Source organism: Callithrix jacchus, chromosome 6 (assembly GCF_049354715.1).
Source record: "Callithrix jacchus isolate 240 chromosome 6, calJac240_pri, whole genome shotgun sequence".
Taxonomy (NCBI): domain Eukaryota; kingdom Metazoa; phylum Chordata; class Mammalia; order Primates; family Cebidae; genus Callithrix; species Callithrix jacchus.
In genome coordinates, this window is record NC_133507.1 from 104,003,004 (window position 1) to 104,133,318 (window position 130,315).

A 130,315-nucleotide genomic window follows, 5' to 3' on the forward strand; every position below is an offset into this window, starting at 1 on the left:
ATTCTCCTGCTTCAGCTTCCCAAGTAGCTGGAATTACAGGAGCCCACCACCACACCCAGCTAATTTTTGTAGTTTTAGGAGAGACAAGGTTTTACTATGTTGGCCAGGGCGGTCTCGAACCCCTGACCTCAAGTGATCAGCCCACCTCAGCCTCCCAAAGTCCTGGGATTACAGGCATGAGCCACTGTGCCCAGCCCAAATGAGTTCTTTTAATTTGAATGTCTTTTTCTGATACACACGCCCCATCCCAAACTGAAGATTTTCATCTCTTTCTCTTTACACACACACATACACACACATACACACACACACACACACACACTCCCTTTAAGAACGGCCCTGGAAGGCCTGTCCTCCATGGTCATTATCAGGAACATCCTGGGACAGTCCCATTTATTTCAGGAGCTACACCTCAGAGCTTCTCACCTGTGAGCTGTTCCCCAAGGATGGAGCAGAACTGCCCTTCACAGACACCCGCTTCCAATTCTCCATTTCCAACACTGTTTCCTTCCTTTCAGTCCCACCCCAGGAATGCTTCGGATTTAATGCTGTCTGGGAATACTTGCTTTCCAAAAGGAGAAATGCAAAACAACACAATGCTCAATGCTCGTACCTGAGAGATGACTCATCTGCGGTGCATACTCAGGCATCAGAGAGCAAGGGAAGTTGGACTCCGGGGAGGCTGCCTTCCCCAGGGCTTCTCCTGCCTCCCCCAGGGGCCACTCCCTTCACCACCTGCATCACCTGTGAGGCCCCAGTGTGCTCCCCTGGATGTCCAGGCAGGTTAAATAGCCAATCATGAAAAGAATAACCAGCAGCAGCATGTTGGAGCTGTGCACCAGAAAGTCTGTGTATTCTAAGCTAACACATGGACTAGCCACTAACTTATTCTTCCTTCATAGAGTAAGAAGCTGAGACACAGAGAGGTTAAGTAAGTTGTGCAAGATGCATAGTCGGTAAGGGACAGGGCAGAGTTTCGAATGCCGGCATCTGGCCCCAGCGCCCACACCCTAACACTCCACGTGGCCTCCTCTTCAGCTTTTTATAGAGAGAAGGAAATGACGACTCTCCACTTCCTCCTGCTCCTGTCTCTGTCCATCCTGGGGACAGGAAGAGCCTGGGAAAGAATGGCCCTGGAGTTGGCTCAACCAGCATGCCCAGGTCTGGGGTGGATCCAGGGTAAGGAAGAGATCCTGGACAGAGAGAGAGCATCACATTGACCAGGAGAAGGGATTCAAGTCACCCACACCCAGTGCTGGGTCCAGGGGCCTAAAGCAAATGGAGTCCAGGTTCTCACCTTTGCAGAGGTCACTGCTGAGATTCCTGGTCTTTGGGCTCACAGGTTTATAGACTCTGCCACACTGCAGGCCTGCGTTAGGCCCCAGGGACACACAAATAAGTAAGATGGTTCCAGTCATCCGGGAACCATGTGATGGTACCACTGCACCAATTCTGGGTCTTCTTGCCAAATAATCTAACCCCAATCTGATCAAAACCCCAGATTTAACTATCAGCTTTCAGGAAATGCAGGGGGCAGGTGAAGAACAGGTTAAACTACTCCGTGGGGATGCAATCAGCAAAATCTGCATGGCACAGCAAACAATCCAGGTTTGTCCAAATAAAATACACACTACAAATAAAATACATGCTCCAAACAAAATACATGCTACAGGGAAGTAAAGAGAGACGGAGAGCGTCTGAGAGACAAATCCACAGCAGTGCATGGAACCTCATTGGATCCAGACTAAAACAAACTAACTTTTTTTTTCTTTTGAGACAGAGTCTCATTCTGTCACCCAGGCTGGAGTACAATGATGCAATCTCGGCTCACTGCAGCCTCCACCTCCCGGGTTCAGGTGCTTCTCTTGCCTCAGACTCTGGAGTAGCTGGGACTACAGATGCGCACCACCATCCCTGGGTACTTTTTGTATTTTTAGTAGAGATGTGTCTCAAACTCCTGACCTCAAATGATCCGCCCAAAGTGTTGGGATTACAGACGTGAGACGTGAGCCCGCCAAAGTAACTCTAAAAAAGTGATGAGACAATTAGAAAGTTTGAATACTGATGAGACATTTGATGATATTAAGGAATTACTATTTACTGGGAGATAGGATAATTTTATTTGTTTACATTTTAAAGTAAGTCTTATATCTTAGCGGTACATACTAAAGTATTTACGGATGCAAATGATGTATTTGCTTAGAAACATTGAGTGAGGAGTCAGGGCATGGGTGGTGGCAAATACCTAAAGCATGGTCGGCCATGAGTTCATCATGGAGGTGGGCGGTGGTCACATGGGAGTTTATCTTTGCTTTTGAACAGAAATGTTAATAATTAACCTGTGAAACAGAATTCAGGCAAATAAGGACATAGGCCTAGAAATAACCAATGGCCCTATCTGCAGCCAGGTCCTCAGGCCAGAATCTCCATATCTGGATCCAGCCTCTCTCCTGCCATCAGCAGCTGAGCCTTCCCTAAATTCCTGTTGAGTTTTCTGATGCCCTGGGCTGGCTCCCTAACTCCCTGAGGACCCAGAATTCCCCAAGTAAACCATCTCTCCTTAGCTACAGAGAGCACTGATGCTCCCATCGCTTCACGGAGGCCAGACTCTGGGATCATCGTCCCAATTACTAACTCCCTTCGTAAGAGTCCACTATCTACCCAGCTCTGTGCTCTTTTAGTGTGTCAGCAGATGGGCACATCAAGCACACTGAGAGGATATAAGTTGCCTCCATAGGGTGATCCACTTATCTGGTTTACTCAGGACTGACTTGGTGTTAGCACTGAAGATCCCTTGTCTGGGAAACCCCTTCATCCTGGGCAAACCTGGACAATCGGTCACCCTGAGCCCAACAGTCCATGTTCCTTCCACCATGAAACATGGCTTTTCCAAGTTAATGTGTAGAATGGTCTCAATTTCAAGTGGTTTTGCCATCAATTTTCCATAATAGCAACAGATTTATTTATTTATTTGTTTGTTTGTTTGTTTGTTTATTTATTTATTGAGATGGAGTTTTGCTCTTGTTACCCAGGCTGGAGTGCAATGGCGTGATCTTGGCTCACTGCAACCTCCGCCTCCTGGGTTCAGGCAATTCTCCTGCCTCAGCCTCCCAAGTAGCTGGTATTACAGGCACGCACCACCATGCCCAGCTAATTTTTTGTATTTTTAGTAGAGACGGGGTTTCACCATGTTGACCAGGATGGTCTCGATCTCTTGACCTCATGATCCACCCGCCTCGGCCTCCCAAAGCAGATTTTTTTTTTAAATAACGAGAAAATGAATATTGATGAAAACTGAGAAAATGTTGATTGTTAGTTTCATAGCCTATTTTTCTATTTGGGGCTCATTCATATACTTGTTTCAGAAAACTAGATTTTCTACTATTCTTCCTTTCTGTTTCACGTAAGGGAATTAATGTATTGTCATTTCATGGTGCTTGGAAATAGCATTGTGGTTCTCAGGGGATTCCTACCTGGGCAGTCTCGTGATCCCTGGGGCTGACCAGACACTCCTTCCTTCCTTCCGTGCACTGTCTGCCCACCAGCTAACCCCCGCCCCAGGTTAACTGGTGTCTGCTCAGATGGGGAAGAGACCGTGTGGCTCAGCTTACATCTGATCACTAGCACCAGAAGGGAGGGCAAACAGGCTTCAACTTGAATGTCGAGTCCAGTTGATGGACTGGTAGTGGCTGCCTAGAGTACCACGTTGAGAAGGATTCTGAAGCCACATCAAGAACTTGTCAAGGAAGCTCTGATTAATTAGTAACCTCTGCCTGGGACAGTTGATGAAGGTTTGCACATGTGCCATATACTTACTCTTATAAGGCTTAGAAAATGCTCATTTTCTAGATAATAATTGCTAATATTTATTGAGCAGACACAGAAAACAAAACAACAACAAAATCAAAAGCGCTTTTCCTAGTCCCTTACTCAGTGGTCCACACGGAACACTTCTGTGACCTCTAGTCACCAAAATGTGTGGGGATTTTTTTTCCCGCCAACCAACCTGTTCTGCAGCAGACACCACCTGTGTGTCCTATAATTTAACTCAGTTCTGGTACTGTCTACCTGGAGGCCGCATGAGGTGACAACTCAGTCCCACAAGACTGTCCCGCTTCAGATGCCAACAGCAAGCACAGGGGAGGTCTTGTGTTTCTAACCAACTGGCTGCTCTCAGGGTTCCCACGACCTCCTCCCTGGAGTCAATTACTTTGCTGGAGCAGCTCACAGAACTCACAGAAACACACATTTACCAGTTTGTTATAAAGGATATTACAGTGAGGAAAGAAAACAACTTTTTTTTTTTTGAGATGAAGTTTTGCTCTTGTTGCCAAGGTCAGAGTGCAGTGGTACCATCTCGGCTCACTGCAATCTCCGCCTCCCAGGTTCAAGTGATTCTCCTGCTTAAGCTTCCCAAGTAGCTGGGATTATAGGCACCTGCCACCATGCCTGGATAATTTCTTGTATTTTTAGTAGAGATGGGGTTTCGCCATGTTGGCCAGGCTAGTCTCGAACTTATGACCTCAAGTGATCCACTTGCCTCCACCCCCCAAAGTGCTAGGATTACAAGCATGATCCACCATGCCCAGTGCAGAAAATAACTCTTATCTGAGGAATGGGAGCCCTTTCAAATTATTAGGCCTAGAGAGGAGGCATTGAAATGAGACTGCGATCACATCCTCTTCCCCACTTTGAGCTTTGTTGCATCTCTTGAAACTGCTTGCCATTGTCACAAGTAGCTATGGATTAATTTACTAATGCCTCACCCAGCATATAACCACACCCTATAGTGTAACAGTGCATAGCCAATCATTAATCAATGTCATTTCTGCAAACCAGAGAGAATTCCTGACAGAACTTTGTATCAGCCACTCCCCGTTTCACTTTTGTTTCCTTTAAAAACCTGCCTGCAACAAAGGCCACGTGAAGCTCATATCCAGGATTACCTGGGTCTGAGTTTTGTGGACAGCTGTCCTTATTTTCATTCATGTAAACTATGTTCTTATTTTTTTTAATTTTTGAGACAGGATTTCACTCTGTCACCCAGGCCGGAGTGCAGTGGTGCAATCACAGCTCACTGCAGCCTCAACCTCCTAGGCTCCAGTGAACTTCCCATGTCAGCTTCCAAAGCAGCTGGGGCTACAGGTGTGTACCACCAAGACTGGCTAATTTTTGTATTTTTTGTTGAGAGAGGATCTCTATGTTGCCCAGGCTGATCTCGAACTCCTAGGCTCAAGTGATCCTCCAGCCTTGGCCTCCCAAAGTGCTGGGATTACAGGCATAAACCACCACACCCAACTCAAGTAAATTCTTTAAATCATGTTTCATAGGTTGACACAGAGGATGAAGATGAGCATCCTATGGAAGAGGTGTGCGGGGCGAGGCACAGGAGAAGAGTCGTGGAGCTTCCCTGCTGTCTCTGGACACGCCACCCTCTAGGAACCTCCATGTATTCTGCTGTCCAGAAACAATCAAACCAAGTCCTTTTGGGTTTTTATGGAGGATTCATTTCATAGGCATAATTGATGCAATCATTGGCCATTGGTGACCAACTCAACCTTTAACCCCTCTGCCCTCTCTGAAAGCTAGGAGTGGGAGTGAAAGTCCCAATCCTCTTGGCCAGACAATAGTTAATTCATCAGCACGCAACATGACACGTCGCTTTAGAGACTCCAAGGGTTTTAGTAGTTGTATACCAGGAAATAGGAATGAAGGCCAAACATATATCTTGGCCAAGCATGTGGCTCACACCTCACTTTGGGAGGCCAAGGTGGAAAAATCATTTGAGTTCAGGAGTTTGAGACCAGCCTGGGCAACATATCCAGACCTCAGTGCTACTAAAAATAAATTTTTTTAAAAAAAATAGCTGGCTCATGCCTGTAGTCCCAGCTATTCAGGAGGCTGAGGTGGGAGGATCGGTTCAGCCCAAAAGATAGAGGCTGCAGGGAACCACCATCATATCACTTGCACTCAGCCTAGGTAACTGAAGAAGACCCTGTCTCAAAACAAAACAAAAACATAGCCGGGCACGGTGGCTCATGCCTGTAATCCCAGCACTTTGGGAGGCTGCAGTGGGCATATTATCTGAGGTCGGGAGTTCAAGACCAGCCTGACCAACATGGAGAAACCCCATCTCTAAAAAATTAAAAATTAAAAATTAAAAAAAAACAAAAACATTATTATATCTTATTAAGAATCACATTACTGTATCAGAAGCACTTATTATATGCCAGTGACTTTGGCACATGCTTAACACATATTATCACATCTAATTTTCACAATAACTCTTGAGTTAGGGAGGGACTCTACAGCACAGCACCAGTCTCCAGTAGCCTCAGCATCATGTGGGAACTTAATAGAAGAAAATTCTTGGGCCTCACCCTAACCCACAGCATCAGAGACTCTGGGGATGGGCCCCAGCCATCTGGGTTTCAGCAGCCCTCCTGGTAATTGGCTCACACTGAAGTTTGAGAACCACTGTTCTCTACTGCCTGCTTTTGGCCCCATCCTGCAGCAACCACCCAGTGGAAAGAAATCATGTGAGCTTGGAGCTGAAACACCCCAGCTGCAAGGGCAAACAGGGCAGAAGTGATAAGGTGGTACTTTCCTAAGCACCAAAGGCTGTCTCAATGTCCCTAAAGTTCAGAAAGCATCCACGGTGCAGGGCCAAAGGTTTCTGGTTTATGATCCTTCAGCTACACTGCCCTCTCTACACAGGTCTCAAGGAAATTTCTGCTCAGCATTTCAAAAACAGACCCTAACAGAAACAGAGCCTGAAGGTGTTACCCACAAACACAGGGGTTTATTTGCCTGGCAAGTAACAAATGACTCCCCACAAGAACACAGGTTTTGATAAATAGGAGTTTTATTTCTTGGCACAAGTAAGGAGCACACTGGGTGTATTCTCCAAAGCAGTGTCTCCCTGAGAGAAGTGACAGGAGGGTTTTATCGGGTGATGCAGAGAGCAAAGGGTTCCTAGTGGACCAGGCAGAGCATGCTGTCATGCCAGCGCATGGTTTGCATGTTACAGTCATAGAGCTACAGCTCCTCCCAGGGTGAATACTTTAGCATGGTCATCAGGAAAGTTCACTGAGCCTCATCTCTAAGTTGCTGGGGTCTGTCCGGAGCTGGTTCCAGCCAACTAGGTTATCACATTCCACAAAGGGCTTGGGAAAACCAGACTGCAGGGAAGAAGGCTGTAAAAGACTGATTGCTGGAGTGGATGACATTCCTGTAGTCTCTGGAGCCCCTCCCTGTCTGCTGACATTTTTGGTAAGTTCTCCCTCCTTCCAGGCATTGTTCCCATTCCCCTTCCTTTCTTCCTTCCTTCCTTCCTTCCTTCCTTCCTTCCTTCCTTCCTTCCTTCCTTCCTCTTTCCTTCCTTCCCTTCCTCACTTCCTTTCCTTCCTTTTCTTCCTTTCTTCTTCCTTATTTCCTTTCCTTGCTCCCTTCCCTTCCTTCCTTCCTTCATTTCTTTTTCTTTCCTGCCTTCTTTCTTTCTTCTTTTCTTTTTTTTGTTTTTTTTTTTGAGATAGATGAGACAGAATCTCACTCTGTCACCCAGGCTGGAGTGCAGTGGCACAATCTCAGCTCCACCTCCCAGGTTCAAGTGATTCTCCTGCCTCCAGCACCCAAATAGCTGGGATTGCAGGCATGTGCCACTGCACCTGGCTAATTTTTGTATTTTTAGTAAAGATGAGGTTTCACCATGTGGCCAGGCTGGTCTTGAATTCCTGACCTCAGGTAATCCACCAGCCTTGGCCTCCCAAAGTGCTGGGATTACAGACATGAGCCACTGCATCTGGTGTTCTCAATCTCCTTTCATTCATTCATTCATTCATCAAACATTTGTGAGCACTGCTGTGTGCCACCCACTGTATCCAGGGCTGAGAATACAGCTGAGCAATGAAATGGGACTGCTTTTAGTACACCTCAGTAAATGGAAGCTTCCTCCATTCCTCCATGGCATCACTCCTCCAGCCCCGTTCTTGAGGAGTCCCTAACCTCCAGCCATGAAGGGTTAAGGCCACTTCAGGTTAATTGTTGGATGTGAGGTAGGGAGCATGGACAGGCAAGTGGACCTCGCAGCATAGGGATAGGCGAGCCCAGGGAGGGGGCCACCACCCAGACAACCCAAACGTCCCCCTAGTGCTCTGGGTCCAGCAGCCCTAGCTGTGGATGCTGGGGCTCATCCCCAGGGGCAGGGACTGAGCAAGGGGGACTAACACTTACTAAACACTTACTTACAGGACACAGCTGGCTCTTTCTGCTCCAGGAAGTCCTCACAACAGCCCTGGGTGTTATCCCTGGTTTTCCAATGAGAACACAGGAAAGCTGAGAGTCTTGTCCAACATCCCACAGCTGGGAATCAGGTTTTAGACCATTCGATGACAGTCCGGGCTGTCTCCATAGCTCTGTGCTGCCTCTGCAGAGGGTGGCCACTGGACCTTTCCCTCCACCATATTCCCAGGGGCTGCTTTACCTCGAGGAGTTTGGTGTAGAAATGCAGAGCCCTGATCTCACCTCTAACCAGCTGTGTGGACCCCTTAGGTCTCTCCTCCCTGGATACCTTTATTTCCTCACCTGTAGACTAACAGGGTAAGAAAGCCCAGGTCTCTGTCCTCTCCGGCTCCACACACCTGACCTCTGGTCCCATTTGCCCTTGAACCAGTATCTCCTACACTCCCAGGCAGGACCCACAAGGAAAATGCAGGGTCCCTAGCCCTAAAACTATTCAAAATGTCAAAATGGTGACAGCAGAGCTTAAAGCAAGCACCGGTCCTTCTGAAACAGGGATCTGTGCAGGGGTTACACACTCATGAAGCTGGCCCTGGTTCGATAGAATCGGGCAGAATTTGGTGGCCCTAAAGAGGAGCCAGGTGCCATCCATTGTGTGTTCTTAGTGTAGGGGCTCCTGTACCTCACGTCCTAAGGAGTGCCTGGAAGACAGGAAGCTGCCAGCAAGGGCCTGTGGCTGACACAAAGAGCAGCCAAGCCAGGAGCCACTCTTCCCTCCACACCTGCTAGCAGGTGGCCAGGTCCAGAATCACACCTGGTGTTTGTCAATCATGACACTTCCATCCCCACTCTCCTTGAGTGACATGGGCCATGCCTTCTGCTGGGATTTGTGGGATAGATTTCACCTTTTCTGATCCTTATAACCCCTCTTTACACTGATTTGGGTCTCTGTGGTATCTTCTGCTTAGCCCCATGTGTGGGTCTGGGTGGCCTCTCTATTCTCCAAACTGGCACTGGTCTTGAGTGGACAACAAAACAGGATCTGAAGAAAGGTATAATGTAGAAAAGGGCAAGCTTAAAACTGATGTTAGAAAAACTACCATGCATTTCTGCATTGCTCGCTGGAATGCTCACCCTTGACGCCTTCACCTCCCAGGGCTGACTTTCCAGAGGCTGCCATGCTGAGAGGAGGCCCAAGCTCCCCCACATGGATAGATTGCATGGAGAAGCCCTGAGAGAAGCATCAGCTCATGGCTGACCCAGTCACCTGACTGCACCCACATGAGCATCCCCAGCTGGAAACACCACAGAACAAAGCAAGACTGGATATTAGACGCAGTTCCTTAAGTCAGGCTAGGCCCAACCTAGGGCTCCCCCGCTGGCCAGACGGTGCAAATTCTGTGGGCTTATACAATTTGGTGGAGTCTCTGTAAAGCAGAAGATGTAAAATTATTTATCTCATATTAAGTTTGAAAGCTAATATTTATTTAGAAGAGACTCATTCAAGAGTAAGGTCTTGAAGCTTGAGCCATGCACCTCCCCGGCTCCAAGCCAGCTGTTTTTGAACTACAGTCTTCTCTCTTAGCACATTTGTGCTTCTAGAACAAAATGCCTGAGACCAGGTAATTTTTTTTTTTTTTTTTTTTTTTTTTTTTTTTTGAGACAGAGTCTCACTCTGTCTCCAGGCTGGAGTGTAGTGGCGCAATCTTGGCTCACTGCAATTTCCACCTCCTGCGTTCAAGAGATTCTCCTGCCTCAGCCTCCCACGTAGCTGGGACTACAGGTACGCAACCACACCCAGCTAACTTATGTATTTTTTAATAGAGGTGGGGTTTCACCATGTTGGCCAGGATGATCTTGAACTCATGACCTCATGATCCGCCTGCCTCAGCCTCCCAAAGTGCTGGGATTACAGGCATGAGCCACCTCACCCAGCCAATTTATTTTTTTTTTAATTTATTTTTTCACAGTTCTTGAGGCTGGGCAGTCCAAGATCAAGGCACCAGCAGGTTTGGTGTCTAGTGAGGGCCTATTCCTCATAGATGGCATTGTCAGATGTCCTCATGTGGCAGAAGGAACGAGGGGAGCAAAGTCTCTCCCTTCAGCTCTTTTTTAAGGACAATAATCCCACCCATGAGGACAGAGCCCTGGTGGCCAAATCACCAGCAAAGGGTCCCATCTCTTAATATTGTTGCATTGGGGATTAAGGTTCAACATGAATTTTGAGTTGACGTGAACATTCAAACCATAGCCCTTCCAGTCTCTCAAAGGGCTGGAAGTGGGAGAGGTCAAGGAATGACCCTTGACTAAGGAAGTTGGAGCACGACTGCAAAAGCAGCAGCAGGGGTGGAAGGCTGGACCTTGGCCTGGGATGAGGATACAGGAACATGGCAGGTCCTGGATGCTGGACCTCCAGAGCAGAGCACCAGTACCCGTCAGTAAATGGAAGCTTCCTCCTTTCCCCCATGGCACTGCTCCTCCAGCCCCATTCCCAAGAAGTCCCTAACCCCAGCCAGGACCAGAAGCCAGGCTGACTATCATGGAGGGAGGAATTCCTCCTATTCCCTGTATGAGAAATGGGAATTGTACCACCATCCCTAGAATGCAGAAGCTGCTAAGCCATTGCCATTTGTTACTCCACTAAGGGACCTGTGGGACATTTCGCTTCCATAGGTTCCAGTGTCACTGCAGCCAGAGGCTATGTGGGAGATGGGGAGAGACTGGGTGCACTCCTGCCATAGGGCTCCCCCATCACTGGGTAAACTGAGGCTTGGCCTGATGTCTTTCTAAGTTAAAATCACAAGACCAGGACCTGCACCACTGGGTAAAAAGAAAGCATCTGTCCCTGCTCAGGAGGCATTGAGAGACCTTGGCAGTTGTGATGGGGGTCAGGGGGTAGAAATAGACAAAAAGATATACACAAGAAATATTTGAAAAACAAAGAAAATGAATGCTAACGCATACTGTACAAACTGACTGAGCATATTCCCGGGTAGAGTGGCCAGTGTGCACAGCCAAGGTGATGGTGGTCAACTCTCTAGGGAGCCCCTGGCTTCAAAATGTGGGGCTTTTTCCTCCACTTCAGTTTCAAGCCCCACAGCAAACTGGTTGGCCTGCTGGGCCTGGACTTAGGAGCGTAGATCCGGGGTGTGGATCTGAGTGCTCCTCCAGCCTTCCCTCCCTTGGGTGTCTCTGTGCAGTGGCCTTGCTCTGTCCTGCTGGAAACGGGCTTTCTTAGGCAGAGAGGAGAGCAGTGGCCACTGACTGCCCCACCTATGGAGACCCCAGAGGAACAAGGGACTTCCAAGTGTATATATAATGCCCCAGAACTGTCCCATTTGGGTTGGCTAGGCACCCTCTCCCAGATCCATCCATCACTGTCACCACCCCCAGGCCACATGACCCTTGCCACGGCCCGGAATGACAAGATTCTGAGATTGTGGCTCCATTGGGAACGGGTAACATGGGCAAGGGGGAGAGGGCCAATCTCTCCCCGGAGAACAGGGCAGTGCTACCAAAAGGAAGGGGAAAGAGACACAGAGGCACTAAAATCTCTAATGTCTCCAAGTTGTGTATATGTTGGAGGCAGTGGGGTGCCAGGCGTGGATAGGGAAATAGATTCTTTGTCTGTAATGTCAGGCAGAGGCCAGCAGAGGGAGATGTTGGAATGCGTTGGGATTCGTTGGTCCAACACCCACAGACAGGGCTTGGGAAGCCAAGTATCTTCCTGACTGAGACAATTCTATTGGTGACCTGGGTGGTTCAGTGTATCCTAACTTCGTCTTACGTACAAAACTATTTAAAGCACTGTATAAAATTACCGTCAGACTACATGTATAAGATGTATAAGAAAAAAATTAATTTCATGTTTAGACTTGGGTCCCATCTCCAAGAGATCTCATTCCGCATATACAGATATTCCAAAATCTGAAAAAAAAAAATCCAAAATCTGAAACACTTCTGTTCCCAAGCATTTCAGATAAAGGACAGTCAGTCTGTATTGAATTAACAGCACTGCCCAGCCCAGCCTGCCTGTCCAGGGGCATGAGATCCCTGCATCCACAATTGCCCGCTGGCTCCAGATCCCACTTGGACTTTCCCCAGAGGGAGGCATTTCCTGCTCCAGCTTCCAGCTGGGCATTCTGGAAGGTCTCCAGGAAATGTCCTTGGAAGATTGCTGAGACTCTTTAAGCAAACCCAGGCCTTCACGGAGCACCCAGATTGCAAGTGGTGAGTCTAGAGTACAAGTGCCATGCTGAGGGTGCTGATCCTGCAGAAAGGCATGGATTTAAAACCGCAGATGCAAACATACCGGGGTCAGTAGCCTGACTTCCTTGTGCTTCTATTTCCTCTCCCTAAAATGGGGATAAAGAAGTACCTGCCCAAAAAGGGTGATGTGAGGAATAAATGAAACAAACAATACACTCTATCGTGCCTAGCACGGTATCTAGCACATATATCATAATAATGTTATGATCCCTAACACAGACACACATAAATAACCTACTTAACTGGCTGAAAATAAATCTATCCCAGATATTTGCAGCTGACCCCTTCAGGCAGCAACAGCCCATCATAATGGATAGAAAACATGCCTTCTTAAGGACATGTGACCCAACTTTTCCAATTCACTTGAGGTCACAGAACATCAGTCAGTATACTATGCATTTTTGTTTTATTTTAATTTTGTGGGTACATAGTTGTTGTATATATTTATGGGTTACATTGGATGTTTTGATACAGCATGCAATGTGTAATTATCACATCAGTGGATATAGGGTGTCCATCACCTCAAGCATTTATCTTTTTTTATTGCATTTCATGTTTTGGGGTACATGTGAAGAACATGCAAGATAGTTGCATAGGTACACACATGGCAGTGTGATTTGCTGCCTTCCTCCCCTTCACCTGTATCTGGTATTTCTCCCCCTGCTATCTCTCCCCAACTCCCCACCCCCGCTGTCTCTTCCCTATTCCCCCCAACAGACCCCAGTGTGTAGTGCTCCCCTCCCTGTGTCCATGTGTTAAACATTTATCTTTTGTGTTTCAAACAATCCAGTGATATCTTGTACGCCTTTTTAAATGTACAACTAATTTTTTTTACTATTGTCTTCCTGTTGTGCTAGCAAATACTGGGTCTTATTTATTCCTTCTATTTTTCGTACCCCTTAATCATCCCTCATTCACCTCCATCCTCACCCTCCCCAACTACCCTTCTCTGCTTCTGGTAATCACCTTCTACTCTTCAGCTCCACGAATTTGATTGTTTTCATGTTTAGCTCCCACAGATAAGTGAGAACATGTGATGTTTGTCTTTCTGTGCCCGGCTTATTTCACATAACATAATGACCTCGAGTTCAATCCCTGTTGTTGCAAATGATAGGATTTCATTCTTTTTTATGTGTATACATGCCACTTTGTTTTACGGACACTCAGGGTGCTCCCAAATCTTGGCTATTGTGAACACTGCTGCAATAAACATGAGAGTGCAGAAACCTTGTCAATATATGGATTTCCTTTCTTTTGAGTATACACCTAGGAGTGGGATTGCTGGATAATATGAGAGCTCTTTTTAGTTTTTTGAGGAAACTCCAAACTGTTCTCCATAGTGATTGTACTAATTTATACTCCCACCCAACAGTGGATGAGAGTTCCCTTTCCTCCACATTCTCACCAGCATTTATTATTGCCTGTCTTCTGGATAAAAGCCATTTAACTTAGGTGAGATGATATTTCATTGCAGTTTTCATTTCATTTCTCTGATGATCGTTGATGCGAGCACCTTTTCACATACCTGTTTGCCATTTATATGTCTTCTTTTGAGAAATGGCTATTCAGATCTTTTGCCCATTTTAAATCTATTATTAGATTTTGTTTTTCTATATAGTTGTCAGAGCTCTTTCTATGTTCTGGTTACTAACCTCTTGTCAGATAGGTAGTTTTTAAATATTTTCTCCATTCTGTGGGTTGTCTTTTCACTTTTTTGATTACTTCCTTTGCTGTAAAGAAGCTTTTTAACTTGATGTAATCCCACTTGTCCATTTTGGCTTTGGTTGCTGTACCTGAAAGCAAACAGAAGTCTTTTCCCACTCCAACGTCCTGGAGAGTTTTACCAATGTTATTTTTAGTTAGTTTCATAGTTTGGGACCTTAGATTTCAGACTTTAATCCACTTTGATTTGATTTTTTTATATGAAGAGAGATAGGGTTCTAGTTTCATTCTTCTGCATAGGGATATCCAGTTTTTCCCCGGCACCATTTATTGGAGAAACGGTCTTTTCCCCAATGTATGTTCTTGGAAACTTTGTCAAAATGAGTTTACTGCAGATGTATGAATTTATTTTTGTGCTATTTTGTTTCATTAGTCTACGTGTCTGTTTTTATGCCAGTACCAAGCCATTTTGATTACTACAGTTCTGTAGTATAAGTCAGGCAATGTGATTTCCCCCAGTTTTTTGGGTTTTTTTGTTTTTTTTTTTGTTTTTTTTTTTTTTTTGCTTAGTATAGCTTTGGCTATTTGGGTCTTTCGTGGTTCCATATTAATTTTAGATTTTTTTTCTATTTCTGTGAAGAATGTCATTGGTATTTTGATAGGGATTGCATTAAATCTGTAGATTGCTTTGGGTAGTATATTTTAATGATATCAATTCTTCCAATGCATGAACATGGAATATCCATTTTTTTGTGTCCTCTTCAATTTCTTCCATTAATGTTTTGTAATTTTCATTGTAGATATCTTTCACTTCTTGGTTAATTCCTAAGTATTTTATTTTACTTGTAGCTATTATAAATGGGATTACTTTCTTGATTTTTTTTTTTTTTGAGACGGAGTTTCGCTCTTGTTACCCAGGCTGGAGTGCAATGGCGCAATCTCTGCTCACCGCAACCTCCACCCCCTGGGTTCAGGCAATTCTCCTGCCTCAGCCTCCTGAGTAGCTGGGATTACAGGCACGAGCCACCGTGCCCAGCTAATTTTTTGTAATTTTTAGTAGAGACGGGGTTTCACCATGTTGACCAGGATGGTCTCGATCTGTTGACCTCGTGATCCACCCGCCTCGGCCTCCCAAAGTGCTGGGATTACAGGCTTGAGCCACCGCGCCTGGCCACTTTCTTGATTTTTTTTCAGATTGTTCAGTGTTGACATTTACAAATTGTTTTGTATGTTAACTTTGCTGCAACTTTACTGTATTTATCAGTTCTAATAGTCTTTTTTTTGGGGGGCGTTGGTTTGGGGGGGTGGTCTTTAGGTTTTTCCAAATGTAAAATTACATCATCTGCAAACAAGGATAAATTTGACTTCTTCCTTTCCGATTTGGATGCTCTTCATTTCTCTCTCATCCGATTGGTCTAGCCAGAATTTCCAGTACTACCCTGAATAACAGTGGTGACAGTGGGCATCCTTGTTGTGCTCCAGATCTTAGATGAAAGGCTTTCAGTTTTTCCCCATTCAGTATGATACTAACTGTGGGTCTGTCATATATAGCTTTTATTATGTTGAGGCATGCTCCTTCTACACCCAATTTTTTGAGGGTTTTTATCATGAAGTGATATTGAACTTTACCAAACACTTCTTTAGCATTAATTAAAATGATCATATATTTTCTTATCCCTTACTCTGTAAATATGATGTATTGTACTGATTGATTTGCATATGTTGAAACAGCCTTGACTCCCTGGGATAAATCCCATTTGGTCATGATGAATGATTTTTTTAACATATTATTGAATTCAGTTTGAAAGTATTTTGTTGAAGAGTTTTTTGTCAGTATTCATCAGAGATATTGGCCTGTCGTTTTCATTTTATGTTATGTCTTTGTCTGGTTTGGGATCAGGGTAATGCTGGCCTTGTAGAATGAGCCTGGAAGTAGCACCTCCTCTTCTGTTATTCAGAACAGTTTTAGTAGGATTCATAGTAGTGCTTAACTATTTGGTGGAATTCAGAAGTGAAACCAAGTATGCTATGTTAATTCACTATAGGTTGGGTATCATTTATCTAAAATACTTGGGACAAGAAGTGTCTCAGATTTCAGATATTTTAAAAGATTTTGGAATATTTGCTTATACATAATGAGATATCTTGGATATGGGGCTCGAAGCTAAACATTAAACTTTTTTATGTGTCATTTACATCTGTACACATAGTGTAAAGGTAATTTTGTATAATTTTTTTAGTAATGTGCATGGAACAAAGTTTGTGTACAGTGAACTATCAGAAAGCAAAGGTGGCATGATCTCAGCCACGTTTGGGGACGATCTATGGTTGTTTGCTCCTGATTCTGAATTTATATGCTACCAATAGGCAATCATTTTCTTACCATTATTCACGCGTAAGTATTTAAGAGTAAAAAATCTTACATATCGTTAATAGAGTGAAAACATAACAGTAGCATCACCAGAACGCCTGGATCAGCTGGAAAACAGCAGCAACAAGCAACAGGAGCTTTTGTTGTCATTTTTAGTAGGGCTTGTTTTTCAGTTTTTTGTGTTTTGTTTGTTTGTTTCTGAGACAGGGTCTCACTCTGTCCCTCAGGCTGGAATGCAGTGGCATGATCGTGGCTCACTGCAGCCTCAACCTCCCCAGGCTCAGGTGATCCTCCTGCCTCTGCCTCTCATGTAGCTGGGACTACAGGCACATGCCACTATGTCCAGCTACTTTTTTTATTTTTTGTAGAGATGGTTTTGTCTATGTTGCCAAAGCTGGTCTCCAACTCCTGGGCTTGTCATCCTCCCACCTCAATCAACCTCCGAAACTCTGGGATTAAAGGTATGAGTCACCACGGTCCAGCTGATGTTGTATTTTGATTAAAAAGTTACTGTGTGCTGTATTTTACTTTGTAGGCGAGAAGAAACATGAGAAGCAGTTGAGGGCCCAGGAAGTGGGTCTTGTAGAGGTGAGGAGGTGCTGCTGCACAGCTTTTAGAATATTTCCTCCAGAGTCATCTGTCTTATTTCACAGCTGATTTTGTTTTAAAGTCTCTGTTGGATTTTGTAAACTGACATGATTTCTTGCTCTGTTATTCTGCTCTAGCCCTTCAATAAGCCCATCACACATTTTCACCACACGGTCTATAGGCACTTTTTCTGCAGTGTTACATTAACAACAGTCAACTCTATTATGATGACCAACTTGATTCAGAACCAGTTTGGCCTTTTCACCATCATTAAATGAATGAACAACTAGACCCTCCTTACTGATGTTAAAAACATCTTCAATATCCACTTCTCCACTAAGACACAGATTCTGAAGGTTGTTTTTTTTTTTTTTTGTATGGTAAGGAAGTCAGACATTGTTTTCTTCTCACTTGACATGTGGAGTCCCTCAAAATCACCACCTTGTTCATGGTCATCACTGAACGTAGTTGCAGGCCAGAGGTTGTGCCAGGCATGCATAACTGTCTTTAGTCCCTGTGACTGAAGCGTTTGTAACAGCCTGTATGGCATCCTTCTTGCTAAACTTCTTTTGGAAAGCTTCGGCACCCACACTTCTGTTCACTGCTACTAGTGTGCTGTTCAAGAAAGTGTTTTTATATTTACTCTTCATTGACTTAAGGATATTCTGGTCACATGGCTGAATTAATAAAGTCATGTTTGTGGAAAGTAGATGGAATAGACAGCATTTTTTAATGAGAATTTCAGCCAGAGGATGATCAGAACAGTTGTCAAGAAACAACAAAATCTTGGAGTCAACATCCAGTTCAGCTTCCCAGCAGTGAGCATGAGCCACTGGTACAAAATGTTTGTGAAAACAGTCAGAAAAGATGTCCCTAGTGACTCGTTCCTTTCTGTCATCATATAATAAACTAGTAAGAAATAGTTTCCTTGAAAACAGCAAGGATGCAAGCTTTTTCCTATCACAGCAAGTCTACACTTAGCATGCCTGCTGCATCAGCACATCCCAGCACAGCTATTCAGTCTGTGGCATCCTTAATTCCTGCGAGGTCTGTCTCATTCACTGTGGTCAGTGTCTTATTGGGGCAATAATGCTAAAACAGTGATGCTTCATCAGCATTATAGACTTGTTCTGGCATCAGATTTCCATCAGCAATGCCCTTGGCAAACTCATCAATGAATTCCTCCACTGCTTTGTGATCAGCAGATGTTTAATCACCAGAAATCTTTAAAAATGTAATGTTACATCTTTTCTTACATTTCTGCAATCTGTTGAATATTTACAGTTCCCGTCAACTCTGAGTTCATTGTGACAGACCTTTGCTTGTTTCGTGATCAGCATACCATTAAGGGACATGTGTTCGTGGCAATGCTGATACATCCACTCTTTAAGTACACAGTTGGGATCTTCATTTTTAGCTTTAAATCGTGTTTTTCTATGTTTCGTTAACTTCTGTTCTTCACTCTCAGTGTAGAGCATCAACAGTTTATCCCTGTGCTTCTCCAGGTCATATACAGTGGCCATTCGAACACTACACTCTTCTGTAAGATGGTGCACACTTGCACTGCTGTCCAGCTTTTTCAACAGCTTGACTTTCTGTGCTATACATGCAAATGTTTCCTCTTTTTCTTTTGTTCTCACCCATAAAGGTATCTGCAGGTCTTTTTGACATTTTCAAGAACATCTCTACACTACAGAGAAGAGAAGTTTTAAAAAAACAACAAGAAGACAATGAATAATGTACACACTTTGAGGTCTTGGCTCTATATAGTGCAATAGGGGGAACCTGCCATTGGCACATCCAACCTGTACATATGCTACCCTTCATGGATGTGCTTGTATGGGCAGAAAAGATACACTGCAGCTGAAGGGAACTGGGATTGTCTTTTTTCCCTTGGGGACTCCAAATAAACCGTATGTTGTACATCTGCATTTTAACTGTGATCCATCACATGAGGTAAGATTTTCCACTTGTGATATCAAGTCCACACTCAAAAGTTTTGGGTTTTGAGCCAAATGTGGTAATGCATGCCTATAGTCCCAGCTACTCGGGAGGTTGAGGTGGGAGGATATCGGAGCCCAGGAGATCAAGGCTGCAGTGAGCTATAATTGCACCACTGCATTCCAGCCTGGGCAAGAGAGTGAGACCCTGTCTCTAAGAAAATAAAATTGAATAAAATAAAATTTAAAAGTTTTAGGCTTTGGAGCATTTCAGGTTTTGAACTTTCGAATTAGAGGTGCTCAACCTGTAATGATTTCAGGGACCCCATTTGATGGTAGAGGAACTCAGGAGGGCTCTTCCCTTGGTTCTCACTTGTGTTGGACATATGTGAAATTACCAAGTAAGTGGCATGTGGATAGGCAAGAATAGCTTCTCTCTCAAGGTATGTGTGTAGACTGAGGCAGCTACATAGATCTCCAGTGCATGTGTGCACACACACACTCACACACACACACACATGAACAGAGAGAGAGGCAGTCTTTAACTTTCCATATGTACTCACAGGAAGAGCCAGCCCAACCCTCCACTTCTGAGCTCATGTTGCTCTGGGGCAATTGTAAGCAAATAAAACTCCAGGATCAAAACATCTCCTGAGAACCCAGAACAGGTGAAAAGAGTAGAGCAAGAAACAGGAAAGCAGAAAGCCTTGAGGGCAGAGGTTTGCAACCTCAACTGCACATTAAAATCACCAGGGAAGTTAAAAAAAAAAAAGCCCTTGTCCAACCACACCAAAATTCTGGGGTAGGGGTTTGGTGGTGTTTTCTAAAGCTCCCAAGTGGGCCAGGCGTGGTGGATCATGCCTGTAATTTTAGCCCTCTGGGAGGCTTGAGGGGAGAAGAGCATTTGAGGCCAAGAATTCATGACTAGCTTTGGCAATACAGCAAGACCTCCCTCCCCTCTCTACAAAAAAAAAGGCTTTAAAAGTTAGCCAGGTGTGGTGGTGCACACCTGTAATCCCAGCCACGTGGGAGGGTGAGGCGGGAGGATACCTTGAACCCAAAAGTTCAAGGCTACAATGAACATGCCACTGCACCCCAGCCTGGATGACAAAGTGAGACTCTGTCCCCTAAAAACATAAAAATAAAAATTAAAAGGCTCCCAGGTGATTCTAATGTGTAGTTAGAGTTGGCAACCCCAGCTTAGAGTCTGGCCTCAAGAGTTTCACTGCACCCTCAGAGTAAACTCCCTAGAGGTTCACTTTACATTTCTATACTGCCACATACTCTGAGAATTAGAGACCTGTTACTGTTAACCAGTATCTTCACATTCAAAGTACTTTCTTCCACTTCTTGGAGGGAAGTAAATCATCCATTTACAACAAAATGTTAATTAGTTTCTCCCTAACTGAGTTCTAGGTCAATGAAGAAAAGTTGGAAAATGTGGTGAAGAGCACCTGGGTTGATTGTGCCCCAGCCACAACTGAAGAGTCTAGGACCAGTGGTTTTGAACCAGCCAGCCCAAACTATTCAATCTGATCCTCTGCAGCAGGGTCCAAGGGTCCAAGCATCCTACCCCTCCTCCCCTCATTTTTTTTTAAAGAGAGACAGGATTGTGCTCTTTCACCCAGGCTGGAGTGCAATGACATGACCATAGCTCACTGTGACCTTGAATTCCTGAGCTTAAGTGATCCTCCCAACTCAACCTTCCAAGTAACTGGAACTACAGGCATGTGCCACCGTGTCTGAAATACATACATATAGCTTGAGAGAGAGACAGACAGAGAGTCTTGCTACATTGTCAAAGCTAGTCTTGAAGTCCTGTCTTCAAGTTTTCCTCCCATCTCAGCCTCTAAAAGCACTGGGCAGGCATCCATATTTTTAAAAGCTCCCCAGCTCCCCATGGGATTCCACTGAGCAGCCAAAGAGGGGAACCACCAGTCTAGTGGGAGAAAGTATCAGAAAGCAGAACATTAGTACAGGAAAGTAGAAGAAAGATATCTGTTGTCAGTGTTGAGGCTGAGAGCACAGTACTCCCAAAATACAGTGTTTTGACATGCCCAGCACTTTTGAATTAAAGGACATTAGAAAGCCTCAGAAGCTCTCTCAGAACCAAGGATTTTCTCGGCGTTTTTTGTTTTTTTTTTTTTTTTTGCGACGGAGTCTCACACTGTCGCCCAGGCTGTAGTGCAGTGACGCGATCTTGGCTCCCTGCCATCTCTGCCTCCTGGGTTCAAGCAGTTCTCCTGCCTCAGCCTCTCAAGTAGCTGGGACTACAGGCATGCGCCACCACACCCAGCTAATTTTTTTGTATGTTTAGTAGAGACTAGGTCTCACCATGTTGGCCAGGATGGTCTTGATCTCCTGACCTCGTGATCTGCCTGCCTCGGCCTCCCAAAGTGCTGGGATTACAGGCGTGAGCCACCGTGCCCAGCCAAGAACCAAGGATTTGCTAACCTCTTTTTCTCCACTCACCAAACCCCTACTACAAAGCGCAGGGAGGAGCACTCTCTGGAAATTCCCTTATGTGACTAGAAAAACCTTCTTCCAAAAGAAATGCAATTTCTGAAGACCCTCTCCTTAGAACGTCATCAAATACACAGGAAATGCTAATTACCGGAGAAGAGAAAATACTAAAAGTAGTCACCATACCCTGGAAGACATTTTATCTATTTTTCTGAGGGCAGCTCCAAGAGATTACCTGGGATACTTTATCTGCATAATAAGACAACCTCTGTTCAGAGTGAGATTCTTTTGGAAATCTTCAACATCCACCTACTGTTTTTAGGCTGATAAGGGGTTCTGGACAAACAAAAACAAAACCAGGCACGGTGGCTCACGCCTGTAATCCCAGCACTTTGGGAGGCCGAGGCGGGTAGATCACGAGGTCAAGAGATCAAGACCATCCTGGTCAACATGGTGAAAACCCAACTCTACTAAAAATACAAAACTTAGCTGGGCATGGTGGCACAGCCTGTAGTCCCAGCTACTCAGGAGGCTGAGGAGGGAGAATTGCTTGAACCCAGGAGGCGGAGGTTGCGGTGAGCCAAGAGCACACCATTGCACTCCTGCCTAGGTAATAAGAGCGAAACTCCATCTCAAAAAAAAAAAAACCATTCTCACATGCCTTCAATTCAAAATAATGTGTATGTCATAGTGCTGTGTTCTGAGCCCTTCATGATGAAACAGCTGTGACCAGGCCTACTATTCTTTGACTGTCAAATAGAGCAAATGTGTGTATTTGCCCTGAGGCACCCTTGCTCAGACCTCAACTCTAGGCCTACTCATTCACCTTCAGTGGGGAAGGCTGATGCCGGCATTGGGTAGGGGGGCGGGCAGAGAAGACATCTGCGCACTACACACCCGGGACGCAGGTCGTGCACACTTTCCAGCCCACTTGCACCCTATCTCAAGCTTGTTAGCACACTCGTCTCTTCCCCTGCCTTCCTGCTGCATGTTTCCAATTGATCTAACATGCGGTGTGATTCAGGCATCCTAATTTGCCCTATGAGCCTTTCCATTTTGTGATCTCTGTACCAGCCTGTCTGGTGCTGTATTTAGAGGCTTCCATAGCGTAAAGATGATTCTCTACATGACAGAACTTGGACAAAGATATTCATCCGTGTGGCTGGTTGGTGGCGGACTCTGAAGTGACCTAGTTGTTCATCACTGAAATGAACAAATAAAATGCAGCGGATGAATAGCAGGGTAATCACAGCAGTGAGAGGCAATGAACTAGATTGGGAGCTTACAAACTATTTTTATCATGAGCCACAACATAGAAATACTTTTTACATTGTAACATGGGGTCTATCTACCTACCTATCTATCCATCCGTTCATCTTTGAAAAAATTCATAAAAATATATTTAATTATGTCTGAGGCAGAATTTTCTTTTCTTTTCTTTTTGAGATGAAGTCTCACTCTGTGTGCCAGGCTGGAGTGCGGTGGTGTGATCTTGTCTTACTGCAACCTCTGCCTACTGGGTTTAAGCAATTCTCTGCCTCAGCCTCCCAAGTAGTGGGGATTCCAGGCACATGACACCACGCCGGGCTAATTTTTTGTATTTTTAGTAGAGACGAGGTTTCACCATCTTGGCCAAGCTGGTCTTAAACTCCTGACCTTGTGATCCACGCGCCTCAGCCTTTCAAAGTGCTAGGATCACAGGCATGAGCCACTGTGCCCAGTCTTTCTATTCATTTTTAATAAATACCTGTTATGTCCCCACTACATTGGTTTCACTAGCCACTAGTGGGGCCTAACCTCTCATTTGCAAAGCACTGACTTCAATGTACATGTACATCAGCAGGGATGGCCTTCAGTCATACTGTTGGGTAGGAAGAGTAGGAAACAGAACAGGATTTATAGCACAATGCAAGGAAACAAAATCCACACACGCTCACACAAGGATACACATTTGGTTACAGATATATGTCAAACACATTAGAGGGTGTGCCATTGTGGGGAATGAAAATAGAGTTTAAGGAAGAACGTGAAAAACCAACACCAGAAAGACCTTGAATATGAGGATTCTGTCAATATGCCATGATCTGAGAAGAATAGTTAATGGGCTCTGAACCCGGGTCCAGCCAAACAAAAAGATGGAGTGGAGGCGGGTCTCCTGCTGGAAAAGAAGTGGGAATCACATACATATTCCCAAAGTACTCAGGAGCTGGAGAGTGTTGTACTTAGGATTCTTTAAATGTGTCATTAAAATTGGTTCATAAGGATCAGAGATATAATATCTTACAGCGCAAAGATGGAAGAGAGAAGGGTCCCCTCACCATCAGTGTAGGTGAGACCAGCTGAAAGGAAGTGTCGGCTTAGAAGTTTGCAGTCTCAGAGCAAGGCTGGCCTGTGTATCCGCCATATGCTTCAAGGGAGGGGGCCTGGGACCAGAGCCAGCTGCCCCCAAGGAAGGGCTCTCTGTTGGGTGGACAGCCCTGCCTCAGTGCTAGCCCTTTCTTGTCCATGGTCCCTGTGGCCCAGGAGGCCATGCTGGCCACATGACACTGCCCACAGCCCTTGGTCACAGCTTTTGGGGACAGTGTTGGGCCCCTAGCTCTGGAGGAACCAGCCCTCAAACTGCTGGGTTATCATTAAACTGAGCAGCCTGGCTCTAATGGGCTATGGAGATTCTCCCTGAGGAATCTGAGCCCGGAAGTGGAGAGATGATTTGCCACAAGCGGTGAGGGCTGCTGCAGAGCAGCCTCCGCCCAGGAGGTGCAGCGGGTGGCAAGGTGGGGAAGGCAGATGGTAGTGGGATAGTGAGATGCAGATGCTGCAAGCACAGCTGAGTTATCTCACTAGCACAGCAACAGAGCTGGTCTTACAAGCTCAGCTCTTATGAGGGCCGGCAGGTGACATGGAGGATGGACAGAGCCAAGAGTAAGTCTTGTGGGGTCCACAGAGCACAGCCTGTTCATAGGGCCACCCTGCGGAGCTGTGGCCATTATTCCCATGTGGCCAAGTGACCCTCAGGGTTCCAGACTGTCTCATTTTCAAGAGAAGCCAGGGTTGGGACTCAGAAAATGATACTCCAAAATATGGCACTTTGACTTGCTGAACTGGAGAAAAAGCCTCTGAAGGTCTTCCTGATCTTCCCGGCTCCCTCCTCACTCTTCCAAAGAACAGAGTGAAGTCAGTCTCTGAAATTTCCTAATCTGCCTAAAGTATGGACCCACTGAAGAAGAAACAGTGACTCCTGGTCCCTTCCCTGAGCTTTCATTAACTGAACTCGCATGGCAGGAAGACTGAAGTCTGTGCACAGACCTGGGCAGACCTTTGTCACAAACCATTGGCTGCTCTATAGGCTGAACAGAGTGTGTCCCAGGCCATTGCATGTTCTTCTAGATTATTGAATTCCCCTAAAGATCACTTAGTATCTCTCTAAAATCATTCACACTTCTCCATCTCCCTCTCCCCTAGGAAGAAGAGTACAGAACCATCCGTACCCCACCATGTGGTGGGGTGATCACTCTGTGATTCACCCCCTTGCATGCTGATACATTTCTGTGCCACACCTCCTTTTGCAAGTTGGTTTTTCAGTAAACCTTCAGAGGGTAAAAGGAAGTTGGCCTTGACCCCTACACCAGAAATCTAGAATTTAGCATAAAATCCTCAACTTTTTTTTTCTTTTAACTCAAAACACTTAGAGGCCGGATGCGGTGGCTCATGCCTGTAATCCCAACAGGTAGGCTGAGGTGGGAGGATTGCTTGAGCCCAGGGGCTAACAGGGCAAGACTGTGTCTTTTTTTAAAAAAACAAACAAACCACACCCAACACTTTATGGAAAAAACAAAACAGGACCACAGGCTGAGGATGATGGGCAAGTGCTAGCTGGCGGTCCAAAGTCCGTCCCTTACCCTATCCTCCTGGGGAGGCCATCCTGCTCGCAGTGAATTCCCTAGAGATCCCAGTTTTCCTTGTTGCTCCTTCCAGACCCTTTGACCCAGACAGCTTTCCTTGTAAACATCAAATCTAACAACCTAAGTGGTGGGGTGTTTCCGGGTTTCCCCAGAGCTTAGGCAAAGCCCTGTGTAAACCACTGAACTTCCGCAGTCATCCTTCTGTGCTCACCAACCAGCTCCTGGTGCCTACCTGTGCTTCTTGGGCACTATGATCCCAGCAGGGGTTCCGTGATGAGGAAAGAACACACATGCCCTCTGGGAGGAGATGGTCTGGCAGTCTGTGCTGCACAATAGCTCTGGGTGTGTTTGTTTACCATCTCCAAGAAACTGCGTGTCCCAGAGTATGCTGGTAAGTCCAGTATCCAAGTTTGCAAAGAAAAGGTTGATAGAATTCTCTCCCATGGGGGTGCCTGGAAATCTGTGGGGTCCTGATGCCTCCATCCGCCTCAAGGGAGGACTTGACTTTGGAAAGGGAGGCTCTACAGAAAGGCCACCTTCAAAGGTCCCATCTTCATCATTCTTCCTCACTCCACCTCTCTGGTACACCTCTAAATACAGAAGCACCTTCAAAAAACTCACGTAGGGGAAGTTTCCCACAGATAGACATGTTTAGGAGGAAGTTTCCCATATACAGACATGTTTATGAAAGATACTAGTTCCTCCGTATTTCATTCATTGCATCAAGCAGACCCAGCCCACCCCTGCATTGCCCCGTAGATGTTGGGTGTGCCGGATGGGGCTGCTGACTGACAGGCCTTTTCTTCAGTTGGAAGGTGAATATCATACCTGTGACCCTTCCTCACTCAGAGGGAAGGCAAGGAGGAAAGACTCAGGGCAGGGCAGGAAAATTCTTTGGTCCCCAGCCAGCTCGCACTAAAATGCAGCAAACAAGGTCTGTGTTGCAATCAGGCACCTGAGAGGAGGTCAAGGAGGCCAAATGCTGGGCTGGGGCTCTAGGCAGAGGAGGCAAAGGGCACCGGGAGGCCTGGCTGGAGGGAAACGAACCAGCCTGAAAAGGCCCAGAATCCCAGAAACCATGGGGTGGTGGCTGGGAGAGGAGGAAGACTTGGTGGGTAAAGGCGGGCAGCAGGAGGAGAGGAGAGGGAAGAGGCCACAGACAAGGCGAGACCTGGGGAGGTCAGAAGGACGAGGCACGGGCAGCAGGGAGGGTGAGTCATCCTGGCACCACACAGCTTTAAAGCTGCCCAGTGAGCTTCAAGGGGCTGCTCCTTGCCGACTCCCTGCTATTACCTCTGGGTGTTTGGAGTATATCTGCCCTGCCTTGTCCCTCCCACCTTTCAACTTCTCAAAACAGAAACCCTCAGCACTGGGAACTACCCCCGCCCCCAAGACTAAATCTCCGCACAGAGGAGTCGCCTCTCAGACCTAAGTTTCCCTGGGAGAAGGGACCACCCAACTTAGAGCCCCCTGGAAACTGGATGGTCAAGATCATGAGTTATTTAAACTTAGGCATGCCGGCCAGGGCGGTGACCTGACACCTATGTGCATTGCCTCATGGGACCCTCACAACACCAATAGAAGGATGCTTCTCATTTGACAGAAAACTGAGGGGTTTTCTTTTTGGTTTTTTTTTTTGCTCATAATGCATTTGAAGCCTGGTTCCTCTGTAAACAAGCCTTGTTGGCCAACCCCTGTTTAGGGACTGGGCGTGGAGTGGTGAAAGAGGGAAAGAGTCCCAGATCTCATGGAGCCCATGATATTTTAGAGAGGGAAAGATACAATCTAGGAAACAGACAAATAGCCACGTTCAGCTAATGGTCAAGAATTTACAAAGATCAAAGAGTGGCAAGTCAGGGGTGGGATGTTATTCTGGTGGGAAAGTCAAAAGATGCCCCAGAAGAGGCCCTGCAGACACCCAGGGGAAAGTCTTGGTAGGAAAGTGGGGGGTTGGGGAGCCAGGAACCAAAGCTTCATGGGCCCTGGAAAAGAGGGATGAGAAGATGCTTGAAGGACAGAGGAGGTGAGAGTGAAGGCTGTTCCACAGGGATCCAGGCTGCAGAGGAGGGGGCCTGGGGTAAGCTGAAGCAAGGCAAGCACTGGAGGGGCAGAGAGGAGAGGATGGAATACATAGAGGGTGTGAGGGCAAAGAGAGCAAGATATGGAGCCTGAACTAGGGAGGCCAGGGAGAGAGCAGAAATGTAGAGGTAGGTTTTGACTCAAAAACCCAAGCACTTTACCATTGACAGGGACTTTGTCTTTTTTTTTTTTTAGATGGAGTTTTGCTCTTGTTACCCAGGCTGGAGTGCAATGGCACCATCTCTGCTCACCACACCCTCTGCCTCCTGGGTTCAAGCAATTCTCCTGCCTCAGCCTCCCGAGTAGGTGGGACTACAAGTGTGCGCCACCATGCCCAGCTAATTTTTTTTGTATTTTTAGTAGAGACGGGATTTCACCATGTTGACCAGGATGGTCTCGATCTCTTGACCTCATGATCCACCCACCTCGGCCTTCCAAAGTGCTGGGATTACAGGCATGAGCCACCGCGCCCGGCCGACTTTGTCTTTTTCTTCTTTGTCCCTCTTTGATCAGGACAGTGGTGACTACATAGTAGGTGTTCAATCACTTCATTCATTTAGTCAATGAATACTTATTGAGAACCTACTATGTGCCTGGCTCTGTCATAGGCACCGGGGACAATGTCCTTGGCCTCTTGGAGCTTACATTAAAAGCAGAAAGGGGACAAGTAAATATGTGTATGTGATCGGAAGGGAAAAGAGAATGGAGGGACGGTTTTAGATGTGGGGGTGGTTGTAGCCTCTCTGATAAGGTGACAGCTGAGCCCAGATTTCAAAGAAGTGCCTGGTGAGTCTAAAATGGGAGTATCTCAAGGAAGAACATTTCGGGCAGAGGAAGCAGCAAGTACAAAGGCCCCGAGATGAAAGAGTATTTGTTGACTGACCAACAGATCCAGTGCTTGTTGACTAAATGCTCAGGAATTGTGTCCCTACCATTACCCTTGAAACTCTCTGAGGAACATGCCTGGGTCTTCCTCATCAGACAAGAGTGGTCAGAGGGGTGGGAGGAAGCCACTTCCTCCCTTTCTTTACGTCATTCCTCTTTCCCCATCCCTGGCCAGGCCTAGAAGTAGGGGTCAGGGAGGGTCAGGCACTGAGTCTGATACACTCTGGAGAAAAGGCAGAGAAAGTCCAAGAATAGGCAGGCTCTGTGCTGTCCCACAGCCCACCACTCATGCCCATGCTGTTTCTGTTTTTAACACCTGGAGGTCCACCCAGCCAACCAGCCCCTACCTCTGCCCCTGCTGTGACCCCCTCCCAAACACTAAAACTCCCTACTTCTCTGGGCATTCTTCTTCTGGTGCATTATTTGTCTCTGTAGGGTTTAAGGGAGAGCTTCTTCGCCCTCTGAAGTTTCAATGAAAAATAAACTCACAAAAGGCACGTTAAATGGACAAAAGGTATATACATTTATTTAACATGTTATACCCAGGGAGAATCGCAGAGTGATGCCCACCCCTCAGCAGGGCTCAGAAGCTTCTATACTATCCTGGTAGAACAGGTGATGGGAGAGGGGAGAAGAGGAATTCTGTAGAGATGCTGAATGGATCAGGGAACAGAAATTAACTTGCCAGATGTGGTTACATTCTTGGTCCTTCAGGAAGGAGAAGAAAAAAGCGTTGTTCCTTTTGGTGGGTCCTGATGTTAGGCAGATAAATGAACTTCAATCTCATCCTGTTTTGGGAGAGATAGTGAGGGGAGGGGAGGTCAGAGAGACCTTGAGGCTTCTTCAGTTGGGTATGTCAAAGCGCTATGTTTTGGGACTTCTGACCCCAATACCTCTCTGGCTAACTCACCAGGGCTTGGGAGGACACAAAGGGAGGACTGTGGATGCTGCCACTCCCCACACCAACCCAACCCCCTCAGACAGGGAGGTACCTAGGAGACTCTAGGTCTTAGAGTCTCAGCTCAGCTTCCAGCCAGATTCTGGCCATGTCCCCAGTCCTCATGTAAGCATAAGATGATCAGAACTGGAGAGTTACTTCCTCCTTATTATTCAAAGTCATTTCTGCTTCTCCAACTATCTGCTGACAAGACATGTTGCTCTAAATTCCACTGATTCAAGACTTTTCTGTTCTTACTAACAAAGCATAACAGGCTGTGAGAAACATGCCTGACCACACACGAAATTGGAGAAGGCATACAATGGGTACACATGACCCCACCTGACTGTTCCTTCTAACGTTAATTCCAGGCACGTCCCTCTTGGCCAGGTAAGATCTATGACCTAGAAGGTCTCTCCCACAGGGCATTCTTAGGGCTCAGTGAAAGGACCCCCTGCCTCCAACACAGCAGGTCTTCCTTTCCCATGTGGGCCCTTTTTCCAGAACCCGGAGCTGTGGAGGGTCTAGCTTCTGGGACCCTTGACTGGGGAGAAAGCAGGTGGGGGGCATGGAGGGAAGGTCCCAGAGCAGAGGGGCACCAAGCTGGCTGAGCCTGGCCAGCTTCGCTTTGCCTTAGCTCAGTGGTTCTTAAAGCCTGTCCCCCAGGCCAGCAGCACCAACATCACCTAAGGCCTACTCAGCCAGAAACTCTGCAGTGGGGCCCGGCGATCTGTTTTAACAAATCCTCCAGGTGACTCTGGTGCAGAATGGCAGCAAGAACTCAGACCCGAACTAGGCTTGCTGGGTAAGTGGAGACCCGGCTCTCTAGTGGACTCAATGTGGGTGTCCTGGGCCAAGCCCTCCTGTGCCTGGGCCACTTCTGTGTTTGTCAAGCCTCGGGACTCGGGTAAAGGATTTGACAAGGTGTCTTGGGCAGGGATGGAATCAGATGATTAAGCAGAATATATACAGATCATTGTAACTACCCCTCTTTCTCCCTTGGCTCTAAGGGGGAAAAAGATGAGTGCAGTTGCTCTGTCTTTTGGTAAAGTTACCAGGAGCTGCCTATCTGATGGAACCAGACTATTTAATTTATGTCATTTAGTGAGGGGTCTTGCTTTACCACCACATCTGAGCAGGGGCAGCACGGAGGCCTCTCAGTTGGAATTTGTGGCCCTTGGACGCCCTTCCCACCTACACCGTTTCTGGGGGTAAAGGCTTTTAGGTGCTGCCTGTTTAAGAACTCAGATCTGGCAGGGCGCAGTGGTCAGGCCTGTAATCCCAGCACTTTGGGAGGCCGAGGTGGGAGGATCACCTGAGGTCAGGAGATCGAGACAAGCCTGGCCAACGTGGTGAAACCCCGTCTCTACTAAAAACACAAAAATTAGCCGGGCGTCATGGAGCGTGCCTGTAATCCCAGCTACACGGGAGGCCGAGGAAGGAGAATCGCTTGAACGGGTTTGAACCCGGGAGGCGGAGAGTGCAGTGAGCCAAGATCTCATGATTGCACTCTAGCCTGGACAGCAAGCGGGAGAGGGACTCCGTCTCAAAAAAAAAAAAAACTCAGACTCCATCGAAGTGGAGAAAAACTACATTTGTTTGGCAAACTCCCATTTTTTATAGTCCCTGAGGAGTTCAGGAGGAAAGCAGGGTTTTACATCCCCTTTTTAGGGACGCAAGTAGGACTGCCCCAAAAGTTCCACTCTGTTCACACTTAGAGGGGGCCCCACAAGAGCCCCAACTTTCACATATATTTTTTCCCTTAATAACCGAGGCTCCCAGAAGTTAAACAAGCAGCCCAAGGTCACACCGCAGGGTGACGCCAGCAGAGCCCCGGCGCTTGCCTCCTCCCTTCGGACCCTGCCCGCGTCCCCAGAGGCTCGACTCAACCAGCTGGGACAGGAACCGAACCCTCCGGCCCTCTGTCGCCGTCTTGGCCCTCGAGGAATCTGCGCCCAGACGAAGCGGTCCTCCGAGGTTCGGGAGCGCCGGAGTGACTTCCCGATTCTCTCCCCTGGGACCCCGGGGATCCCTCCCCCCAGCTTGCCGGGTCCTCCCCGCGGATCCCCCGGGTCTCCTCCCGGCCGCCCCCGCTGACTCAGCGTAATCCGAGCCGCGGAGGGCGGCGGGGCCGGCTGAGCCCGCGCGGGTTAATTGCCGAGCTTTGAACGCCCCCTCCCGCTCCGCCCTCCTCCAGCCGCGGCCCCGCCCCCGCGGTGAGGTCCGGGGCGGCCGACGGCGGCCACAGCCCAGAAGCTGGAGGGAGCGAGGCTGCAGCGCGGCCGCCGGGAGCAGCATGACTGCCATCCGCGTGCAGGTAGCTGGCGCCCGGCGGGGCACGGACCCGGGGTGCTGCCCTGCCGGGTGGGGTGCGGGGGGTAGGACTGGGACAGGGGCGTACCCACCGCGAACTCCAGCCTCGGGCCGGGAGTGCAAGCGCCCTGCGTGCCCGCCCCAATTGCAAACTTAGGAACTGGGGAGGCTGGGCGGGGAGCAACCTGGGGGCGCCTGCCTGGCATTGCTGCTCCCGCGGCGCGAACTCCGGCTGCCTCTGCTCGCCGCCCTGCCAGCACCCGAGGCTCCTAGACTTCCTTGGGAAAGATTTTTCTGTTTCTCTTTGTGGTCATCAGTGACCTACGGGTCAATTTACCGTAAGGGTCCCCCTTTGTGAGAAACTCGGCGAGTCTAGGGTGGAAGGACAGAATCGACTTGCAAAGTGAGGCTTATGTAACAGAAGATACGCTCTCGGGAAGCTAGACCTTTCTGGGAGTGAGGGTTAGGAAGATCGTCTCCCTCCCCAAAGCTGCGTTTGGGGTGCTGGGCTAGGGGTGGACTCCCTGGGGGCGCGCACACCTCAAGGAAAGAACGGCTCTGGCGAGGGAAGAAGCCCGTGTCTCCGAAGATTTGGCTTCTTAGCGTAGTGCAAGATGTTTATGTTGGCTGAGAACCTACACATTCCTATCCGTTCCCTCGGGCCTGCTGCTCTCCGAGGGGAAGTCCAGTGGGTGGCGGCACCGCTGCCCAGACGGCGAGCTTCCTTTCCGCGCAGGCATTCCCGCAGCTCGTCCGCTGCTAAGTCTATCCGCTGGACTGTCCCCGGGATTAGAGAGGCCCGTTGACTTCGTCTACAAACGCTCAGCCACAACACTGACCTGGTAGATAACTGTTCCACCTATTTTATAGATTGAGGTAACTGAGACTCAGAAGTAACGTGCCCTCAGTGGCCGGACAAGGAGCAGAATCAAGATTCAAACCCAGGGCTTCCTGGCTCCAAATCCTACTGGCCCCTACTGCTTTTACCTAACGAGAGAAACCCACCCACAGGCCACCCCAAAACCTCTTCTATAGCCAGGATCTCCACCCCCAGAAAGAGCTAGCTTCCCAAGAGAGCGCATCCTCTGTTACAGAAGCCTCACTTTGCAAGTCGATTCTGTCCCTCCTATAGTCTAGTTCCTGGCTCTAGAAGAGGTTTGGGGGTGGCCTGTGGGTGGGGTTCCTCCCATTAGGTAAAGGCAGGAGGGGCCAGTGGGAGAAGCAGGGCGTGGGGCACAGGGAATGCCTCCTCTTTGTTCTGGGACGAGTCTGGAATCCCAGCTGGGCAGCCTGCTGGGACAGCTCAGGTGTGGTCCCTCCTCTCTGAGAGCTTACAGCCCAGGTGGAGAGAGAGACTTGAAAACAGGGTGTGGGGGAATGAATGCTAAATTAAGATGTGCAAAAGTTGCCAGCCAGGAAGAGGAGGAAGCCTGGTAGCAAGGTGACAGCTCAGCTGGGGAGGCCACAGGCTCTAGGTGAAGGGGAGTGCTCCAGCTACTTTGGAATGATAACTCTTCATCCCCACAACCATGACTTGCCAGAGGGCAAACACAGGTAGGAAGCAAGTTCTGGGTCAGAGGTGGGGCCAGTGGAGGCTGAGAAGAGCAGAGGCAGGCTGGCTCATCTGGAGGCTATGAATTTCCAGGATGTGATGATGGATGATGGCCTCACTTGAGCTGGGGCAGAGTGGGTGATGAGGGGGAGCAAATATGGAAGACTTGTTGCAGATGTGGGGAATGAGTTGGTAGGAGGCTAGGTTGTCTACTGGGGGGTGCTTTGGTTAAGGGGAACACAGGAGGCCCTGGGTTATAGGAGGAAAACACCATGGCATTGGTCTCAGTAGCCCACTAGTGTGACCTGGTTCTATAGGTCACTAGAAATCATTGAAGGTTACAGATGAAAAAGGAAAACACATTTTTAGGGAAGTTATGACCCAGAGAGATTTAAGTGATTGCTACCCAAAGTACCCTGCAGGGGTACTCTAGGTCAGGGACAGGACTTGACCTCCCCACTCCCCTCTTCTCCACTGCCCTCCAGTGGCCCTCCGGGAGCCATTTCAGGCCCTGCATCACTGAAAGCTGGCAGAGGTGCCAGGTAGTTAGGAATGAAGACTCCAATATGTGTTATGACTCTTACTAATATTATTAATAGCTTCTGTGAATTGGGAGCCACCTGTGTGTCATGTATATATTCATATACATGATCTCATATAATCCTTAGGAGTTTCAGTGGTGGCTGGAGAGTTTAAATGGAGCCCTACTTTGGGGCAGGAGGGGGAAGAAATGAGATGAGGTCAGCTGTCTTCATTTTCTGATCCTGACGTGATGTCTAAGGACCTGGAGATTAAAGTCCAGTCTGCCTAGGACAGGTGGGGCTGAGGAAGGGACAGGATGTGCCTGTTTTCCAGCCAGCATGCTGTCTAGGGTTAAAAGGTTTCTGGGTCCTGTGACTTGTTCTCTGCATGTAGTGCTCCCCCTTTTGGGGACCACTTATTCTCTAGGGACCTTGTAACCTTGCCAGGTGCCTTCATGGCTACGACTTCCTGCAAGTGTCACTAACTTCATTTTCTATATGAGAAAACAAGGGCTCAGGAGGTTAAGAAACTGCCCGAGAACAAACACCTCTAATGGTTTGCAGAGCAGACACAGAGCTTTTCCGTTTCCTTTGGTTTCTTTCTTACCAGTCGATCCTTTTTTTTTTTTTTTTTTTTTGGTAGTAAAAGGCAATATAGACTCCTGGACCCCCAGTGTCCCAAGCAGATGCAGGGCTCAGTTGAAGTTAAAGTGAGGAAGAGGATGCAAAGCCAGCTTGCTCAGCTTCCCCACCCACCTGGCTTTGGCACTGGAAGCCCCGCCAGGAGCGAGGGAACACAGTCTGAGAACCACGGTCCATACTCTTAGCTGCGTGTTTTTGACTGCGCCCAGGCTGCCTTTGTCCCAGCACCTGGTCCTAGCTCTGGCATGGCCCTTAAGGAGTCCCGCTGCACGCTAGTTTTTTTCCTCACCAGCCGTAATGAGCCCCTAGCACAAAGGCCCTATCCTTAGAAGGCCCCAGTCAGTATTTATCCGCTGAATGGATTCCACCTCCTGCATATCATACAGTTGTCTGGGCAGCTGTAATAAGCTTCAGTACGATTTAGGTGAGTGAGCTCCGGCAAGTCATCTGCCCTCTGCAGTTTCCTTGTCTATACACCCACCATGGAGCTTCCTACTCTATCAACCTCATAGGTTTAAGAATTAAATAGGATACTGCTAAAGGCAGAGGTGCTGAAAGCAAACCTCCTCCTTATTCCTGCATCCCTGGAGTTGAAATCAGCATAGTTCCTGTGTCTAGGGGATACTCTTGCTGGGCTCTGACCACAGGAGTCTCCCAGAAACAGGGCTTTGTTTTATGTCTCACAGAGAGAGGTGGCCCAGACCTGCCTCAGGAAGCCTGCATTCGCACATAGCATAGGACGCACCCCACGTTCCTCATGGCTCCATTCTCCTGGGTCCTAGTAGTGACCATGATGCGTGTCTGTTTCATGTACCTCCCAAAACGGGGTGTAACCTGAGCAGCTTCTAGACACTGCAGAGCGGGTCATTTAATGTTGGACTGTGTAGGAGACTTGGTTTAAAGGGAGCTTCAGATGGAAGTGACAGTGGTTGCAAATGACCTTTGACTTACCTCACACCTCTCCCCTGAACACCCACTGGATGCCCAGGTACTGGGGACATAGCAGTGTCCAAACACAGAATGTGGTGTGGGCTGGGGGGCTTCCCTCCCAGACACACAGTGTTGGAATGAGACAGAATTAATATGTAACTACAAACTGTCCTCAGAATGGTGAAGAATTCGAACAGGTGCCTGAGACAGAATACCAAGAGGGCCCTGACTTTGGATTGAGTGGCAGGAAAGTGCTCTTTATGGAAGAGGCTTTAAGCTGAGACATTAAGAATAGAGAAGAGGCATTGTCCTGGAGGGGTGGCAGGAAGCTGCAGAAAAGCCTCTCCAGGCTGAAGGACCTGTCATCTGAGGAAAGAAAGGGCTAGACATGGGGAGAGAGGAGTAAGCTGGGAGCTGAGGTTGGGCGGGGAGGCGGAGTAGATTGTAAGGCTTTTGTGTGCTGTGTAGAGTTCCTGGCTGGGTGTGGTGGCTAATGCCTATAATCTCAGCACTTTGGGAGGGTGAGGTGGGTGAATCATGAGGTCAGGAGTTCGAGGCCAGCCTGACCAACATGGTGAAATCTCATCTCTACTAAAATTAGCCAGATATGGGTGTGGTGGGCACCTGTAAGCCTAGCTACTCAGGAGGCTGAAGCAGGAGAATCGCTTAAACCAGGGAGGCAGAGGTTACAGTGAGCCAAGATCGCACCACTGCACTCCAGCCTGGGTGACAGAGTGAGAGTCTATCCCCGCCAAAAAAAAAATAAGAGTCCCTGAAGTCTTTCTTTTTGCCTTCTGGGTCAGGGCGTGGGTGCAATGCCTGGGTCGTGTCCCTGGACTGTGAGATGAGACACCTTGCCGGACACCTAGCCTGACTTGCCAGGAGACCAGTGTGAGGGCACCTCCTTCCAGGGCTGAACCAGAGGCGAAGGAGAGCTGCAATGGCCTTCCCACACCCAGAAGCTGCAGGAGCAGGCAGTGGGGTTGGCAAGCTCTGAGTGGGGAACGGGCTGCAAACGTCACTTTCAGCACTGAGGAAAACAAGGCAGTAACCTAGAGTCCTGGGCTGAACGTGGACAGCTCAGAATCATCAGGTGGGTGGGGGTTTGGACAAAATCATGTGTATCCTGGGGAGATGGAGGGAAACAGGACCATGTGTTGGTGTGCTAAAGTCCTGGTGCTTGGTACAACCCTCTGCCAGGCCATATTCTTGTTTTGTGTATAAAGAAATCAAGGCAGGCTGCATGCTCAAGGTCACAGGAGGCAGGCACAACAGGTTTTCTGAACTCAGAACTGACTCAGATTTGCAGTCGTTATGGATTTCTTACCCACTCTAAAGATCACGAAAGAAGGAATGCTCAGGGAACTCTCAGTGCCTGGTGAATACTGGATGGTAAATGCTCACAGGTCTAGAAGGGAGGAAGGGTTCCCCAAAGATGATGGGCCTGCTCTGTTCCAGGCTTCACAGGAGAATGGAGCAGAAGATCAGACTGTGGGGAACAGGAAGGTGACTTGGGGGTCTTCCCTGCAGAAGGTGCTGGGGTGTGGCGGGGCTGTGGCTGACAAGGTGCCTCCTATGGTGTTTTCCAGGCCCAGAGGCCGCTAGGCCAAAGGCAGCCCTGCCACTCGTTCTCTGAATCCTTCATCCGGACCCTCATCATCACGTGTGTAGCCCTGGCTGTGGTCCTGTCCTCGGTCTCCATTTGTGACGGGCGCTGGCTCCTGGCAGAGGACCGCCTCTTCGGGCTCTGGCACTTCTGCACCGCCACTAATCAGAGTGCGCCAACCTGCTTCAGAGACCTGGGCCAGGCCCATGTGCCCGGACTGGCTGTGGGCATGGGCCTGGTGCGTAGCATGGGTGCCTTGGCCGTGGTGGCCGCCATATTTGGCCTGGAGCTCCTCATGGTGTCCCAGGTGTGTGAGGACAAACACTCACGGCCCAAGTGGATCATGGGTTCCATCCTCCACCTGGTGTCTTTCGTCCTTTCCTCCGGGGGCCTCCTGGGTTTTGTGATCCTCCTCAGAAACCAAATCACACTCATCGGCTTCACCCTGATGTTCTGGTGTGAATTCTCTGCCTCCTTCCTCTTCTTCCTGAACGCCATCAGTGGCCTTCACATCAACAGCATCACCCATCCCTGGGAACAACCATGGAAATTTTAGGCCTCTTCCAGGGACATCAGGTTCTACAAAAAGTGTGGTCAGAATGGGACTTTTCCAACATGTGGCCTCTGGTAGGGCTGAGGTGGGACAAGGACCTTGAAACAGCCGCCTCTTTGCCAATAACTCGTGGGTGGTCAGCCAGAAATGGCCTGGGGGCCTCTGCAGCTGGTCTGCAGGGCCAGAGGCCAGGAAAGTGCCTCAGTGCCACCAACTGCACAGGCTTAGCCAGATGTTGATTTTAGAAGAAGGAAAAAACATTTTAAAATACCTTTCTTGAATTTTCTTCCCTGGACTGGAATAAAGTTGGAAGCAGCAAGATAACTGGCGCCTGAGCTAGCTGCACAGCCAAGGATAATTCACGCCTGTTCCGTTGACGTGTGCTGGGATGGGGGCTGCAGAATCCCAGGGGCTCCCAGGGTTGTTAAGAATGGTTCTTCCAGCTAAGGGGCAAATCCGTGCCTAGGAGTTTCTTCCACCAGCTCAATGGTCCTTCATGTGTATGTCCCTGGCTTCATCTTTGATTGGTGCCAAAGAAGCAGAGTTCAGGATTCCCTCAGAAGGCCTTGCACACAGTAGGTTTTCAAACCATTTGACTCGGTTTGCCTCCCTGCCCTTAGTGGGAACCTTGAAAACTCTGGATAACCCCAGCTTCTAGCAGCTGGCTGTCCCCTCTGGGAGCTCTGCCTATCAGAACTCTACCTTAAGGTGGCTTTCCTTTCTCTTTCAAGAGGAGTTCTTGAGCAAGACCTTCCTGGAGGGCCCATTTGACTGCTAATACACAGCCCTCCCCAAGGAACGTGTGCACGTCTCTGTCTTCTGTGAGGGTCAGACAGCCTTAGAGCACCATTTTTAATCCCAGAACACATTTCAAAGAGCATGGATCTAGACCTGCTGGACTCTGCAGGGGGTGAGGGGGAACAGCCAGAGGTTGGGTAATGATTAACACCCATCCCGGGGATGCGTGGGGGTGAAAGGGGCCAGGAACCAGTGGAGATTTCCATCCTTGCCAGCACGTCTGTACTTCTGTTCATTAAAGTGCTCCCTTTCTAGTTCTTTTTCTGCCCAGAAGTAGGTGAGGTTATTGCCTGAAGCCCATTTCATTCTACACCCACCCCTTCCCTCTCTCTCACCTAGTGAATTCCGGCTCCCAGCAAATGCATGGGTTTTTGGTCTCTGCCCTGCTCTTGTCACTGCAGGTTCCCTTCTTGGTCTGGGCTGAGCGCCTACATCTACCTCTATTGTGATGTTCTAAAATTCTTATTCCAAGATGCATGGAGTCATGAAGGAGTCTGCTTTGTAGGATGAAAGGCTATGGACTCTAAGGTTGAACTACCAAGATGCTCAGAGTCCATGGAGATCACCCCAGAGAGGTTTCTGTGAATTGCTCAGTTTTATAGAGTACGGAGCTCATCCACCACACAGTTGCATCTTAGCCTGGGAAATGGGAACCTGGAGCATTCTACAAGTTGCAAAGGGGATATGTGACTCCCTTGTCTCTTCATGGGGAGGAGAGAGGTGGAGGTGGAGAGTCAGGGCCCAGAGAGCGATGCACTTGTCCCCAGGGTCACCCAAAGCCAGGAGTAGAGCTGGCCCAGCCACCAGCAAGATGCATTTTTCTTGACACAGAGGGGAGTTTCTCTACGTCTCTCAAGAACGCTACCCACTGAACACGAGTAGGTTTTGTTTTGTAGAAACGTTCAACAATTGAGTCCTCTTTCACCCTCACATGGGGGGAGTGAGGATTCAAAGGAACCGAGAACAAGAGTAGAGTGTGAGACTGAAGTCCTCAGGAGCTTAGTGGGGCAGCAGATGGCTTCCATCCTTCCCTGCCTGGGAGCACAGATACAACCTTGGAGCTTTGGCATTTAAAGCCAAACACCCTGGACTGAACTTCTGCCACCTCTTTGCTTAGTAGCTTGGGCAAGTCACAGGGCTTTGGTGGACCTGTCGTCTATGGAATGGGATCATGCCCCATTTCCTGCTGCGTCCGCCTTAGGCTGAGGACATCTGTGTGAAAAAGCAGGAAAAATAGGGGTGTGCACCTCAGATCCTGGGAGCGATAGTGAAAGGGACTGAGGCCCTGGGGCTTCCCTGGCCTCCATGGTGACTTTATTAGGTTATTTTAGCTATTGTCCGGAAGGTTTGGGTGAGAGCTACTAACCAGGTGAGTTACAGTAGGGGACACACTGGTTGGCTGAGTCTTCTAGTCTTGTCTCTGATTAACTGAGCTGGAGGACCAGAGAGGACCCCCTCCTCCTGCAGGAAGGGATTAGGAGCAGGCCAGGGGATACGCCCTCACCTGCGTCAAGGCAAAAGGATGGACAAATATAGACCAAATCTTGTCCCAGGCACCACTTATTTCCCTGTCCCTTTCTGGGACCCCTGAACTACTCTTCCCATAAGAGCAAACAAACCAAATCTCAGGCCTTATCCTGCCCCACAGTGCCCCACGTCCCTTCTGAGGGGTCCAGGGCCTGAGGAGGGGCATTTTCAGCTGAAGGAGGACATAGGGTGTCTTCTGGGAAAACAGGCTGTCCTGCAGTAGTGTCCAGCCTTCTCAGGACCCATCTTGGTCTCTGTCCATGGGTGGCTCTGCTCCAGCCTCTCAGATCATGCTGGTCCTGCAGGTACCCTGGCTCTGCTCCAAGTGGCTGGCCTTGGTGCTGTTGCTGAAGGAAGAGTTTAGGGCCACGGGATGCATTGTGAACTCACGGAGGTGCCACTGCTGCCATTTCTTCTGAACCTCCAGCTGCACCTGCCCGGGAGACCGGAGACCAGCCATCAGCCCAGGAGGAGAGGACAGTTCTGTGCCTGGAACCCAACTCACTCCCCTGGGGACTCCACACAGGCCCTGCTGCTCCTGCCCAGCTGACCTGTCCCCTAGCCTGCAGGCTACTCAGATTGACCGTTTTCAGCCCCAATGTCCAGTAGTTACTGAGGGTCCCCTCTCTCCTGGGCATATGCACCTGCAATCTCATTACATTATGTCCCAAAGAAAGGACTGTGCACCTGAGACAACTGGATACTTATTCCCATGAAGCCACCCAAGCTCAGAATTCATCTGGGACCCAGGGAGTTGCTCTTTGTAAATTTACTTCACAATTCCCAGCTGGAGCAGCTGAACCTTTGAGGCTAGGCTTGATATTTGATTCTTGGGAAACATCAAAGGTCATTCCCATTCAAGTGCAGCAAACCAGATAGATGGTCGGTAGTCACAGAAAGGCCTAGCTCATGTTGACTACGTAGCTCTGTATGCCCAGAGCCAGGGTCCTGACCCAAATGCTCTATGCGAGGCTTGAGTCCTTAGAGTATGCAGTCTCCCAAGGAGTCCATGCTCATCTGAAGATCCCTAAGGACTGAGCTGCAGACAGTTCCTCTGAGTCACCCACTTTGCACGTGGGAAGACTGAGGCCCAGAGCAGGGCAGTGATGAGATCGCCCATTGAACAAGCAGCAGGGCAGTCAGGAACCTGGGATCTGCCCAACTTTCTTCCTGCATTTTCTGAACAGATAAACACCGGCACCAGGAGTGCTTGTTAAAAAACACTTTCCCAGACCCCACCCCAGACCTACAGAATTTATTTTTGTGGAATGAGAAACCGGGATCAGGGTCCAGCCATGGTTTTAACATCCCTCCAGGTGATTCTGTTCCTCCCATTAAGCAAGCTCAGACTCCTAAAAGAACTGGCCGAGCCCCTCGCCACCAGACCCAGGATTCCCTCCAACCCTTTCCATCCCCCTTCCCACCACCCCTCCAGGTAGCTCCTTCTGACCTGGAACCCAATGGCTAGGAGCTCTCCGGGGTACCTGAGTGACCCAAGACCACTCACCTCCCCGTTGAGGAAGCAGTAGAGGACAGCCACCACCAGTCCCTGCCAGAGGAATAGAGGCAACAGGGTTACTGCAGGTGCTCAGCCCCTACCCACCTGGCCTGAGCCAGCTAGCCAGCTGCGCCCTCCCCAGGTCTCTTTCTCTCTCTCTTTTTTTTTTTTCTTTTTTGAGATGGAGTTTCCCTCTTGTTGCCCCGGCTGGAGCACAATGAGGCAATCTTGGCTCACAGCAAGCTCTGCCTCCGGGGTTCAAGTGATTCTCCTGCCTCAGTCTCCCAAGAGGCTGGGATTACAGGCATGGGCCACCATGTCCAGCTAATTTTGTATTTTTAGTAGAGATGGGGTTTCTCCATGTTGGTCAGGCTGGTCTCGAACTCCCAACCTCAGGTGATACACCCGCCTCAGCCTCCCAAAGTATTGGGATTACAGGTGTGAGTCACCGCGCCTGGCCCCCAGGTCTCTTAATCACCAGCTGCAGGCTCACTTCCCCACCTGTCTTTCATCAGCTCATTGGTGGGCTTAATCTGTACAACTTCTCAGGGATATCGGCATTTTAACAAAAGTTGGTGGCAAAACTGAAGGGGTTTGCTTTAGAATTTCAGGTATCAATGACCGCTGCATAGACTGGGGACTATTTGAGGGGCAAAAACACTCAGGGCATTCGTTTCCAAGTTTTGTCGCACATTTGAATCACCTGAGACCTTTGGTCCAGGTTGCAGTCCCCAGTTCCCAATATCTGGGGGTATCCGCAGCTTTTATAGATCCCCAGATAGTTTCAATAAACGGGCATCATGATCTGGAAACTACTGTCAAAGAGAGTAAAAGGCACTTCAAGACAGGCTTTGAAACAAAACAGACTTGGAGCACAGCTAGGCCTGAGTAATTGTAGGACTCTTGGTCCCAGGGGCTTCATTTAATCCTTGCCAAAGCCTTTCAAGGCAAGTGGGAAGATCTCCACCTTACACGCAGGGAAACTGAGGCACGAAGAGGTTTAGGCACGCCTGGAGCTCTGTGTGCTTGGCCCAGAGCCACGAGCAGGCCGAGGGTGCTGCCCACCACATGGGCTGCAGTTGCCTGGCTTCCCCTGCCTTGGGGTCCAAGGACATTTTTCACTGTTCGGGGAGGGAATTAGCTGTGCTACAGTGTATATAGGGCAGGCCTCACACAAGACAGCAAGTTTACTAATTTCCACAGTGATTCTGCGATCATTAAGAATGAAGACTTTGAAGAATTTTAATGACATAAAGAAATGTTCATGATGGGCATGATAGAGAATTAAACAAAACAAGCAGGTTACAAAACCATACACATCGTGACCCCAGTTATGGGTGTGTGTGTGTGTGTGTATGTGTGTCTTTGTGGACAGAAAAGAGACAGAAGTAAACACCAACAGAGGTTATTTCTGGGTTATGAGATTATAGATTTTTTTCTTCTTGTTTTTCTTTTTTTTTTTTTAACTTTTCCTTATTTCCCAAATTAGTCACAATAAGCAAGCATTATTTATACAATCAGAAAGGCTAAATACATTTTTAAAGAGTATATGAAGGTCAGGCATAGTGGCTCACGCCTATAATCCCAGCACTTTGGGAAGCTGAAGCAGGTAGATCACGAGGTCAATGAGTTCAAGACCAGCCTGACCAATATGGTGAAACCCCCGTCTCTATTAAAAATACAAAAATTAGCTGAGTGTCGTGGCACATGCCTGTAATCCCAGCTACTTAGGTGGCTGAGGCAGGAGAATTGCTTGAACCCGGGATGTGAAGGTTGCCATGAACCGAGATTGCGCCACTGCACTCCAGCCTGGGTTACAGAATGAGACTCTGTCTCAAAAAAAAAGAGTGTACGACAGAGATTGTGTTATTAGTTGTGTGTGTTCTTTAAGCCCCTGCCTTTTAGAAATACATACTAAAGTGTTTGCAGATCAAACAACATGATGTCTTGAATTTACTTAAAAAGATGGGGATAGTACGTAGGGACAGAGATGAAACAAGAGAGGCCATGAGTGGATACTGCTGAAGCTGAGGATGGGTAATGGAGTTCACTGTCCTATTCTCTTCGCTTTAGTATATGAAAGACATTTTCATATATGTATATGAACATATATTTTTTATATGTGTGTGTGTATATATAAGAATATATGCATACGTATATTCGTACACAACTTTTAAAAATCCTTTTTCTTCATGAACATTCCTATGAGAACATTAGGAAAGTGCTTTTGGTTTTCTCTTGACAGGACATTTTCCCAGAGAAGTGGTCCACAGTCCCAACCACTAGCCCCACCTCTGAGGGACAGGAAGTCCCCATCCATGGCCAGGAAGACTCAGCGTGGTACCTTTTCTGAGCCAGGTTAAGTCCTTCCACCCGACTGGTCCTCAAATCCTCTACCTGCTAAATGGGCATCCTGTGCCCAGCCTCCCTGGATGTTACAAGAGCAGTGGTGGGGAGAGCTAGCTCCCTGGCCCCCAGGCCAAAAGGAAAAGAAGCCTGGATTAAGCCAGAGGCTGGGTTCTCTGGAGGTCTGAGGCACTGACAGGGGCCACTGGGCAGAGGGCCAGCTTAAAGGAGGGTGTGGCCTGAAGGTGTGGGTAGGGCAAGGCCTGACTCCACTCAGTAATGCATCCTCCCTAGAACCTGTAAGTAACAGGAAGACCCTACCCTGAGCAGAGCTCTGGGGATGAGGGGAAGGTTTGAGCCCCTGCTCACAGGCAGAGGCCACCCCAGTGAAGGCCCTACTGTGGACTAAGTGCTTTAAAAAAAATAGGAACACTTTTACACTGTTGGTGGGAGTGTAAATTAGCTCAACCATTGTGGAAGACAGTGTGGCCATTCCTCAAGGACCTAGAAATAGAAATTCCATTTTACCCAGCAATCTCATTACTGGGTATATACCCAAAGGATTATAAATCATTCTATTATAAAGACACATGCACACGTATGTTCATTGTGGCACTGTTTACAATAGCAAAGACCTGGAACCAACTCAAATGCCCATCAATGATAGACTGGACAGGGAAAATGTGGCACATATACACTGTGGAATACTATGCAGCCATAAAAAGGATGAGTCCATGTCCTCTGTAGGAACATGGATGAAACTGGAAACCATCATTCTCAGCAAACTGACACAATAACAGAAAATCAAATACTGCATGTTCTCACTCATAGGCAGGTTTTGAACAATGAGAACACATGGGCACAGGGAGGGGAATGTTACACACTGGGATCTGTTGCGGGTGGGGTACTAGGGGAGAGACAGCTGGGGGTGGGGAGGTTGGGGAGGGATAACATTGGGAGAAATGGCTGATGTAGGTGATAGGGGGATGGAGACAGCAAACCACCATGGCACGTGTGTACCTATGCAACAATCCTGCAAGATCTGCACATGTACCCCAGAACTTAAAGTACAATTAAAAAAAAACCCACTGGGAGAATTTTGTCTCAGGCCCTAGAGCCCATAATCACTGGCTTCTCCTGGCCATTCATTTGATTTCATCTTATGGATAAGTGAAACCTTGAGACGTTTGTTTTGTCTTTGCTTTGGCTCCTGGGAAGCTCCCTGCCTACCACACCTATGATCCATCTCTCCCTCCCGTTTAGAACTTTATCATATTTGTTTCTGTGTAGCAACCCAACCAGTTGTATATTCTTTTTTTACTGATCCTTCATCTACTTATTTTTTTGTCCTTTGTATGTTTTTCCCAAAAGCGACATTGCATTATTTTTGCAGGGAAATAGCTGTGAGTAAATAAATGGCATTGTAAAGTTAGGGATTCACGTTCACGCTCCTTCCACCCAAACATGTTTGCTGTTGTTGTTCTGAACTTCACGATATCTTGTTGAATTTGTAGGTAAGTGATTTTCTACCTTACTTTATTTTGTAAAGTCAGTTTTTAGTTTTCATAATTTGCAAATACACATGGTTTCAATGAATCAAACAATTCCTGTTACAGAACCAGCAGCCCCGACACCCCACCCTCACTTCCTGTCCCTCAGCTGCAACTACTCCTTGAAACGCTCTTAACTGCTTCTAAAAAATATGCTGGTGTCGCTAATTGAGGATTTTTCAGTCTAGGGCATTTTCTGTGAACTTCCCAGTATGAAGATGAGGACAGTGGTCTCTTCCAAACACCCGCTCCACCCTCCCACGAGGATCATCTTCCGCCCCAGTGTTTGCTGACTCGGCCATCCGCACTTACGTTATTTTGATTATATGCATGCTATTGAGAGTTATACAATATAGTGTACTGGGATTGCTTTTCCTTTTTATTTTCCCTGAAATCAGTCTCTCTGTCTCTGTTAATTTTTCTCTCCCACCCCCATTTGACTAGTGGGGACCAGGTGTCCCACTCAGGGGCCCGTAGCACTGTCAGGTCCCATCCCAGCTTCCCCTGGGTCTCTGCCAGATAAGGCATTTGACTCGCTGTCTCTACAGCCTCCACTTCTCCCTAAGGACAGAGAGAACTCCTCTTTTCAGCTTGCGGCCCTAGTCCCGAAAGCTTACCTGGAATGAGCCAAGGGCCAATTCAAAAAACAGCTGGATCTCCATGGCGTCCTCCGGGGAGAAGGCGAAGACGATGTAGTGGATGCCAAAGAGGGGGATCAGCAGGAGTGTGGACCTGGCCAGGCGCCTGGGGACACAGAGACGCTGCAGCCGCCACTTTGCCTACCTGCGCCCTTCCTCCTCCCGCCGGCACACAGCTATGCCACTCCCCACCTCAGGACTGACAGCTGAGGCTGGCCAGCAGTGCTCAAACATTTTTGTTGTCATTTTTTATATTGAAAATTTCTAACTCCCACAGGTCAATCACTCAGATACAACTCTTTTTGACTTATGGCGAAGCCCCAAATTTTGTGATCATGCACCTCTATCAGTAAAAAGAAAGAAAATCAGTATCTACACCATTAACTTTACTTATAAATTACACACCTATATCATTGCTACTCTATGTCTAACATCATATAAACAAAGTGGTGTTCTCATTTGCTAGACAACAAATATCTATAAGGATAAATTCTTGTATTTTCTTCCTGGATTAAGGTTGCCAAAGTTAGCAAATAAAAATACAGAATCCCAAGTTAAATTTGAATTTCTATCTTTTGGGGGCATAAATACTGAAAAACGATTTGTTGTTTATCCAAAATTCAAATGTAACTTAACATCCTGTATTTTACCTGGCAGCTTTATCCCAGATCCCCAGGAATCTGACAGCAAGTAATCCAAGCCATTGTCAGAGTCTCAAAACACAAAACAGCATGGAGACAGTCTCTGGGGGGACGCTAATTTGTCTTGTTTTTGTTTTGTTTACTTCTTCTTTTTGAGACAGAGTCTTGCTCTGTCATGCAGGCTGGAGTGCAGTGGCGCGATCTCTACTCACTGCAACCTCCACCTCCCTGGTTCAAGCGATTCTCCTGTCTCAACCTCCTGAGTAGCTGGGATTACAGGCCTGTGCCACCACGCCTGGTTGATTTTTGTATTTTTAGTAGAGATGGGGTTTCACCATGTTGACCAGGCTGGTCTCGAACTCCTGACCTCAAGTGATCCGCCCACCTTGGCCTCCCAAAGTGCTGGGATTATAGGCATGAGCCACTGTGCCTGGCCACTACTTTGTCTGTAATATCAGTTATGGAATGAATCATGTCCACACCCATGTCAAATTTTTACACTGAAGCCCTTGCCCCCAGTATCTCAGAATGTGACTGCATTTGAAGAAAGGTCTTGAAAGAGGATGCTAAGTTAAAGTAGGGTGGAGTGGGGCCTAATCAATCAACTGGTGTCCTTACAAGAAGAGGGAATGTGGACACACAGAGGGACACCCGGGATGCCCACACGCAGAGCAAAGGCCCTGTGAGGACACAGTGAGAAGGGCCAAAGAGAGAGGCTTCAGAGCAAACCAAATCTGTGGACACCTTGATTTTGGACTTTCACCCTCCAGAACTCTGAGAAAATAAATGTCTGCTGTTTAAGCCACCTAGTCTGTGGTATTTTGTTGTGGAAGCCCTAGAAAACGAACGTATTTCTCTTTAACATGTGAAAGGTCTTAAGGATTTTTGGATGACACACCTCCCTAAAAATCTGATGAAAGCTAAGGTCATCCTCCTCGGAAAAATACACATACTGTACCTAAACACATTTGTCTGAATTTGTCTTTGAAGCCCATGCAGAGACTCCCTAGCCTTGCCCCCAGCATAAGATCTCTCTACCTCAGGCTTCCTGCCTGAGATTTCTTAATGTTTCCACCCCCATACAGTGTCTGAGGCTCTAAAATCAGACAATTCCCCCCAACCACCCCCATGTACCTGGTAAACTTCTTAGGACTAGATCTACAACTTTTCCTCCATCTCCAATAGCTAGCACCAGTTGAGTAAACAGTAGGTGCTCAGTAAAAGCTTGCTGACTGACTATGCCTCAGTCTTTGTCCTTTACTTACTTATAATGGCTGACTTCATTTCCTCTTGTTTCTTGGGTTCTAAGTTTTCTCATCAGGATTCTTAGAATGTTTATAAAAAGGATGAAATTAATCTGCAAAATACAAGGCAGAGGTGGGGCTGAAGGTATCTTGCTTTCCTGGCAACCTCTCCTGGCCCTGTCCCCTGGACCTGAGGTCAGAGAAGACATTGCAGACACCACAGGCAGGATGGCTCGCCACTGCTGCCCACCAACTACCCCTCCCCACCCCCAAAACAGACTGTCTAGACAGAGTCCATGGCAGGAGACAGCACTCCCGCCTACCCTGGTACTGCAGGAGCAATAAGGCCTATTCAGTTGCAGGGCAGATCACTCACCCTTGCAGAGCATTGGAAGCCCCTTGGGATATTGTTAAAATGTAGGTCTGGGCCAGGGGTGGCTTACCCCTATAATCCCAGCACTTTGGGAGGTCGAGGCGGGCGGATCACCTGAGGCCTGGAGTTCCAGACCAGCTTGACCAACACAGAGAAACTGTGTATCTACTAAAAATACAAAATTAGCTGGGCATGGTGGCACATCCCAGCTACTCAGGAGGCAGAGGCAGGAGAATCACTTGAACCTGGGAAGCTGAGGTTTCAGTGAGCTGAGATCACGCCATTGCACTCCAGCCTGGGCAACAAGAGCAAAACTCTGTCTCAGGGAAAAAAAAAAAAAAAAAAAAAAAAAAAAAGCAGGTTTGGGGTGGACCTGAGATTCTGCATTTCTAACAAGCTCCCAGGTAATACGATGCCAAAGCTGACTGGCTTTACAGCAGTTGTTCTCAAAGTTTAGGGTATCCATTGATGGGCTCTACCCCACAGGTTATGATTCAGTAAGTCTGGCATGGGGTCCAAGAATTATTATTTTTAACAAGCTCCCAGGTGATGCTGAAGCCACTGGTGTGAGGACCACTTTGCAGCTAAATCGCCAGCTCCAGGAAGCTACCCTTGATTACTTCTTTTTTCTGATTCACTGTATTTTGGGATAATATTACTGTGTAAAAGTACTTAAAATATCTTATTTTTTCTTGCAAACTACTATTGGGAGATAAAATATCTTAGAAGGTCAAATGCATGTGTCCATCAAACATGTGTGTGACTACTTATCTGCCAGTTCAACTGTAACTTTCTGAAGGACAGGAATGCAGTCTTTTTATTCATTTTGGTGTCCCCTCCCCTACCCCGGTGACCAGTGCCAGCAACATTAGGAAACTGCCCACATGATAGCATCTCTCCCTCCCTCACCCACCTGCTCCAGCCATTTTATAGAAGCAGAGATCAGTGGGATCACCCAGACTCGTGCCCACACTATTCACATGAGTAGACTGGGGCCTGAGAACACTTGCCAAAAGACACAGGATTAGTGGCTGCCTAGGACTCCTGGCCCAGCACTGCTTTTTGAAGAACGCTGTTTCTCTGTGACTTGTTTATGCATTTTGTTGTAAGCTGGCTATGCATGCTGTCATTAAGGTTGCTTAGTTTAATTCTGTTTGCCTCTGAGTTGTATTTAACTTAATAGGGAGCACCTGAAGGCAGAAAGAAAGAAAGAGAAAGAGAAATAGAGATAAAGACAGACAGAAAGGTGAAAGAGAGAGAAAGAAATAGAGATAAAGAAAGAAAGACAAAAGAAAGAGAGAGAAATAAAGACAAGAGAAAGAAAGAAAAGAAAAAAGGAAGGAAGGAAAGAGAAAGAAAAAAATCTTTAAGATCCCAAGAATGAGTCTATGTATAAATAGTGTTATTCCAGGCCCTGCGCTAGGTTGGTAAGGAGATGTTTTGCATCAAGAGTGCTCCTCCAACATCATCAATCACTGGGTAGACCACAGTCCTCTGAAACCAGCCCTGGACACTGGAACTGGCCGTCCTTCATCTGGGGTTGTCCTGGGCTGGGCTGGGCTGTCCAAGTCCCAGAATAACAGCAGGGCTGGATTAACTAAATGAGGAAACAGCCTCCGGCATATTATGAAGCCATAGCACATCAGTTTGTCAAGGCATTCTACATGAAACAGCAAAGTTCCCATCTATTGCTAGATGAAAAAAGAAAAACCTAATTAGGATACAAGACTATATTAAGGATTTTGAAAAAGAAAAGTGTGTCTGCTCAAAGAAAAAGACAGGAAGGATAACACATGCTCATAACATATATGTATAGCTGGGAGAATCATGAGTGATTTTATTTTTCCTTTTTAAAAAAGACATTTTGTGCCAGGCATAGTGGTTCATGCCTGTAATCTCAGCACTTTGGGAGGCTGAGATGGGCAGATCACTTGAGTCCAGGAGTTCAAGACCAGCCTGGGCAATACAGTGAAACCTCATCTCTACAAAAAATTAGCTGGGTGTGGTGGCGGGAGCCTGTAGTCCCAGCTACTCGAGAGTTGATGTGGGAGGGTCACCTGAGCCCAAGAGATGGAGGTTGGAGTGAGTCATGATTGCATCACTGCACTCCAGCCTGGGTGACAGAGTGAGACCCTGGCTCAAGAGTAAAACAAAAACAAACATTTTGTATTTTGCATTTTTTGCTCAGATTATATAATTTAAAAAGAATAAAATAAAGTTGTCATGGAATGATCCCCTCCTCTCAACCAGTCCCAAGATGCCACTCAGGCAGCTACTGGAAGAGAAAGGGCCCTGTCCTGTGCCCTCTCCCCCTGCCCCACCTTAGCGAGCCTGTGCAGGGCACTCTCTTTCAACTGGTTCTGCAGCCTTGGGCATTCCTGGGCTGCCTGCGTGGACGTTAGTTTCAGCCATGGAACTGCTTCCATCCATGAAACCATTCCCATGTGTCCCTATATGTCTTCCCTCCTCTGTCCCCCTATTCTGACCCATACCCATGGGCCAGGCTACAGGACTCTACCCTGGCACAGAGCAGAATCGCCTAGGGACCTGTATGCAGGCCTCTTGCCAGAAAAAGGAATGGAATCGCTAGCTATCAGTATTTTTAAAAAGCTCCCAGGTGATTCGAAAGGGCCTCCAGGGTTCACACCCGCAAGCTCCTGTCCAAGATGGTCAGCCAGCATCTCTTCCCTGGGGCCGCCCCTGCAGGCCTGAACCCACTCGCAGCACTGCAAAGTCCCAAGACCACGGCCTCACTGAGCTTACCTGATATGCACTTTCACCCTCTTCAGTGATCTCAGCTTAGGGACTCATCCCAGATTAACAAGCCACTCCCTAGAAAAATGCTCAAGGCCCACGGGTGAAGGTGGAATTGCAGGCCAGTGGGAGCCAGTCAGTAAAAAACAAGGAGCTCTGCTCACCACATTTGAGCTGCTGCTCTTGGGAAAAACAAGGTTCACAGGCTCTTGCCTCCAGCCCACCCCTCACCCCACTCCCACCCATTTTGTAACACCACCGTGATGCTTGCCAGTCTCACAAGCACCATGGCTTATCCCTCCTGGTACCTGCAGGGAGCCCTGTCCCCCACCCCGCCCTCTGTCCCTGTGGGCTGGTCACTGTTTCTGTCTCTCCCACTGACCCCCAGCTCCGGAGAGGAGGGCCACTCACCAGGATGGAGAGGATCACAGGCCCTCGAATGATCCACCAGATGGATGTGTTGGCATTGATGTCCCAGCACCTAAGGGAGGGACAGCTGGGCATTACAAGTGGGAGCTGGGCTGACCAGCAAAGACATGTCCCTGAGGTGGCCCTTGGTGTGAAGGACCCATGATTGTGGCACTGAGCCCCTGGGCTGTGTGCACAGCACCGTTAGAACCCACTCCCTCCTGCCACCCAGGAGTACTGCTGGGGCTGAAGGAGTGGCCACCTGTCTCCCTGCTAGAACCTGAGAGCCGGAAGACTCCCAGATCCAAAAGTGAGCTCACTGTCAGAATTCACTAGTGAGCACCGTGGCAAACTCAGCTACCAACAGAGTAGGAAGATGACAACAGCAAGTGAAGTGGGAGATGGCTGACATGTGACCTAAGGATGCAGGGACATCAGGCCTGGAGGGCACTTGGCAAACTGGGGAGCATGTGCCCTGTCTAAGACAGCCATAGCTCTGCTCCAGCTCATTTTTGCCACAAGGAAAAATGGAACATCTTAAAAGACCTTTCCATTTTTTTTCCAGATGGGCTGAAAATCCAGACTTTTCAAAAAAGTGAATTCACCCAATACAAAAATTATTTTGAAGCAATTATTTGGGGCTGAATTTGGACTATAGACACTTGGACGTCTCATTTGACCTCATCTACTTATTGGCCTGGTTGTGTCATTATGCCGTTGAGAAATCAACTCCCACACTGCCCTGCTGCCTCTCCTCTTCCCAAGTTTCTTTTTCTTTTTCTTTTTTTTTTTTTTTGAGATGGAGTCTTGCTCCATCACCACGCTGGAGTGCAATGGTGCAACCTCAGCCGAGCTTCTTCCAAGCTTGCTTCCCAGGTACCTACTCCCAGGTGAGTCCCCTGGGCTCATCTCTACCCTCAATGCCCGACTTCTTTAGAGCCTGGCTCTGCAGGGCTCCTAAACACCCAGGGGTAGAGAGGCATCCAGGAGGGAGAGCCCAGGAGGAAGGAAAAGCTGGGCTGGTCCTTCTTTGAGTTTCCCCCATGGAGCGACACCTGCCTAGAGTCCCGCAGCTCTTGTCTGGCATCTGACCCACACACAGAGCCAACAGGCAGCAAGAAGCCAGGAAGGCCAGGATGGTGCAGATGTGGCCAAGGCTGCTCAGCCCACCTGGAAACTCACACCTGGGAAGCAGTGAGCATCACTCTAAGGAACTCATCATGGCCTCCACTTTGAGAAAAAGACCTTTCCTAGATAGCTCCTAAGAAGTATCTGTACTGTTTGAAAAGCTAGATGATGTCAGCTACATTCTTGTTATCCTCCTTCCAGTAGCTTACCCAACGTCTTCCAGAAAGTGTCTGGTGATAGCCCACAAAGCAACAAAAATGGCCGGAGAACCTGAGGATTAAAAATAAAGGGAGATGCAGAGGAGACAGGACTCAATTTTCAGTACACATATGGGAACAGGAACAAGCCATTACCCCAGCCCAGCTACTAAGCAGGTGCCAGATTTGGTGTCCACAGAGACCCCTCTGCCATCCTGTGGCGCCATGTGAACATAGTGCCATGTGCCTCAAGGGTGCCAGGCATGGCCTGGGAACTGTGGCAGAATCAGAAGGATCCCAAAGGCCACTTGATGTTAGGGGTCTCCTGGGAACCCAGAAGGGACTCTAGAAGACCACTGAGGAGCACAGAGGGGCCGAGACTCCTGGGCAAGCTCGTGGATCCATGGAGGGGGCTGGTAGAGCCCGCATCTCATACTGTGATCTGCCTGGCCATCTCTCTCCTCTACAGCAGGGAGGAGGAGACGGAGAAGGGGTGGGCACAGGTCATGAAAGAAATATTGGTTTTATTCAAATATTGGCTTGTAAAAAGCTTGGCCATTACAACTAATGGCTAAGGTAAGCCATCACTGTGATGTTTAAACAAAAACATATTTTGGACTAGAGGTGAGATCAGGTCCGCAACATTTTCGAAGAGAAAATACAATATTTCCTGACTTCTAGTTAAACAGGGCAAACTGAACTCATTCATTTATCCCTACTTCCCCTGAAGCCCCTCTAAAATGATAACAAAGAAATAGAAATGGTAAAAGCCCATGAGGACAAAGACTGAGAAGGAAGGGCAGAGTGGAGGAGAGATGGCAACACGCTTAGGAACACAGACGGCTAGCAGAGGCGTGGCAGCTAATGTTCCGGGCAGAGGAAGCTGAAACAGAAGTGCTGTCTGGGCAATGCCACTGGGGAAGAACCCAAGGGCCAGGGCACCCAGTACCCAGGGGGCAGGAGGCAGGGTGGGGCTGGGGCTGTACAATGGTTTGAAGTCTGGATAAGAAACAGATAACCACCCCAGGCGGCCAGCACTACCCTCAGGAGACTGAATAGTTAGCTACAAATCCCCGACAGTGTTTCTTCTCTGGGGAAACTGAGCCAAGGAACACAGGGCTGCAGCCCAGCAGAGGGCCAGAGTGGGTACTCCACTGAGCAGGAATGGAGTGATGGTCTATACCAGCTCTCAAGGTAGCTCTGGAGCACCTGGTATGTGGCTGGTCCCTACTGAGTTGTGCGCTAAGTGCAAGACAGATACTAGATTTTGAAGACTTAGTACAAATGAAAGAATGTAAAATACGGCCGGGCGTGGTGGCTCACGCCTGTAATCCCAGCACTTTGGGAGGCTGAGGCAGGTGGATCACCTGATGTCAGGAGTTCGAGACCAGCCTGGACAACATGGTGAGACCCCATCTCTACTAAAAATACAAAAATCAGTCAGGCATGGTGGCGGGCACCTGTAATCCCAGCTACTTGGGAGGCTAAGGCAGTAGAATCACTTGAACCCAGGAGGCAGAGGTTGCAGTGAGTCAAGATTGTACGACTGCACTCCAGGCTGGATAACAAGAGAGAAAATCTGCCTCAAAAAAAAAAAATGTAAAATTTATCATTACCAATTTTTATATTAATTATACATTGAAATGATACTATTTTGGTTACCTTGGGTTAAACTGAATAGATTATTGAAACAAATATCACCTGTTTCATTTTACTGTGTTGATTGTGGCTACCATAACATTTTAAGCTAGATGTATGGCTCAGATTCTTTTTTGTTTAAGCGTAAATACTTAAATCAGATTCTATTTTTTAACAGACATGCTCATGCTGAATGGCAAAAGCCCCAGTCCCCGGGCCACTTAGTTTTCAGGCCTCTAAGAACAGGTTTCTACCCCTACCCCAGCCCTCTACCCTCTGCCCACCTCCCTGCCACTGCAGGCTAGAGATTAAAGGATTCTGTAGAGGAACTGAAAAGTCCCAGACAAAGGGCCTATAGATAGCCATGGGAGGGGACCCCCGACACTTCCAGCCCAGTGTCCCTAGAGAGACAAACCCCACACCCCCGACAGCTTTTAGCCAGCTCCAAAGTGATTCATTCTTAAATAGGGACAGCCAAGGTCACCAACATCTTATTACATAAAAGACAAAGACCAAAACAATCAAAGAAAAGGAACTCAGAGGAAACAGACCATACAGGAAGCAGAAGGAACTTGAACAAAATAACTCTAAGGAACGCTGCCGGAGAGATAAAAGGTCGCATCTACAAACACAAACAGGATCAGAGAGCAAGAAAGGGGGTTAGGAGCTGCACATATGACAACCAGACTTAATGCAATAGATGGACTGGAAGATCAACACCAGGAATCTCTCAGAAAGAGGAATAAAAAACAGTGGAATGAAAAGTAGGAAAAAGAAATTAGAACATTAGAGGTTATTCCTAGATGTACATCATTAGACTACAGGGAGTTTCAGAAAAGAGAGGATAAAAAAACAGAAGGAAAGAAACAATTAAATAGATAATGAAAGAACATTTTCAAGAAATAAAAGACATGAATTTTCAGATGAAAGGACACCAGGATGCCGGGAAAAAGGATGAAAAAAGACCTGCATCACAGCACATCCCTGTGACATTTCAGAACAGAGAGAGAAGATCCTGCAGCTTGTGCAGAGAGGAGTAAAAAGTTCAGGAAGCAAACTGGCATGGCACTTCCCATAACACTGATGCCAAAACACATGACCCTCAGAATTCTGGGTAAAATAAATTTTCAACTTGTTTGGTTTTGTTTTTTGTTTTTTGGGACAAAGTCTTACTCTGTTGCTCAGGCTGGAGTGCAGTGGTGCCATCTCAGCTCACTGCAACCTCCATCTCCCGGGTTCAAGTGATTCTCCTGCCTCAGCCTCTCCAGTAGCTGGGATTACAGTCACCTGCCACCATGCCCAGCTAATTAGTAGAGACAGGGATTCACCGTGTTTGCCAGGTTGGTCTCGAACTCCTGACCTCAAGTGATCTGCCCTCCTCGGCCTCCCAAGGTGCTAGGATTACAGGTGTGAACCACCGTGCCTGGCCTTCAACATGCTTTATGTCCAGCAAAACAATGAATTAGGTGTGAGGGTTGAGCAAAGATATATTCAGACATGCAATACCAAAAAATGTTCCTTCCAGGTGGTCTTGGTTAGACAGATACTGGAGGATGTGCTCCCACACAACTAGAGGGTGAACCAAAGACAGGGAGATGAGAAAGAAAGGAAACAGGATATGTGGAAGAAGGTGAAAGCTAAGGGAGCTGAGCGAGCTGGAGAACAACCAGCTCAAGTCAAGCAGGAAGGCAGAAAGCTCTAGAAAAAACATTGGCAAGTATATGAGGTTGAATAGCGTCCCCCCAAAATTCATGTCAACCCAGAACCTCAAAATGTAAGCTTACTTGGAAATAGGGTCTTTGCAGATATAATTGGTTAAGATAAAGTCATAATGGAATAGGGTGGGCCCCCTACTCCAATATGACTGGCATCCTTACAAGAAGGCCATGAGAGATACATAGACAGAGAATACACAGAGGAAGAAGTCCACGTAAAGACATACGCAGGAATGGAGCTGATACAACCACAAGCCAAGGAATGCCAAGCATTGCCAGTCTCCACCAGAAGCTAGGGGAAGAGATATGGGATGGATCCTCCGTCAGGGCCTCCAGAAGAAACCAACCTTGCTGACCCTTTGATTTCAGAAACTTCTGTCGTTTTAGGCCACCAAGTTTGTGGCAAATTTGTTAAGGTAGACTTAGGAACTAATATAGCAGAAAACAAACAAATAGGAACTGATAGATTTTATATTGCATTTGATGATTTGGAAAATAAATAGCATAGGAAAGTTTTCCAGAGAATTTGAGAGAATCGATACTAGCAATATATATATATGTATATATACATATTAAAAAAAAGCAAATGAGAAACGATTCCAGGAAAACAAAAAGTTAAATAAGATTGAAAGTAAAACTATTGGCTGGGCACAGTGGCTCACACCTGTAATCCCAGCACTTTGGGAGGCTGGGAGGGTGGATCACGAGGTCAAGAGATCAAGTCCATCCTGGCCAACATGGTGAAACCCCGTCTCTACTAAAAAATACAAAAATTAGCTGGGCATGGTGGTGTGCACCTGTAGTCCCAGCTACTAGGGCGGCTGAGGCAGCAGAATTGCTTGAACCCAGGAGGCAGAGATTGCAGTGAGCTGAGATTGCGCTACTGTACTCTAGCCTGGGCACCTGGCGACAGAGCAAGGCTCTGTCTCAAAAAAAAAAAAAAGAAGAAAGTAAAACTATTGTACGCCACTTGTCTCAGTATAAAACACAATTTTCATAGATATAATAATGTATACACTGAATCTGATTAAACCCAAAATGATGAAAAACTATAATGGAAGAATGGAGGTATAGGATTAAGAATTTTATATTCTTGGTTGGGCGCGATGCCTCATGGCTATAATCCCAGCACTTTGGGAGGCTGATGCAGGAGGATTGCTTGAGCCCAGGAGTTCAAGACTAACCTGGGAGACATGGCAAGACGCTCTCTCTATAATAAATATAAAAAATCGGCCAGATGTGGTGGTGTGCACCTGTAGTCCTAGCTACTTGGGAGGCTGAGGCAGGAGGATTGCTTGAGCCCAGGAGTTCAAGACCAACCTGGGAGACATGGCAAGACCCTCTCTCTACAATAAATATTAAAAATCAGCCCGATATGGTGGTGTGCACCTATAGTCCAAGCTACTTGGGAGGCTGAGGCAGGAGGATCGCTTGAGTCCAGGAGCTAGAGGTTGCAGTGAGCTATGATTGCATCACTGCACTCCAACCTAGGCAAGAGAGTGACATCCTGTCTCAGAAAAGAAAAAAAGAATTTTATATTCTTACCTTCCATCATAAGGAGTTAATAACTAATGCTTCAAACAGACAAATCAGGAAACGGTAGGGTATTGCTTAGAAACACGGGAGTAAATCTCAGGAGGAACAAGTTAAGAGAGTGAAAGGGCGTTAACTCCAGGGCCTGAGTTCAGGAATAAGAAGTGAAGGTGGGAGACAGTTTTGTTTATTATAAACCTTGTGGTCTTTTGTTTAGTTGTTTAAACCAAGTACATGAATGACTTTGATAAAAATAACAACTAAAAAAATACCTTGGGCTGGGTGTGATAGCTCATGCCTATAATCCCAGCACTTTGGGAGGCTGAGGAGGGAGGTTCACTTAAGGCCAGGAGTTCGAGACTAGCCTGGGCAACATAGTGAGACATTGGGCTGGGCGCGGTGGCTCAAGCCTGTAATCCCAGCACTTTGGGAGGCCAAGGCGGGTGGATCACGAGGTCAAGAGGTCAAGACCATCCTGGTCAGCATGGTGAAACCCCGTCTCTACTAAAAATACAAAAAATTAGCTGGGCATGGTGGCACGTGCCTGTAATCTGAGCTACTCAGGAGGCTGAGGCAGGAGAATTGCCTGAACCCAGGAGGCAGAGGTTGCGGTGAGCCGAGATCGCGCCATTGCACTCCAGCCTGGGTAACAAGAGCGAAACTCCATCTCAAAAAAAAAAAAAAAAAAAACAAAACATAGTGAGACATTGTCTCCACAAAAATATAAATAAATAAATAAATAAAAATTAGCTAGATATGGTGGTGCACAGCCGCTCAGGAGGCTGAGGCAGAAGGATCACTTGGGCCCAGGAGGTTGAGACTACAGTAAGCCATGATTGCAGGGCTGCACTCCAGCCTGGGTGACAGAAATGCTGTCTCGGAAAAAAAAAAAAAAAAAAGGCGCCTCAATTCTTGGTGCTTTAGGGAAAGAACATGGGTTTTGAGAGGCACAAAATCATTATCTTCCATCCTTAGTGGCAAGTTGGTGGGAAAGTTTGAAAACATTGTAATGGTTTAAATCGGTAGCTCTGTGTGGTCCCTGGACCCGCAGCATGAGCATCACCTAGGTATGCGACAGAAATGCAGAGTCTCGGGCCCCACCCTAGACCCACTGCCTCGGAGTCTCTGGGAGGGAAGTGCAGCAAGCTGGGTTTGGCAGACCCTCACTGATGCTGCGCAGAACAGCCAGCACCAGCCGCTCACTCTCACTCGCTGAGTGGGAGCCTGGGTCATCTATACGGCCTGTGCTATCACTCTTTTCTGGGCACAGACTCACATCTCAGCTGCTCTGAAAATGTCAAAGCTTTGGGTAAGTGTTAAAAACCTTAACGGTGCTCACTCCTTTTCACTCAGGAATCCATGTTCTGGGATTCTGTATTACATACAGAAAACACTTTGCCGATAAAGGTATTCAACACTGTGCTATTTATAATAGTGAGCCAACCTAAGTCTCCAAATAATAGGTATGTGGTTAAATACGACTATGTTACATCTATCCATCTATATGGCATTTTTAAATATTTATGAAAGATTTGAGGGTCTGGGTGCAGTGGCTCATGCCTGTAATCCCAGCACTTTGGTAGGCTGAGGTGGGCAGATCACCTGAGGTCGGAAGTTCAAGACCAGCCTGACCAACATGGAGAAACCCCATCTCTACTAAAAATACAAAATTAGTCAGGCGTGGTGGCGCATGCCTGTAAACCCAACTACTCAGGAGGCTGAGGCAGGAAAATTGCTTGAACCTGGGAGGCGGAGGTTGTGGTGAGCCAAGATCGCACCATTGCACTCCAGCCTGGGCAAAAACAGCAAAACTCCATCTTGGGGAAAAAAAAAAAAGACTTGAAATAATACAGAAATTTAGAACATGCTTATGTGTTAATGGAAAGAAACAAAATTCAAATTTCTGTGTAGAGGATGACCACAGCTATATGAGGAAAACCTGCAAGTAGAAAAAGAGGCTGGAAGGAAATCCCAGAAAAAGTACAATATATGGGACTAGGGTAATTCTTTTTTCTACTTGAAAAAAACTTTTTCTGCAAGGTTTTACGGTAGGCATGTACCCATTTAAGCAATCTATCTTTGGTGAAACCAGTATAATTTCAAGCAGGGACAATGTACCTTTGCATAAAAAGGGCTTCTCACAGATAGAGGGGCTTCAGGCCTTCCAGGGGCCCTTCAGGGTCTCTTTCCTGTCTGGCAGGAAAACAGGCCAGGAGGAAGAGAATCATTGCTGTTTTACATGCTACTCGATTCTCAGCACCCAGCACAGGGCTGGCATATAGTAGATGCTCCATAAAGATTTGAAGAAGAAAGGAAGGTTCTCATTATTTCATTCAAACATCTTAAAATCCTGTGACAGAGATATTATCACAATGCAACTTTGATATCTCTGAACACAGGAAGTGCTTGAAGAATGACAAATAAATTACGATCCTGATATTATAGGTGGGGAAACTGTTCATGTTCATTCAGCTAAATCTTGGCAGATCTGGGATTTAAAGCCTAGTGAGTTGGGCTCAGCGAGTTGGGTGCTTTTATGGCAGCGTCAGCTGCATGAGGCAAGTCCCTAGTCCCCAGGCGCTCTGAGATTGCTCGCCTCTGGAGACACTGGCATAAACCTACAACCTACCGCTGGCCAATGGTCAGGTGCTAACTGGGCTGCCAAAGTTCGGGAGCAGGAAGGCTCAGCAAGCTCGGCCAGTTTGGGCAGCTTCCCTAATGGGGAGACAGGGTCCTTGCAAATAAGGATTTAGACAAGCAGAAAAGGAAGCAGAGGATGTTCCTGGCAGGGACACCTCTTAAAGGCGCCAGGAAGAAACCAAAAGAAGCTGATGCCTAGTACACATGACTATCTCTGTAAGCCTTTGAGTCACTCTCAGAAACCTGGCTCTGTCTAGAACTCCTCAGGGTAACTTTCATATTTATCAAGTGAACAATGGATGGATGGATGGATGGATGGATGGATGGATGGATGGATGGATGGATGGATAGATGTGTGCATGGGTGGGCAGATGAATGGATGGACCGATGGATGGATGGATGGATGGATGGATGGATGGATGGATGGATGGATGGATGGACTGATGGATAGATGGATGGATGGATGAATGGATGGACTGATGGACGGACGGACGGACGGACGGACGGACGGAAGGATGGATGTTAATGGCAGGGTAAAAGTTAAAGGACTTTGGAAACAGACAGGTCTTGGCTTGACTCCTGAGGTCTGTCCTTGTTTACTGTGTGAGTTGAGTATGTTATGTTTCATCTCTGAGCTGAGGACTCTGAGAGGCCTCTGGAGATTGCTATGATGATTAAATGATACATGTAAAGTGCTGAACTCAATGTCTGGCACATAGCAAGTGCCTAAAAAATGGAAGTCATTCATCGTCTTCGTTGACCAGAAGGGAAAAGAGAGAGAGATGGCATGGGGTCCTGCACTTGGCTGTCTCACTCTCATTCCCCCTCTTTCCTAGACAGTGAATCCTGAATTTCCTTTGAGAAGTCCTGTGGTCTGAGTAGCTTAGGCCAATCAGCATATTTCATTCTCTCAGGCCTCTGTGACTAGTTCAAGGATGTCTATGAGATTTAAGCAGTCCAACCAGAGTGCACCTCAGAATATCTGCTGAGAATGCTGGATGGAGTCCCTTTTTTTCTCTCATTAGAGTTTGGTACAAGGAAGTCTCTAGCCCAGATGTTGGCCATTCCATTGGGAACACTGGCCTAACTATAAAGCTGATGTTACAAAAGGCAAAGTAGAGACAGAAAGAAACAGTGTTAAGCCGCGGGATTCAGCCTCTCCTGAAGTTGGTGATCCCTAGACTTTTCAGTTATATGAGCCAATTAATTTCCTTTATGTTTAAAGCCAGACAGTCAAAAGGCAGCAAAAGCATCCTGATACAGAAAGAAAGCAAGAAAGAGGACATAGGAATGGACCATCTAAAGGCAGATGAGGCAACAAGCATTTGGTAACAACAAACTAAAAAGCTCTGGATGCCAGAAACTGGGGCTAAATTTGAGCTATGATTTCCCACTTGACAGACAAGTAAACTGAGACCAGAGCATTAAACATCAAGGAACTTGTCTAAGATTACACAAGTTAGCTGGATACGGTGGCTCACGCCTGTAATCCCAGCACTTTGGGAGGCCGAGGCGGGCAGATCACCTGAGGTCAGGAGTTCGAGACTGGCCTGACCAACATGGTGAAACCCTGTCTCTACTAAAAATACAAAATTAGCCAGGTATGGTGGCACATGCCTGTAATCCCAGCTACTTGGGAAGCTGAGGTAGGAGAATCACTTGAACCCAAACCGAGATTACATCATTGCACTTCAGCCTGGGCAACAAGAGCAAAACACCACCTCAAAAAAAAATTTACACAAGTTAGTTAAGTATGGAGGTGGAACTAGAAGCCAAACCCTCTGACTCTTGACTCAGTGCCCCTTCCCACATACCACACAGGTACAGACCCCAGGAGAAACATACCCCATCCGAGCGCCACAAATCCCAGGAGGTACTTTCTTTCTGAGAAGAAGGAGATGATGAGGAGTGTGTGAAGGTAGAGGCCTTCCACCAGCAGCCAGGAGTAGTTGGCCATGATGCAGTACTGGAACAACACCATGACCAGCTTGCAGCCCGCCTGGACAGAGAGAGGCAGCTGAGCCCAGGCCTGGGGTCAGTGGGCTTCCCTCTGGTGACAGGTCCCAAAGGGAACAACAGGGTGTTGTGGGGGCAGGAGCCAGGCGACAAGAGCGGGCCTCTGGGGTTCAGGGCCATCTCCCGTGGCCTTCCTCCATCAGGCCTACAGCATTCTCTAGATAGTGGAAGTCCACAGGCCCAGGGGGTTCAATCAAGGTGGCCAATGAGCCAACACAGGAGCAGGAACTAGGTCCAAATGCTAGCATGGGCTGCCAGGCTAGATGAGGAGACAGTCCTTCAATTACAAAACTGTCAGATACTGCTCAATCGCCTCATTTTTTTCAGATGAAGAAACCAAGGCCTAGAAAGGGAAGAGATTTCTGAGCAAAAGGTTAACGGAATCTTTTCTAAGCTCAATTCCCTTAGAAACACATAATGAAGGGATGTGGCAACCATGTTAGGAGGCAAAACTGATTATCAAATGGCCCTGACTGGCACATTGCACTCTTCACGTATCTGATGGGGACTCATAGTGTTGGACTTTCCTGATGCAGTGACTGACTCTTAACAGGCATGTCCCCTGCAGGGATCCCTGGAAGCTATGCCTATAGAATTGTAGGGCACCAGGCTTCTACACCAGCTCACCTCCTGTACCTCTGCCATGGCAGAGCCTTTGTCCTTTTCTTTGCACTGAGCTGTCCCCTGGGGATGGGACAGCTCCTGGGATGGCCCTAGGGCTGCTGCAAAGACAACCCCAAGAAGAAGGAGCACCCCCTGCTGCCTGCAGGACAGTGCTGGTTCCCGCCTTATGACCTTTCCAGAGACTCTGATTCCAGGCAAGGCCCATGGTTGACTTGTGAGTCTAATGTTTCGTAAAACCTGAGGTTTTGCATAAAAGTAGGTTCCCTGCTGGAGCATTGCTGGCCTTGTCCAGTGCTGGTCAGTAATGAGACGTGGTTAAGATTTAAGGCTCCTGACTCCCAGCAGGTACTCTTGTTTCATCCTGGAGACCTCCTTGAAAGACATGGATCCTACCTGAAGAATCTCTCAGTCTGAGTCAGAAAATAAACACACACACATACACACAAACTATGACCAATAAAAACAGGTGAGTGGTAGGAAGAAGTGGCAGGCAGGCTGCTGAACTAATCTCAAATTCCAATTTCCTTCTCCCTTGCTTGCCTCTGCTATGGAGACTGTGATATAAAAAACTCAATCACCCTGTCTCCTTTGCAATTAAGTGTGGTTACATGACTCAGCTCTAGCCAATGAGATGTAGGTAGGAGTTTCTGGGGAGGGTACCCTTTCTTGATAGAAAAGCAAAGCTGCCCATAAGAAAAAAAAAGTTTAACCTTCAACCTTTCTCCTTCTTGGCTGGAACACAGACGGGAGGCCTGGAGTTGCAGTAGCCATATTGTAACCATGTGGTATAAAGCATGACATCAAAGGCCTACTCTAAGGATGGCAGTGCAGAAACAGGGAAAAAGACTGTGTCCCTCATGGTATCGTGCAGCCGCTGCACCACCTCATCTGTGGACTGCTTATGTGGGAAACAGCCCGCATTTGTTTAAGACCCCAATATACAGTTTTCCATTCTTTGCAGCAAAGGAATTCCCAACTGACACACAGGGTGATTGCAATGAATTGAGTCATCTGGACATTTGGAAAGAGAAAGGGGGTTAGATTTAAGAAAACACAACTGTTTTATTGCAAACACGTGTATACAGACATACTGGCCCATGCTCACCCTTTTCTTTTTATGACCCCCACCCTCTTCAGATTGGGTCATCTTTCTTCAGCCAGGAATTGGCAGAAGTAGGGAAAAGGGGAGTCTCCCTATATATCTGATTCCTAGAGTGGCTAGTTCACTCCTGGACTCTGAGAGTTTATGGCAATCCCCACGAGCTTCTCTCCTACAGGACCCGGATTGTGCACATGTTGCTGTGGAATCTCCCTGAACCTCCTGGCTCAGTGTCAGTACTGGCCACTGTATCCTTGGTATTAAGTGCAACTTCAGCAGGAGCTTGGGGGAAGAACAACTAGGCTACTTCCCTCTCCAAGGTTAGATTGGGGAAGGCAGGTGGGCCTGGCAACACCCCGGGGCACCCAGGCCTATTACCCTGTGGGCACTGCAGTAGGTGACATCATCCGAGGAGAAGAGCACGGCATCCTTGATGAAATTAGACAGGGCGCGAAGGATGAAGGACACGAACAGGTGCATGTGGATGTAGTTGCGGGTGCAGTGGAGCCTCCTGGAGGGAGAGAATGTAGGGCCATAAAGGCCAGAGCCTGAGGGGCTGGGACTCACCCAAGTTCACCTGCCCCCAGTACACTGGGGAAACTGAGGCCCTAGACTTCAGCTCTTTCAGCATATCACACTCTGTAAGCATAACCTGAATGAGGACCTGGGTCCCCAGGTGGCCAGTCTACTTTGCTTCATACTGCAGTTAAAAACCAAAAAACAAAAACAAGGGCAAGCCAGTCTGGCTCACACCTGTCATCCCAGCACTTAGGGAGGCCAAGGCAGGAAAATCACTTGAGGCCAGGAGTTCAACATAGTGAGACTTCTATATCTACAAATAATTCTTTTTTTAATTAGCTGGGCTTGGTGGTGCCTGCCTGTATTCCTTGTACAAAAGGCTGAGGTGGGAAGATCGCTTGAACTCAGGTGTTCATGGCCACAGTGAGCTATCATTGCCACTGCACTCCAGTCCCCGCAACTGAGCAAGACCTAATCTCTAAATAAATAAATAAAAAGCCGGGGCTGTAGGGGCAACATTGTATTCTGCCCTGACCTACCACCATCTCCAGCTCCCTGAATTGTTTGGGGGGAGGGGGGAGGACGGCCACCACAATGGGAGAGGGCTGGGGGCACAGAAGAACGCAGGCTGCGGGGAGAAAGCAGACCTCGGCTCTGCCACGTAGCAGCTATATGACCTTTAGCAAGCCTTTTCACTTCCCAGAACCTCGATGCCCTCCACTGCTGCAGGGGACAGAAGTCAGTTACTTGCTCTGCTGCTTCTGGTCCCGGAACAGGCTTTCTTCTGGGAAACCCATTCCAGCTCTGGATTGGGAGGGCTCCACCCTTCTCACCCTTGTTACAGACTCGACCAATCAGAGTGCTCCAACGCTGTCCGTAGTGATTGGCTTGAAGGTGGGCATGTGACCCAAGCTCGGCCTATGAGAACTCTGAGGACTTTTACTAGAGAACCAGTGAGGAAGAGGCTCTTGTTGGCCCTGGTGTTGCTGAGCTAGCATGATGAATGCCAGCCAACTGCTGGTGGTTGTCTCTGCCACCCCAGCATCCCAGAGGATGAGGCCAACACAGAGCAGAGGAATGGAGGGAGACGGACCTAGTGCTCCGAGGCCACGGAACACCTAGATCCAGTCACGCATATAGCAGATGCCCCTGAACTTGCCGGGTCAGGTGGCCTTTTTCTTATGCTGTTTTGAAGTGGATTTCTGTCTCTTGCAACAGAATCTGGCTAGTACTCCTGTAAAATGGGGCTCCTGTTACCTATCTCATAGCATTGTGTGAAAATTAGAATAATACACGTAAAGCAACCAGCCGCAAGTTCTCAGTAATGCTTAGCAAATGTTGAACCAATAAAAGGATAAATGAGGTCACAAGAACCTCGATGTTTTACCACAGGTAAGCTTTAGATCAAGACGTGACAAGGTAGTTCACCCAGACCTTCCTCTTTCTGTCCTGGATGGTTCAGAAGAGGCCCAAAGTCTCTGCCTGGGGAGGGCTGGCAGTGTGTTCTCACCGGAAAGCACAGAGGATGCCAAGGGCGACCAGGAGCATGACCAGGGAGGAGCTGTAGCCCACGGTGTACATGACTTTCAGCTTCAGCAGGTAGGAGTGCTGCAGAGAGAGACACATGTCAGCCCCGTGGCCCTCCTGGCTAGCTCTGTGCTTCTGTGCCTCAGTGCACCCACTTCAGGCAGCTTGAACCCCACCGACGCTGCTATTCTGACCATACTCCAAGGACGCCAGGTCACAGAGGCATAACACCGTAACATCCTAGCATTGGAAAAGCCCTTAGTGGTCATCTGATGCCAATTCAAACTTCCACCTTATGTATGGGGCTCTTTTGCCAACTCTGTGAATTCAAGCCTTTGCTTTAATACCTCTAGAGACAGGGTGCTCACTGCCCTTTGAGAAAGTTAATTGGTGTACAACACCACAAAAGATTAGATTTTGTTTATGTGAAGCTAAAATCAATTACTTGCACCACATATTGGTCCATTTTCTGGAAAAGTTGCAAAGGTCATACAGAGAAGCCTGCCATTTTTTAATAGAGCTATTCTGCCCATCTGTTTCTCATTTATTTTCTCTATATTAAATATTCCCTGTGTCAGGTTGGGTGCAGTGGCTCATGCTTATAATCCCAGAACTTTGGGAGGCTGAGGAGGAAGAAGCACTTTAGCTCAGGAGTTTAGCCTGGGCAACATGGCAAAACACTGTCTCTCCAAAAAAATTTTTTAATTAGCGAGGCATAGTGGTACACAAATGTGTTCACAGCCACTCAGAGGCTGAGGTAGGAGGATCGCTCAAGTGTGGGAAGTTAAGACTGCAGCGAGCCATGATCCAGCCACTGCACTCCAGCCTGGGTGATAGAGTAAGACCCTGTCTCAAATAAATAAATATTCCCTATGTCTTTAACCTCTTTCCACAATCCTTCAACCTTTAGTTAAATTAATATGTGCCAGTTTGTTAATGTTCTTCTTAAATAAGACCCCCAGAACCACATAGCTGAAAAGCTCCAGATGTATTCTCTGACCAGGAAGAGGCAGAATGGGCCCATCACCCCCCATCTCCCCGGTCTATACACAGCACACCTATACAGTCAAGCAGGCATTCACTTATTCAGCAGCCACTTCACATTATTGACTTATCTTTGAGTCAAGAAGACCTAATAGAACTATGAAAATTAAAAGATTTCGCCAGGTGTGGTGGCTCACTCCTGTAATCCTAGAACTTTGGGAGGCCTTGGTGGGTGGATCACTTAAGGTTAGAGTTTGAGACAAGCATGGATGACATGGAGAAACGCTGTCCCTACTGAAGATACAAAAATTAGCTGGGGGTGGTGGTGCATGCCTGTAATCCCAGCTACCTGGGAGGCTGAGGCAGGAGACTCGCTTGAACCTGGGAGAGGGAGGTTGCAGTGAGCTGAGATTGCCCCACTGTACTCCAGCCTGGGCACCAGAGTGAGACTCTGTATCAAAAAAAAAAAAAAAGTTAAAAGATCTGCATTTAGGTTCAAAAAAAATAAAGTGATATTAAAAAGAATCAAGGGAATATAAATTAAAAGAATAATTTTTAACAAAAAAACTAACAAATATTTAAAAGTAATAATTTTCTATACAGGTGAAGGTATAATAGGAGTGAAAACTGGTTCAACCTTTCTGGGAAGTAATAAATATGTATCAAGAACCTTTGAAATATGCATTCCTTTGACTTCCCTCTACCTCCAGGAATTGATTCTAAAAAATAATCAGAAATAAAAAAGCATATTTATAGCTAAAGATGTTTATCATAGATGTATTAGCGAGGAAAAAACCCAAATGTCCAACAACAGAAGAATAGTTAACTCAATTATTTTAAATACAAATGAACTTCATGCTGTACCACTAATAAAAATATGTTGTTTAGGCTGGGCACAGGGGCTCAAGTCTGTAATCCCAGCACTTTCGGAGGCCAAGGTGGGTGGATCATAAGGTCAGGAGTTCGAGACCAGCCTGGCCAACATGTGAAACCCCATCTCTACTAAAAATACAAAAAAACTAGCAGGGCGTATGGGCGTGCACCTGTAATCCCAGCTACGTAGGAAGCCGAGGCAGGAGAATCACTTGAACCCGGGAGGTGGAGGTTGCAATGCACCCGTCACACTGCTGCACTCCAGCTTGGGCAACACAGCGAGACACCATCTCGAAAAAATAGAGAAATGTTGTTTACCAAGAGTTTAAAACAAGTCAGTACATGGTGATATACTGTCACATTAAAAGGCAGAATTCAAATTTGGCGTGTGCAATGTGATTCCATCTATATGTAAAAATGTGTTAGGTGTAATTATATGAAAATGGATTCTGCTGAGAATTTTTTAAAAATTTTAATAAATGAATTTTTAAAAAGAATTATATGAAATTTCCCTTTTTTGTAGATCAAAAATGATTGAATATAAACACAAAAAATAAAGAAAAGTTTTAAAAAGATTGAATTATCAGCCATTCCATGTGGTTCAATCTCATACATACAGAGACACAAGACTGTAAAGAGATACAGTTGAGGTTCACAGTGGTTAACTTTGCATTATAGGTTTGCAAATACAATTGTTATTTTCTTTTGTAATTTTTCTATATTTCTAATTTTTCTACAGTGGATAAGGGCTATTTGTAACCAAAAGAATAGGGTAGTTAATTTTTTAAGAAGGCACAAGAATAAAATAGGGGAAACCTGGCTGATAGCTCTTCATGGGAAGATAACCTTGAGGTTAGAAAGACCAAAGTTCTGCCAGTCGTGGTGACTCACACCTGTAATCCCAGCATTTTGGGAGGCCGAGGTGGGTGGATCACCTGAAATCAGCAGTTCAAGACCAGCCTGGCCAACATAGTGAAACCCCCATCTCCACTAAAAATACAAAAAGTTAGCCGGGCTTGGTGGCAGGCACCTGTAATCCTAGCTATACTGAGAAGGTTGAGGCAGAAGAATCGCTTGAACCTGGGAGGCAGAGGTTGCAGTGAGCTGAGATCTCACCATCGCACTCCAGCCTGGGCAACAAGAATGAAACTCCATCTCAAAAAAACAAAAAAGAAAGAAAGAAAGACCCAAGCTCCACAGTGTCACCCAGTGTGTGACAGAGAAAGAACACAGCCTTCAGAGCCGGGAGACAAGGGTTCCAAACCCAGCCTGGGACTCACCAGCTGTGTGACCTTGAGCAAATTATTTAACTTCTCTGAGCCTCAGATTCCTCATCTGCAAAATGGGGATAATATCTACCTTATGGACTTGTTGAAAGAACAAATATGGTGTCAGATAGAGTACCTAGACGATGCTTTGGCACATAGGAAACACTCAGTGTATGGTAATTTTAATTTCTTCCCACCCCACCATCCTCCTTCAAAATGAGTCAGCGGTTTGAGATGATATGAAGTCCGAGGCACAAAATAGCTCAAAAATTAGCTTCATTCTCAGTTACACTGATGGAGTGCTGTGGGCAGCTGGCCACGTGGGAATGTTTGGAGAGGCTGGGCATGTTCTTTTAAGAGTCACATTAATAAGCTGAAGCATTTCTGAAGGAGGGCAATGGTGTCATCTGAGAAGCGCAAGAAAAAACCAGGTTCATGACACCTAGAGGGGAAAAACACCCACTTAGAGGAGAAAAGTGTTAGACTGAATGAATGTAGAAGGGCCAGACCTCGTGTGTGAGCTCCAGATGGGGGAAGTTTCCAGAAAGGAGGTAGATTTTGACTCGCGGTGACTGAAAATTTTCTGACAGCGGGAGGTGGCCTTCAATGAGAAGGTTGCCATGTGACACTGAGTTCCCACTAATGTTACTGCTCTCCTGGAAGCCAGGAGTCATCTCTCAGGGATGAGAGGAAGAAGACCCTTGAAGGCAGTGGGTTGCCTTGAATTAATGGTTCCTAGGCTTTGGGACGTCAAAGACCTGTGAAATGTCAAATTGAGGACCATTGTGTGAACCACTAATCTTGCCATGTACAGATGAGCCGCATTGCGGAGGGTGGCAGCCTCACTCCTGGGGATGCCTGGGCCAGCCTGTAAGAGCCTGAAGGGGCACATGGTGGCAAGGAGGGGTGGTGATAGGCAGAAGATTCTGCACCGTCCTGCGGCTGTGGCCATTACCCACCAGGTGACCAGCCCGCCTCTCAGGTTCCTGCCTTGTAAGACCTCACCCACCCAGAAAGAACCTTGCTCCCTGGAGGTTTCATGTGACCTTCAGTCCTTAGCTCTTTCTTTTTTTTTTTTTTTTTTTTGAGACAGAGTCTTACTCTGTCACCCAGGCTGGAATACTGTAGTACGATCATGGCTCACTGCATCCTCAACCTCCCAGGCTCAAGCAATCTTCCTGCCTTAGCCTCCCAAGTAGCTAGGACTACAGGCAAGTGCCATCACGCTCAGCTACTTAAAAAAATGTTTTGTGTGTGTAAAGATAGGGTCTCCCTAGGTGACCCAGGGTGGTCTTGAACTCCTGAGCTCAAGTGATTCTCCTAGCCCAGCCTCCCAAAGTGCTGAGATTACAGGCATGAGCCACCACACCCAGCTGGTCCTCAGCTCTTAACATCCATAAGTCTGTACCACTCCCAGAGGACATGGGGCCCAGAAGCCTCACTGCTGTCTTGAATTCAGTTGTCTCTCTCACTGCTGTCTGTCCTGACGTGCCACCTGCTTTTTGTAGCCTCTAGATCAGTTGTCACAAGCATTTTTTGTGAAGGGACAGAGGTACATATTTTAGGCTTTGGGTACCCTGTGGTCTCTGCCCTTGTCATGGAGAAATAGCCTTACTGTAGTAGGAATGGGCTTGGCTGTGTTCCAATAAAGCTTTATTTACAAAAGCAGGCAGTGGGGCTGCATTGGGTTTGCAAGAGCAACAGTGAGTTTGCAAATCTTATTTTATTTACCCACGTGGCATCTATGGGTGCTCTTACTGCAATCTGGGTCCACTACTGGTGTCGGTAATATAGTGCGTCAATAATATACTGGCGTATGCCAAGTAAGGATGTCGCAAAGCAAAGAAGAAAAGAAAACCAACTAACACATACCTTTACCCTCAGTTGACGAAAAGCAAAGGCATTTTAACAATAAGAAATAGGATGATTCAAGTGGACTGGCATTCAGGGACCAGGGAATCATGTGGTCAGGACACCCTTCCAACCTTAGAGTTGTCATTTTGGGTTTTTTTTTAATGGAAGCTGAAGCCAAGCTAGGTCTCCTTTCCACCATTTTTGGACAGTTCATTTTCTGAGTTAAGTCTAGAGCTTTCCATTTTCCTTTATAAAATTTCAGCTCCTTGGTTTGGGATTTTACAGTTTTAATCCTGGCATGAACATTGTGGTTAAGGCCCTGTGCTCCATTTTTCCTGCTGATTTGTGTAAGTCAACAGTTCTCATTGTGTAGATTTTTTTTCTTTTTTCTTTTTTTTTTTTGAGACAGTCTCACTCTGTTGCCCAGGCCGGACTGCAGTGGCAAGATCTCGGCTCACTGCAACCTCCGCTTCCCGAGTTTAAGCAATTCTCCTGCCTCAGCCTTCCACATAGCTGGGATTACAGGCACGCATCACCATGCCTGACTAATTTGTATTTTTAGTAGAGACAGGTTTTTGCTTGTGGGCCAGGCTGGTCTCAAACCCTTGGCCTCCAGTGATCCACCCATCTCAGCCTCCCAAAGTGATAGGATTACAGGCTGAGACACTGTGCCTGGCCTGTGCTGTGATTTCTGATGGCAGTCATCTTACAATGCCAGCCTGAGGACAAAGCCACCAGGAGAGCAGGAAAGAAAGATACAAATGATACGGTCCCTGGTGATTCTGTGGTGCTGCCTCATCAAAGAATCCCAAAGCCCATTCTCTGCATTTCCAGTTATGTGAGCCATATGTGCTTATTAAACTAGTTAGAAATGTGTGTTATTTGCAGCACAAAGCCTTCTTTTGAAACTTCATCCCACCACCCATCATGATATTCCTTTTTAGTTTTATGGATTTTAAGGAGGTTGCAGTCTATGATAGACTGATATGAAGACACGGGGCTTCCTTACATCAAATTTGTAAAATCCATAAAACTAAAAAGGAATATCATGATGGGTGGTGGGAGAGCCACTCACCATCCCTCCAAGACCATGAGTGCCCACTCCTTGTCTAGTTACCTTATTAATCACTCCACTCTGATCAGATCTGAAGATCTCATGTATGTCCCAATGGGATGACACACCCTGAGAAAGAAGGAAATGTGTCCTCCCCTTGTAGCTTGCCCTCCTTCACGTAGAGCAAGGCTGATGCACTATATAGAGAGAGGGGTCTTAGAGAAACACAGAAGAGGGTGTGCTCTGCCACCCAACTCCCTCCCTTCTCCCTGAACTCTGCCACTCTCCACTGGTGCTTTCTCCCATGACCTCACCCTACCCTCCAAAGGTCAAGCAAGCGTATCTGCCCATATTTCCTCTGGGGAGTTTAGCTAATGGGACCTGCTTAAAGTGCACTTCCTGGGGGGGGCCACACACCTTATGGGGAGGCATCAGAAGATAGAGGACGGAGCGCTGATGCTTTTGGAGCTAGACTTGGTTTAAATCTGACCTCCACTGCTTTATAAGCATGTTCCTTAATCCCTGAACCCCAGTTTTCTCTTCTGCACAGTGAGAAAAACAATGAATGTCCAGGGTTATTTTGAGGATTGAATACAATTGTGCATCAAGCAGCTGGCACTCGGTAGACGTTTACGTGCACAACAACTACTTACTGGGCACATCATAGGTGCCAAGCATTGTGAGGGGCACTGGGACCTGGAAATGAACAAGACTGATTTGTCACCACAATTTTGCCCAGACCCAGCCCTGGCCCATAGCGGGTCCTCTGTGAGTGTGGAATGAATGAATGTCTTTGAGGAGCTTGTATTTTAGTGAGAGAGATGGAGGCACATAACATACACTAATCATTTTAATATAACACAGTAGGTAATAGCCAACACCGAGCTCTAAGGGAGCCCTACCTGTGGAGAGAGGAGGAAAGGGCTGGCACTGATGGGCTCCAGTGGAGTCTTGAAGGACGTATAAGAATCAGTCTGCCGGGCACGGTGGCTCACACCTGTAATCCCAGCACTTTGAGAGGCCGAGGCAAGCGGATCACCTGAGGTCAGGAGTTCAAGACCGGCCTAACCAACATGGAGAAACCCTGTCTCTACTAAAAATACAAAAAATTAGCTGAGTGTGGTGGCACGTGCCTGTTAACCCCAGCTACTCAGGAGGCTGAGGCAGGAGAATCACTTGAACCCAAGAGGGAAGCAGAGGTTGCAGTGAGCCAAGATCATACCATTGTACTCCAGCCTGGGCAACAAGAGTGAAATTCTGTCTCAAAAGAAAAAAAAATCAGGAAAGGAGAGGAGGAAAGTGTTCTCCAAGGCAAGGAAGGGGCTCTAACAGGGGCAAAGGCCCAGGTGGGAGGCAGGATGGCAGGGTATGTGTAAGATTTGAGAGACAGGGCCATCCTGGGAAGTAACAAGGAAGCAGAAGGAGCTGAGCCCAAATAGGGCCCTGATGGCCACCCTCAGAGGATGCCTCCGGAAGTCCCCAGAAAAGGTCAGCCGATTACTGAAGGGAGCATCCTCTCAGCTAGGGCTGCTCTGCGGCTGGGCTCCCTCCTTGCTTATGAGAGCCAGGAGACTCCTTCGAATGCTGTAAACATTTTTTTTTAAGAGACAGCATCTCACTCTGTCCTCCATTGATCAGCTTGGAGTACAGCTACACAATCACTGCTCACTGCATCCTCAAACTCTCAAGCTCGGGCAATCCTCCTGCCTCAGCTTCCTGAGTAGCTGGGATCATAGGCACACACCACTGCGCTCAGCTAATTTTTAAACATTATTTGTGGATATGGGGTCTCAGGCAGTTCTCCCACCTCGTCCTCCCAAAGTGCTGGGATTACAGGTGTAAGCCACCACACCTGGCCAAAAGCAAACATCTACTGAGCACTTACTATGAGCAGTCACCCACCTCAGTATGCACATAAATTAACTCATTTAGTTCTCCTGACAAGTCTATGTCAGCACTATTAGCCCCATTTCTCAGATGAAGAAACTGAGGCACATAGTGATTCAGTCTTCCCCAGTCCCACTAAGGTCAAGGTCGGAATTCAGACGCACCAGCCTGGCTCTGAGCATTCAGCCACCACGTTAGCTTCTCTTTCAGTGTGGTGGTACAGGACATTTCCTACCTACCTGGGCCTGGGTCCTCCTGACCATCATCTCCAGGTCAACAGACCAGGGCAGTGAGGCACATCCACTGACACCTGGGTGAGTAGGAGGCAGGGGGACAGGGCAGCACTTACGTCCTGACCACTGTCCCAGGCCTGTGCCACCCTCTCCTCTTCCAAGGCCTCCTCAACCCACAGGTTCCTGTCCCCGGGTCCATCAGGGGCAGTTCAACAGGCTTACCCGCTTCTCATTGGAAGAGTCGCTCACGTTAATGCCACAGGCCAGATCACGCCTGGGGAAGGTTTCTGACCAGCCATCATGTGTGCAGTTTCGGAACAAGGAACCTGTGGGTGCCAAGCATCCTGTAAGTGAGCCATGGGCCAGGCACTGCGATTTTCATAGTCACATCTATTGTAACATGCAGCTTCGACAACCACTGTATAGTGTGGAAACTGAGGCACACAGCAGTTCCAGAACTTGCCCAAGAGTACACCCTAGTGAATAGGGGAAAAGGGATTTGAACCCTGGGGCTCGGGCTCCAGAACCCATGCTCTTAAGCACACACCACGTGCCAGTCCCCTTTCTCACCCCAGCTGGGTGCTGCTCCTGACCCCAGGTCCTGCCACTGTTTAACAGGCAGGTCCCTGGAGAATCTGTGATGCTTGCTCAATACATGGCCACTCCCATCGTGATTTTTTCTCAGGCTCCCATTTTTACTCATTCTGCTCCACAGAAGTTCCGTTTTAAATGGAACTTCACACCCTGCTCATGCAGCCATTTGAAAACCACCAGAGTGCCATTGAGATGAACCCCTCCGGGCAGCACCCCTCATGGAGGGTGGAGTTAGTAGACCTTCAGCCATGACCTCTAGAACACCCCTCTGCATTTCTCTGCATAATAATCGTGAGGCCACCACAGTCCTCCCGCTCAGTTACTCACCACCCCCACCCCTGGCACGAGACTGCATGCTGGGCCCTCTTACCACGTGGGCAGTGGCTTCCCCACCTTCCCAGCGCCTGGCCCAGAGTCTTTGCTTATCAAACACAGGCTGGCTGGCTTGACAGAAAGGCACATTGAATGGGGGTAAAGAGGCTGCTCTGAGCTCTTCTCATAGGGAAGAGGAGAGCGCTTCCCCCCTGGAGCTTTTACAGCAAGAACCCAGCCTGCGGAGGGGAGCCACCAGCCAGGAAAAAAGCCTTGGAAGGCCACGGTGAGGAGCTTCCCTCCTCTGGCTGAATGGCTCCACTGCATTCTGTTCTCTGAGCTGCCAAGGAGGGCTGGGATCTAGCTTCCCAGCTCTGGAGGGTGTAGGTGTTGCAGGATGCAAGTCCAGTGGGTGGGAGCGCTGCCACCCCTTTGTTCTCACTGGAGCCCAGCCCAAGGGGGCCTCAACAGCCCCAGCTGAGCCTGGCATGCTCCTCTACACAGCCCCAGGGGCTGGGCCCCTGGCTCACAGGATTTAGATCTAATCCTCACAGTGCCCCACTGAGGGAGGTGCTGCTGCCCATTTTATAGGCCAGAATATCAAGGCCGAGAGTTGGACTGCGGTGCCCAGCCACAGTGTATGCCATCACTGTTCTGCTCTCCTGCCAGGCCCTCTCCCTGAAGTCTCAGGGGAAGCGTCTAGGACCAGGAGACCGAGTCCTCTGGGCATGCCTGCCCTGTGAAGGCTCAGGAGGCCTGGAGCGCAGGTTTAGAAGCAGCCAGATCTGAGTTTGAAGCCCAGTGCAGCCCCTTGGTCACTGTGTGACCTTCAGTGTATCATTTTTCTGTGCCACAAAATAATCACCCACACTGCAAGAGTGAGCAGGAAACATGAGAGCACATGGAAAATGCCCATGCTGGTGCCAGGCACAGACTGGTCTCGAGGCATCACCCCCCTCTCTTTTTGGCCTTTCTAAAATAGGCAGGAGTGGGTAGGGCTTGGAATCTTGGAATTTAGGGAGGTGTGGGAGGTTTCTGGAATTAAATCAAGGGAGTTAGGTTGTCAAGTGGGAAACAACAGTCGTCAAATTTAGGCTGGGTGTATGGGAAGGCGAGTTAAGGGGGCAGAGACTCCAGAATCGAAGGTTATAAGACAGCGCATGCCTACAGGCTGGGCTCCCTGTGGACCCGGCAGAAGGCAGCAGGCCTGCCTGTTTGGGGCCCTCTCCTCACTGACCCAGCAGGACTCCCAAGACAGATGCTGCATGTGACCCAGGCCAGGTGCCCAGAGCTGGTAACAAGGCGGGGCCTCCTGCCTTCAAACTGCAGAGCTGCAAAGGAGGTGGGCTGGGCTCTCTCTGGAGCCCCTTCAATGCCACCCCCACTTCCCTAGGGCTGAATTCCTAATAGGTAAGGGAAACTTAACCAGGCACACACCAGTGCGCACCTCAGGGGACCCCCAAACAGGTGTGTGTGTGTGTGTGTGTGTGTGTGTGTGTGTGTGTGTGTGTAGTTTGCAGGAAGGCCAGTCCAACGCTTTCATCTGACTTTCAAAAGGCTCCGGGACCCTAATCAGGTAGGAAAGCATGCGGGCTTGAAGGCCAGATCCCCACTAAGCAGGAAGAGAAAGAGAGCCAAGGGGCAGCCGCTGGGGAAATGCGGCTTTTAAAAGGAACTCTGGAAGACCAGCATCCTTTCCAGAATCAAAGGAATGCACCCCACAGGGAGCATTCTAGGCCTGGCATGAACAGAAACATCTGGGGGTAGAACCAGCCTGTGGTCTCTCCAGCCACGTGGACCTCCTCCTTTCAGGACCCGTGTGGTAGGTGCCCTAAAGGAGAATTCATTTATTTCCAGAGCACCTTGTCCTCACTGGGCGCTCCCTCTGGGTTTAGGGATGGGGGTCATCCCTGCCTTCCTTCGGGGAGATGAAGGGGCAGGGGTCTAATCAAGACCCAGAGGCAGATCTATGGGGAGGAAGGTGTGTAGGTGGGAGTTCTGGTGACAAACTGAGGCCAACTGTTGGCCTGTGCTCTGGGGGCAGCCAGTGCCCCGAGGCTGGGTATGAACAGCGTGGCCCCAGCGCCTGGGAGAGAGCCCAGAGCCCAGAAGGCAGGGCTTCGGTGTAGACCTGCAGCCCCACAGCGACACCATGTGGCTACGAGAAGAAACTGCAGCAGAGTCGGCGCAGGACCTCAGCTTCCATCTTCACGTTGTGTGGACGCAGCAGGGACCCCTGAGCTTCCCGCGGCTGGCCATAAGCAATCCAAGGGTGGGTGAGCCTCAAGAGGGAGACACTGAGCCTCCACCTAATGAGACAGGCAGCAGTTCTAGCAAGTAATTGAGAAAGGATGTGACAGGCCTAGCACTTGGTCACTTTGTGGACGGGAGTCAGAAAGCGGAGCCTAGGCGTGAGCTCACGCCTGACCAGCCTGCGGCTCCAGGGCCACCGCATGTGGACTAATCTCCTGTGTCCTGAGCTCCCAGGACCCCAGAGACAGGCATGGAGGGGCCGTGTTGGCAGGTAACATTACCACGCCAGGGAGTGGAGGAGTGGGGTTCAGGCCTGTCTACCTCAACTCCTCCAGTTCCCATAGTGTAGGGTGTCGAGTGAGGCTTCGAGGGAGCAGCAAGTTCCCCAAATATATGGGTGAGTGTGCATGCGTGTGCATGTGGACAGCAGGATTATGGTGAGAAGAATCTGCACTCCCCTCCCACAGTCATCTTGCCTTGCCTGACTTTGGAAGGCTGGTGCGTTTTAGTATTAAATCAGCTGTTCTTTGGTTTGTTCTTGTTCAGGCTTCATCAGGCAGCTTTTCCTGTCCTGCCTGGACCAGGAAAGAGGAACAGCTGCACAGCTTTTCTCAGTCCCTGTGATTATTACTCTTTACGGGGTCAAGAGAAAAGGGCTGCGATCTGTGGTGGGTTTATGGTTTATAAAAATGCCCTCTGCATGGTCGACTTTTCATCAATGTGTGCCAATTAGGAAAATTCTTAAAACTGCAGCTGTCTTCTGATAAGAGAACCTCCCACCCCAGGAGGCTGGGGGCTCCCAGGGAGCCAGTTCATCAGCAGAGCCTGATAGAGGAAGGAAGCATTCTGGAAGGCCAGGCCATTAGGGAGCTGCCAGGAGGGGATCCAGACATGGGACTGGAGCAAGGCCCCTGGTTGCTAAGGGGGCAGAAACACGGAAAGAAGGAAGAAAGCTCCTAACTGAAGGGCATGGGGCATACAAGCAGGCCAGGCTCCCTTACCCACTTCCCCAGTGCACTGCCTCCCGTCCCCTTGCTTGAGACCCTGAGAATTGAGCCCACTCCACATTCCCAAGCAAGGCTTCCGATCCCCTGCAATCATCTGTGTCCTCAGAGAAGGTTCCTTGGCCTCCTGCCTCTAAGCTGAGGCCCCACCCAGAGGGCCCCCCCTCAGACTCTCCGCCAGGCCCCATGGGCTGAGTGGTTACCATTTCTGTTGGTGAGCATCTGGAGGAATCTCGGGCACCCCACCTCCACGGTCCGGCCCAGCACAGAAGAGGGCCAGCAGCTCATGTTGTCCCACATCCCCTCACAACCTGGAGAGAAAAGCAGCATCAGACAGGGATGGGGATGGACTGAGGGCTGCCCGACCACCCTGTCCCCATCACCAACAACCTGGCCTGACTGGAATTCCCACTAGACTACTTCCCAAGTTCCCATTAGGTGCTGACTCCTTGGGATCAGAAACCAATGCCACCTTTTCCTCTTTGGGCCCTCGATCTCTGCCATCACATAGTAGTGCTCAGTGTTGAAGATGGAAGGAAGTAAGAAAGGGAAGGAGGAAGGGAAGAAGGACAGAAGGAAGGCACCCTCTCATATAAGCTTGCAAGAGAAGGTCTGGATTTCTCTGGAGCAGATGGCACATCTGTTGGCCTCAGTTTACATTAAACAACTAAGCAGCGGTGGGCCTCCCTCCTAGCTGCGTGGTACGACTATCTGGGGAGCTTTAAAGATAGACATAACCGGCGTGGCACACAGGGATTCTGCATGAATTGGTTTGGGTGGGACCAGCCATGATGTCCTTTGAAAGCCTTCCAGGTAATTCTTACGCTTGACTGCAGAGTTGATAACTCTTGTCCCGTGATTCTCAAACTTCAGCTTGCATTAGAATCATCCAGAGGGATTGGTAAAACACAGATGGCTCAGTAGGTCTGGGGTGGGGCCTGAGTATCTGCATTTCTATCAAGTTCCCAAGTAAGGCTGATGCTATTTGTCCTGGGACCACACTCTGAGAGCCACTGCCCTGGCCTAGGGACACAGCTCCACTGCATTTGCGGCAAGAATAATGTTGAGGATGTTGCTTTCTACGTCACTTGAGTTCCCTTGATGAAGCCCCTCTCAGAACCTGGTCGTAATGCAGTGAGAAGCTGAACTTATTGTGAACAACTAGTATACACAGACGCTACATTTGAAGCTGGTTTCCTCTTTGATTTGGCTGCAAGGAAGCTCAGAGCCAGATGTGTGGCCCACTTCTGAAAACCAAAAGACTTTAAGATGAATAAAAAAAAATTACTAGGTATATTCGGTCCAAAACACAGCATTGTCTAAGCATAGCTTTCCAGATTATCTGATTCAATGGAGTGTCAGGCTTTTTATTGTCTTTGAGCTGGATTGCAAGCCTGTAAGTTCTAGATGATTGTTAGCAATGCGAATGATTCCCATCCATAGGCATAATTATTGTCCAGTCGAAATATGATTCATTTCACTTCCCTCCCTGTGTATTCAGCCAGTTTTGCACCTATTTGTAAATTCATATTGCCGTTCTGCCTCATACATATGGTATTGTATCAGTCCATTTCCATGCTGCTAATAAAGACATACCTGAGACTAGGTAATTTACAAAAAAAAGAGGTTTAATGGACTCCCAGTTCCACATGACTGGAGAGGCCTCACAGTCATGTCGGAAGACGAAGGAAGAGCAAAGGGACATCTTACATGCCAGTGGGCAGGAGAGAGGACGTGTGCAGGAAAACTCCCCTTTATAAAACCTCCAGATTTCATGAGACTTATTCACTATCACGAGAACAGCATGGGAAAAACCTGCCAGCAAGATTCGATTACCTTCCACCAGGTCCCTCTCACGACACATGGGGATTATGGGAGCTACAATTCAAGATGAGATTTGAGTGGGGAAATAGCCACACCAGATCAGGTACTTTGGTAATAACTTACTGACTCCCTCACAGATTAAACAAGGTGTTCGGCGGGTATTCATTTTATATTCGTATGTGAGTTGTGACTGTACTGTCTTTTAAGACATCATTTCACATGACCACCCACGAATTCTCCCAAAGTTGATCCTAGGGCAGAAACCCAGGGAAATTGCTTCCTGCGACAGACTTCTGGAAACGCATGTCCTCTGAGAGGTCATTGCTGGGGGAAGGCTTGGAAAGGGCAAGAAATTTGGGGAACATGGCACAGGGCAGAGCACACCACCTTCAGAAAGAAAGAGCCAGAACTCAAGTCGGCAGACCCAGGCTCCAGGCCCACCTCACCTTGTCAGCTGCCCTGCTAACTTCCTCACTTCCTCATCTTTTCTGGGAGGACCAGCACCTCCCTCCTGAGGTTGTCCAGAGAAAGAGTTTGACACCCACCTCAAAAACCTGCCCAGAGTAGGCAGCAGACTGGCAGCCTCTTTCCCGCTGGTCTCCCCAGGCCTGTTCCTTTTTCATTTGGACTCAGGAGGTTGAACTAGGCTGGGTCCCCTGAACGGCAATTCTTACCTCCGGGGACTGAGCGATGGAGGCAGTGTGCAGGGGTCGAGGGAATACCCAGATGGCAAATGCTCAGCTTTTTTAATGAGCATGAATCTATTTTCAGACATTAATCTGACCAGACCCAAAGCATCCATAGTGTCCTTGACCCCTTCATCCCCTCTAAGTGAAATCTCCCTGGCGACCTGTCCCATTGCAGTAATGTGACCCTCCCGCCTACATCAGAATAAGTTGGGTGCCTCTCAGAGATATGCAGATCCCTAGGACCCAGGCGAGATTCTAATTCCATCCTGGTGAGGCCAGACCCAGGAATCTGCTTTTTAAAAATTCCCCAAAGATGGTGCTGAAGTGGTTCCAAGGCTTGCTTTGAGAATTTCCACTCTGCTCCTCGGCTGAGGGTTCCTCATGTCTACGCTCAGCCCTACCCCTGGCTCCTATGTGCAATTCAAAGAGAGTGAGACAGGCAGTCACAGACCCAGCAGTGGGGGTCACTGCCAGCTGTGTCTTCACCTCGGTGCCTGGGTGTAGATGCCTCCCCCACGACCAGGCAGAGAGCCCAGGAGAGCCGGCCCCTGTGCCTCTGATGGGCCAGGCATAGCACAGGTGCTCAGCAAACACAGCAGATGAATAAATGAAAGGACGCCAACTGCAACCACTGCCCCCCGCACCAGTCCCCACCACGCATCCCTGGTAAAGTGGCTTTTGCCTCAACACCCACTTGGCTTCTACAGTCCACATCCAGGGCCTACCAGCTGTGGTGTGGCACTGATGGGGAGGAGCCCTGTGTGTGCCACACGTAATCCCACGTAATCCCATGGCAGTGCCCCAGCTCCAGAGGGGCTTGGCTCTACCCCCACTTTTTAAATGCAGCAATTAAACAGAGCCAGAAGTGGCTTCCTGGGCCACACAGCCAGGAAACAGAGGGTCTGAAAGCTGTCTCCACCCTGTTCTCCACCCACCTGACCTGTCTCCAGCTGCCTAGTGCCCTCCTTGTTCAAGCGAGGCTCTGGGAGCTGGAGAGAGGCAGGGGGGTGGGGGAGGGAAGGTGGGCCAGGCTAGGGGGCCTGGGTCGGGGAGGATGCTGGACTGGAGCGAGAAAGCCCTGGCAGGTGTGACCTGTTTCTCCCTGAAGAGAGGTCCAGCCCCTAAAGGGAGAGGGGAAGTGGGAGGGCCCAGAGAAGAGCCCAGGCCTGAAATCAAAATGCCTGTGGGTGCTTTGGAGGCGGGGCAGGCCCAGGAACCACAAGGGCAGGCTGCAGCCATGAGCAAGGGTGGCAGAGAATTGGAGAGGGACACAGATGGCAGTGTTTGGGCAGGGCTTTTACAGGGCAGTGGAAGCATCTATGAGGCCACAGGACAGGGGTCTGTGTCCCAGGAGCATATGGGAGATGGGGAACCCCATATGCAGAAGCTTTACTTGCAAGAGGAGGATCAGGAGCTTCTCTCTGCTGCGCACTCCCCAGGGAGGGCTCCCCACTATCCCGAGACTGTCTGTCCACATTCCGGCTGTGGAAGAGCTCACTGGACCTGAGCAGGGTCTCCTGGGCCACCCCAGATGCCTGTGGGGTGGGGACTTGGTCCTGAGGACCCTCTATGTACAGCCCACGCTGACCTAGCTTGGCATCTGGAGTCTCAGGAGGCCGAGGCTGGCCCAGGGCCCCTTTCCCTATGTGGCCATCTCAGGGTGGCAGCCAGACACCTCGTTTCAAGTTGCAGCTCCCTTACCAGCTCAGGGCAGCCTCTCTTGCCTTGGAAGCAGCCAGGGCATTTCCAGAGCATGGAAAAAGGCAGGAGCCTCTTGCCTCACTTGGAGAGAAACAGATTCAGGACTGGCTGGACTGACCAGGTCAGCCAGGGCACCAGCCACAGATTCTGGGCCATGAGGCTAGACAACGCTGGCTGGCTGGCCAGACAGATGTGGATGGTGCCAGCACGTCTGAGAGGCTTCCTAACTTGGGTCATGTCAGGCAGGGCCCCGGGGACACCTGGGGACAGGCCATGCCCAGCCTGTGCTGGACGCACATCAGACATCCTGGTGCTGAAGCTCAGAGCAGCCAAAGGGTAAGTAGAGTCACCGCCCCACGGCAGAGATGAGGAAGCTGAGGTTCCAAGAGCGGGAGGGACAAGTGTGGATGACAGAGCTGGTGATAATGGGGCTGGGATCCCACCCAGCCTTGCCATGCCCCAGCCTGGGACAGGCTGCCTCCTCCAGGGTGGCCTCGGTGGCAGCAGACCTGGCTGCTAGCCCCACACAGCGTTCCTCGTTTCCTGAGCACCAGTGACACTTCCTCGTTCTCTCTCAGGCCTGGCTCCACCGTCTGGGCACAGAAGGCACAGAACAGACCCGGGGTTTCGCGGCATGCGATGAGCTCCGCACTCACTGGGGGCCTGTGCTTTTTGGCTGGTACATAGTTGAACATTTTTTAATAGTTACACCTTTTTTTAAAGAAAATGTATAAAACTAGCAGATCACATCTGTGATTTTATAGCTACTATTGTTTAGGATGAGGTGAAGTTTATTGTTTAGGATGAGGCTAAGTCCATTGATTTTAAGGAAAAAATATGAAGGGGATCATAGTACAGGAGGCACGTGGCTGGAGCCAGGCTGGAGGGAACGCGGCTTGGGGGAGTGGGGCAGTTTCTGTGGCCTCCTTGGTGCTTGTGGAGGCTGTCCTGCACTGCCCCCAGGCTGTGAATGCAGCATCTCAGACCCCACTCCTGGACTCCCCAGGCCCCCAAGCCAAGCAGGAGGGGGAGGTAGGGAAGAGTGCTCCTGGCTTAGCGTCAGATACCTGTCCTGGCCCTGGCCTTCCCAGGGAGCCCTGGCAGGGAAGGGACAAAGCCCAGGGCTAGGATCATCCTGGGCAATTTTGAATCCAGAGCAGCACAGCTCACTGCCTGTGTTGGGGGTGAGGGGCAGTCATTGAGACAGGGGATCAGGGAGCTTTGTCAATAGGGCCACACTTACTGAGCCACGAGGGAGGGGTCACTGCCCCCAGAGAGCCAGGGCTAGAAGGAATATACATTGGCTGTGCGGGCAGGCAGATCCAAAGCATGTGAGGAGCAGGCCTCCCCACCCCTCTGTCATCTCTGATGGCCACTTCCACCACCAGCTGCCTGGCTGGAAGGGGTGGGATGGAAGGCTGGGAGGTCGAAGTGGGGAAACAAGAGAAGACAGTGCCAGCCCACAAACGCCACGTGCCTTCTTGAGTGCCTGTGGCCCAGGAGGACAGCATGGGACACCCGGTGGAGGCAGGTGGCGTGGTGGATATAGAATGGGTTTTGGACCCAAGCCTACCTTGGGTATGGCACCTACCTCTGTGAGCCTTAGTCTCCCCATCTATAAAATGGGCACAGTAATGTTCCCCAGCATTTTTGTGAGAAATAAATGATACGTGGTTACAGTGGAATACTTTCTGATCTATCAACTTCTTTTTTCTTCTCCTGTTTTTTTTGTTTTTTTCTTTTCTCTCTTCTTTCTTCTCAGATTGAAGCCACAGAGAAAGGCAAGAAGAATTCCTGGCTTGGGCTTCCAAAGGTCTCTGGGGGATGAAGAGGTATTCTGGGATTATCAAAGCTCTTGGGAGAAAACAGAAAAGGAGCAAGAATTCCCATAAACTGGGGAGAGATGGAGGGGAAGTCATGAGCTGGGACATGGAAGGTTCCAGAAGAGGCAAAAATACCCTCCTGCCCAGCCAGTCCCATGGGGGTGGGATGGCCCACAGGAGAAATGAGAGTGGGGGCAGGTCTAGACAGGCAGACCACAGACAGTCTTGCTGAGCCCATGTCTCCTGGCAAAGCACAGAAGGGCCAGTGGCCCAGGATAGGCAGGACTCTGCCAGTTACCACCTGTGACTGACACCATCGTCAGCTGCAGGCGAGACGGGATCCCTCTGAACACGGTGGTGGTGCTGTGTGAATCTGTAGCCCCCTCAGAAAACTGCAGGGGAAGATCCGGAAATGTCTGCCACCCCAGGAGAATGCAATCAGAATTAAAGTCAGAAATGGAGACGGTCCTATTTTCACCCAGTGGGGTTTGTAGATAAAGATTCATGGTCTCTGTATTTGTGGAGCCCCTGGCCCTGGGCCAGGTCCGAAGCAGAAACAGCAATGTCAGCTTCCTCTGTCCTGCCCACAAGGATAGAGAGGCTGCCCCAGAGGCAGGTTTGGGGTGCAGCGAGGGGGTGGTTGAGAGAGGGGAAAGGGCCATCTGAAAGGGCAGGACAGTGCCTGAGAGTTTGCCCTGCATTCACCCGGAGTGCAGCCTCCATCCTCCAGTCCACTATTTATAATTAGGCTCAGATGGCCCGATAAAAACCTGGGACTATTTCTGGAGCAATGTGTCAGGCTTCAGTGGCATGGGGCCATGCTGAACGGGGCCACTCACACCCCTCCATGTCCCTGGTGCTCACATCATCGGCTGATGGGGTCACCAGGGAAGGCTCAGCTCCTCCTTGTCTTGCCCTTGTATCTCCTAGCTTCTGCTTTTGCTGGTGTTTGCTGTTTCCTCTGCTCTGGACTGCCACATCCATCTCTGAGGCACCTCCACCCGCTGCTTGCCCCCACTCATCCCTTTCTCCTCCCGGAGATGACCACTTAGGGAAAGAGGCCCTGGCTCAGCCTCGGCCTCCTGAGACCAGATGCCAGGCTAGGTCAGCATGGAGACACACAGTGGGCTGTCTGTAGAGGGTCCTCAAAACCAAGTCCCCACCCCACAGGCATCTGGGGAGGCCCAGGGTTACCTAGAGCCCCGCTGAGTTTCGGAGACCCTGCTCAGGCCCAGGAGGGTGTCCACAGCTGGAATGTGGACAGGCAGTCTCGGGATAGTGGGGAGTCCTCCCTGGGGAGTGCACAGCAGAGAGAAGCTCCTGCTCCTCCTCCACAGCCTTAGGCCAAGTTCCTGCACAGCAGCCTGTTTCCCGATTGCGTTGTGTGTCCCTTTGCCTTGCTTGGCTCAGCCATGGCCCCATCCCCAGGCCATCCAAGGGAGAGCCTGGTGAGGTTTCCTTGGCTTTGCTAACAAGTTGACCTAAGTCTTAGGTGTGGCTCTCATTTATAATGTCTAGACACACAGGAGCTGTGGTCAGACACACAGGGGCTAGAGGAGCTGAAATCCCACGGCAATAAAGGTACTTAAAAGCACATCACAGGACCGGGCACGGTGGCTCAAGCCTGTAATCCCAGCACTTTGGGAGGCCGAGGCGGGTGGTTCACAAGGTCAAGAGATCGAGACCATCCTGGTCAACATGGTGAAACCCCGTCTCTACTGAAAATACAAAAAATTAGCTGGGCATGGTGGCATGTGCCTGTAATCCCAGCTACTCAGGAGGCTGAGGCAGGAGAATTGCCTGAACCCAGGAGGCAGAGATTGCGGTGAGCGGAGAATGCGCCATTGCACTCCAGCCTGGGTAATAAGAGCAAAACTCCGTCTCAAAAAAAAAAAAAAAGGCACATCACAGGAGAAACAGCTAAAGAGTCAGTCTTGGAACCAAGAATTATAAGCTGTTTGATGGAATGAGCTATCTTGGGAGTGATGAGTTCCCCATCACTGAAAATATTTAAGCAGAGAGGATCCCGGAATTAGGAGACTGAGAAGAGCATCAGAGGCAGAATGAAGTCTGCACAGATGAGATGAAGAATCTTCCAGCCCTAAGGCGGAGCAGCCACTTCTCTAGAGCAGACTGGCCCATCTGTGTCCATGAGGCCAGCCCCAGGCTGGCTTCTGAGCACTAGGAGCTAAGTCCTTCCCTCCCAGGGACCGCACAAAGTATGCGTCACCCCCACGGAACCTCATCCACCCAAGAACTGACCTGAAGCTATTCATTTCACATCACCTTTCACGCCAGTTAAGGATTAATTGTCAGCAGCAATCTCTGTCTTTGTTTTCTCTAATGGAAAACCTTCTCTGTTGTGGGGCAGGGTTGGGGGGCGGTTAAGGTTATCAGTCATTCACAGCTCCGTTGTGCTGTGTTTGATCAGATTGGATGGCAAAGCTGAGTCCCATTTCATCTTTATGCAATCCTGGCCCCTTGGAGCCTGTTTCTTTATCTGTGAAATGGGGGCAATAATGGTGCTTATGGCACAGTTGTTTTAAGAACTACAAATGTAAATTCTCTAGAATGTTATAGAAACATAAGCTAATGAAATTTGGAAAAATGAGCCAAGATCAGCAGTGCCAAGGAAGAATGGCTGGGCAGAGGCGGCTGTAGAGGATGGTCCAGGGTGTGGCTGCCAGAGGGCACTGGGGGCCAGGCGACTCCAGAAAGGAGCTAGGAATGTTAGAGAAAAGTGCACTAACAGCCAGCACACATGAAGCACTGACTCGTACTACACCGTGGATGACCCTCAAGAACATCACACTGGGCAAAACCAGACACACACAAAAGGCCACGTAGCAGATGCTTCCGTTGAAGTGAAGTGAAATGTCCAGCGCTGGCAAATCCACAGAGACAGAAAGTAGATGAGCCATAGCCAGGGGCTGGAGAGAGGGAAGGAGGGGAGTGATTACTTAATGGGTACAGGGATTTTATTTTGGGGTGATGAAGATGTTATGGAATGAGATAGAGCTGGTGGCTGCATGGAGCATTATGAATGTGCTAACTGCCATTGAATTATTCACTTTAAAATGGTAAATTTAAAGCTATGTGAATTTCACCTCAATAAAAAAGATACAAAATAAAAAGCCTGCTTTCCTGGACCCATGCTCTGGGGGGATGGGCAACCAGCAGGCAGAGACAAGAAGGAAAAGGGGATGGCACGACCCCACTTGAAGGCAAGGGCACTGAGGCTCAGAGAGGACCGGTGTCTTGCTCAAGGTCACAGAGCACCTGTGTGACTGAGCAGGACACATACCCAGGTCTGTCCGACTGTCGAGCCCACACCTTTCCTATCACCACACTGTCCTGGAACATTCTTCCCCTGGGGAGAGCCTCAGCCCTTCCATCAGCCAGCTCTGAGGGGGCATTGGCTTCTGTAAACATAGTAATAAATAGCCCTGTGGGGCAGACCGTGCAGCTATTAGGGTGACCCTGAATGTTCCCACAGAATGCCAGTAAGACCTTGGCCGCCTAACCCGGAATAGCTGAAGAGTTAATTTTTTATCTGTGATAAGTGTGGCAGGCTTAGTGACAGCTCCTTGAGTGGCGTTTCCTGTGACTCGTCTGGCTTTCAAACATTAACCTCTACCCCCGGGAGCTTAACCATTAACCTGCACCCTCAACGGGGAGCCCCAGCAGCCTCTTCCCACACACAGGTGCCAGGATAGAGCCTTGAAACCCGACAGGTTGGGGGGGCTCTGGGAACCAGCTCTAGGCCTTGGCCGTTTCTCCTCTTAGTCTTAGGGGACTTTTACTCAGACAGCACATCCGTTCCACGCTCCCAGATGGAGCCCTGGTCACTGGCTTCCGACCCACTCAGTGGGGCAGGCCTGAAGACTTTTCCAGCAGACAGAGTCCTTGGACATCTTCAGGGTTTTAAAACTATCTTTTCAAAGCAACAGATCCCTTTCCTAAATGCACACTGCAGAAGGTCAATATGCAAAACAGATCCCGGCGACTGAGCTGTTTGTGATGGAGGGGCGGCTGAGCCACCCTTTCACCCACCTGCACGCCGGCCCTCCTTAGTCCTGCCGCCAGGGCCTGGCCAGACACGTTAGCTCTTGCAAAGCCAGGTGAGTTCTTTTCTCAAGGAGAGTAAGGTCCAGAAGGAGGGGTACAGTCAGGGCCTGCCCAGGTCCCCACAGTGAGTGTGAGGCAGAGGTCAGGCAGGAATCCCCAGTGAGCTTTCTCAGCCCTGGATGCACAATCAGGACCTGGCAGAAAGGGCTGGTGCACTGCATGGGGGGCCTTAGGGAAGAAGGATGACCGATTCTGCTTGGATCGCTCAACCCAGAATTGAGACATGGATGTGGGTGCAACTTCTGGAGTAATGTGAACGTGCACTCGGCACTGGTAAGGTGACTGGGCAAGCGGTTCACAGAAGAGGCACCACCCACAGGCAGGGCTGAGGGCCTAAGTGGACCCCAGCCATTCAAGGCAGAGGTCAGCCTGGTCGCACCAAAGGGCTGGGACAGAAAGCCATGAGAGGAGCTCCTGGCTATGAGGAGACGTCCTGCCTTCTTCAGGCAGTAATTCACTTACTCCCTGCAACGGTGTCATAAAGTTGATCGGATTATTTTCTCCACTTTAAGATGGGCACGTTGAGGAGTGGGGAGAATCCTCTAGCCCAAGAGCCCCAGAAAGGAAGAGTGGCACCCGGTCTGGCTGACTGTTCCCTGCCTGATGCTCAGCTCCACTCCTCTCACCAGATCCAGCCCAGCCCAAACTGCCTCACAGCAGACCCTCTCCTTCGACGGTGGGGAGTCTCCTCCTGAGATCCAACAGGAATGCGGACGCCCAGAGGGGAGCAGAAGCCCCAGCCAGCACAGTCATTAGTCGGGACCTGAGTGGGCAGGCACAGCTGGCTCACCACTCCATAGGGGATGGCCAGTGAAGACAGGGACTCGCCTCTCTCCCCCAAGGTAGGACCCTGGAGAGCGTCCCTCCACCAGTGACTAGGACCACGTCACTCGCCTCAGCTAATTTGTGACAAGTTGGGCACCTGGGGCATCTGTGTCCCCTGTGGGGAGCTCACCCGCCTCCAAGGTTCCACCTCATCTCCCACTCTCTCCTTGGGACTGGCTGTCTTTTATTTTCTCCTTTCTCCCTGCTCTCAGCCACGTATCTGCCCTCATTCACTCAGTAAGTCAGTCAACAAACACACACTGAATACCCAGTCGGGCAAGCCCTGTGTCAAGCACTGGGGAAGAAGGAAGGCAACATTGTTGCTGCCTCTGTCAGGGACGGGGACAGTCCAGGAAACACACCTTTACAGTGCAGTGCAGAAGTGCGAGGAGAGAGAGAAGCAGTCTCCTGCAGGAGTCGGGGTAACTCACTCGACCAGGGGAGCCAGGAGCATTCAGGACATCATTCCTAGAGGAGTCTGAAAAGGTAGGTGGTTTCAGAGGGAAGAAGACGGAGAATGGTGTTGTAGCCAAGGGGTCTGCATGTGCAAAGGCTAGAGGCGGGAGAGAATGGACAGGCAGGAAATTGCAAGTAATTTTGTTGAGGGTTGAGCTGGCTGGCAGTGTTAGGGGTGGAGATGTGGACAGGGGCCAGGTCAGGAGCTGGGCCTCATCCTGGAACCACTAGAAAACTGTGGGACATTTTAAACACATCTTACATTAAAACAACCATCCCTGGCCGGGCATGGTGGCTCAGGCCCGTAATCCCAGCACTTTGGGAGACCAAGGCGGGCGGATCACGAGGTCCAGAGTTCAAGACCAGACTGGCCAACATGGTGAAACCCCATCTCTACTAAAAAATACAAAAATTAGCTGGGCGTGGTGGCTCGTGCCTGTAATCCCAGCTGCTTGGGAGGCTGAGGTAGGAGAATTGCTTGAACCGGGACCAGGAGGCGGAGGTTGCAGTGAGCCGAGATGGCGCCACTGCACTCCAGCCTGGGCTATAGAGCAGGACTCCATCTCAAAAAAAAAAAAAAAACCATCCTTTATTTGTCCATGTAAACGCAAGTTCACCTTCAGCCCTCACAGAGGCCCAGCATTCTAGGCCTGTCTCATAGGGCTGCTGTCATTGGGGTTTCAGGCATTGTCCCTGGGGACAGGAGGTGAGGGGGACAGGAGGTGCGGGGCAACTGTGATTTGGCTGCACCTCAGGCTGGCCTCATTGGTGCCTTGCTTCCTGCTGTCCCAGGCAGTTTCTGGGGTAGCAAGAAAGTTTCAGGAGGCTCTCATTGGTGTCCCCAAGAGTGCCTTAAGACCATGGTCTGACTCCTCAAGTGTAGTCAGAGCCAGAGAGAAAGTGCTGTCAGGTAGAGGGAAAGCGAAGGCTCAGACTGTGGGAGAGACGTCTGTTCTGTCCCCACCCCTCGAGCGGTGGCTGTGTGCATGGGCTAAAGCACATTTGCAGCATCCAGGCTGCCACCTCTGCTGCTCACACACCCTCACATTCCTCTGCCTCCAGCTGCTCCTGACAAATGAGGGCTGGGAGTGCTCCAGGCTGGCTCCTGGGTCCTCTTCCCCTCCCGCTCCTGCACTCTCCTGGTGCAACCTCAGCCTCCCATGTTGCCTATGTGGAGGTTTATCGGCAGCCCTCAGCCCTCTTCACAAATCTGCATTTGTGATTTTTATCTCCTCTCCTCCAAAATACTCATCTTCCTTTACTCCTTCCTCCCATTGCTCAAGTCAAACACGTGGCGGCCATCCTGGATTCTCTGTCTCTCACCTCATTCCCAATCCAGTTCTTCAGCCCGGGTTCAGGGTTCCCGCCCACACAGCTCTTCTGTGGATCTACACGGAAGCCCTTACAGCAGAACCTGCTTGTAACTCCTTAGCCTTAACCTTTTCTGGACACACCACTCTCTGGCCCACTGGCCCAGTATCCCTTTGTCTGGGGCCTTTCTCTAGCTACTGGAGGCAATTTTGCCCCTAAGCACAGCAGGCTGGAAGTGAAAGGGAATGAAAGCTGCTTGCCCCGAAGCAGCCCCACCTTGACTGACAGGGCACTGGTGGATGCACCCTCCAGCTCCTGTGCGACTCGGAGGCGTGTGTTCCCCAAGTGCCCCCAGCAATGATATAACATTTACTACCTTTCTTCCCTGCCCCAGCTCGGTTCCCAGTCCTACTGATCTGGCCTGGAATCACTTGTTTCTGCAGGATCCAGTGACATCCTACCCAGTCCCAGTGACCATCTCTTGCCTAGACCACCAGCCTCCCAGCGGGTCGCTCTGAACTACTCCTGTCTTTCTCTGGTCCACCTCCCACACTGTGGCAGGGGTGATCTTTTCATAATGCAGACAGTCATGCCTCTGCCCTCCTAAGCCTCTTCAGGGCATTTGGCCACTCTTAGGATAGGATGAAAATCCCCCACGGGTCGATGAGCCCCTGTGTGCTCATCCTGCAAGCAGGCTCCCTCATGCCTATGCCCAGTAACCGCCAATCAGGCTTAGGCCTTGGCTCAAGCATCATTTCCTCAAGAAAGCCCTCATGGAGGCCCAGGCCAGGTCAAGCCTTCGGATTGGACTCAGGCAGATCCACACACTGTTCTTATCTCATCATCATTTTATATGACTTTCTTTTCTTCTTCTTTTTGAGATGGAGTTTCACTCTTGTTGCCCAGGCTGGAGTACAATGCCATGATCTCAGCTCACTGCAACCTCTGCCTCCCAGGTTCAAGCAATTCTCCTGCCTCAACCTCCCAAGTAGCTGGGATTACAGGTGCTCAACACCACACCTGGCTAATTTTGTGTTTTTAGTAGAAATTTGGTTTCACCATTGTGGTCAGGCTGGTCTCAAACTCCTGATCTCAAATGATCCACCTGCCTCAGCCTCCCACAGTGCTGGGATGACACCTGTGAGCCACCGTGTCTGGCCACAATGCGTGTCCTTTTGTATCTGGCTTGTTTCACTTAGCATTAGGTTTCAAGGTTTGTCCATGCTGTAGAATGTGTCATCACTTCATTCTTTTTAAAGGCTGAAAAATATCCTATTGTGTGGATAAACCACATTTTGTTTATTCATTCATCAGCTGATGGACATTTAGGCTGTTTCCACCTCTTCATCCTTGTGAAGGGGGCTGTTACGAACGTCTGTGTACAGACGTTCGTAATGCTATACCTCTCCTTAAATGACTGAGATCCTTAAATGACTGAGATCAAAGACAAGACATTTAGGAAGGGAATAAACATAAAGTTAACATTTAAATATAAAATTAATACTTAAAGCGTGGATTAATAATAATTAACTAAATTAGCAATATTTACAAGGTATCGGTATTTAACACACTTTATCTCATTTATCATTATAATCCTAAAGAAGACATTATCACCACCATTCTTTTTTTTGTTTTGCTTTTGTTCTTGTTGAGATGGAATTTCACTCTTGTCCCCCAGGCTGGAGTGCAATGGCGAGATCTTGACTCACTACAACCTCTGCCTCCCAGGTTCAAGCGATTCTCCTGCCTCAGCCTCCCAAGTAGCTGGAATTACAGGCATGTACCACCATGCCCGGCTAATTTTGTATTTTTAGTAGAGGCGGGGTTTCACTGTATTAGTCAAGCTGGTCTCGAAATCCTGACCTCAGGTAATCCGCTCACCTTGGCCTCCCAAAGTGCTGGGATTACAAGTGTGCATCACTGTGCCTAGCCACCTCCATTCTATACATCAGCAAATGTAGGCTCAGAGGGCTAAATAATTTGCTTGTGGTCATACAGCCAGTGAGTGTCACCCAGCAGGCAGCCCACACTATTGTGACCCCAAGCTGCCTTTCCTACTACCTCACTCTTGCAGCTGTCAGGGAGGTGGGAGAATGAATGAGAGGAAAATTTCCTTGCAAAGAAATTCCCACCAAGTTCTTACCTTGGCCAAGTCAGCATGCAGAAGCTGATGGTAAGAAAACACTGGCCATGTTCACTTGCCCAGGGAAAGGAGGAGTGATGAGGATTTGGCTTTGGGGTGCCATGATCTGCTCACGAGGACCACTCCAGCCCTGCCCCACCAGCTGATTGTCTGAGTGAATAAAGCTGGACCAGCTTCCCACATCCCATCCTGGCCCAGGACAAGCTCCCCCTGCCCAGTGGGACTGGACATGCTCCACCCCCAGGAGTGGACATGCTCTGTGGCAAGCCTCATACCCGGCGTTGGCTGCCCCATGGCCAGCTCTCCTGTCTGCTCTCTGGAGAGTTCCTGCAGACACTGGTCTTGCTCCTCCTGCAGCACTTGCAGCACGTCACACAGGCGGGGAAGGGCTCCGATCTGCAAGTCCAAAGCAGGGATGCTCATCATTGTCACTAACTCAACTCCGCCACACAAAGAATTTTCGTGGATGAGAATGGGGCAAGACAATGGGGTTTCAATGGGGATTCGAGTAAAGCAAAGCCCTTGCCTGCAAGGAGCTCTGGTCTGCAGGAAAGGTAGAGGCAGCCACTCCTGGGTGAGATTTCAGAATACAGCTGGGACAGCTGGGACATACAAATGACCTGCGGCTTGTCCACTGCAAATTTTCCTGTTAAGTTTATCAAGGCTCCTGAGCCCAACAAACTGTTTGCTTCCTGAGCACCTTATTCTTTGTCTGTGGGACTTATTTATGCTACTCCAACTATGTGGGTATTTTCTTTTTTGAAAGCTTAGTGTTTTTTGTTTTGTTTTGTTTCGTCTTTCTCTGTCATTCAGTCTGGAGTGCAGTTGTGTGATCATAGCTCACTGCAGCCTTGATCTCCTGTGTTCAAGCAATCCTCCCAGCTCAGTGCTCCCAGTAGCTAGGACTACAGGCATGTGCCACCATGCCTGGACATATGTTTACACACACACACACACACACACACACACACATAATAAAGAACGGGGTCTCAACATAGTGAGACAACGAGACCTCCTTCTCTCTCTCTCCGTGTGTGTGTGTATGTGTGTGTGTGTGTGTGTAAATACCTTGGCCAAGTCAGCATGCAGAAGCTGATGGTAAGAAAACACTGGCCATGTTCACCATATAAATACACACACACACACATACATAATACAGAAGGGGATCTCACTATGTTTTCCAGGCTGGCATCAAACTCCTGGGATTATAGGGATGAGCCACTGTGTCCAGCCTGAAAACTTAGTTTTGATTCAGACAAATTCTTTAAACCCACACTTAACCGTAGAAGACAGCATATATCCAACCTAGAACAGTGAGTGCAGGGAGGTTTGGACAGGAGGGAGGAGGAGGGACTGGCACTCAGCTCTGACTTCCTAGCTTTTTCCAGAGTAGACTTCCTATCATAGCTTCATTATTTGGTGCCTGCGACTTGACAAGTATAATGAATGAATATATGAATGAACAACTGAAGAGATGAACGCACTGCACTCCTACTTTCCTTACAAAGTACGAATGTGGCATTTTAATATTAGAGTCCTTTTATATACATTAACTTAATCAGTTCTCAAAATAATGCAATAAAGAAAGGGAAGGAAACTGAGGTCCATGATGTTCGGGGCTATGACCAGGGTCATCCACCCAGCCTTCCAAGAGGTTGAGGACCAGATCTTACACCCCCTTGTCAATCCTCCACTAGTGATTTGCAGATGGAAATTCCAACATGGAGCAGGGAGAGAAGTCCCTGGAGACAAAGCCACACTCCAGATTGGCCCAAGTAAACAAAAGCTCTGGGCCAGAGAAGGACAGCTAAGATCCACTATGATCAAATGGCTCAGAGGCAAACAGAAGTCGTTTTCTGATTAGCTCCTATCCTGGATCTTCCACATATTACCACCCTTCACTAGTGCCATTGGAAAGACCTACAGCTGTCAAGAACTGCTTCTCTCCCCGACTCCCTGACACCAGCTGACCAGGGTTTATGTTTCCCATGAAAAACACAAATCACCTTGTAACCGGGTGACAGGAGCAGGGCTGAGGGGGTCCCAATGACGCTTACTGTTCCCTGATTGGATGTGTTTTCCCATGTCCTTGGGCCTCACTCACCCAAGAATGAGGAGGAGGACCCTGGCGGCACGGTAATGTTGTTCAAGTAAATATCAGATCCAAAGAACTTTGCAGAAAAGCGATTTATTAGGCAGAGAGAGAGAAAGAGAGAGCGCTCCCATGCTGTCTTGAGAGGGGATCCAGATATGGAGTCCACACAGGTATATACATATATAGAGGGAGGGGGCAGGGGGGACGGAGGGAGAAGGCTCCCATGCTGCCACGGGAGGGGATCCCAGAGAGGGAAATCTGTATAGCTAAGGGAATACGGGAAATTTAACCCTGGAGTTACTCCCACCCCATTCAAGTTTTCGTCCAGTGAGAGGAGCTTTTCCAAACTTCCTCTGGAGTGATTATCTTTGACTCTGATGCTGGACTGGCTGCCGGGCTCATAATAGAGCCCCTCCTTCCAAGGCTTTTGGCGGGCTTTCTAAACAAAGGAAGCTCACCTGGGCTGTCTACTTTTCCTCCGCATGGGAAAGTTAGACAGAGAACTCTAGGGGCCCAGATGGGAGGTGGATGGAAGCATGGTGCTGGGAAGTTCTTGCCTTAGAAACCACGCCCCTTGTGGACCCGGGAAGAGCGGTTAACATAGTCCCTCAACCTCCGCTGGCCCAGAGCTTGTGATCAGCCTCAGCCAGCTGCTGCAGAAACACCTGAGCCCAGCCAGCTCTAGGATCATAAAATGCTCATTCTTTCCCCACCTATCAGCACTAAGATTCCATTTTACTCCCAACACAATACAGCCAATGCGTTAATCACATTGTTTGTCATTTAGACTCTTGATTGAAACAAGTAGTTTTCCTGAGAATATAGCAATTGTCAAGAAAGGTGGCATTGCACGCAGCTCATGCAGTTCTGCCCTTGTCTTTCACCTGGTTCTTGCTGAAGCCCATAGTCACCGGCACTTCTGGCGTCTTGAGTGGAAAAATCCACCTAGAGGTTGGCAGGCACTGCCTGTTAGTTCACTGGTTGGCACACATTGTGTTCAGAGCTGCTTAGAAATTAACATGACTCTCAACAGGTGAGAAAGTGCTGGAGGTAATGAGACCAGGTATAATCTTTTAAGTAATTTAAGGAATCATAGGTAATAAATGTCACAAAAATGTTCATACCCTTTGGTCAACTAACTGTACTTCTCAGAATCTATCCCGTATGTGGGGAAAGCTTTATATAGACAGATTCTGTCACAGCTTTATATATAATAGAAAAACAAAGACAGACTTCTGCTTCTAGGAAAATGGGTTAGACATACTTTTCCCTATTACTTCTACTAAGTGCAAATAAGACCCTGAACATTATATACAAAACAAACATAAGAAGACTCTGAAAAGTGGAAGAAGAAAGCAGATGGGCTAAGGACTCCAGAGCCCAAGGAATGACCCAGTGGTGAGTCCCACCTTATACATATATATATTACAGGACTGGAGCTGGAGATGTTGCCAATAAGGAAGCACTGCCAGGTACAGACCCAAAAAAAGCCCCAGAAAATGCCTGATCTTTAGCCAAGGACCAGGAAAGGGGCATGTAGCAAAATAGAAAACTTTTAGACAATAACCACCCTATTCGTGCCAACCACCACAGAAAACCTGTGGCCCCACCCCCCATCCCCTGAAACGTGAAGTGGGGAGTTCGGACCCCCACCCTCGCCAAGCTATAACTGATGCCCAGCCTTGGTGATGATGGGCGGTGATGTGTATGTTTCACAGAGACTGCAAACTCTGGCCAGGGCTATGCCAGAGAGCACAAATAGGAGCTGTAACTTTCATTCCTGCCGTGTGGTAATGAAGTTTCCCCCAACCCATGATATCAGTGGAAACTAGACTTCTGCCCTAGTTCAGAAGTAACAAGGTCCTCCTCTTCATGTCTTCACCAGAAGGTGTCCGAGAAATCCTAATGGAGAGTTGGGATGTTCACTACCACCTAGTGGCAGTGTGGCCACCCCCACTTCAGTGTCAGCAGAGACTATGTGTGGAGCTGATACTCCCACCCCACCCCCATCATCGGTCACTAGAATCCTCCCTATAGGACCTATGTCTTCCCTATAGCCCTTAGAGGACACTACAGGTGCCAAATAAGGCAGAGTGGGAACACTGGACTTCTATTTTCACCTGGTCATAAGAAGGGAACACTCATTCTCCCCACTTCCCCTCTCAGAAAAAAAAAGCTAACTAAAAGAGAAGGTTTAAATAAGATCGAGTTCCATAACGTAATACAAAAATGTCTATCTTTCATCATACCAAAAGCCAGGAAGATTTCAAGCTGAATGAAAAAACATAATTAACAGATGCCAACACTGAGATGATAGAGTTAGAATGAGCTGACAAAAATTTTAAAGCATTATGAACATGCTTGAAACAAATGTAGAAATACAAACATCAGCAAATAGGAAAGAAGAAAGAAACGTTTTGGAGATATAAAGAAGATTATTCTAAAATTTATGCAGAAAAGCAAAAGAATGAGAATACCTAAAAGAGGTGGGTTTTTTTTTAAGAAATGAAATAATTTATTTGTAAGTGCTAAAACCAGGAATCAACTAGGACTTCCTTCAACAGGCCAATGGATAAACAGATTGTGATACATACATACAATTGATGTTTACCCAGTGATAAAAAAGGAATGAGCTGCTGGGCACCGAGGCTCACACTTGTAATTCCAGTGCTTTGAGAGGCCGAGGCCAGAGGATTGCTTGAGCCCAGGAGTTCAAGACCAACCTGGGCAACAGAGTAAGACAGACAGACAGTGAGAGAAGAGAAAGAAAGAAAGAAAGAAAGAAAGAAAGAAAGAAAGAAAGAAAGAAAGAAAGAAAGAAAGAAAGAAAGAAAGAAAGAAAGAAAGAAAGAAAGAAAGAAGGAAGGAAGGAAGGAAGGAAGGAAGGAAGGAAGGAAGGAAGGAAGGAAGGAAGGAAGGAAGGAAGGAAGGGAAGGAAGGAAGGAAGGAAGGAAGGAAGGAAGGAAGGAAGGAGAAGAGAGAAGGAAGGAAGGAAGGAGAAAGAGAGAGAGAGAAAGAAAGAGAGAAAAGAAAGAAAGGAGGGAGGGAAGGAAGGAAGAAGGGAGGGAGGGAAGGAAAGAAGGAAAGAAGCCATTAAGTCACAAAAAGAAATGACACAGAGTAATCTTGAATACAGACTGCTAAGTGAAAGAAGTCGATCTAAAAAGGTTACTCTGTCACCAGCTGGCAGCAGTGGCTTACGCTTGTAATCCTAGCACTTTAGGAGGCCAAGACAGGAGGCTTGCTTGAGTCCAGGAGTTCAAGACCAGCCTGGCAACACAGTGAGATCCCCTGACTTAAAAAGGTTGTTTTAAAAATTAGCCTGGTGTGGTGGCATGCACCTGGAGTCCCAGCTACTCTGGAGGCTGAGGTAGGAGGATTGCTTGAGCCTGGGAGGTGGTGGCTGCAGTGAGGCATGATTGCAGTACTGCAGTCCAGTCTGGGGGACACAGTGAGACCCTGTCATAAATACATAAATAAATACATAAGTTACATACTATACAATCTCAACTATATAGAAAAGGCAAAAAATTTCTATAACAGTTAAAAAAAATCATTGATGTCAAGTGGACAAGGTAGAGGGAGAGTGGGCTAAGTCAGGAGGGAAGAGGGGAACGTGAGACTTTCAGGGCAGTGAGTCCATTCTGCATGATTCTGTAATAGTGGATACATGTCATTATACATTTGTCAAAACCCACAGAACATACAAAACAAAGTTTATTAAAAACTATGAACTTTAGTCAGTAATATTGTATCAATATAAGTTCAGCAATTGTAATAAATAAACCACATTGATGCAAGATGTTAATAAAAGGGGAAACTGGTGAGGAGGGATAGCAGGGGTATATGGGAGCTCTTGGTACTTGCCACTCAATTTTTCTGTAAGACTAAGTCTCTTCATCAAAATTAATTCTGTTAATTTTAAGAAAAGTGGAATCAGTTTACCTGATTTTAAGATGGATTATATAGTACAATTCAAAATAGCATGCTATCAGTGGAAGAATAGACAAGTAGATCAATAGAAAACCTAGAAAAGAGCTATGTAAATACGCACAACTGATTACTGACAAAGACACAAAGAGATTCAATGAAAGGATCGTCTTTTCAACAAATGGTATTGAAGCAACTGAACCTGTGTAGACAACAAAATAAACCTCAAGCTAAGTTTCACACTTTATACAAAAAGTAACTCAAAACGGATCACAGGCTTAAATTTAAATTATAAAATTTTTATTTAAAAGCATGGGGGGGGTCAGGCGCAGTAGCACATGCCTGTAATCTCAGCACTTTGGGAGGCTGAGGTGGGCAGATCACCTGAGATCGGGAGTTTGAGACCAGCCTGACCAACGTGGTAAAACCCCATCTCTATTAAAAATAAAAAATACAAGACTTAGCTGGGCATGGTGGTGGGCACCTGAAATCCCAGCTACCAGGGAGGCTGAGTCAGGAGAATCACTTGAATCCAGGAAACAGAGGTTGCAGTGAGCAGAGATTACCCCACAGCACTCCAGGCTGGGCAACAGAGTGAGACTCTGTCTTAAAAAAAAATTATAAATAAACAAATAAAAGCATAAGAGAAAATTTTCACATCTAAAGCTAGGCAGAGTTCGTATGCTTGGCACCAAAAGCATGATCCATACAACAAAAAATTTACAAATTAGGCATGGTAAAAACTAAAACCTTTGCTCTGTGAAAAACCATGTTAAGAAGATGAAAAGACAAGCTACACAATCAGAGAAAATATTTACAAACTATATATTCAAGAAAGGAACAATATTTAGAATATACAAAGAATGCCCAACACTCAACAGTAAACAAGCAAAAAGTCTAATTAGAACATAAGCAAAAGACATGAAGAGACAGCTTACAGAAGACATACAGATGGCAAACAAGCACATGAAAATGTATTCATCATTATTAGCTATTAGGTAAATCGAAATTAAAAGCTTCGTATGATATCACTCCATACCTATCAGAATGGCTAAAATACAAAAGTAACAACACCCAGTGCTGGCAAGGTCACAGAGAAATTAGATCACTCCGACATCGCTGGTGGGAATGTGAAAAGGTGCAGTCACTGTAGAAAACAGGTTGGCAGTGTCTTGAAAACCAACCAGCCAACTAAACATGCACCTGCTAAGTGCTGGGCATTTATCCCAGAGGAATGAAAACTTAGGTTCACAGACAAGCCTGTTTGTAAATACATATCGCAGCTTTATTCATGACTTCCCGCAAACTTAAACAATCCAGATGTTTTCCAATGGGTAAGCAGTTAAATAAACTGTGGTACATTCATACTGTGGAATTCTTTCTACTCAGCGATTAAAAAAAGAGAGCAAACTATTGATACATGCACCAACCTAGATGAATCTCCAGAGAAATATGCTGAATGAAAAGAAGCCAATGGGAAGATATTACAAACTATATGCTTCCTTTTATCCATTTTTACATCATTCTTTATTTTATTTTATATTTTTTCTTTTTCTTTCTTCTTTTTTTTTTTTCTTTTAGAGGCAGGGTCTCACTCTGCCTCCAGGCTGGAATGCAATGGTGAAATTTTAGTTCACCATAGGCTTGAACCCCTGGGCTCAAGCAATCCTCCTGCCTTAGCCTCCTGCACAGGTCAGGCTACACATGTGCCACTACAGCCAAGCTAATTTTTTAAACATATATTTTGTAGAAATGGGGTCTCTATTCCCCGGCTGATCTTGAACTCCTGGCCTCAGGCAATCCTCCTGCCTCAGCCTCTCAAAGTTCTGGGATTACAGACATGAGCCACCGTCCCTGGCCTACATAGTGTTCTTGAAATGACATAATTATAGAAATGTAGAAGAGCTTTGTGTTGTCAGGAGTTAAGGAAGGGGTGGGCATGGGAGAGAAGTGGAAATAACCACAGCAGGCCACCATGAAGTGCCCTCGTGGTGCCAGAAATATTCCGTATCTTGACTGTAGCAATGTCAGAATCATGGCTGTAATCTTGTACTCTATACATATAGTTTTGCAAGATATTACCATTGGGAGAAACTGGGCAAAAGTTACAAGAGGTCTCTCTGTATTGTTTCTTACAACTGCATGTTAATTTACAACTATTTCAAAATAAAAAGTTGAATTACGAAAACAAGACAGCGATCTGAGTATAAGGGAAACTCTAGCTAGGTAAATTACAGTGAGTTCATTTAACAGGCATTTTCAGCCATTACCCATGATTATTTAAAGAAAGTATTTAGCAGTACAGACTATTAGCAGTAATACTATGATGTTAAACAGGAAAATCAAGACACAAAATTATATGTACAATATGATTCTAATTATGTTAAATGTACCAATTTTTCAGAGAAAAATATGGAAGAAAATCCATTAAAATATTATAAAAATTATGTTTTAAAACTTTTTTTTTTTGAGACAGAACCTTGCTCTGTCACCCAGGCTAGAGTTCAATGGCATGGTCTCGGCTCACTGCAACCTCTGCCTCCCGGGTTCAAGCGATTCTCCTGCTTCAGCCTCCTGAATAGCTGGGATAACAGGCACTTGCCACCACGCCCATCTATTTTCGTATTTTTAGTAGAGATGGGGTTTCACCAGGTTGGCCAGGCTGGTCTTGAACTCCCGACCTCATGATCCACCCACCTCAGCCTCCCAAAGTGCTGGGATTACAGGCATAAGCCACAGCGCCCAGCCAAAACTTTTTAAATAATGTTTAAATATGCAGAGGAAGGTAGACACTTAACCAATGAGTGCATAGCCCTGCTATCACTAAGCGAGCATGTCAACAGAGCTGCCATTTGTCAGGGGAACAGGAGAAGAATGCATCCTGTGGCTGTCACTAGCAAGGTAGGGTGGGGGCTCAGCAGCAGTTAATTTATTAGTTTAAAGAAAGAAATTATTTCTTGAAATCAAGGTCTCTGAACTGAGGCCAAATTTGCTATGGGTGTCATGTATAAAATGCAAGTCCCCATTCCGTCTCCTCATTCTCATTCTTACCACCAGTGATAACCTCTTTTGGCAGAGACTACTTCCCCCATAAACATTCTTCCCTTTCTCTAGTATAATCAAAACTTAACTGGTAAATGGTTACCCACCTAGATACTACTGGTTCCAATTTCCTTGCAACTAAGGCGTGCCTATGAGATTAGGTTCTAGCAATGGATTGGAGTGAATAACATGTGCCAATTCTGTCTCATGCCCTTGAAGGAAAGAGACATACCTCCCTTTTCCATGTGTGGATATAGCAGTGAACCATATTCAACCATAGGGATGACAGCAACAGCCCTAAGGCTGATTGTTCTGCTGGACTCAGAGGACTGAACCCATCCTGGACTTTGCTTCTGAACCTCCACATTCCATCACATTCTTTTTTTAATTTTTTTTTCCTTTTTCTTTTCTTTCTTTTTCTTCTTCTTCTTCTTTTTTTTTTTAGACAATCTTGATATATTGCCCAGGCTGGAGTGTAGCGGTACATCATAGCTTACTGCAGCCTCGCCCTCCCAGGCTCAAGCCATCCTCCCTCCTCAGCCTCTTGAGTAGTTGGGACTATAGGTGCACGCCATCACATCTCGCTAATTTTTGTATATTTTTTATAGTGAAAGGATTTGCCATGTTGCTCAGGCTGGTTTCAAAGTTCTGAGGCTCAAGTGATCCTCCTGCCTCAGCCTCCCAAAGTGCTGGGATTACAGATGTGAGCCACTGCGTCTGGCCTAAATTAATTTTTATTGATAAATAAAAAGTATATAGATTTATTATGCACAAAATGTTGTTTTGAAATATTTATACATTGCAGAAAGGCTTTAATTGAGCTAATTAACATAGGCATTATTTCACTTTTTTGTGTGTGGTGAGAACACTTAAAATCTACACTGTAAGCAATTTTTAAAAACATCATACATTGTTATTAACTTTAATCATCAGGTTGTACATCTATTGTATCCTCTTGTTGTAAATAACAGAAAGTGACTTAGAACTAGGAAATTTACTGCCAGGGACACAAAAGAGGTATGCTGTAGTTAGAAGTACTGGTCCCAACTCCCTATGGGGTTTATACATATGACTCCTATCATGGTGGGCAAGGCATACTTCTTTGCTTGACCTTGGCCATGTGACCATGGTTAATGAGATGTTAGTGATTTGATGCGATCAGAGGTTTGAAATACATTTGCACACTTGTCCTTGCTCACCTGCATCTCTGAACCTAGGGTAGCCTGCTTACCTTAGAATGAATGATAGGTGAGGCAGACTGAACCTAACCCAGGGGATGGAACCAAGCCAGAAGAACCCAGCCTGGATCAGTCACACCCTACCTCAACTGTAAATGCTGAGAGGGAAATAAACACTTACTGCTGCATGCCACTGAGATGGGTGCAATTGTTATGCAGCCTCGCTGACTGATACAGGGTAGGAAATAAACTCTAGCATCAATGTGTGTGGATGGTGAATGAGGTTTCCCAAAAGTAGGTGACAATTAGCACTGCAAAGGTTTAAAAAAAGGGGGTACTCTGACAAAGAGGACTCTCTTGAGAGCAACAAAGCAAGGTTAGAAATGGGATAACATATCTATGATGGGAAGCCCCGTGCCAAGAAAAGTTCCTTGGTGATTTTCCTTTGGACTATAGAAACAATGGAGGATAGTTTAAGTTTTTCTTCTCATTCAACATTTCTTTTTTTAACTGTAGTAAAATATACATAACATAAAATTTACCATTCTAACCATTTAATGTGAGCAATTCAGTGGTATTAAGTACACTCACGATGTTGTACAAACTTTCCCAGTATCTATTTCCAGAACTTTTTCAATACCCCAAACAGAAGCTCTGAACTCATCATTTAGCAATAACTCCACATTCCCCCACCCCCCAGCCCCTGGTAACCTCTATTCCACTTTCTGACTGTAAGAACTTGCCTATTCTAGATACCTCATATAAATGAATCACACAGTATTGATTTTTTTGCACCTCTCTTGTTTCACTGAGCACATTTTCAGGGTTAATCTATGTTGTAGCATGTATCAGAATTTCCTTCTTTTTAAGGCTGACTCATATTTCATTGTATGGATAGACCACATTTTATCTGCTTGTCTGTTGATAGACAGCTGTTTTGCTTCCATCTTTTGGCTATAGTGAATAATGCTGCTATGAACGTGGGCGTACAAATATCTGTTGAGTTACTGTTTTCAATTCTTAGAGGTTGAATTGCTGAATCATACAATCATTCTATTTTTAATTTTTTTAGGAACTGCAAAACTGTTTTCTACAGGGGCTACCCCACTAGCCATGTACAAGAGTGCCAATTTCTCCACATCCTCACCAACGCTTGTTATTTTTCTATTGTTACTGCTTTTTTATGATGGCTATCCTCATGGGTGTGATGTGGATCATCCCACATTTCTTTTGCCCTTGATCCTTCCTCTAAAACGTAACAAACCAAGATAATTTGGGGGGGGTGGTGGTATGCCAGTTAAAGTAAGGTGTGGTGTCCATCAGTGTCTGTGAGACAGGGAAGTCACTCTGCCGAGAGAACTGAGTCCGTGTTTCCAGGCAGTGACCAGCAAAGAGGAATGGAGTCCCCAGGGTTGCTGGGGGTGGCTGAGAAGAGCATGTGGCTCCATGAAGCAACCACCCAGGAGATGTGGGCAATGAGAAACATACCCTCTTACTATCCACAGTAACCTAGAGAAGAGGGGGAGAGGCTGATGTTTAGTAGCTATATGCGTGTGTATATATACACATATTTTATATACTCACCAAATTTAAGAGTATTAAATGCAATTTTACTTGTAATTCACAGGAGTGACAAATGAAGATGAAAGAACTGCTGAACTTTATGCAAAATTTTCCTCAAAACAAGAGCTCTTATTTTTAAAAGATCTCCTTAAATGTTTTTAATTGAATTTGTATAAGTACATTGAGTTGTTTTATTCCTACTAGTACCAAAGAGTACAATGATAAATGGTAGCTCCTCTCCCTAACCTGCACCTGCTCTCCAGGAAACCACTTTCAACTCTTTTTACTTGTTCATTTTCATTTTTATCTCCACATTTTAAAATTATATCCTCATACTGCTGTTATTTCTTGGTTTTTAAATTTGAGACAGTCAAAACTTCCTATTAGGGAAGATGAAGATGAGATGTTTTAAAATCTCCCTAATTATACTTCTCTCCCCATATATTACATATACTAATCTTCATTTAATTTTGAGTGAAGAATGGTCTATATTTATAATGACTTGTTTTGACTATGAAATATTGCTACATGCTGAGTCAAGTCATGTAAAATGATTATGTGTCTTTCCTGTACATTTCGTTTTTCCTGAGGTCAATCATTACTGTTTTTTCATTGGATTAGTTTTCCGTGCACATATGGCTAATTTTTCCAAGTGCTCCCACAGCTGTGTTACATACTCATTCACAGTCCTATTGGCTTTTCCTCTGGAGACTCAGAGGCCCCCTTTCTCTTGCTCCATGCAGTCCTGCTACCTGGCTGTGGTTTGGAGTGCCCTCTCCCCTTCTCTTGGGTGGGGTCTCATTTCCTGGGTATCATGTCTTTTTCCCTGGTTTGCTCTCATTTTGCAGAAGCACAGAATTTTCTAGTAACCTCCTAAGAAGAAGTACATGGGGGTAAATTTTTGAATCTTTGCAGAAGTGAAAATGTTTTTTTAATTTGATTAATTATTAAACTAATTAATAATTTGGGTAGAAAATACTAGAGTGAAATAATTTTTCTTCAAAATTTTGAAGTCATTTCTCCTCTTCCTGTGTTGTTAATAAAAAATCTAATTCCAAATCTTTCGTATACAACTTTTTTGTTTTGTCCTTAGAAATATGTAAGATTTTTCTTTGTTTTTAGGTATTTTGAAATCGCTTAAGGAAATAGTTCTTTTTTAATTTATTGATTGGATACTCAGTGCATATTTCAATCTGAAGACTTATGTTCTTCATTTCTGGGAATTTAAAAAATATTATGTTTTTATTTTATCATTTCATCCCTTCATCTTTATGCTGTCTCCCTGGAATTCATATCAGCAGAGTATCGGGCGATGTGCACTGATCCTCCAATCTTTTCATCTTTCTCCACTATTCTACCATTTTATCTCTGTGATCTTTTTTTCTTCTTTTTTTTTTTTTTTGAGATGGAGTCTCACTCTGTTTCCCAGGCTGGAATGCAGTGGTGTGATCTCAGCTCACTGCATTCCACCACCCGGGCTCAAGTGAGTCTGCTGCTTCAGCCTTCCAAGTAGCTGGGATTACAGGCATGGGCCACCTTGTCAGACTAATTTTTGTATTTTTAGTAGAGACAGGGTTTCACCATGTTGGCCAAGTTGGTCTCGAACTCCTGACCTCAGGTGATCTACCCATTTCAACCTCCCAAAGTGCTGGGATTACAGGTGTGAGCCACCTCACCTGGCCTTTGTGATCATCTTTATAGAAGATTTCCTTGACATTATCTGTAGAGGTTTTAATGAATGTTTTGTTTTTATACATTTAACTTCCAAAAATCCTTTCTTATTCTCAGATGATTTCCTTTTCTATAGCATCTTTTTTGTTTTGTGGCCTAGGCATCCTTTTCACGAAGGATTTCCACATATTAGTTGTATGTCTTAAGCTTGTCTCCTCCTGTCTGCATGATCTGTTTCTTCGAGGCACCTTCTTCATGATTGTTTGCCTCCACATTGGAGGCCCTCCTCAATGTCAGATCTAAGCCTCAGACAGTAACATGGTCCCTGGAACCACTGTGGACCTGAACAGCTTCTTGACTGGTGGCTTCACTGTAACATAACCAGGCCAGGAGGGAGCCCACTGCTGGGGTCTATGGGTGAACTCTCCTCAATGTCTGAGGCCTTTCCAGGGTGCCACAGGGTGACCTGACAGCTTCTCCTCCACCCACTACAGGCACTGAGGTTATTTTTTCCATGTAGCTATCATTACATCCACTTTTCATTTTCTAATGATTTCTTGAAATTTTGGCTTCATCTCTGTCTCTTGTTTTGTTCTCTTTGTATGGGTTTATATCTTTTCTGTTCCTTTACTGTCTTCTTAAAAACGTTTCCAGGGGCAGAGCAGATAAACACATGTGATCAACATATCATCTTAAACTGAATGCTCTAAGCATATTTTTAAAAACATTCCTCATAAATTTAATAAGAGATTGTCAGAGAAAAATCACTAAATGGTACTTTTCTATATTATTTTATTATTCTTATTAACTAAACAAGAACATACATTACATATATTTCTTCTTTGGTTTCAGAGCTTGAGTCTAAGCCATCATTACATGGAGTTTTGGAAATATTGCTAAAATCATGTCAAAGTTTGGCTTTTAAAATATTTGGACCACAGCAACGCCACACATCTATAGCCATCTGATCTTTGACAAACCTCACAAAAACAAGCAATGGGGAAAGGATTCCCTGTTTAATAAACAAGGTTGAGAAAACTGGCTAGCCATGTGCAGAAAGCAGAAACTGGACCCCTTCCTGACACCTTACACTAAAATTAACTCCAGATGGATTAAAGACTTAAACATAAGATTAACACCATAAAAACCCTAGAAGAAAACCTAGGCAAAACCATTCAGGACATAGGCATAGGCAAGGACTTCATGACTAAAACACCAAAAGCATTGGTGACAAAAGCCAAAATAGACAAATGGGACCTAATTAAACTCCAGAGCTTCTGTACAGCAAAAGAAACAATCATTAGAGTGAACCAGCAACCAACATAATGGGGAAAAAAATTTGCAATCTACCCATCTGACAAAGGGCTAATATCCAGAATCTACAAAGAACTAAAACAGATTTACAAGAAAAAAAACAAACAACCCCATTCAAAAGTGGGTGAAGGATATGAACAGACACTTTTCAAAAGAAGACATATATGAGGCCAACAAACATATGAAAAAAATGCTTATCATCACTGGTCATTAGAGAAATGCAAATCAAAACCACATTGAGATACTATCTCATGCCAGTTAGAATGGTGATCATCAAAAAATCTGGAGACAACAGATGCTGGAGAGGATGTGGAGAAATAGGAACAATTTTACACTGTTGGTGGGAGTGTAAATTAGTTCAACCATTGTGGAAGACAGTGTGGCAATTCCTTGAGGATCTAGAAATAGAAATTCCATTTGATCTAGCAATCCCATTACTGGGTATATACCCAAAGGATTATAAATAATTCTATTATAAAGATACTTGCACACATTATGTTCATTGTGGCACTGTTTACAATAGCAAAGACCTGGAACCAACTCAAATGCCCATCAATGATAGACTAGACAAGGAAAAGGTGGCACATATACACCATGGAATACTATGCAGCCATAAAAAATGATGAGCTTGTGTCCTTTGTAGGGACATGGATGAAACTGGAAACCATCATTCTCAGCAAACTGACACAAGAACAGAAAATCAAACACCACATGTTTTCACTCATAGGCGGGTCTTGAACAATGAGAACACATGGACACAGGGAGGGGAACATCACACACTGGGGTCTGTTGGGAGTGGGCTAGGGGAGAGACAGCAGTGGGTGGGGGGTGGGGAGGGATAACATGGGGAGAAATGCCAGATACAGGTGATGGGGGGATGGAGGCAGCAAACCACCTTGCCATGTATGTACCTATGCAAGAATCCTGCATGATCTGCACATGTACCCCAGAACATAAAGTACAATTTAAAATATATATATTTGGACCACAAAATGTTTTGTATAACTTTTGTCTCTCCCTAGAATTTTAAATCCACTTTCTTTTTTCTTGTTGATCACAGAATTCACAGGCCTTCACCTCATTAACTACACATCATAGTTGTACTTCAAGGTTTGACAAGAATAGCTTTGTGTAACATTGCCAACTATCTTCTCTGGGATGTTCTTCAAGGAGCCCTTGAATTCTCTGAACTGAATCTTTTCTAGGGTCTTTTGCAGAACTGTAGAACTGATACCCATCCATTGCTGTCCTGGGTAAATTCTACTTTTTTCTATCCTATATTTTACATTGAGTTTTGGTTTTGCTGTATATAACCATGGTGATTCTTTTTTTTTTTTTTTTTTTTTAACGATGGGGTTTCACCATGTTGGTCAGGTTGGTCTTGAACTCCCAACCTCAGGTGATTCACCCGCCTTGGCCTCCAAAGTGTTTAGATTACAGGCGTAAGCCACCACTCCCAGCCATGGTAATTCTTTAAAGAAGAGGTACTTACGTTGTAAACTGTGTGAGTCTCTCTGCATGTCTAACAGTGTCTGCAGGGAGTATCACCCTTTGTCTTACTCAACACATGGCCACGGTTGGGCCCACTGTGCTATACAAGGTCACCTCTTGTTTGATGATTCTGTGATGAACTTCCACCGTCTCTTTCTTTAGGGTATTTTTTCCAGATGGTAGACATATTTTGAGGTGTCTACTCAGCCTCTGAGCCAACAAGTGCCTCCTGGGAAGAACCCTTTCATGCCTGGGCTGGGTGGTTTATGCTGTGTGATCCTATCTCACTGACTGGACTGAAGAAGAAAACCTAACCCAGTGTGGGACAATCTGCCTTCCTTGCATATTGGGTGTTGGCATGGGGAGAAGGCCAATCTCTCCCAGTCCCAAAGCATGCAAACTTGGAGACGATGGGGCAGCCATATTCTATTCTGTAGAAAGCAACAGAAAAATCCAGCCTGCAGAGAGAAGGAATAACAAAGCAAACCCAAATAAGAGAGAAAAAAAGTCAGGAGGGTTCTGTTAGCTATTTTTGAGTTTAATTTTGAACTCTTAAGTCTGAGATGGTAAAATCTGAGAAGAGATATAATACAAATCTTTTAAATTCTGAATAAGGGCCGGGCGCGGCGGCTCATGCCTCTAATCACAGCACTTTGGGAGGCCAAGGTGGGTGGATCATGAGGTCAGGAGATCGAGACCATCCTGACCAACATGGTGAAACTCTGTCTCTCCTAAAAACACAAAAGTTAGCTGGGCATGGTGGTGCATGCCTGTAATCCCAGCTACTTGGGAGGCTGAAGCAGGAGAATTGCTCGAACCCGGGAGGCGGAGGTTGCAATGAGCTGAGATCACACCACTGCACTCCAGCCTGGTGACAGAAAGAGACTCCATCTCAAAAAAAAAAAAAAAAAAAATTCTGAGTAAGGTAAAGAGACTCAACATTAGTTCTCTTCTTCTCACACTTTATACTTGCTTGTCTGACAACTGGAGACTGGAAATAAATCACTTCAAGCGGGGGAAGTAAATAGTCTAGTTTGTACAATAAGAAATAAGAACAGAAAAGTCATCATTGTACAACCTGTTCAAAATGCAAAACTTCAGCAAACATTTATTGGGCACCTACTCTATGCTCATCACTGGTGACGTGAATGTGAATGGCACACATAGCTCCTGTCCTTGAAGCTCATGGTCTCCAGCAGGGGCCAGAGCAGCCAATGACCAGAGTTCCTAGTGTTAAGCGCTATGAGGAATTTTAAACGGGAGTCGAATTGCCAAGTCTGCCATTGTGGGAAGGAAGGAGGATGGGGTCAGAGTGGTAGTAAAGAACCCCTAGGAGGGGGCTCTACCACTGAAGCAAGAAGTGAGGATTGTCTTCAAAATGGTTAATTTTCAGTGTCAACTTGACTGGATTAAGGGCTAGCTACATAGTTGGTAAAATACTGTTTCTGGGTGTTTCTGGAGGAGATTGGCTCAGGAGTTGGCAGACTGAGTGGGGAAGATCTGCCACCGTCCAATTGGCTGGGCCCTGAATAAAACAGAAAAGGCAGAGGAAGGTAAATCCTCTCTCTCTCTTTCTCTCTCTTTTTCTCTCTCTCTCCTTCTCTCTCTTTTTCTCTCTTTCTCTCTCTCTCTTTCTCTCTCCCCTCCTTTCTTTCTCTCTCTCTCTCTCTTCCTCTCTCTCTGTCTCCCCCCTCTCTCTCTTCCTCTGTCTCTCTCTCCCCCTTTCTCTCTCTTTCTCTCTCTCTCTTCCTCTCTCTTTCTCTCTCTCCCTCTCTCTCTCTTCCTCTCACTCTCTTTCTTTCTCTTCCACTCTCTCTTTCTCTCTCTTTTTCTCTCCCTCTCTCTCTCTTCCTTTCTCTCTTTGTCTCTCTCTCTCTTTCTTTTTCTTTCTCTCTCTCTCTCCCTCTCTCTCTCTTTCTCTCTCTCTCTCTCCCTCTCTCTCTTTCTCTCTCTCCCTCTCTCTCTCTCTCTTTCTCTCTCTCCCTCCCTCTCTCTCTCTTTCTCTCTCTCTCTCCCTCTCTCTCTCTCTCTTTCTCTCTCTCCCTCTCTCTCTCTCTCTTTCTCTCTCTCTCTCCCTCTCTCTCTCTTCCTCTCTCTCTCTCTCTCTCTCTCTCTCTCTCTCCTGGAACTGGGACACCCTTCTTCTCCTGTCCTTGAACATCAGAATCCAGGTTCTCTAGCCTTGGAATTTAGGACTTACACCAGTGGTTCCCCCCAGCGTTCTCAGGACTCTGGCTTCTCACTGAGTTCTACCATCAGCTTCCCGGGTTCTGAGGTCTTTCAGACTCAGAGCCACATTGGCCTTCACCATGTTGCTGGCAAGATGGACGGGAACGAGTGTCCAGGACTGCATGCTTCTAAGATGCTTTGGGTATTTCCTAGAGTCTCATGTAACTATTCATAGTAACCCTTCTCTCTCAAACACTGTATGGTCACCCTTGGTAGGATCAGGACAGGAAAGCGTCTAGTGCATGCAGATGGCCAACAGGCATATGAAAAGCCGTTCAACAACACCAATCATAAGGGAAATGCAAATCAAAGCCACAACAAGCCACCGTCTCACACCTGGCAGGGTGGCTGATGAGGATGAGAACAAGTGCTGACAATAATGTGGAGAAAAGGGGACTCTTACACGCTACTGGAAGAAATGTCAACTGGCTTAGCCTTTATGGAAGATGGTATGGAGGTTCCTCAAAAAATTCAAAATAGAACTACTATATGATTCAGTAATCAGACATCTAGGAAGGAAATGAAGTCAGCACCTCACAGAAGTACCTGCACCCCCATGCTCGCTGCAGCAGTGTCCACCATCGCCAAGATGGGGGAGCAACGTTAAGTGTCTATCGACAGATGAATGGATGAAGAAACATGCTGCATATACACAATGGAATGCCAGTCAGCTTTAAAAAGAAGATCCTATCACTAGTGACATGAATAAACTTGAAAGACACGGTGCTAAGTGAAATAAGCCGATCACAGAAAGAAAAATACTGCATGATCTCATATGCGGAATATTACAAAGTTGAATATCAAGCATCAGGGAGTGGAATGGTGGTTGCCAGGGCCTGGGAGGGGGTGGGAATGCAGAGATATAGGTCGAAGGGTATGAAGTTGCAGTTACATAGGATGAATATGTCTAGGGATCTAATGTACAGCATGAGGACTACAGTTCATAATACTGTACGGGCCAGGTGCGGTGGTTCACACCTGTAAGACCAGCCTGACCAATATGGTGAAACCCCGTCTCTACTAAAAATACACAATGAGCCGGGTGTGGTGGTGCATGCCTGTAATCCCAGCTACTTGGGAGGCTGAAGCAGGAGAATCCTGTAGGATTAGGAAGGCAGAGGTTGCAGTGAGCCAAGATCATGCCATTGCACTCCAGGCTGGGCAAAAAGAGCAAAATTCTGTCTCAAGAATAGTAACAAGGATAATAATAGTACTGTATTGTACACTGGAATTTTGCCAAAAGAGTAGATTTCATGTGCTCTTACCCATCCCCCACACACACACACAAATAGTAACTCTGTGAGGAAATCTGTTAATTTGCTTGACTATAGTAATCATTTCACTGTGTTTCTTTTCTTTTTTTCTTTTTTTTGAGACAGAGTTTTGCTCTTGTTACCCTGGCTGGAGTGCAATGGCATGATCTTGGCTCACCGCAACCTCCGCCTCCTGGGTTCAAGCAATTCTCCTGCCTCAGCCTCCCGAGTAGCTGGGACTACAGGCGTGCACCACCATGCCCAGCTAATTTTTGTATTTTTAGTAGAGATGGGGTTTCACCTTGTTGACCAGGATGGTCTCGATCTCTTGACCTCGTGATCCACCTGCCTCGGCCTCCCAAAGTGCTGGGATTATAGGCGTGAGCCACCGTGCCCGGCCTTTCACTGTATTTCAAAATATCATGCTACACACTTTAAATGCATTCTTTATTTTTATTTATTTATTTTTGAGATGGGGAGGTCTCACTTTTTCACCCAGACTGGAGTTCACTGGCACAATCATGGCTCACTGCAGCCTCTACTTCCTGGGCTCAAGTGCTCCCCCCACCTCAACCTCCTGAGTAGCTAGGACTACAGGCACACACCACCATACTCAGCTAATTTTTTAAATTTTTTGTAGTGACAAGGTCTCCTATGTTGCCCAGGCTGGTCTTGAACTCCCAGGCTCAAGCCATCCACCTGTCTTGGCCTCCCAAAGTGCTGGGATTACAGGAGTTAGCCACCATGCTTAGTCTACAATTTTTATTTTTATAAAAAGATTATAAAAAGAGTCCAGTGAATGTGCCAAATTGAAGGCCACTCGTGAGGTTGGTTTCTGTGGGTGGAGCATGGGAGCCCGGTTGCAGTGTGAGAGTGAGTGGAAGTGGAGGCAGTGAAAGCGCACACTTGATTCAGGAAGCTGGCCACCAGGGGGCAGAGCAGGGTCGGTGGCTAGAAGGGCCCAGAGAGCCTGGGCTGGATTGACTTGGGAAAGTTAACCAGCTGATGGGAACAGTCAGTGGAGAGGAAGAGGATGAAGGTTGAGTGAGATGGCTGTCATTGTGTCGTCTTGGGAAGGAAGTTGGTAAGGTGGGAATAGGGACTGGCCGTGGTCTGGGGGACATCCTCTCTTCCACTTGAATGCTGTTATGGACTGAATGTGTCCCCACTAAATTTGTATGGTGAAGCCCAACCCCCAGGGTGGCTGTATTTGGAGGTAGGGCCCAGAAGGAGGTAATTAAGGTTAAATGGCGTTGTAGTAATGGGGCCCTGATCCTACAGGATTAGTGTCCTTACAAGAAGAAACACAAGAAAGGGCACTCCCTCCCCTGCAACAACACATTCATTAGAAATGCCACATGAGGACAAAGTGGCCTTGTGCATGCCAGGAAGAGGGCCCATCACCGCAGACCAAAGCCTGCGGGATCTTGATTTCACACTTCCACCCTCCAGAACTACGAGATCAATTTCTTTTGTTTAAGCCCCCACGTCTATGGTATTTTGTTATAATAACACAGCTGACTAAGATAGATGGGAAGGAAGGGAACAGAGGGTACAATTTAGACACAACTGTAAGGGCAAGATGTTGGTTAGAAATTCATACGGATAGACTCAACTCTTGGGAAATGGAAGGCGAGCCCATCTGTTGAAAATGAGAGGGAGGTGGTAGGTGAGAAATTTGAAAGACACGTGGCCGTCAGGAGCATGCCTGAGAGCCTCCGGCGAGGGAAGTGGGGTGGGACGTGGCGGAATCTGGAGAGGACTCTGGGAATCTCAGGAGGCTGCAGCACAGTGGGCTGGAACTGTGGGACGTGATGAACCAGGGATGGCCCTCCCCAAATGCCATCCTTGAAACAGACACACAATGTAGAGGCTGGATGGGCCCCAGGAGTCCACAGGAATGCTGAGCAGCCTTCTGTTTGTCATGTAAGCAAGTAGATAGCATCTGAGTGTTGTGGCTTTTACCTTGGGCTGCAGGTTGTCCCGCAGCCCGGGTGAAGGTCAGTGGTGAGAACCCACAGCTTGCTAAGAACAGGGAGGCAGCGACCAAGCTGGGGCTCACCGCAAGGAGCCGTTCTGGTAGTGGAGATCTAATCCTGGATATTAAATCTAGGCTTTAACGAGGGGGTGCCAGGAAGAGAAGCTATGCTCTCCTTTGGCATGGGAGGAAATCTGGGGCCCTCCCAACCTGGGTGAGGATCATGAGGACAGAGTGAGGGTGGGGAGTTCTGCGGGAACTCCAAAGGGCGATGTCAGGGCAGGTGGACTCCCCTAACCAGTTTGGGAAATGGTATCTCCTCCTGTTGGATTTTGTGACCCCATGCTCATTTCTGGGCCCCTCGATAAACGCTGTGTATAACTCAGTACTTTTTTTATGTTTCACAAATTGACTAGTTTAAATGAAAATTAATGCTATTTTGAAGTTTGGGAGAGAATTTTATGATAGCCCATTGGGCACAAGAAACCTGGAGCAGGCCTCTCTTTTGGAGTAGCTGCATGTGCTGGTTAAGAGGCTCCAGGTCTAAGGTCTCACATCACCATGTCCAGCTCGGTGGTCTTAAGCAAATGGCCTCACGTGTCTCTAAGCCTCAGTTTCCTCATCTGCACCATGGAGCTAATGACTATTGATGTCAGTGTTCGGAGCAACTCAGCAGAGTGTCTGGTGGAAAATAAGAGTCAAAGGAGACTTCATCATCATCTTCATTATCATTATTCACTTATTATCTTCAGAGATAATGCAAATTTAAAAAGAAATCCACACAAACACATCTTCGGAAAATTAGGAAGTGTTTTTCCAAGTACACAGAAAAATCCCCAGTGACCCTCCTCTGAAAAGTCATCAATAATCAGCTCCCAGGCTGGGCATGGTGGCTCACACCTATAATCCCAACACTCTGAAATCTAAAGTAGGAGGATCACTTGAGCCCGGGAGTTCAAGACCAACCTGGGAGACATGGTGAGACCATGTCTCTCAAAAAATAAAAAATTAACTGGAATGGTAGCAGGTGTCTGTAGTTCCAGCTACTTGGGAGGGTGAGGTGGGAAGATTGCTTGAGCTAGGAAGTTTAAGGCTTCAGTTAGCCGTAATTGCACCATTGCACTCCAGCCTTGGCAACAGAGCAAGACCCTGTCTCCATAAGATAAAAATTACCAGCTCCACAGGCAATGCTTGCAAGCCTTTCTAAGGTTCTGCTCACTGTGCAGCCACAGGGCTTTTCAGCCTCTGGATTCAGATGCATGATGGGACAGGACAGCAACCGCCATCTACCAAAGGCTTCCATGTACCAGAGCCCATACTTGGAATGTTTATATTTCTTAGCCATCAACTAAGGAGGCATGGAGATAGGAGGGGTGAAATGGGAAGAAAGGGTGGGATAGATCAAGGAACCCATTCTCCGCAGAAGTCTTTTTTCCAGTTTGGAGACTGGTTTTCATCAAGCACACTGTTTCCATCCTCTGACTCAGATGTCCTATCACCAACCCCACTGCCCCACACCAATGTGAAATAAATACCTATTGTTAGCCCTATCTGTGCATCTATCATGACACATGACAACCTTTAAGGCAGCAGTTCTCAAGCAGGGGCAATTTTGCCCTCCCTACCCCCAAAAAAATTTGGCAATGTCTAGAGATACATTTTCTGTTGCCACAGCTTTAGAGAGATGGTGGGCTTCTAGTGGGTAGAGGTCCATGGTGCTGCTAGACATTGTACAATGCATAGGACAGCACTCATAACAGAGAATTATCTGGCTCCAAATATCAATAGTATTGAGAAACTCTGCTTGAAGGAAAAACCAGTCCTACACACCTCACTTAACTCACTAAGGTTAACAAATTGGCAGTTTGCCAGATGCCATGGATTAAAAAGCCCTACCTTGAGTGACTCTTTTTCCATGGCCTGACACATTTCTGTACAATTCAACAGGTAAGGAGTCCTTTCAAGATGTGATTCTTCATTACTTGTTGCTGTATCATCATCGTTTCATTCAGTCATCCATGCATTCATTCAACACACACTCATTGAGCTCCCTCTTACACTGTGACAGACTCTAGGGATAAAAAATGAACAAGATGAGTCTCTATGCTCAAGTTCAAAGTATGTGTATTGGGGTTTAGGGGACAGATGTGTTAGTTAATAATTACAGTAATGTTCCAGGTAAAAAAGTTCTAATGAGATGCATTGGGTTGGGGCCACAGAGTGGGGTGTGCTCAGTATTTCTTATGGGGGCCTCAGAAAACTGCCCCTTCAGCCATCAACACTTTTTGGGTTCCACTTACAAGGGTCACTTCTGACACCTCCCTTTATGGAGTAGAGGGAGAATGGGTAATAGGCAATTTGGCCTCAGTGACCCCCTCCATTAGGAAGATGCCTATAATCTCCCTCGAGGGGGAGCTTCAAATGAATAAAAAATTATTTGAACCCTCCTAGGTTTCAAAATCAAATGTCCGGCCACCCAGAGTCAAACAAACAGAAGGAAAGCAGGGTTCCAGAGGCTGGGAAATACTCCAACCAAAGGAGGTCAGTTCCACTGCTATTTATTGTAGGAATTCTCCACCAAGAATTGTGAGATATAACCTCAGGTCTAGAGAAGCCCATAAAATAACCCAAGGACCACAATTTATGCACAGGAAACCATCCTGTGATTATGTAAGGCAGTAATGCACGTTTCAAAATACAAGGGGTGTAACAGACAGAGCCCTGGATGGTTGGAAATCAAGAGATCTGGGTGCTAACCTTCATGAGTTAAGTGGGGCATGTGGGGCTCATAGAGCTGCTAGTCTCAGCTCTGCTACTGACTTGCTGATCTCAGGCAGCTCCCTTCTCTCTGAGGGTCTCAGCGTGCTCATTTGTAAAATGGGGGATTGGGACCAGAGCATAATGAAGCATCCCTCCAAGGTACACTGAAGACTTAAAGCAAGTGAAGCCTCTCATTTTTCCTTTCCACTTACTCCTGTGATAATCCAAGCATTTCCCTGAGATAAAAATGCAGACTGAACCTCAGCCCTGCACTCAAGGTACCAATTATGACAGTCTCAGAGTCACTGCAGGTACTTAAGAAGGAGGCTGGAAGGGTCCCAAGGAAGGAGCAATACCTCTCCCACCCCTAGCCACGGAATAACACACCTCCAGGCTATACCTGGCTCTGCATTGTCCCCAGTATCCCAGCTGGTGTTTCTCCAAATTGGGAGTCAAAACTCATGAGTGCATACTGTTGCTCTAGCATTTTCCAAGGCCAGCACTGCCACTGAAAAGAGGAGGCTCCCCGGCAGCAAGGGAGCTCCAAGCAAGCTCCAAACTGCACTCATCCCAACTACTGCTGCTGGAAGTCTTGGATGGCCAGAAAAATGAGCATCTCCTGAGTGTCAACACTCTACTCAGCTCCAGGAGTACTGGTTTTCCTTATAATCAAACCTGAGGGGACTATGCGAAGACAAGGAGGTTGGACACCAGGAGACTTGCCCAGGACAGAGATCAGAGAGTCATTTGGGTTCCCAGGCACTTTCCCTAGGAAGCTTCTTGGAACAGAGGCCTTGGGGACCAGTTTGGAATGCAAGTGGAAAGGGATGATTCTGGAATCTGGCCCCCACATCTAATCCCCACTCCCTCCCATTCCTTCCTTTCTGCTGGTCTGGGTGGTGCCACTCTCTTGATCACAGATCCCAGAGCTAAGAGGGGCCGGGACTCCCAGGAATTTCTGTGGGAAAGAAAAACAAACCATCCATCCTGCCGCATTTTTTTCCCTCCTCCAGCCCCTTGCCAGAACCTGGGGAGTAGAAGCTCCGAGGAGCCAACAGACACACAGACATTAGGCAGCCACATCCCACACGAGGGTGCGAGGAGAGCGGCAGGCAATCCCGTCGCAGACCCGGAAGCTCCTGCCAGAGCTCTCTCAGGTTTTCCTATCTGCAGCCCGTGAGTGTGAAAATGTCAAGGTTTGGGGCAGACTGGTACTGATGCGGATTCCAATCCTCTTTTCCTGGCTTGGAGCAAGAATTCTTCCCCCTCTCCTTTCCTTTCCTTGTCCATAACGTGAAGGTGATAATATCAGCCTAGAAAGGTGATTATGAGGTTTCAACCAAAGATTGGAGGCAAAGGGTCCAGGACACAATAGGCATTGTCAGGGGCGGCTCCAGAATTTCCGTCTAAGAGAGACTCAGAAGCCCGGCCAGAGGAACGGGTGGGTGGGGAGCACGGGCATCCATCTTAAAGCTGCCTTACCCTGGCACGCACGAGGTTTTTCTTTGGAAAGGGGGCCCTCCGGCGAAGAGCTGGGTGAGATTAATGTTGGAAGCACTGGGAGGGAAGAGTTCCCATTCTTCAGCGGAAGATCTGCTCGTTCCCCTCCACCCGCATCCTGCCCGAGGCCAGAAAGCCAGACCGCCGCTCCCTCGGGCCCCCCAGCCCGCAGAAGGGCGCAGTACTCACCGAGTGCGCGGCGCAGGCGAGCAGCACGGGCAGCAGAAGCTGCTGCAGCGGCGGCGACAAGTGGGGACGCATGGTGTCCGCACGCTCCCCACGGGCGCCCAGACGGCCGCCGGCCAGTGCGCTCTGCCGACTCGGGAGCTCAGCGCCCGGTGCAGGGTCCCGGGCTCCAGCCGGCCAAGGTGCTCCGAGGGGCCATGGATGAGCCACCCGATCTGCGGCGGGCCGGAAGACTGCTCCTCCTCCGACGAGGTGGCTGCTGGAGCTAAGCCGCCCGGCCCATTGATTAGGACGCCGCGCCGCCGGGGCGCCTCCTCCACCCGGCGGGGACATGCGGGGGGCTGGAGCGGAGGCCGGCAGGGGAGGAGGCAGAGGGAGGGCGCAGGGGCCCGGAGCCGGCTCCCGCAGGCTCGGCCCAGGGCTGGAGGAGGCCAGGAGAGGGCACGCTGGCTTAGCCTTACACGCGGCAATCCCATCCGACCCCGGGTCGGGAAAGAGCACTGCCTCTGGAGTCCATGGACCGAAGGCACAAGCTCGCTGGGGGCCGATGGGCAACTTAGGTCCCCTTTGTAAGCCTCGGCTTTCTCAACCCTAACAACACATCTCTGATAATTTCCACTCCCTGGCTGAAAGTTGTGACACAGTGAAGGCCCATGGCATCTATTCCCGCCCGACAGCTACCTTGCACTTTATTTCCGTTTTTCTCTTTACTTTTATTTTTTCATTATTAAAGTCATTAGTGCTCATTCCAGAAAGTTTCACTCCCATGAGTTCCTCCTTTGATGATGACCAAAGAGGATCCGTGGCACCCCCAGGCATCTAGGGACAGCCCCAGATGCCCCTTTTTTATACTGTTAAATAAAAAAGGAGGCAGCGTCTTACCATGTTGCCCAGGCTGGTCTTGAACTCTTGGGCTCAAGAGATCCTGTCACCTCAGCCTAGCGAAGTACTGGGATTACAGGCATGAGCCACGGGGTCCAGCCCTAGATGGGTCTTATAAACTCAATTTCTATTTGTCTGCACTGGTGCTCACTCCCTTCCCTCTTCTCTCTCCTCCTTTCTTGATCTTTCTCCTAGGCACTTTATGTAAATCAGCTCATTTAATACTCCCCCAGACCCCTAGGTGATGCGTCGCCCATTTGACAGAAGAGGGCATTGAAGGTGGAGGAGGATTCATTACATGTCCAGGTACTGCTACCCAGAGGCTCAGACAGGAAAGCCTGGATCTACCCTTCCATGGCTGACCTGACTCTCTGTAACTGGACTGTATTCAGACGGCCATGAAGCTGTTAGAGAAACAATGTGCTCTTGTCCCTAGCAGGCTACCCTATCAGAAGAGACTGTTAGTAACTTGAGGCTGCTAAATCCTGGCAGAAATAAAAGGGAGAAAAAATCGTTCAGCTCCTAGGTCCAAAATCAATGCTCAGTACACATCAAACCTATAAAGTATACATAATCACCAACTCCCTTCTAGAAACTCTTTCTGCAAAAATACTCACCCAAGGGCCTAATGGAATATGTGTGAGAATGTTTGTCGAAGCACTGTGACAGTGGCAGGAAACTGGAGATTATATATGGGGAAGGGAACCATCCTTATGATTCCTTCCTCATGGGCAGCAGTCATTTCTGTAGCATTCCTGACTTGTTTCTACCCCTTCACTCTCTCTGTCCGTTCCTCTCTCTTGCACACGTGTACACATGCATGCACTCATGCACGCGTATATACACAGGTGAGGCCAGCTTACGTGATCAATGCATTTGGAATAAGAAACTGGCATGAGTTCAGTCCCCTCCTCTCTCCTTCCTTTGACAGTGTGCCCCCCTACAGAGAGTCTGTAACTGGATTTCCCTGGGCCAGACTGTGATTGGTGGTTGAGGCTCTACTGGAACTCATCCAGTACCACCAGTGACAGGGTCTATCTAATTCTGGGGTGTAGTTAGGAAACCCACTTGCCTACAGTATAAACCACATTCTACAATACTGACTTTATTACTAATAAAAGTGATATTTGGCTCTATCTGTCTTGATCTTATTTCTCAATTGGTTCAAGATTCAGGCTAGAAAGAAAAATGTTATTTCTTAGACCCCTTGAACCCCTAAATGTCCATCCTAAATGTCCAGCACCCTAAATGTCCATCACAAAGTGCCTGAGGTAAGGATGTGCAGTTTTTACTCTACAGACTTCTGTGTTGTTTGAATGTTTTCTGTAACAACGCTGTGTAGGGCTGTTCTGGGTAGAGGTAAATCAAAAGAAAACAATACCAAAATGCAATCTATGCTTTATACCTGAGCCTCATGATCTCTGATGAAAAAGCAAAACAACATTAGTTCTGGGCAATTCAATAAATTTCTGGCCTGTAGCAAGCCATTCTTGCTTAAATGGGAAACTCTGCCTCCCAAGGAGAGTTGAGAAAAGGAATTAAAGTGCTCCTTGAAAGGTCATTCAAACCTGCCTGAGACAACAATTTTACAATCGGGGTAGAAGGGAAGAGGTAGGAAAAGTAACCATATATTTAGCACCCGTCGCAAGCTGGGGAGTCTGTTAGGAAGCTCAGATGTGTTATCATATTCAGTCCTCCAAGACCATATGGGAGACGGGAACTGGAGGCTTAGGAAAGATAAATCCTTGCCTCCATCAGCACAGCTAATAAGGGGAGGAGCCAGGATTTGAATCCAGGACTGAGCCCAGGCCTGTGTCATGAAGGAAACCAAATATTTCACCCCAAAATATACTTCTTTGACATAATTTGAGATGGCTGTTCAGAGGGCCTCCAAACAGAAGTAGCCTTGCAAAGCTGTCTTTTGTTGGGAAGATTGCATTGGAGATGAAGTCTCCCTCATCCAGGCTGGGGTGCAGAGTGCCATCTCAGCTCACTCAAACTCCTCCTCCCGGTTGAAGCAATTCTCTTGCCTCAGCCTCCCAATTAGCTGGGATTACAGGTGTGCGCCACCACGTCCGGATAATTTTTGTATTTTTAGTAAAGATGGGGTTTCACCATGTTAGCCGGGATGCTCTTGAATTCCTGGCCTCAAGTGATCCTCCCACCTTGGCCTCCCAACTTGCTGGGATTACAGATATATGCCATCACCCCCTGCCTATATATTAATCTCTCAAAATCACTTGCTATTGCCACAATAGCTAAAAATTAACCTAACAATGCCACACTGGACACTATAACCCATACACTATAGCTTACAACATATAACCAAACACTAATTAATGTTATTCCTGTAAACCAATGAGAATTCCTGACAAGCAATTTTTTATCAGCCTGTTCCCTGTCCCGCTTTTCTGCCTCTAAAAATTCACTTGTAACTGCTGCGAATTCAGAGCAATCCATGAATCTGTGCTCCCAGATTGCAACCCTCAAGCTTAGCCCAAATAAATCTTCTACTTATGTTAACTTTGCCTCAGTTTCTTCCTTTGAGGTTGACATATCTGGCATAAGTTGGCAGGATTCAGCGTGACTCCCCCCAACCACCTGGTGTTTCTCTCTGAACGCAGCACTTGGTGCCACCATGAACATTTCCTCTTCAGAAGTCCCACTGAGTGTTTCAGATGTTCTCCTACTATTTGGTTGGCGATTAGACTTTTTGGGGGCTGTTTTTCAGACCCTCTCTTTCCTTTAAGAGTGAAGACTTCAGTCCGTCTTTGGACAAGAGGTTTAGGTAAAGAACTCTGCAAAGAACGGACTTTTTTCTGCCTCTGTCTCAGGACTGGGATCAAAGTTGTTCTGCCTTTGTCTCAAAGTGGAGGTTTGGGCCAAAGCATTGGCATTAGGCACCAGCGGTCTCGCGTTACATAGCATATTTTAAAAGTTGCAGCTGCTTTCCTATTTTTGAAATTTGGGCTTGATTTTTCATTTATGACCAACTGCTTTGAATTAACCAGCAGCTGGTTTTATGTACACTTAGGGGGCACTGTCTTGCGGATGTCTAGGAGAAGGGACCCACCTAACCCGGGATGGTCATAAGCAACTATGACCAAAAGAAAAGTGGAAAGGAAATCTCTTGAAACACCTGAAGTAATTTATTTGCACACACAATCAGAAAAAGCTGGCTTTAGAACCAGACAACTACAATTGGAGAATTGCCCCAGTGGCACCCAAAAGCCTTCTAAAACAAATTCTGAGAAAAATGGCCTTCACTCAGGAAGTAAACCAAAGACGTCCATCATCAACACCTGAAGAAAATCCCCAGGTCTTTGAGCCCCTCCATGAAGTTCCTATTGTGTCAGTTCCAGAGTCACCATGAACCGCATCTGGTTCTGAACTGTGTGCTCAATTAAAAGACCACTCAATGAACAAGGTGAGTCTCCAGAACATGCCTTTGTTGCCAAGCTGACAATTGCTTAGGGTAATAAAACAGTTAATTACAAGATTAATGGTCTTTTAAAGGGGGAAATGAATGAAAATAAAAGTTTTGAGCTTATAAAAATGCAGATCCAACAAATTTTTTCTAAACCAGAAGTGATCACTGACATTTATGTTGAAATGCTAATATTCAGGGAATTTGCTTAAAAAGATCAAATCTGAAGCAAGTTAAAAATCCTTTAATTGCTCACACTGCCTGCTTTGTATCACCTGCAAGATTTACCAAAAGAAAAAAGAAAAGAAACAAACAAAAGCATTCCACTCTATGGTCTAGTGGTGAGACTCTGGAGCTCTCACTGCTGTGGCCGATGTTCAATTCCTGGTCAGGAAACCAGTTTCTTTTGGTTTTATGTTGGCATGACTTTTGACTTTTAGGGCTATTACTTTACCACTTGGGAGGGTGTCTCTGGGAAAAAAAAATTCAAAATCCAGAAATATCAGTCATTTGTCCTGGCTAAAATCTAACAGTAAGAAATTTGAAAGGATTTTTTTTGAAGGAGCTCTATGGCCAGACTGTTACACACACACACACACACACACACACACACACATAGGGCCTTTCTGCTTTTTCTCTTTGGATCTTGTTTTTAGAAATACTTTTTTTCGGCCAGGTGCGGTGGCTCACACCTATAATCCCAGCACTTTGGGAGGCCGAGGCGGGTGGATCACAAGGTCAAGAGATCGAGACCATCCTGGTCAACATGGTGAAACCCCGTCTCTACTAAAAATACAAAAATTAGCTGGGCAGGGTGGTGCGCGCCTGTAGTCCCAGCTACTCGGGAGGCTGAGGCAGGAGAATTGCTTGAACCCAGAAGGCGGAGGTTGCGGTGAGCCAAGATCGTGCCATTGCACTCCAGTCTGGATAACAACAGCAAAACTCCGTCTCAAAAAAAAAAAAATACTTTTTTTCCAGTGGACTGAAATTATGTGTTTGGTCTTTGTGTTTACTTCCCTTCTTAAGAATTGTTCTCTTATTTGCTTCTACTCCTTCCTATTCTTTCTTTCTTTTTGCTGCCTTCAGGACCACAGAAAGAATCTAGGAGTGACATCTAATGATTCGAACACTTTAAGGAACAGAGGAAAAGTACCACTGTCCCCTTTTGGTGGCCTTCTGTCTTCCTGCAGATTCTAAAGAGCTGTAAACAGATTTTGCTCACATCTAAAACTCTACTCTCTTTTGTGTTATCTGATCTCTTTGGCTTTTGAGGATACCAGAGACTGCTTTGCAATGTGAGGGAGAACTTGACCTTGGTGTGTGTGATGACGGGCAGCAGCTGCAATTTTGGAGGTGGCCGAGAGGACTTGCTTACAGTAAATGGTTGTTACTATAGGAGGCTACTCATTTCTTTGTGTTTAGATAAGAAATAGCCAAGTGCACTATAAAAGCTTCACGTGCTTCCCTCTTTTGGAGGACCTGGAAATCAATGCAAAAGTGAGATCCTTGATCTTTAAGGGTCTAAATGTTCTGCCTTCACTTGTGCACGCTTTTCATATTTAAATCATTAGGTCCTAAAAACCGTAAATGCTTCATTGGCCCTGTTCCTTAATGGGCTCCACCCTGATCCCAGTGGTCCAGTTGGAAAAAAGACACTGAATTAAAAACCACTTATCTAAATTAACTTGATCTCTTTATAAAATTCTATGGTAAATTCCTATAGTTTTGTATTACCTTGGCATCCATTTTTAACCTTCCTCTAACACACCTAGACTCCTTGAAAAAGCTTAAATTCTGTGTGTGTGTGTGTTTGTGTGTGTGTGTGTGTGCATGAGCACGCATGTTTGGAATGTAAATTGCTGCTTGCTTTCTCTAAAATTTAGTGAGTGCATGGACCATGTGGGACAAACAACCTTTAACTTGTTCCATTTACAAAGGCATAGTTTCAATCCAACTGTTCTTTCAAACCAGTGAATTTTACTGGTCTTGTGGCCAAAATTCTAAAATCAATACTATAAAGTTTTTGTGTCTATCTGTATCATTTTTTTTTTTTTGAGACAGAGTTTCGCTCTTGTTACCCAGGCTGGAGTGCAATGGCACGATCTCAGCTCACCACAACCTCCACCTCCTGGGTTCAGGCAATTCTCCTGCCTCAGCCTCCTGAGTAGCTGGGATTACAGGCATGCGCCACCATGCCCAGCTAATTTTTTGTATTTTTAGTAGAGACGGGGTTTCACCATGTTGACCAGGATGGTCTCGATCTCTTGACCTCATGATCCACCCGCCTCAGCCTCCCAAAGTGCTGGGATTACAGGCTTGAGCCACCGAGCCTGGCCGTCTATCTGTATCTTTATATGTATGTACATATGTCTGTCTATAGACTGTCTACATGAGTATCAATTGACTTATAAATAAATGAGTATTCATAAGTTAATAAGCCAAAATGCTTTTCAAGTTCACATGGCTTTAATATCTTCAGTAAATAAAGAGAGTTTCAATGCTGTTGGTAAAACAAAATAGAAATGCCTTCTACTAATGTCTACTAATGTAGACATTTTTGCCTGGATTTCTTGGTCAGAAAGGTTTATAATATCTCTGCTAGATATTTTATTCAATCCCCTGGGTTTACCAGGAACTGCTTTTGATCTTCTGTCTTCTGTCTGTAAGGGGACCCAGGGACTTGGGACCTTTGTACATAGACACTCAGCTGAGACCCTAGAAAATAAGGCCAGACAGAAATGTGGGTTGTACTAACAAAACTTTGCTTTTCTTTTTGAGCTGTCTCACCATGTGTGTCCTTGATTAAGTCATAACCTTCATTATGTCTTACTGGCTTTGGTAAGTCACTTAAAAGGTAACTTTGGTTTTTTAAAAAAAAGTTCAAAAGCCATAAATATCAGCTGTTTGTCCCCACTAAAATGTGATAATAAAATATTAAAAAGGATTTTTTAAAAGACCTCAATAGTCAAAAATTTACTTAAAGGTTTACCTTCAAAGGTCAAAAGGGGAAATTTCCCTTGGCCCCCAGTTTGGCATAGCTGGTAGGATCAAAGCTCTGCTCTTCTGGAAGCCAAAGTGAAGTGAATCAAAGACCTGATTAGCCCTCTGAAATTTAACTGAACAATCAACTCACAAAGTACAAATCAACTGGAGAAAAGGCATGCAAAATGTATTAACATGTACACAGAGAACCACAGAGTGATTGCCTACTCCCCAACAAAGTACAGTCTTATATATCATCTTGAGCTTACAGAAAGACTGGGGACTCAGAGCATGGCCAAAACCAGATCTTATGAGAGTGGTCTTATGAATCAGATGAGAGTGGCAAGACAGGTTGTAGGAACGAGAGAAGAGGAGGCTTGGCTAGCAAAGGTGGTCATGTTACGTGGATGAAACCTCACAGGAATTTCTATGGAAACAAAAGGAAAACAATGGCTAATGGTTAGAACTAACTATAGTCTATGGTTTTATCTGTCATTTTTTCCTTCAATTTAAACCAACTTTTAAAGGCTTCTAATTAGATAAAAGTACTTTTCCTTTAACAAAAACCCCACTTACATGCTTGCTTTTATAAGCTCACAGAGAAATTAAGCAAGTATCAAAAATATCATAGAAGCAGCAGCTTATGACCTTCAAACTTCTAGTATAAGCCTATCTGACCAATAAACCCAGGCAAAGAATGTCTAAATTAAATTGGGAAGATATTTTTATTTTATTTTACCAAAAATTTGAGAACTCTATTTATTTACCAAAGATTACTAAAGTCACATGACCCTGAAAAGTATTTGTGCTATTAGTTATTTAATATATGAGTACTCACTCATTTTAAGTTAATTTGATATCATGTGTAGATAATATATAAACATATGTATAGACAGATATATACGTGTGTAGACACAACATATAACATACACATGCGCACATTTGTGTATTTTAAAACCAAAGAGTTAGAGGAGTGTAATGTTAAAGACAGTACTGCTTTAGACTTGAGATAAATTTGTCCATTTATAACATATGGAGTTTCATGAGATAAAACAGAAGTTACTTCCAAAAAGAGGAGTCTGTGTTACCGTTTCTGTTCTCCTTGACAAATCTCAAGCTGTTAGAGATTGTTTTGTGTCCCTTAATGTGGCATTAAAGGTGGCAAGAGGAAGGGACAGACAGAAGTAAATAAAAAAACAGACATGGGCAGTGCCTATGGTTAACAGGGATTTAAGAAGAAAAGAATTCAGTCAACTAAAAAGTTTTTACAGAGAGAGAACAGAAGCCTTAAAACAATAAGTGTGTATACATATAGAGCTTAAATACCAGTTTTAATTTAGTAAACTTCTGACTATCAAGCTCTTTTTAAAAATCATTTGTAATATGTTATTATCAGATTTTAGCTGGGACACAGAGTTGATGTTTATATTGTTTGAACTTTTTTTAACCAAATTTACCTAAATAACTTACCAAAGCCAGTGGGCCTTAATAAAGGTGATGACTTAACCAAGGACATACAAGGAGCATCTAAAGAGGGTCAAAGCAGTCCTTACAAGATCCAGAACCACCCTAAAGACAGTGCAAAAAAAAGGAAAATTTTGTTAGTACAACCCATATTTCTGTCTGGCCATGTTTTCTAGGGTCTCAGCTGAGTGTCTGCATACGAAGGCCCCAATCCCTGTGTTCCTCTACAGACAGAAGACAGGAGATCAAAAGCTGTCCAAGGAAGGGATAAGTATCAATAACAAATGAGTACCCCAAAAGCCAAGAATTACACAAATACAAGCCAAATTTTATAAATGCTTCTTCTCCTGGGTTAAAGAACCTAAATTTTCAGGGACTGGTTCCCTGGCTGGGAATGAAGCCAAGGTCGCAGCAATGAAAGGGTCGGCACAGCTGGCAGGACCAAAGCTCTGCTCTTCTGGAAGCCACAGTTAAGCAAATCCAAGACCTGATCAGCCCTCTGAAAGTTCACTGCACAATCAACTAAAAAAGCACAAATTAATTGGAGAAAAGGCATGCAAAATGTATGAACCTGTACCCAGAAAACTGCAGAGTGATTGCCTACTCCCCAAGAGAGTACAGAGGCTTATCCAGTGATCTAGTGAGGAGGCTTCTGATCTAGGGACTAGGGTTCAGCGGTGACGGAACTCTAGTCACTAGACCACAAGCTAGAGCAGCCTTTATTGTTGATACCGCAGGGAATCCAAAGCAAGAAGTCTGAGGATACAAAGGATTTTTAATTTCATTTCTGGTCAGATTTTTGCTCTCTGATTTAGTAAAGAGCATTTTTAAGGCTAGCCATGACCCATTATGTGTCTTTCTCTTGATTTAATCTTATCATTTAGAATAAAAGATTTCTAAAATTTCTTTTTAAATGTAAGAATCTAGTTTAAAATATCTTTTGGTCACTGATTAATTTTCAGTGGTATACTTATTCCAATAGCAACTCAATCCAATACACTTTTTAGAGAGGAGGGAATCCTCCTGCCTTCCAGAAAACTCACTCCCAGGAATAGACTGAGATAGCAAAAATCTCCTGTTGCCACAGATGGTTAAAAATGGTGTTTGCCTCCAGTAACCCACAAATTTGTGGAGGGCTCACCAGTCACAGACTCATTAAGCTGTGACACTGTGTAAGTCCTCCTGGGACTGGACTTTTCCCACAAGAGTTGAGACAACAAAAGCCACTTATGGATGGGACTTACTAAGACAAATTCTCCCAAGAGCTTGACATACTCACAGCAAAAAGTCTCCTGTTCTCAGCCATTTTCAGGCTGGCCACCTGATGGGACCCAAAAATCATGCCCCCCAAAGGGCAGAGGCCAAGACAGAATGCTCCCACTTGGTCACAAGTCAAGCTCTCAAGGACATAAACAAGACGAGAGGGGACTTTATCTAGTACCCACTTTATGACAAACAGAAAGACAACAACAAAGGAAGACTCTTTCTGGGGAAAAGGGACCGAACGATTTGAATATTCATACCACAAAGTGCCAGAAAGTAAACCAGACCAAGACTAGTCACACAAATCCTTTTCTCTCTGTAATAACATTTTTGCAGAGGAAACAATGATTTTTACCATCTGCTCAACCTAATTGCACAGAGAGAGAGAGGCTGGGAGCCTGGCTGGTAAGAAATTCTGACTGTTATGCCTGCTGATCAGGTGCTGGATTCCCTTTACTATGGCTTCCAGAAGAGCAAAGTGGCTTTGATGATTCTGCTCACAGAGCCAGACTGTCAGGGGCAAGGGAAAATTTCCCCTTCGCCCTCAGAAGGATCACTGAAAAATCAACTCACAAAATGACAGATTAAATTGGAGAAAAGGCATGCAAATTTATTTAATGTATATACATAGAAACCTTTAGAATGAAGATGCAAGCTACCAGGGAAATTGTCTATTTTTATGCTCTGGTTCCACAAAGTATGGACAGCCGTGTAGAAATATGATTGGACAAAAAGGGTATGAACTCATGTTAACAGACTGGGCAGAAATGACCGGCAAGCCCTGTCTACCTGGATTCTTCTCGGCTTCTGGGACCAGCATTCCTTTCTCCTGGGTAAGGGGCAGAGAGTCCTCTGCAGAATGGGGGTCCTATGACCTACAAGCAAACGAGTAGGTCAGATGGTTCTTTACAGCCAGTTTTTACACAGAAAAGCAGAGGAAAAGTTAGAGTAATATTTTTAGATTTTGTGGTTGGCTTTGGGGCAAAGGGGTTCTGGTATCTATCCTCTGCCTTGGGGAAGAGGGCCA

At 47.2% G+C, this 130,315-nt stretch overlaps 2 protein-coding genes and 1 long non-coding RNA gene across 10 annotated transcripts; 2 read left to right on the plus strand and 1 right to left on the minus strand.

The window, feature by feature from the left end:
- The first annotated feature begins 29,630 nt into the window (after positions 1 to 29,630).
- On the plus strand, positions 29,631 to 31,184 carry LOC144576677 (uncharacterized). The gene is made up of 3 exons (XR_013518977.1): positions 29,631 to 29,724; positions 30,086 to 30,139; positions 31,109 to 31,184. It is a non-coding gene; the product is annotated as an uncharacterized LOC144576677 (long non-coding RNA).
- A 401-nt stretch (positions 31,185 to 31,585) lies between these two features.
- TMEM37 (transmembrane protein 37) lies at positions 31,586 to 47,254 on the plus strand. Of its 2 annotated transcripts, XR_013518976.1 has the most exons (3): positions 31,586 to 31,651; positions 36,882 to 38,026; positions 45,354 to 47,254. XR_013518976.1 is itself a non-coding variant. In XM_035305085.3 (2 exons), the coding sequence occupies exons 1-2, from the start codon at positions 31,631 to 31,633 to the stop codon at positions 37,452 to 37,454; spliced, it is 594 nt and encodes a 197-aa protein (XP_035160976.1). In that variant the 5' UTR covers positions 31,586 to 31,630; the 3' UTR covers positions 37,455 to 38,501. The 2 variants fall into 2 exon arrangements, 1 of the variants encoding a protein (XP_035160976.1); XM_035305085.3 differs by lacking the exon at positions 45,354 to 47,254 and having other exon boundaries at positions 36,882 to 38,501.
- SCTR (secretin receptor) lies at positions 38,267 to 119,772 on the minus strand. 7 transcript variants are annotated; one of them, XM_078327963.1, is made up of 14 exons: positions 119,274 to 119,505; positions 93,356 to 93,476; positions 89,533 to 89,648; positions 78,384 to 78,491; positions 74,240 to 74,343; positions 65,848 to 65,945; positions 64,197 to 64,329; positions 61,925 to 62,078; positions 52,566 to 52,626; positions 51,232 to 51,301; positions 47,715 to 47,806; positions 45,788 to 45,914; positions 41,284 to 41,325; positions 38,267 to 40,209 (listed from the first exon to the last, which is right to left on the minus strand). In XM_078327963.1, the coding sequence occupies exons 4-14, from the start codon at positions 78,478 to 78,480 to the stop codon at positions 40,060 to 40,062; spliced, it is 1,128 nt and encodes a 375-aa protein (XP_078184089.1). In that variant the 5' UTR covers positions 78,481 to 78,491; positions 89,533 to 89,648; positions 93,356 to 93,476; positions 119,274 to 119,505; the 3' UTR covers positions 38,267 to 40,059. The 7 variants fall into 7 exon arrangements, with proteins under 7 accessions (XP_078184089.1, XP_002749568.4, XP_078184090.1 ...); XM_002749522.6 differs by lacking the exon at positions 89,533 to 89,648; XM_078327961.1 differs by lacking the exon at positions 38,267 to 40,209 and having other exon boundaries at positions 40,918 to 41,325.
- Between the last annotated feature and the right edge of the window lie 10,543 nt (positions 119,773 to 130,315).

Excerpts from the sequence above, each read along its gene's own strand:
- TMEM37 (XM_035305085.3), top strand. The coding sequence starts at position 31,631 with ATGACTGCCATCCGCGTGCAG. Across the intron at positions 31,652-36,881 it reads TGACTGCCATCCGCGTGCAG|GCCCAGAGGCCGCTAGGCCA; the intron begins GTAGCTGGCGCC and ends GGTGTTTTCCAG.
- SCTR (XM_078327960.1), bottom strand. The coding sequence starts at position 119,746 with ATGGGATTGCCGCGTGTAAGGCTAAGCCAGCGTGCCCTCTCCTGGCCT. Across the intron at positions 64,330-65,847 it reads GGCATCCTCTGTGCTTTCCG|GAGGCTCCACTGCACCCGCA; the intron begins GTGAGAACACAC and ends CTCTCCCTCCAG. Across the intron at positions 62,079-64,196 it reads CCTACTGCAGTGCCCACAGG|GCGGGCTGCAAGCTGGTCAT; the intron begins GTAATAGGCCTG and ends CTCTCTGTCCAG.